Source organism: Meles meles, chromosome 7, assembly GCF_922984935.1.
Source record: "Meles meles chromosome 7, mMelMel3.1 paternal haplotype, whole genome shotgun sequence".
Classification (NCBI taxonomy): Eukaryota; Metazoa; Chordata; class Mammalia; order Carnivora; family Mustelidae; genus Meles; species Meles meles.
In genome coordinates, this window is record NC_060072.1 from 17,694,958 (window position 1) to 17,816,401 (window position 121,444).

At 42.4% G+C, this 121,444-nt stretch overlaps 4 protein-coding genes across 12 annotated transcripts; 2 read left to right on the forward strand and 2 right to left on the reverse strand.

Annotated features, from left to right (window-relative positions):
* Positions 1-13,032: 13,032 nt before the first annotated feature.
* On the forward strand, positions 13,033-51,306 carry GLT8D2 (glycosyltransferase 8 domain containing 2). Of its 2 annotated transcripts, XM_046013399.1 has the most exons (10): positions 13,039-13,164; positions 25,670-25,717; positions 28,156-28,248; positions 36,229-36,400; positions 41,350-41,467; positions 42,600-42,684; positions 43,290-43,402; positions 45,413-45,579; positions 46,398-46,510; positions 50,064-51,306. In XM_046013399.1, the coding sequence occupies exons 2-10, from the start codon at positions 25,699-25,701 to the stop codon at positions 50,234-50,236; spliced, it is 1,053 nt and encodes a 350-aa protein (XP_045869355.1). In that variant the 5' UTR covers positions 13,039-13,164; positions 25,670-25,698; the 3' UTR covers positions 50,237-51,306. The 2 variants fall into 2 exon arrangements, with proteins under 2 accessions (XP_045869354.1, XP_045869355.1); XM_046013398.1 differs by lacking the exon at positions 25,670-25,717 and having other exon boundaries at positions 13,033-13,164.
* A 150-nt stretch (positions 51,307-51,456) lies between these two features.
* Positions 51,457-75,707, reverse strand: TDG (thymine DNA glycosylase). The gene is made up of 10 exons (XM_046013397.1): positions 75,532-75,707; positions 62,659-62,801; positions 60,590-60,831; positions 59,092-59,161; positions 57,570-57,705; positions 57,292-57,374; positions 57,118-57,212; positions 53,709-53,880; positions 53,166-53,291; positions 51,457-52,745 (listed from the first exon to the last, which is right to left on the reverse strand). Exons 1-10 carry the CDS (start codon positions 75,552-75,554, stop codon positions 52,615-52,617), a joined length of 1,221 nt encoding a protein of 406 aa, XP_045869353.1. The 5' UTR covers positions 75,555-75,707; the 3' UTR covers positions 51,457-52,614.
* A 208-nt stretch (positions 75,708-75,915) lies between these two features.
* C7H12orf73 (chromosome 7 C12orf73 homolog) lies at positions 75,916-88,250 on the forward strand. 8 transcript variants are annotated; one of them, XM_046012001.1, is made up of 4 exons: positions 75,916-75,983; positions 78,892-79,128; positions 79,821-79,939; positions 87,771-88,250. In XM_046012001.1, exons 3-4 carry the CDS (start codon positions 79,832-79,834, stop codon positions 87,864-87,866), a joined length of 204 nt encoding a protein of 67 aa, XP_045867957.1. In that variant the 5' UTR covers positions 75,916-75,983; positions 78,892-79,128; positions 79,821-79,831; the 3' UTR covers positions 87,867-88,250. The 8 variants fall into 8 exon arrangements, with proteins under 8 accessions (XP_045867957.1, XP_045867958.1, XP_045867955.1 ...); XM_046012002.1 differs by having other exon boundaries at positions 75,959-75,983; positions 78,895-79,128; XM_046011999.1 differs by lacking the exon at positions 75,916-75,983 and adding an exon at positions 78,527-78,624.
* Positions 88,251-92,670: 4,420 nt separating this feature from the next.
* Positions 92,671-112,430, reverse strand: HSP90B1 (heat shock protein 90 beta family member 1). The gene is made up of 18 exons (XM_046011993.1): positions 112,256-112,430; positions 111,160-111,262; positions 109,968-110,109; positions 109,385-109,501; positions 107,992-108,323; positions 103,261-103,372; positions 102,725-102,844; positions 101,881-101,997; positions 99,734-99,871; positions 99,576-99,653; positions 99,383-99,448; positions 98,637-98,906; positions 98,140-98,385; positions 96,336-96,472; positions 94,160-94,238; positions 93,913-94,068; positions 93,530-93,649; positions 92,671-92,966 (listed from the first exon to the last, which is right to left on the reverse strand). The coding sequence occupies exons 1-18, from the start codon at positions 112,302-112,304 to the stop codon at positions 92,937-92,939; spliced, it is 2,412 nt and encodes an 803-aa protein (XP_045867949.1). The 5' UTR covers positions 112,305-112,430; the 3' UTR covers positions 92,671-92,936.
* Positions 112,431-121,444: the final 9,014 nt, after the last annotated feature.

Consider the following 121,444-nt stretch of genomic DNA (forward strand, 5'->3'; position numbering starts at 1 on the left):
CTAGCCGACCTGTGAAGCTCTTCCATTGACAAACGCGGTCCTCATTGCCTTATGTGTACTAATTCATGATCCTCCCAACAAAGTGGTAAAGTGGGTACTGTTATCTCCCTTCCGTGGATGGGGAAATAAGGCACAAAGAACTAAAGTAATTCTCCCACGGACGCAGCAGAAGTGGATTGGGACCAGGATTCAAACGCGGAGCTTCTGATTCCGTAGTTCCTTTTTCTAACAAACTATACAAAGTGAGCCTTTGCTCACAGTCATATGTAACCCTATTAACGCTGAGCTGCCTTATTATTGGTCCTATAAAGAATTACACTCGAAGAGATACAATTCCAGAAGAAAAAAAATGTTTTGAAAGCAGTTTAAATCCCTACCTCACACTCTCAAGAGGTACCGGCAACACACAGTCAATTTCCTAAAATTCCTTTTTTCTTCATCTTTTACCATTAGCAATTTCTCTCCTAAGCCTGTAACATCCTCTCTCCTCCATCTCCCTCAGTCCTGAGCCTGCCTCTCCCCCTCCTCATCCATCTAAACTTTCCTTTGAGAAGTGATTCCTTATATGTTTAAAAGAAATTCTCACTATTCTTTCAGCTGCTGCTTCTCACATTTTCCCTCTCACCAATCACCCCAATTTTGTAATATGGTTAAAGAGAATTTGGGAAAGGAGGGGGAAGATGGTTGGAAACCAAGAAAGGAGTCTGTGAATATTTATGTATTAACATTTTTCTTTGTCACATACATAAATGTTTCTGTTATGAAGTATGTATCTGAAACAATACTGGAAACATTGAGACAAAGCAATGAGATTTTCATAGAACTTAAAATATTTAATATGAACTGTACTTTCTTCTGAGAGTTTAGGGTTAAGATGTCTTAACTTTTATGAATGATGTTGTAAGTAGATGGTAGCTCTGTGTGTGTGTGTGTGTGTGTGTGTGTGTGTGTGTGTGTATTTAATACCCATATAGCAAAAGATGAAGGGCAAAATTGAAAGTTGTAACCCAATATTGATATTCAAATTTAAAGAATCAAAACTTGTCGGGGCAACTGGGTGGCTCAGTGGGTTAAAGCCTCTGCCTTGGGCTCAGGTCCTGATCTCAGGGTTCTGGGATCTAGCTCCCATCGGGCTTTCTGCTCAGCAGGGAGCCTGCTCCCCCCCCCCCCCCGCCCCGCCTGCCTCTCTGCCTACTTGTGATCTCTCTCTCTGTCAAATAAATAAAATCTTAAAAAAAAACAACAACTTGTCTATGATATGTGAAAGGCTGAAAATCCCTGAAAGATGAAGGCAAAACCTTATGAGAAAGGTGATTACAAGTCATAACTGGTTTCTCAGATAAGGAGGTGCAGGACAATGGAGGAAGTGTGTATTCATTTCCTAGAACTGCTGTTACAAAATACCACAAACCGTAGGGCTTGAAACAACAGAAATTTGTTGTCTCACAGTCTGGAGGTTAGAAACCCAAAAATCAAAGTGTCAGCAGACCAAGATCTTTCTGAAAACTATAGGGGAGAATGATTCTTTGCCTCTTTCTGGCTTCTGGTGATGGCCATTGATCCTGGCATTTCTTGGCTTGTAGCTACATCTCCAGCCTTCATCATCACATGGTAGTGTCCCTGTGTATCTGGGTCTCTTCTCTGCTTATAAGTTCACAGTTATATCCTAATGACCTCATCTTAACTTGATTACACCTGCAAAGACCCTATGTTCAAATAAGGTCACATTCACATGTATTGGGCGTTAGGATTTCAACATATCTTTTTGGGGAACACAGCTCAATCCATGACAAAGTGCTTAATCCAATGGAAATTATATTTACCACAGTAGCTTTGGCTCAACTCTGCTTAATGAGGAGTTTAGAGTAGGTCCCTGATTCTCAAGAAAGCTACCTTCAATCTGCAAAATTCTAGGAATGGAAGTTACCACCTAGGAGGAGAGGGTGGAAACGGAAGGACGAGGCAGAAGAGCACCCTGAAGAAGCCAACGTTTAAGAGGTAAAAACAGAAAGAGGGTTCATGAAGGAAACGGAGAATGAGGAGCCAGAGGTCAAAAGGGAAACAGCCGAGGGTAAGAAGCCACAGGTAAAGGGAGTTTCACAGCTGCGGAAGTGGTAATCAAAGCCAAAAGCCATAGAGAGGTCAGATAAGAAAAAGACAAGTAAGTGTCTGTTGGATTTGCAAATTAGGAGGTTATTAGTGGCCTAGATTAAAATACTGAAGTGGAGTCGGAGGAGGGAAGCCAGAGAAGATCAAAGAATGAGTAACAAGTAAGGAAGCACAGATAAGGTGTGTAATCCACTTATTTTTTTAAATATTTTATTTATTTGACAGAGAGAAATCACAACTGGGCAGAGAGGCAGGCAGAGAGAGAGGAGGAAGCAGGCTCCCGGTGGAGCAGAGAGCCCGATGTGGGGCGTGATCCCAGGACCCTGGGATCATGACCTGAGCAGCAGGCAGAGGCTTTAACCCACTGAGCCACCCAGGTGCCCCTGTGTAATCCACTTCTTACAGAGACTTACCCAGGAAAGGAAAGAAAACAGTGGCTGGAGGGAGAGATGGATACGGGGCAAACTGTGTTATTTCGCATGGCTGAGATGATCATGACTGTGGGCCCAAGAGGAAGGATGCAGTCGAAAAGGAGAGCTTGAAGGAGCAATAAAGATGTAGGGATGTCTTAGTCAGTTTGGGCCGCTGTTAAAATACTATGGACCAGCGCTGGCTCAGTTGGTAGAGCATGTGACTCTTGGTCTCAGGGTTCAAGCCCTGCATGAGATATAGAGATTACTTGAAAAAAAAAAAGATCTTTTGGGGTGCCTGGGTGACTCAGTGGGTTAAAGCCTCTGCCTTTGGCTCCGGCCCTGGGGTCCTGGGATCAAGCCCTGCATCGGGTTTTCTGCTCAGCGGAGGGCCTGCTTCCCTTCCTCTCTCTCTCTCTGCCTCTCTGCCTGCTTGTGATCTCTGTCTGTCAAATAAATAAGTAAAAAATCTTTTAAAAAATCTTTTTAAAAAAATACTACAGGCTGGGTGGCTTATAAATAACCGAAATTTATTTCTCACAGTTCTGAAGGCTGGAAGTCCAAGATCAGAGGGCAGCACCACGGTCAGGATCTGGTGAAGCCCCTCTTGCTGGTTGCAGACTGCTGATTTCTTGCTGTATCCTTATATGGTGGAAGGGGTGACTCTCTGGAGTCTCTTTGATAAGGGCACTAATCCCATTCCTGAGGGCTTCAACCTCATGACCTATACACCAAAATACCAAAGGCCCCACATCCTTGGGGGTAAGGATTTCACCATGTGAATTTGGGGAGGGGGCACAAACATTCATAGCAAGAGAACATGACATTCGGAAATGCCTTTTTTTTTTTTTTTTTTTTTACAAGTGGCAGAAAATCCAACACAGTGGCTAAATGATAAGGCTGTTCATTATCTCCCACAAGAAATCTGGGGTTAGTTCAGTGCTGTCATGGCTCTGGTTAGTGGCTCTGAATTTCTCTTGGCCTTTCCTTTGTGGTCATAAGAATGTTGTTGCAGCTTTGGGCACTGTGTCCTCATGTTACCATGCCCAAAGATAAAAAGCAGGAAGACAGCCAAGATGGGGAAACAGAACTCTCCTTTTACAAGGAGAAAAAGCATCTTGCCTAGAAATCATCCAGCACACTTACCCTTGGGTTTCATAGACCAGAACTAGAGCATTTGGTATATTAAGATTACATTCACTATATTCATGGAAATACCAAAACAGTGGCTTTAAAAGTGTATATTTCTCCCATATACATGAATTTTAGAGGTAGCAGTCCAAAGCTGGCAGGCATGGCAGCTGTGTTTCACCAAGTTATCAAGAATTTGTAGGCTTTGTGGCTTGGAATTCCTCCTTCCAACTCATGATCCAAAATGGCTGCCCCAGCTCTAGCTTTTGCATATACATTCCAGTCAACAGGAAAGAGTAAGGGAAAGGAATGTTTCCTTCTCCAGAACACATTCTGGAATTGTATATATTCTTTCTGCTTACACCCCATAAGCCAACGTTTAGTCACAAGGCCACAGTTAGTCGAAGAATGTCTAGGACATGTAGTTTTCATTTAGAATGGCCATGTTCCCAGCTAATGTTCAAGGTTCTGCTCCAGAGAAAGACGAAGAGAACAGACATTGAGGTTCATCTTGCAGGAAGGTGGCTACAGGAGTCTGAGAAAGTCGTTGTTTTTGTTTGCTTTTGGCAGCCTCAATAATGAGAAGCAGGCAAGGCAAAAAGAAGTTGGAAATGAGTGTTGCTTGAGCTAACCAACTAGGCCTCCCTCAGGGAGAATTGACAATGGAACGAGATCCTGAAGGATCAAGAAAAGATGGCTTCAGAAATACACATGGATTTACATGTGCACTAGGGTTGACTATGTTGTGTTTCTATACTATAGATTATAGATTATGTAAATATTTCTATAAGTGTATATAGAAACAGAAAGCTCTCATGGGTGGTGCTGCTCTAGCCATTCAAGTTTCCATTAGAGGAGGTACCTTCATCTCTCACTACTTTTTCCCCTTTACTCTTGCTCCCCCATACCAAACACCAAACACCCTTGCAACATAGCAAGGGTTAAGGTCTTGGGATTTAGAATTCAGTAGGTGTAGCCATTTGCTAGCTGTTTTGTCTTGGTCAAATTATTTATCCTCTTTGAACCACAGATTCTTTGGTTATAAGATGAGGATAATAATAGCATCCATTTCTTAGAGTTGAAGACCAAATGAGATAATTTATGTAAAGTCCTTGCTTCATACGGTAGTATAGTTCTCTCTCTCTCTCTCTCTCTCTTTTTTTTTTTTTTTTTTTTTGAAGATTTGTTTATTTATTTGAGAGAGGCAGGGAGGGGGAGCTCAGAGCCTGATGTGGAGCTTGATCTTACCACCCATGAGATCACAGGCTGAACCAAAACCAAGAGTCAGACACCCAACTGACTGAGCCACCCAGGTGCCCCAGTAGTGTAGTTCTGTAAAAATGACCACATAAGTTGCAAAGTGACCTTAAATTTCAATGGGAAAAATTACAATGGTGCTGTGATCTCTAAATATTTTTGTCAGAATATTTAAAAATCTTACTATTAGTTTTAAATGCCTAGGGAAGGCGTGCCTGGGTGGCTCAGTCAGTTAAGCATCTGCCTTTGGCTCAGGTCATGATCTCAGGGTCCTGAGATCAAGCCCCACATCAGACTCCTTCCTAGGCTGAGGCACCCTCTGCCTCTGCCCCCTGCTTGTGCTGTCTCTCTCTCTCTCTGTGTGTCAAATAAATAAATAAAAGCTTAAAAATAATAAAATAAATGCCTAGGGAACTGAGAAAATTAGTAGACCTAGTATTTATTTGCTACACTGTAATTTGATCGTTAGAGACATTGAGAATTAAATGTTTGGGGGGTAGATTTTTTTTGTTGTTTGTTTCAAACTTATCAAGAGTGGGGCACCTGGATGGCTCAGTTGGTTAAGTGTCTGCCTCCAGCTCAGGTCATGATCCTGGGGTCCTGGGACCTAGACCGACATTGAGCTCCTTGCTCAGCGGGGACTCTGCTTCTCTCTCTCCTTCTGCTCCCCCACTCCTGCTCTCTCTCTCTCACACTCTCCCTACCTCAAATAAATAGATTTAAAAAATAAAACTTGGGGCGCCTGGGTGGCTCAGTGGGTTAAAGCCTCTGCCTTCGGCTCAGGTCATGATCCCAGGGTCCTGGGATCGAGCCACACATCGGGCTCTCTGCTCCGCGGGGAGCCTGCTTCCTCCTCTCTCTCTCTGCCTGCCTCTCTGCCTAGTTGTGATTTCTCTCTGTCAAATAAATAAAATATTAAAAAAATAAAAAATAAATAAAATAAAAAATAAAACTTATCAGGAGTAGTTTGAGTAGTGCTTGCCTTTCTGTCATATAACTCACTGTACAGAGTAAGCATCTTTTATCTGCCTTGACAAATTGTCATACTCCTTTCTAGGTTTGGATCAGCTTTCTATATTTTATTCTTTCGACTTACAACATCAGGAAATATCTTTGAGGGTTCATTTAAGATGAGTTTTTTATCCACATCCCTTCCCTGGGAACATCATCCTTTTCTGCATGACCACCTTCTGCATTTATGTTCAGAATGTCACCTTTACTAAATTCTTGCGCTGCAATCTAGAGTTGCACAGTGACAGTGCCATCCCACAGCCAGCTCTTTCTTCTCTACCTCCATTTACCTTGGATTTGAACTTCACTCAGATCATTATCGCTTTTTGTTTCTTTGCTACCCTATTATCTTTGTCTGCCAGTTCTCCGTCTTAGCCATTTTTGTAAATATCACCAGAGTTTTGTAAATAACCCCGGGGAATTAAGGAGGCAACAGGACCCCATGCTTTGTCTGTACATAAACTGAACAACAAATGTCCAGTGACCAATCACTGGCGGACTGAGAGACTAGTGACATGGTTGGTCACAGATCCCAGTTTGGATCTGTTATTTGCCTAGTGATTTCATAGACTAAAAAGTTAGCAGCGGAGTTTGTCCTTAGGCAAGTACTCACAGTTGATATACTATGTTAATAGATGTGAGTTGTGCTGTTGAGGGCCTGATGTCATTGAACTAAACCATGAAAACTGAGATCTGTGCTGTTGCCATGCAAAGCAAGGCCTGTGCTGCCTGGCAGGTAGTTAGTCCTTAGGAAGTAATAGACTGTTTTACTTGTATCATCATTGTCATTTTCATTATATGACTCCTGTTTCTCCTCTTCCTTCTGAGCGGCAGGCCACTGAGGAGTCAGCCGGAGAGGGAGGGGCTGGTGCTGGGAGGTGGCAGACAGTGCTGTGTTTCCAACCAGTCACGTAAATTGCCATGTCCAAGGGATACCTTAATCTCAACTAAGGATTCAGGCCAAGAGCTTCTTGGCAGAGGTCTGGGAAGGAGTTTTGGGGAGTGCCAGCAGGTGGTTTGGCCTCAGCAGCAGAGAGGCAGGGCGGGCAGGGCTCCTGAGATGCAGATGGTGTCTGAGAGGTCTGTTCGCAGATCACAGGGCTCTGGCTGTGGGTCTTGGCTAGAGCTGTGGTCAAGGAATGGTGAGGGCAGCTGGCAAGAGCAAGCCAGGACTCTGGGCCAGGTAGAGCCTATACTGGTTACCAGAACAGGGCACCGATACATCAGTCAAGGAAGAAAAATACTCATCTGAGTGAGTGCAGGCATAATTCCTGCAGCTTAGGGGGTAGCGGAGAAGAGCCCAGGGCACCTCCACTGGGGACAAGAAGGTGACCCATCATTGAGCCCCATCAGGAAAAGGAGAGGGAACTGAGACTCCTCTAGTTATACTTCCTGCTACATGAGGGTGACCTCAGAGCCCGGCCCGGGGAGATAAGTGATAAACGAGGTTGTCAGCCTGACCCAATGTAGTGATTCATTGCTGCTCTACAAAGCTTCTTCCTTCCTTCTAGTCCATGTATCAGCCTTAATAGATTTTATCTGAGACCTTATCTACAAAGCGGTATACTCAGCCAAGGCAGGCTCGTTGTGTAAGAAGGAATGATGAACATTTGACCCTCAACTAATAAAAACTAAACACATAATAATAATGACTCAGATATACACTGTGTCAGCTAATGATACTGCAGATATAAGATGCATATAAATCCCACAGGAGGGGCACCTGGGTGTCTCAGTGGGTTAAAGCTCTGCTTTCGGCTCGAGTCGTGATCTCACGGTCCTGGGATCGAGCTCCACATTGGGCTCTGTGCTCACCAAGGAGCCTGCTTCCCCCTCTCTCTCTGCCTGCCTCTCTGCCTGCTTGTGATCTCTCTCTGTGTCAAATAAACAAAATCTTAAAAAAAAAATCCCATCAGACCACAACTGAAACTTGACCAAAGTGACATACCCACACAATGGCTTGTTCTCCTCATGTGGTCAGATGTTTCAGAATACTTAGGGCAGGGCTGCTCTGGTGACTCCCAGGGCCAGCACAGACTTCAGTTCCTCCTATGTTCTTGCTCTGCCCTCTCTAACACATGCAAGACTGCTGAATCAGACAACGCCAAGAGGTCCTACCGCATGGTATAAGGTTCTTTTCTATTTGCTTATACAGATCTACTCTCCACTCTCCTTCCACCTGTTCAGTGTCCTGAGAGGCTGACTTAAAGATAGGACGTCACCTGCCCTGCCCTGCCCTCCGACTTCCAGTGGGGTTTGGCCAGTGGGAGGCATCACCAATGGAAGATGGCAAACTTGGGGCCACTAGCCCCCTAGTCCCTTTTGCGTGGGTCAACACTGTCTGCTCCTGTTGGGTAGCCCTGTCCATTCAGCTTCTTTCCCCGTTCCAGTAACTCCTCCTTGCCGTAGCCTTCAGGGTTATAGGTGGTCATACCTCCCTCCAGTTGCTAACACCGCCTTACTGCACCACTCGTAACCATGTTTCCTTAATACCCACCTTTTCAAATGATACTTTTTTCAGAGTCTCCACCATTAGCCTTTTGGAGGGAGCCGTCCATATCCTGCCAGGACCCTGACCAATTCAACACCATAATCCGGGCATGGCTGGTGTGGCCATAGAGCAGCACAGTGTGGCCCTTCCATCCGCAGAGCTGCGAGATGGATAGTCCCCTCTAGGCATCCAGGCTGGATTTCAGAGAGGAAGAAGTGGCAAAAGACACCACACAGCTTTTTGCCAGGAACACAATAGCCTGTTAGGAAGTCACAGACAGCAGGATGTCTGAGGACACGAGTGTTTGTAACTAGGCCATTGCTGCCCCCAAAGGAAAGTGTGTTTCTAGTTCACAGGAAGAAGCAGAGAGGGGTATTAAGTAGGCTACTGGCAGTGTTTGCAACATCATATCACTCTTTTGGAATTTTTAAGAAAAAGCTACAAATAACCTACTGTTGTAAGTCCTTTTGATAGTTCCTATCTTGAACTTGAAGGGGTATCTTTATCCAATAGTCAAAATACAGTAGTACCCTCCCTTCTCTGCAGTTTTGCTTTCTGAGGTTCTGTTACCCCGAGTCTACATAGTCGGGAAGTGGAGCATCCCCCTTCCGATGATGGATGGTCGGAAGACGATGTGGCCAAACACTACGTCATAACGCCGGCACCACTCGAGGCTTCATTCACTTTGTCTCATCCCATGGTCATTTGGTCATCTCACATCATCACAAGAAGAAGGGTGAGCACAGTACAATGAGGTCTTCTGAGCGAGAGACACCACATTCACATAGCTTTTGTTTCCATATATTTTTATAAGTGTTGTATTTTATCATTATTGTTGCCTCATGTATAAATTACAATTTATTATCGGTATATATGTGTAGCAAGAAAACTTAATACATAGAGGGTTTTGGAACTAGCCATGGTTTCAGGCACCCACTGGGGGTCTGGGAACAGACTCCCTGCAGATAAGGGGGTGTGACTGCGATAACTTTCATGTATTGAGCTTTATGTACTGAATATGTACTGAATGCTTAAATGCCTAATATCTTCTAACCCTCACCGGGAGGCTTCCCACTCTCTAGCTGCAGAAACCACAGGTGAGTGGTTTTGAGTGATGTGCTCAGTATAATGTCTGAGCTAACAGTTGGGTCTGTCTGTCTGTCTCCAGAGCCCATACTGGGAGCCACCGTACTTCTCACAGTGTCCCTTAAAAGCTGTGTCCCTTTCTGTTCTCATTTCTTTCCCAGGGAAGAACATGTGTACATGATGCAGAAATCTAGGTCATAGGTAATAAGCCTCTCACATCCTCAGAACATGACCCACTAGAAATAAAGGAGAAAGAATCCTAAGTTGGAGACAGTAGGGAAATGCGCAGAGAGCTTTGGGAATATGATATGGAAGTCAGTATGAATAGCAAGCAGACTCTATGAAAACGACATAACTATTATTTCAATTGTGAGTCCCCCTCTGGGATACTTTGGCTGTCATACTCTCTGAACCTACTTAGTCACCAGCTCTCACACTGGGTCAGGCATTCCGCTGAGCGGATGAGAGATGCAAAGGGGGAGAAAACCCAGTCTTCAGAGGAAACTGGAGTAGGCAGGAGTCAGCTTGGAGGGCTTCCCACCGCAATGCTTTGGGACACGTCTGACTGACTGTCCCACTGCTCCTGATAGCACATGCTTCTGGAAGGACAGGAAATGTTGCTATCTTTGCTCATGTGAGGGCCATGAGGACAGGAGCTGGAGTGCTCAGCGTGTCGTACTCAGTGCCACCACTGAACCTTCTCACTTCCCGCAGGCGATCTCTGGATCAAACTGACCTGCCACAACCAAAGATAAATACAGGATCACTATGTCTGCTAGCGAACACACTGGGTCAAGTTGTGCTTTCTTTTCTTTCTTTCTTTTTTTTATTTGTTTATTTTCAGCGTAACAGTATTCATTGTTTTTGCACCACACTCAGTGCTCCATGCAATACGTGCCCTTTCTATTATCCTCCACCTGGTTCCCCCAACCTCCCACCCACCCCCCCGCCCCTTCAAAACCTTCAGGTTGTTTTTCAGAGTCCGTAGTCTCTCATGGTTCATCTCCCCTTCCAATTTCTCTCAATTCCCTTCTCCTCTCCATCTTCCCATGTCCTCCATGTTTTTTGTTATGCTCCGCAAATAAGTGAGACCATATGATACTTGACTCGCTCAGCATAATCTCTTCCAGTCCCGTCTATGTTGCTACAAAAGTTGGGTATTCATCCTTTCTGATGGAGGCACAATACTCCATCGTGTATATGGACCACATCTTCCTTATCCATTCATCCGTTGAAGGGCATCTTGGTTCTTTCCACAGTTTGGCGACCATGGCCATTGCTGCTGTAAACATTGAGGTACAGATGGCTCTTCTTTTCACTACAGTCCACATCCTGGGAGTAAAGAGAAAAGAGGAATAGCAGAATGTTCAGCCTGCTCCAAAGAAAAATGGCACACTTGCTGAATTGTCCAAGGGCTTCAGGATAGGAATATGTAAGAGAACACCTCCAGGGCAGAGGATAACTCCATACAAACAGGGCCCAGATGCTGAAGGCTCCCCAGGTGAAGAATGTCAAAGCCCTGGGCATAGTTTCACCTGTAGAGTTGTACGTAGAGATCCTCGTATGTGAAGCATGCCTCAGGTAAGGAACAGGTGTGAGGTGCTGATGGGAATTCCAGTCCTGGCTTCCTCAAGTTGGTGACTCTAGGACTCTTAGGACTCCAACATTCTTCTTCTTTTTTTTTCTTTTAAAGATTTTATTTATTTGTTTCACAGACAGATCACAAGTAGGCAGAGAGGCAGGCAGAGAGAGAGAGAGAGAGGGGTGGAAGCAGGCTCCCTGCTGAGCAGAGAGCCTGATGCGGGGCTTGATCCCAGGACCCTGAGATCATGACCTGAGCCAAAGGCAGAGGCTTTAACCCACTGAGCCACCCAGGCGCCCCTGGGACTCTAACATTCTTAAAAGCCTCAGTTTGCAAACTGGGGTGAACGTCTCTGCTCAACTTACCTAGCGGAAATGTTATGAGAAGAAAATGAAATAGAAGATGTGAAGATGTTTGTCATTGTTCAAAGTTCTACACAAAGGGAATCTATTCCAGATACTCCCACTCTCCAAGTTCAACTCTGAAAAAACAAACAAACCCACTAAACCCTTTAGAACGTCACTGTTCAATACAGTCGCCACTAGGGCACTGATTACTGAGCATTTAAAATGTGGCTGGTACAACCGAGGAACAGGTTTTTACATTTTACGTAGTGTTAATGAATTTAAGTTGAAAAACTGATACTTGATTCAGTTGTTTGCAAACTTTTAAGTATGCTTGGAACAACCTGAGTATGTGAGTCTAATTTTTAAACCATCCATTACATGAAATCTAAAGATGTATCAATTGTTTCTGATGAAATTTGGTGTTTGAATTGAGATGTGCTGCAAGTGTAAGACACACAGCAGACTTCAGACTTATCACACAAAAGAATGTAAAATATCCAGTTAGTAATACTTTACATTAATTACATGTTGAAATTGCATTTTGTATATATTGGGTTAAATAAAATATATCATTAAAATTAATTTTTACCTCTTTGTACTTACCTTTTTTTTTTTTTCTTTTAACGCTCAGCCCAGTGCCTGGCACATGGTTATTCTCCTCTCTCTCTCTCTCTCTTTAAAAGTTTATTTAGTTATTTAAGCAATCTCTACATTCATCATGGGGCTCAAACTCACAACGTAAACACTCTTCAGACTGAGCCAGCCAGGTGCCCCGTCTTTGTACTTATCTTAAGGTGACTGCTAGAATATTTAAAATTTTCTGGTGGCCTGCATTATATTTCTATCAGGAAATGCCACTTTAGAAAGAGCCAGTGAGCAAAGGGATCCTCATTTCCTTTTAGGAGCTAGGGAAAGAGTTTGCAGAAATAAATTCCATGATTACAGGCAAAGTGCTGGCACCATTTCCTGGGTTTCTGAGAATCAATAGCAGAAACAGAACAGTCCAGACCTGGGTGGGGTTGATTCCCTGCCTGATTCTTTTCCATGTTCAGGCTCAAAACATACCATCTTAAAACCTCCATTGCGGTCATTGCGTTGGTAAAATGAGACCATAGCTGTTAGCTGAGCTTTAATTTGGGGACCACAGCATTTTAACGACTAGGGGATTTCAGGAGAAACAAGATTCTGAAAATCAGTATGAACTTCATTTTTCCATTTCTGCTCTTTCAAAGTTTACCTTAGACCCAACGTGTGGTGGAAATCCACCCTCCAAGCATTTGCTTTTCCCCCGGTTTTGAATCTTTTCCTCCAGAGCTGCCTTGTTTTTGAAACGATTTGCACGCAGGCTGCTGGAGGAGGATGCGAGAGGAAGTCTGGCCATGCAAGCCAGCCTGCCAAGCACATCTGGAAGTGGTTTCAGGGGCCGCCTCACCCCGCAGCTAGCGCAACGCCTGATTCCCAGCTCTCCCAGCTGCTCCAGCACCGGAGTGGAAGAAACCCGAGCCTCTCCAAAGTCAACGCAAGCAAAGGGGGGGGGGTGTTGGGGGCCGGGGGAGGAATACGCTCTCGGAAATGTAATATTGGCCTTGGGACTCTCCAACCCTTTGGGCTTTCCAATGGGATCTTAGAAGCAGCGAAGCAGCGGGAAGGGCAGCAGCCCCAGGCCAGCCAGGAGTTGAATGCTCTGCCCTACAGCTCTTCTGGACGGAGGAGCCCAAAGCCCGCCCTCACCGTTCACAGGTAAAGCAGTGTGGCAGCCTTTCCATTCTACCCTGGCCCGCCTGCAGCAGCCCTTTGTTTTGCTGTAGACTCAAGAACGTAAATCAGAGGTGGATTGTCCCACATGAACTTTGCCTTCAGGAACTCCCAGCTAATGTTTGTAGCATGTCGAGGCAACCATTTTTCTTTTCTTTTCTTTTCTTTTTTCTTTCTTTCTTTTTTTTTTTTTTTTGGCTATTGCAGCAAATCCAAGATACTCTCTGCAAGTTTTCACATGCTGGACTGCTTTTCCAGACCTGGGTTTAACTCCCCTGACCAGTGTGATTTACTGTTTTCATCATATTTTAAGCCTGGAAGTCAGTGGTGAGCTAGGACCTGGACAAATGCGAGTATTTAAATGCAGGTACATTTCTGAGCCACAGAAGATTGCACTGAGCTGTGATTCATGTTTTCAGAACCTGGAAAAAAAAGACTTGGTAGTTGTGGAAATCTAAATGAGGCTTATAAATACAGTCGTTGTTGTGTTTGGGTTGAAAATGCTTTCTTAACATTCAAAATTTATCTTATGTTCACTTTAGGAGCAAATGTAGGACCTTGGGTAAGCCTGATAGATAACTTATGATAGGAGTTAAGAAGGAACAGTTAACACAAGAGTAAAAAGAGGGAGGGGCACCTGGGTGGCTCAGTGGGTTAAGCCACTGCCTTCGACTCAGGTCATGATCTCAGGGTCCTGGGATGGAGTACCGCATTGGGCTCTCTGTTCAGCCGGAAACCTGCTTTCTCCTCTCTCTTTGCCTTCCTCTCTATCTACTTGTGATCTCTCTCTGTCAAATAAATAAAATCTTTTTTAAAAAAAGTAAAAAGAGGGAGAGGGGGGAAACATGATGCTATCTAAACATCTGGTCGTCCTGTGGGGTGGAGGGGGGAATCGGTCCTCCTACTGTCTCCCCGTGTTGTCAGTTATCAAAGTGACATTGGTTGGTTTGTTTTGTCTCTTCCTTCAAATGGCTTCATGTCACCTTTCTGTACAGAAACCTGTTTGTGCTTACCACCCTCCGTTGAATTCAGGGACAAGCAGAGCAGGGCAGTGCTGTGGTGAGAACATGGGCTCTGGGACCAGATCCCAGAGTTGAATCTATGCTTTGACACTTATCAGCTTTTTAAGCTTTGACTCTGAATACTTACTTCTCTGGGCCTCTATTTCTTCATCTGTAAAATGGGAATGAAGTGACATCGTAGGTCTAAAGGACATAACATAGAATCTGCGGAGTAGTGAGGCCCTTGGTGGTGCTGGCGATGACCATGGTGATGATGGACGTGGCCACACGTTCTGTGTGGTGGCAGCCCAGCCTTCGGCACATCGTTCCCTCTGATAGTCCCTCAGCTCCTCCCATGTATTTCTCCAGGGCTCTGCTTCCTTCCTTCTTCCCTTCAAACACCTTTCTTTCTTTTTTTCCCCACCCTGGCTCTTTTTATTTCTTCTTCATTCTTTTTACTTGATGAGAAAAAGACATGCTCACCAAGCCACAGTTCACAGAGTTTTCTAGTTCCCGGGGAGCATGATTCTAAATACTTCTTTTATTTCAACATTTCCCAAAGAATGTTCTGAAGACCATAGACCCATGGGGAAAATATATTCTGTGAACCATATGACCCTCTGAGTGATCTCAAGGCATTAATGGCATTTTAAAGGTCCTGAGAAGTCCTGCAGTAGAGAAATCTGCTTAAGGTTGTTTACCACTAAAGTTCCCGATTGACCCCCAGAGCTGCTTTATCACATAACATTGATTAACATTTCTCAGAGCACAATTTGCAGTATCCTGGTTCAGCCACGTTTGTTTTCATTTTGGTTCCTCTTATGGACTTGCTATTTCTCACCTTCCCTAGCCAACACCAAGGGGGAATGTGGTGTTTTTTCTTCCCTAGTTAAGGGCCTGAAATGATCACCTGTGCCACACTGATCTATAGAAAATCTGGCCTAAAGTGGACGGCTGGGATCAGCAGTTTTTCTGCAAAGGGCCAAATTGGTGGCTGCGCAAGCCATGTGGTCTGTTTTGCACCTACTCAGATCTGCCATTTAGTGTGAGATGAGCCAGAGACCAAATGTCAAAGAATAAACCTGGTTATGTTCCCATAAAACTTTACTTACAAAAAAATAGGCAGGATTTAATATAGGGCTCATAGTTTGTTGACACCTGCTCCAAAACCATTTTGTGAAAGAATGCTTCATCTCAACACAGGAGAAAGCAGAACAGGTCCTCCACAAAACGGAGACTCCCTCATCCGGTTTCTCTGTCCTGTGTATTTTGGTGGATCTTGAGTAAACAATTTATGCTAGAGCAAAAAATAAAAAAGGCCAGGAATGTTTTGTGAGAACCCAATTCCCGAGTCCCGATTTTGTCTTTCTATCTCTTTTCTTCAGGTGAACGCATGCTCTTGTCTTGTTGGTGACTTTGTAGCTCGTTTGGCTTAGGCAGTACTCTGTACAATGTTTTATGCACGTGCAAACTGCAGGGTTGCCTGACTTATGGAGGGAAGTTAAATCTCTGAGCTTATGTCAGTTGCTTGACATAATGATTGCAATCAGCAAAGGAAAGTGGTTGGCTACAGTATCTATTAAGATGGTTACAAATGAGTTCACTCAGAGCCAGGCTGCCTGGGTGGGAATCTCTGCCACTCATTAACTGTGTCATTCCCCGTGGTAAATCAGGGAGAGTAACTTTATGGATTGTTGTGAGGATTGAATTAGTGAATGTACGGAAATGTCATTAAAAAAAAAATGCCTGGCATGTAGGGGCGCCTGGGTGGCTCAGTGGGTTAAGCCGCTGCCTTCGGCTCGGGTCATGATCTCAGGAGTCCTGGGATCGAGTCCCACATTGGCTCTCTGCTTGGCAGGGAGCCTGCTTCTCTCTCTCTCGCTGTCAAATAAATAGATAAATAAAATCTTAAAAAAAGAAAAATGCCTGGCATGTAGAAATTGCTGTGCGCTACCTGTTATTATTATTGGCTATTTCATTCAATCTGCAGTGCAGTCACATTTTACTCACTGGGTCTTGTAAATTGTCCAGGCTTGCCTGGCTAAGAAATGGGGCAGAACCAGGATTGAAAGCTCTTTATAAGGACGAAGCCCATGATATTTCCATTCAGGTACAGGCCCTGCCAGATTAAAGTTATTCAATAATATCTTTAAGGAGCCCCCTCTTGGGGCACCTGGGTCACTCAGTCGGTCAAGCTTCTGCCTTTGTTTGGCTCAGATCATGATCCTGGGGTCCTGGGATTGAGCACAGGGTCCTGAGATCGAGCCCCATGTTGGGCTTCCTGGTAAGCAGGAAGTTTGCTTTTCCCTCTCCATCTGCCTCTCCCCACTGGCTTGTGCTCTTTCTCTCTCTCCAAAGGGAAAAAAAAAAAAAAAAAAAAAAGGCACCTCCTCTTTTATCTTTCGTTCTGATTTCCAAATTCTTTCCTATTCCTTTTCCTTACCTAAACCCAGAGCAGATGGGATTAATCAATCAGAGCTCTTTCTTTTTTAACCAACTCTGGTGATAGCTTTAGATTCCTTCTCAATTTAGCAATACTGAAAGCCCCTATGCACAGATTAAAGTTGGCTTGTAGACTGAAACTTAGGGGCTCTGATTTTTTTTTTTTTTAAAGATTTTATTTTATTTATTTGACAGAGAGAGAGATCACAAGTAGGCAGAGAGGCAGGCAGAGAGAGAGGAGGAAGCAGGCTCCCTGCGGAGCAGAGAGCCCGACGCGGGGCTCGATCTCAGGACCCTGAGATCATGACCTGAGCCGAAGGCAGCGGCTTAATCCACTGAGCCACCCAGGCGCCCCAGGGGCTCTGATTTTTGAAATATTTTTCTGGAATCCTTGCCACTTTGGCCTTTTCTTCCAAGGAAGAGCTAAGTCACTTAGCCACTGCCAGGTCTTAAAACATTCTTTCCAGATTTGGCCATAGGCCCGAGTTCTTTGGCATCTGGTAAAATAGCTCCCTGTATAAGGTCTTCAGGGGTCCATTTTTAAACTTAATGGTCACTTCTCAGGTCCAGACCATTCTCTGAACTCTCCTTTCCTTCCTAGTCACAGGTCCCAGGACCTCAGCCTTCTTTCCACGGCTCTTTGAAGGTACCACCTCCCAGTGCCTTGCCTAGGGAATCCCTCTGTCCAACACAGCCCGTGAGGCTCTATCTTTCTTCCTGTCTTGAAGACAAGCCCAGGGGCTCTTTAATGCCAAAGGCTTGGCTATTTACTCCTGTGGAGAAGCCGCCACGCAGGAGTCACGTGGGCTAGGAAAGCTTACAAAAGTGCAGGGAACACAGTTTTGAGCCTTCTTGTTTTGATGGTCAGAAAAAGGCTGAAAAAAGACCAGAGCCCTCTGCTTTTATTCCAGGAAGAGATCCATAGTCCTCTCCTTCTGGCCTTTTCCCCCAAGTAATGGCACGCTGCCCCCTTTCTTCCTGGGATTGAGGAAAAGGACAAGAGCTTCCTTCCCTTTCTTTCTCTTTCCTGTTTCTCATTCATTCATTCCACACACATTTGTTGAGGCGCACAGAGGCGCACAGAGTGGTCAAAGCACAGTGCCTGTCCTCAGTCATCTCATGATTTAGGGGAAAAGACAGGCACACCCATAAAATTTGAGCAGTGTTCTGAGTGCAGGGAGAGGGATAGGAATGGAGATCAGCGCCCAGGCAGGGTAATCAGATAAGACTTCTTGAAGGAGGTCATGCCTGAATTGAGTCTTGAAAGAACAAGTGACTGTTTACTGGGGAAAGAGGAGGGGAAAGGGCATTCCAGGCAGGAGGGACTCCATGAACCAAAGTTCAGAGGCAAGCAAGCATTTCTTTACATGCAGGAACCGTGTTAAGCCACCAGATGCTCTCCCAGGCTCTGCCCCAAACATTCCCGTTTCTCCCCACGCCAGGTCTCTGCCTCTTATTCTATGGGGTCTTAGGATATCCCCCAGCTGGTCCCTGCAGCACGTGTCCCTGACTTCCTCCATCAGTTTTCAACCTCTTTACCCCTCTGATCCCTCTACCAAATCCACACCATTAGCTTGTATCCAGGAGGTGCAAACATTTCTCAAGCTCCTACTTAATCTATTAGAATGCGTTCGTCTATTAGAGTCTGCCTGTACCAGAAACAGCAATTTATAGCAGCTTACACAGAAAGTGCCACCATCAGACAGAAGATGAAACTGAAGAGGAAGAGGATGCCAAATCTTTCTGATTTCCTATTTTTAAAAAATTTAGTAAGACAGACTTTCTTTTGGAAGTCCATGCCTCTCCAGGACTCCACTCCTGCCTTTATTCTGAAAGCTGCTTGGAAAGTTTTCTCCCAGCATCTGCTTCAGGAATTTTCTCTCCTTGACTCGCCGCTGCTGTGCCTTGTGACTAGATGTGCCATTGTCAGTTTCCTGGAGCCTTTTGTTTTGTCTTGAAGGGATTTTCGAGTAGGCAACATGCTGGATGGGGGAAAGATGAGCCTCCTTCTTGGACTAGTCTGCACTCTCTCTCTGCTTCTGGCATGTTCTCAGTAGTTGTAGTCACCAAGCACTCAGGGGCAAGCAGACCAAACTTGACTGACGCTCCATCTGGAGCCCGCCTCCCCTGCTCCTAGGATAGCCAGAATGACCTTCAAGACCTCCAGCTCTTTGTGCTTAAAGAGCATGGGCTTTGAAGTCAGAGAACCCTCATTTCACATTCCTGCTCTGCCATTTAGTAGCTGTGTGATTTTGAGCAAGTTACTGAACCTCTCTGAGCCACAATTTTCTCATTCGGATCCTGGGGATGGTAACATACCTCCTGAAAAGTGTTGTAAGAGTTAAAGTAGACGATGGGCCTGGTCAGCATAGAGCTAGGTGCAAATTAGGTGTGCAATAAATGGTAGCTGTCATTATTACCTAGCCCTGCAAACCTCTCTCCATAGGTGCACACAATTCTGGCCACAGGAAATGTGTTTATAAGGGCTCTTGTTTGCAAGACAATGTCATTTCAGAGGAACTTAAGGAAGAAAAGGGGAACTTATGGGTTTGACGAATGGGGATGCCCAGGGTAGAGCTGGCTCCAGGGACTCAGTCTCAGATCCTTTTGCCCTTGCCCTCATTCTCTCCCAGGGTGCTAGACTTCCTTCCTTCATGGAGTGGGGAAGAGGGGACATGTGTCCAGAGACCACTGTAAGCTTATATCATCTCAAAGAGTCAGCTGAATGCATATCATCTGAAATCATAAATGGTTAAAAAGTACCCAAAATCAATATCCAAAGAGTCCTAAGTAACATGCTACTTTGACTCAGTTGTATTCAGGGTACAAGACGAGAGGAGGAGAAGGGGCCTGTGTACATGTATCCTAAGTCTAGAGCCTGAGGAAATAAAAGGGAAGTTGTAGCTGGTTCTTTACAGTGAATTAAAGAGTTTTCTATTGAAGAGTTTCCCGAGATCACTGCCAACAAGTTCTCACAACACTGAGATTCATGAGGGAGCCCTGGGGCACTATGGCATCTGGCCTTCATACTGCCTCCCAGAGGCTCTCTGTCATGCTGCTGGTTTCTAAAGGTTAGTATTCCCTGTTTGCTGACTGCTGCCTCCAGTCAAGTGTCAAGTTTACAAGTTTCTTTGAAGGACCATAACGGAGAGGGGGCAACTTAATTTTTTTTTAAAATATTTTATTTATTTGACAGAGAGAAATCACAACTAGGCAGAGAGGCAGGCAGAGAGAGAGGAGGAAGCAGGCTCCCTGCAGAGCAGAGAGCCCGATGTGGGGCTCGATCCCAGGACCCTGAGATCATGACCTGAGCGGAAGGCAGAGGCTTTAACCCACTGAGCCACCCAGGCGCCCCGGGAGCAACTTAATTTTAAAATAAACTTTGGGGGGCGCCTGGGTGTCTCAGTGGGTTAAAGCCTCTGCTGTCGGCTCAGGTCATGGTCCCAGGGTCCTGGGATCGAGCCCCGCATCAGGCTCTCTGCTCCGCGGGGAGCCTGCTTCCTGCTCCTCTCTGCCTGCCTCTCTGCCTACTTGTGATCTCTATCTATCAAATAAATGAATAAAATCTTTAAAAAAATAAAATAAAATAAACTTTGGGTTCTCAAGACAAATTGTTATTTACTTTTTTTAATAGCCACACTCTTTCTTCCTTTCTTTCTTTTCTTAAATATCTTATTTATTTATTTGGGAAAGAGAGAGAGCAAGTGAGAGCACAACAGCATGGGGTAGGGAGAAGCAGACTCCCTGTTGAGCAGGGAGCCTGATGTGGGTTCCATCCCAGGATCGCAGGATCATGACATGAGCTGAAGGCAGACATTTAACCAACTGAACCACCCAGACATCACATCCCCTTCCCCCATTTTTTAAAGTTTTTATTTATTTAGATAAGCTCTTTCTTAAGAAGTTAAATACACATTTACCAATTGATCCTGCAATCTGATTTCTTTTTTTAAAAAATATTTTATTCATTTATTTAACAGAGAGAAAGAGAGAGAGAGAGATCATAAGTAGGCAGAGAGGCAGGCAGAGAGGGGGAAGCAGGCACCCTGCTGAGCAGAAAGCCTGATGTGGGGCTTGATCCTAGGACCCTGAGATCATGACCTGAGCTGAAGGCAGAGGTTTAACCCACTGAGCTACCCAGGTGCCCCGCAATCTGATTTCTAAGTATTTACCATAGAAAACTTAAAATCACACCGAATCCTGTAAATAAGTGTTTACAGAAACTTTATTCATAATCATAAAAACACAGGAAATAACTCAGATGTCCTTCAGTAGGTGAATGGGTAAACTGTGGCGCATCCGTGCAATGGAATACTACTTAACAATGATAAAGGGAAAAACTATTGACACACTCAATAGCAAGTATGAATCCCAAATACATCACGCTAAGTGAAAGAAGTCTCAAAAGATTGTGTACTGCATGATCCCAATTATATGGCAGTCTGGAAATGGCAAAACTACAGGAACAGGGAACAGATTGGTGTTTTCAAGGGGCTAGGTGTTGGGCAGGTTCTGCCTGCAAAAAGGTAGCACAAGAGAATTCTTTGGAGGTGTTGGACTTGTTATCTATTCCATTTGTTGTACAAGAATTCATCCAAGATACAATAAATTCTTAGTATAATTAGTACAACATACAATAAATTCTTAGCAGAAGAATTTATGCATGTATTAAAATATATAGAATGGTATAACCAAAAAAGTGAATTCTACTGTGTGTAAATATTTAAATATTTAAAATCCAAGAAGTCAAATTTTGAAGCTGATACTATGTCTTTAATAAATGACTTGTATCACAGAAAGGAAGCCTATTAAAAACAAAACAAAACACCACATATACTAAAATACAATTTGTGTTTCTCTGGGTGAAAGCTTCTTTCTCACTATGGAAGATGATAATATGAAATTTATGGAAATCCAGAAGACCACAAAGAAATCACCTTGTTAACATGTGTCCAAAGTCTTGGCAGAAAAATTGTTCCCGTCGACCAGTTCTTTATTCTCTGAAGAAGCAGTTGGGGCTCTCCTGTTAAAAGATGCTGTTCCTGGAATATATTTAGTTGATAGGCCTCTTAGACCTTGCCCTCAATTTGTATTTTGCAAAGCCAAGGTGTCTGTTTAAAAATTTGGCCTGGTAACATCTCTGTGTGTATGCGCGCGTGCTTAGACTCTCCTGTGCATAACTATCTATTTGAATAGATAATACATCCCATGATTCAACATTCTGCAGGTGCCAAGTCTTCTGTTTATTAGAACCTATCGGCTGGGTCTGTTGCAACCGTTCGTACCTGGGGCCCATTTTAATTGTTCGGGGCCGAGTGCCGTGTTGGTTATGATATAAGTGCAGTGTAAGTCCTGTGGGAATATCAAGTGAAAGTCCCCCTCTGTTTTGTATCCTGGCCCCTCCTTGATCTTCTGCAGTCTTCAATATAGCAGAGGACGTTTCACCATCAGTCTACATGAAGTTGCAAATGTGGGCATTTTCATGACCTTTAGTGGGTACAGCAGTGCAAAAGAGGAAATCTTATCCCAGGTCTGTCTCTGGCAGCCCTCCAGCCTTCCTTGGAGGGCTTTCTTTTCCATTTGCACTCCTCCCTCTGGCAGTCCCCCTGGAAGTCAGCCTGCCCCTCTCTGATGTTTGGCCTAGGACTGGGGTCTCACCCTTTCCGTCACCTGGCGTGTCACATCGTGAACTGGGGCCTATGAAAACCCTCAGGTCAAACCTAGCAAATCATCCCAGAGCAGCAGTTTTTCTAGATGATCAAACAGCGAAAACGTTGTTTTGACCCAGATGGCAGTTGGGTCTATCTATCCCAGGGGGTCTAACCTTTAACTTGGGGCACACAGACCACCAAAGTGTCCATGGATACATTTCACAGGATTTCATGTACTAAGAGAAAAAATATATATTTTTTATTATATTTATATATATGTGTTTTATTTATATATGTGTGTTTGTGTGTGTATATGTACATATACATATTATATATGTATATATATATGCATATATATTATATATATACATATATAATATGTATATGTACATATACACATATGCCTTGCACATGCAGGAGCACTCTCTCTCCCTCCCTCTGCCAAAAAAAAATATATATATGTATACACATATATATATTTATATAAATATATATACACACATATATATAAATATATATATACACAAATATATATGTGTGTATATATTTATATATTTTTAATATGTACATATTTTTCATATATATACATATATGTATATATGTGTGTGTATATATATATAAATATATATATATATATTATTTTTTTTTTGCAGAGGGAAGGAGAGAGAGTGCTCCTGCATGTGCAAGGCAGGGGTGAGGGGTGGGGGTGGCAGCTGAGGCAGAGGTGGAGAGGTGGGGGGGAGAGGCAGAGGGAGAGAGAATCTCAAGCAGACTCCCCACTAAGCGGGAAGCCCACAACCCTGAGATCATGACCTGAGCCGTTTGCTTAACTGACTGAGTCACTTAGGCATACCTAAAAACGTCTTCGCTTTCACTAGCCTCTAAGCAGACCTGAGGTTTTCTTTCAATTGTGAATGTAGATGACAAATCACAGAAGTTACCGTGTATCTGTGCCATCATCCCCTGTAGAAATCAGATACTTTCATATCACATTACAGTTGTTCAGGTAGCTCACACATTTTTAAATCTCACCACTACCTCAACGGACAGTTACTAATTACCTTAGCTAACGGTTGTTACTTAATAAAGAAATATATGTATTATGTCACAACTTTGGGGTTTTTGTCCCCAACGTGCTGATGACTTCCTTTCCTTTAAAATTCTGTAATTAGGGGCGCCTGGGTGGCTCAGTGGGTTAAAGCCTCTGCCTTCAGCTTAGGTCATGATCCCAGGGTCCTGGGATCGAGCCCCGCATCAGGCTCTCTGCTCAGCAGGGAGCCTGCTTCCTCCTCTCTCTCTGCTTGCCTCTCTGCCTACTTGCAATCTCTGTCAAATAAATAAATAAATCTTTAAAAAAAATAAAATTCTGTAATTGATTTTCTTTATGAAACAATATATTCTTTAAGCTTTACAAAACATTCTAGAAAGAGGTCTGTGGTCATCAGCAGACTTTTGAGACTGATATCTGAAAAAAGGTTAAGATTTCTTCCAGCAGCCCTAGATTTGGAGATTCAAGTAAAACGGACTCATATTTCCCCACCCAATAGCCTCTCCAAAATTCCCGCAACTTCCTGATGGCTTACATTGCCTTACATTGAAAGTGCCCACAGAACTTGGTCTCGGTTGCATCTCTCCCCTAGTCTCCATGTCCAACAAGGACCCCCTTTCCTTGATTTCCCCCAAACAGTAGGGTGGGGATTAGACGGTGCAGAACATGGCAGAAGACTGTGGACTGAACATTGGGCCTCCCAGTTATTGAAAATCCTGGTGCCATTATCATAAGGAAAAAACTTCTCCTGAGCAAGGGGCAGCCCCCACAAGGGGATCTTTCTCCTCCGCACATACTGTTCTTGTGCTGCTGCCAACCCCAGGATTCCAGGTCATCATTTATGTGGACCCATTTAACATGTTCTTCTCTCATCCCTGCCCACCCCATCCAAGCATGGAACACTTTGACTTCATGAAAACAGAGTTTTCTCTCTGAGAGGACCTCTGCTAGCAACCAGAGGAGTCATTATTTTTCCTCATTCTTTTTTTTTTTTAAGATTTTATTTATTTATTAGAGAGGTGGAGAAAGACCACAAGTAGGCAGAGCGTCAGGCAGAGGGAAAGGGAGAAGCAGGTTCTCTGCTGATCAGGGAGCCCGATGCAGGGCTTGATCTCAGGACCCTGGGATCATGACCTGAGCTGAAGGCAGCTGCTTAACCGACTGAGCCACCCAGGCACCCCATTTTCCCTCATTCCTATGCAGTGTTCAGGAATCTGAAGGTAACGCAAGAAACTTGTATTTTAGAGCCAATTGTGGACGAGTTTGAGTGTTCACTCTCCTTTACCATCAGAATTTCTGTAGGAATGTTTGAAAACATTTGGTTTGCAGACTTTAGTGCAGATAAACACTGATGGAGGGAGTTGCATGCATTTGAAATAGAATCAAAACTCCTTAACAGACAGAACAGTTTGTCTCCAGTCTCATCTGAGCAGTCTCTTCTTTAGCCCATTCCATTCCAGTCACATTGAACTTCTTGCAGTGCTTAGAATACTCAGAGCTCTTGTTGGCCGCAGGACCTTTGCACCTGCTCTTTCCTTTCCTTTGCACTTTGCTGTTTCCTTCTATATTCTCCTACTGGCTCCTGCTCTTCCTTCTGACCAAATTCCATCTCATCAGTGAGGTTTTTCCCCCTGATTTCTCTTCATGAAATGCTCCCAGCTCTGTTTATCCCCGGACCTCTGTTGGTTCCTTCATATCTCTTACCATAATCTAATTATTTTACCTATTACTTTTTAATATCTGTTTTCCCCACAGGATTGAAAGCACCATGAGGATAGGGACTAGGACTGATTTGTTCATTGTGCATCCCTAGAACATAGCACAGTGCTGGGCTTTTAGTAGGATCTCAGTAAATACTCATGGAATGATGACTGAACTTTGTGTAAGATATAGTTCTGTTTCCACAAGGGGTCCCTGAGGATGTAAAAATTTCCTTGTCAAAGGAATGCAGTTACAATGGCAGAAAATATGCATGGGATTGATATTTTGGATCAAGGAGATGTTCTCGAGTGACATTTCTTCACTTAGCATCATCTGATTTGCTAACCAGAGAGCTGACAGGGCTGTTTTGGAGAAGGTAAAAAACAAACAAACAAAAAAGGACCCTGAAGACAAAAGATTACCCCTTGGAGGCCCTTTGTACTGTTTGCACAGCTGGAGAAATTAATTGGAAGAGGGGAACTATACAACCAAGAAATATTTGTTTCCAAAGTTCTAGATTCAGAATAATGAAGAATGAGTCCACAGTTTGCCACATATCAGACCATCAAATATATGGTTCTTAATCGTTACAAAATGACTTTTGGGTTGATTCTGTTTTAAATAATTTTTTTTTCTTCAATCCACAGGTCACAGTTTTTGTCTACTTTGAACACACATGGCTTTGTTACGAAAAAGTAAGGTTATGGCTTTTGACAATCATGATTATTAAAAATAGATATTTTAAAGGACTGTTTTGATGCTACATCTTGGCTTTTTAAAAAAAAATCCTTTGATTTTTATGGACAGTTTTCGCACAGGCAATTCTGGGAATCATCATTTCAGGATGATGCCTGTGGAAAGTTGTTAAATATTTTATCCAGAGGTGGATTTATCCAAAGAGGGGTCATACATTTCTATAAACTTGTAAATATAATTTATTTTCTCATTTTAAATAAATATGCATGTTCTTATTTAATTTAGCAGTTGAAATTTTATGTTCCTGTTCTTTTTATTATTATTATTATTTTTTTATGATGGGCAGCAAAACAAAGTTTATTGAGCGATAGTGAAAAGTTCCCAAAGAGAAAGGGGACTCGATAGGGCTGCCCTCGTGTTCTTAGTCTTAAAGAATCACCTTAAATTATATAATCTTCAAGCCCCATCAGAACCTGGATTTGGCCTTGATTTTGGATCTAGCAGTTTGTAAACCTGGGAGGGAAACATAGTAATCTAACTGTGTTGCTGTTAGCCTCAGGGTAGAGTTGCCTGATGCAGCAGATGAAAAGACAAGATATCCAGTTAGATATGAATTTCAGATTGACTATGGATGATATTTTCGTGTAAGTATATCCCAAATATTGCAGGACATACTTATACCAAAAAAAAAAAAAAATAGAGGTGGTGATAGACATTGAGTTGCTTCCCTAAACTGGCTGTGGCAGGTAGATGTTAATCAGACATATAAAAAAAGTATAGGACTTTGTTCCTTACCTTCTATTTCTCTATAGCTCGGTTTTTTTTTTTTTTAAGATTTTTTATTTATTTATTTGACAGACAGAGAGCACAAGCAGGCAGAGAGGCAGGCAGCGAGAGGAAGGGAAGGAGGCTCCCCGCTGAGCAGAAAGCCCAACGCGGGGCTCGATCCCAGGAGTCCAGGATCACGACCCAAGCCAAAGGCAGAGACCCCAACCCACCGAGCCACCCAGGAGCCCCCTCTATGGTTCGGTTTTAAACTGAGTCTATTATCCTGTTGTCTCTGGCTGAATCTGAGAATCCAGAAAGGCAGAGGGGAGCCGGATGTTAGCACAATAGAATCATTGAGCTTTGGAATATAGCTCTGGAAGACATCCGTGAAGACTGACTGCTTCCTTTTACCAATGTGAGGACAAAGATCTAGGAGCCAGAAAATAGATCAGTATGAGGCCAATAAATGTCAACACCTGATGCACAGTAGCAGGAAATGATAACACATAGCAATTGTAAGAGTTTGCAGGCCCACGTTGCGTCTGTTAACTCTCCACCCAGGTGAGACAATGATTAACACTACAATCACAGTCTTCATGGAGCAGATGAGCAAACTGAGGCTCAGAGAGGTTAAGTAACCTGCCCAGAGCCCACAGCTAAGAGGTGATAGAATCACTATTTGACTCTCACTTGAAATCCTAGCCCTTTCCTCTCCTACCAACACTTTCCAGACTTCAAGTACTTATGCTCCATGTAGACCAGTGAACGCCTTCTCAACTTTTCATCATCTGTGTTTCTTCTGCCTTATGCATGACTTAACAGTTTTAAGTAGACTCGCTTAAAGAATTATGTGTACTTTATCATAGAAGGTGTATACCCTTAGTATAAATAGAATAAGCTATTTCCTATCAAAAAAACAAGGTGATTAAACAAATACATATGATTAGAGCAATGCTATTCAATTCTGGGTAGCTTTTGTTGCCTGCCTGCAGCTAAAACGAAACTGATTTCTCACACTGTGATTTAACGTTACTCAATGCCACAATCATGGACCTCCTATAGCATCTCATGTACAATCAGTGGCCTGTGCTTCATAGTACGAAAACACTGTCCTGTATCACTCTGCTTCTCAGTAGATCCCAAGGGCAAGCATCACTATTATGGAACAGATGGTTAGAATGCTTACAACTGGAAGAGATATTTGGGTCTTCCGGCTTCTCACTCAGGGCAAGAATTTTCTGTACGTCATCCTTGACCAGTGGCTGAATTAACTGAGAAGCAGCTGAGTTATAATAGCTGAGAACATGTTTTCTTAGAAGTACTGGCTCATCATAAGCATTATATAAATGTGAGCTATCAATCGAAATGAAGTGTTCATGCCCAGAAAGTAGTTCCAGAGGCGGCATCATACAGGCATTAAGGCTGTAGCCTCTACCATAGGACTGCCAAGGGTATCCCTGGATCTTTCTTAAACTACATCTCCATATCCTTGAGCATCACCAACATGCCAGGATAACCTCTACTGCACATGCCATCTGCTTAAAGAAGGGTCCCAGACCACCCCTGCTATGCACGTCGGGGAAGGCATCTGCTCCTATGACTATTCTAAACTTCCCACAGATTTCAGCTTGATAGGTTACACTTGAATGTGTTTCTGTTTTTATTTCAGTTAATCAGGTGTTGCTGTTCCTTCTGATTGTGACCCTCTGTGGGATCCTGTATAAGAAAGTTCATAAGGGGACGGTGCTCAGGAATGAAACAGGTATGCTAAAGGAAATAAGCCAGTCACGAAAAGACAAATACTATGTGATTCTTCTTATATGAGGTACTTAGACAGTCAAAATTCTCCAGACAGAAAGTACAATGGTGGTTGCCAAGGACTGGGCTGGGGGCGGGTGCAGATAGGGAGTTCTTGCTTAATGGGTATAAGTGGTAGTTTTTTTTTTTTTTTTAAGATTTTATTTATTTACTTGACAGATAGAGATCACAAGTAGGCAGAGAGGCAGGCAGAGAGAGAGGAGGAAGCAGGCTCCCCACAGAGCAGAGAGCCCAATGCGGGGCTTGATCCCAGGACCTTGGGATCATGACCTGAGCTGAAGGCAGAGGCTTTAACCCACTGAGCCACCCAGGTGCCCCAAAGTAGTAGTTTTATAAGATGAGTTTATAAAACTCTTGTGTTAGAAGAGTTACGGGGATGGACGGTGGTGAGATTTGTACAACTGTGTGAATGTATTTTAATGCACTGAACTGTGTGTTTAAAAATGGTGAAGATGATAAATTGTATGTGTTTTTTACCACAATAAAAATAATTTTTAAAAAAGGAACAAAGCAGATAAACAAGCCTGTAACCCGTCAAGATGCGACACATAGGACTGAGGTTTAAATGTGTTCCTTTGATTCCTTTCAGTAGCTGGGTTCAGAGACAAGCCACAATCTGGTCAGATCTCAAGGACCTGCTTGTAGAATAGCCACCCAAGGCCAAGTATTCAGTGATGTTCTAGAACGATCAGTGCTACTCAAACTTTAGCACATATAAGAATCACAATTAGGGTTTGTTAAAACACAGTACTTGGACCCACCTTGAGGAATTTTGAATTAGTAGGTTTGGAGTAAGGCCTGAGAATTTGCATTTCTAATAAACTCCCAGTGACACTTTGTTCTTGGACTACGCTTTGGGTAGCTTGCTTTACATCTGTCTCTTGAGTCTTTAATAATTTTGATTATGAAAATTGCCTTCTCTCTCTTCTCCCCCCTGGCTCATTCCCATCAGCACACTAATAGACTCAGAATTTTCCACTTAAAAAAGATCCTGTATTGGGGCGCCTGGGTGGCTCAGTGGGTTAAAATCTCTGCCTTCGGCTCAGGTCATGATCCCAGGGTCCTGGGATAGAGCCCCGCATCGGGTTCTCTGCTCAGCAGGGAGCCTGCTTCCTCTCCTCTCTCTGCCTGCCTCTCTGCCTACTTGAAATATCTGTCTGTCAAATAAATAAATAAAATCTTTTAAAAAAAAAAAGATCCTGTATTGACCCTATATCCACTTCCTGCTGTGCCAAGAAGCCTGGTTTCCCTCCTAAGGGGTAAATTGCTTGAAATGGCACTTTCACAACCTCTGAACCCACAAAATCAACCCCCACAAAAATTCAGAAGCACTGATAGCATGTATGTTATGTTATATTATATTATTTATAAAGATTTTATTTTTAAATAATCCTTACACCCACTGTGGAACTCAAACTCACAACCCTGAGATCAAGAGTCTCACACTCCTGCGAATGAGCCAGGCAGATGCCCTTATTTTTAGATAATTTAATTTTTACATTAATCAAACAAATACATTTATGAAAAATGTAGAAGACAAAAATATTGTCTGTTTCTGTATCAACCAAAAGCAAATACAATTAATATTTTACATGATGAATTATATTCATCTCACACTTTTTTCTTAAGCCAGCTTAGGCACTGAACATACAATGAAAAACACAATGTCTGAGTTCTCATAAAATTGACTTATCTTAATATAAACAATGCATTAAAAAAAGTTAATGGGTACCTGGGTGGCTTAGTCAGTTAAGCATCTGACTTCAGCTCAGAGCATGATCTCAGGGTCCTGGGATGGAGCCCCACATAGGACTCCCTGCTCAGCGGGGAATCTGCTTCTTCCTCTCCCTCTGTCCCTTTCCCTTGCTCATGATCTCTCTCACACTCTCTCTTTCTCACAAACAAACAAACAAACACTAAACAGTTAAAAACATGTGTAATCTGGGTGGCTCAGTTGGTTAGGCAGCTGCCTTTGGCTCAGGTCATGATTCCATAGTCCTGAAATCGAGTCCCCCATCGGGCACCCAGCTCTGCGGGGAGTCTGCTTCTCTCTTTGACTTTCTCCTCTCTCATGTTCTCTCTTACTTGCTCTCTCTCTCTCAAATAAATAAATAAAATCTTTAAAAATACGTAATCTGATCTAAATGAACACGAGGAACATCTGGAAAGAGACTGATTCCACATAAAGACATGTATACAAGTGTTTCTAGGGAGTTATCCTTTGTAGCCGCAGACTGGAAACAATCCAGGTGTGACTCAACTAGCGATTAGATAAAATGTAGTATATTGACACAATGAAGTCCTTTTCAACAATAAAAAGGAACACGGTAATATGTGCTCCCCTGTGGATAAATCTCGCAGAGATGATGCTACATGAAGGAAGTCAGACCTGAAAGCCCATATATTATACAATTCCATGTATAGAAGTTTCTAGAAAAGGTACATATACAGAGAAAGGAGAGCCATGGTTGCCTGGGGCTGGAAGTGGAAGTGGATTGACTGTAACCCAGTTTAAGGGAACTTTGCAGGGAGGTGGAAATGTTCTAATCGGGACTGTAGTGATCGATGGTTGTGCAACACTATCAATTTACTAAAAGTCATGGAACTGTATGCCTACGGTAGGAAATTTGAAGAAAATTCCAAAATGTCCACATTTTAAGAAATCTGTGTTAGTCAGCCTGGGCTGCCTTAACAAAATACCACAGACTAGGTGGCCTAAACAAAAGCAATTTATTTTCTCACAGTTCTTGAGGCTGGAATTCCAAGACCCAGGGGCTGGCGGTGTTGGCTTCTCCTGAGGCTTCTCTTCTAGGCTCACAGTTCTCCCCGTGTCCTCAGATGACCTTTTCTGAGTGTTTACGTCTCTGGTGTTCCTGCCTCTTCTTATAAGGACACCCGTCACACTGGATTAAGGCCCCGCCCCAATGGCCTCATTTTTCACTTAACTGCGCTTTAAAAGATCTGGCTTCAAATGTAGTCACATTCTGAGTTACTAGGGGTTCGGGCTTCAATATATGAATCTATGCAATTCAGCCCATAATGATAAATTATGCCTCAGTCGAGAAAGGAAGCCATACAAGGCCAAAAGTTGTCTGAACCTCAAGTTCTGTTCCTCCTCACCCTTCACTCCCTGCCCATAAACCAACACATTGGGCCCGTTGCATCCCACTGCAAGCTCCTTTCTCCACAGAGAGGAATGAATAGCTTTTGTAACAGCTGTTAAAACAACAAAGTGTTTGGAGCACATGAATGGGTCCGGTGTTACATTTTTATCCCATGCTGGGTTAAACAAAAAAGAACCAGTGTTATGGACTACCATTCAAAAGAATATAGTGTTGACACGCAAAGACGTCTGTACTACGTTAAGTAGAAAAAGCCAAGTTGCAGAAAACTGTGAAAAGGATGATTTCATTTTGGTTTTAAAATAATACATGCAAGTGGTCTATTTCCTTGTGGAATAACATGAAGGATTTGAGAGGCACACACTATACTCATAGCAGAGATCAACCTTTGGAATGGGAGAAGAGAGGTCTGAAGAAAATCATCATGGTTTATTGGAATTGGGGGCTGGAATTTTTTTTTTAAGATTTTTTATTTACTTATGTGAGAGAGAGAGACAGAGAGGGAGAGAGAGAGAGAGAACATGAGTGGGGGGAGGGGCAAGGGGAGAAGCAGACTCCCTGCTGAGCTGGGAGCCCCATGCAGGGCTCAATCCTGGGACTCCAGGATCATGACCTGAGATGAAGGCAGATTCTTTTTTTTTTTTTTTTTTAAGATTTATTGATTTATTTGACAGACAAGAGATCACAAGTAGGCAGAGAGGCACGCAGAAAGAGGAAGGGAAGGAGGCTCCCCGCCGAGCAGAAAGCCCAGTGCTGGACGCTGGGATCATGACCTGAGCAGAGGGCAGACGCTTTAACCCACTGAGCCACCCAGGCGCCCCCTGAAGGCAGATTCTTTTTTTTTTTTTCTTTTTAAATATTTGTTCGAGGGAGAGAAATCACAACTAGGCAGAGAGGCAGGCAGAGAGAGAAAAGGCAGATTCTTAACTGACTGAGCCACCCAGGTGCCCCTGGAATTTTTTTCAGGAAGTGCATATTAGTTTTTAATAGGCTTTATATATTGTCAGTTAAGCATCAGCCTTCGGCTCAGGTCATGATCCCAGAGTCCCAGGATGGAGTCCCGCAGTGGACTCCCTACTCAGTGGGGAGTCTGTTTCTCCTTCTCCCTCTGCTGCTCCCCCTGTTGTGCTCTCTCTTTCTCAAATAAAGAAAATCTTTTTAAAAATAGACTTTATTTTTTTAAAAAAGAGCAGTTTTATGTTCATAGGAAAATTGAGTGGAAGGTGCAGGGATTTCCCATATAAATCCTGCCCCTACATACACAGACACACAGACACACACACACTCAGAGCTTCCCCCATTATTAATATCCCCTGCCAGTTGGTACATTAGTGACGACTGACGAACCTTCACGGGCAAGTAATTAACACCAACTGTCCACAGTTTATACCATTAAGGTTCACTCCTGGTGTTGTATATGGGCTATGAGAAATGTGTAATGACTTTCATCCACCATTCTAGAATACAGACTCAGTAAAACTCCTCTGTGCTCCACCTACTCCTTATTAACTTTTCTATTTTCAAAGACAATAATTCAAAGAACTAGTGTTACGAGGTAATGTCTAGAAGCCCTGTCAGGTCACATGCGGAAGAAAAGCAGGGTGCCATTTTGTGTCTTCTCCTGATAATGACATTTGATGTAATCTTCTAATAAGTTAGCTGGTGATTCACACCTGGGCCATCTGGCCCATGCTTGGCTAAAAAAAACCCTAATTTGAAATGGGATTCAGAGACTTGTCGTTGGGAGAGCAGACATTTCACTTTTTCTAGGAATGGGCGTGGTCTGATAAGAGAGGCTGTGAGAGCAGACGAGTCCAACGTAATACATCTCTAGTCCACATCGCCACTGGTAGGGTGTTTTCTAGAAATTTTATGGACACATGTGCACAGGTCCTGGTAGTTAGTTCACTATATATTTGTTGGATTAAACACCAGTTAGACTACCCTGCTTCTGAGTGGTATTTTGCAAAACGTATCTGAACAGAGAGCGAACTTTAAGTAAAACCCAGAAGGGCACCTGATAATGGATACTCTACATAAGGATAATGATTATCCTTCATCCTAGAAAATTGCATGGTGGTGCCAAAATGTGATGTTACAGCAGCTAAATCTTTTGGTGGACTGGTTTAGGCACCCCCTGGCACAACAGATTCAAATACAGTGGATGGTTCCCAAGAAGCTGTATTGATGACACATGAGTGAAGAATTTACCGTTGATAAATCTTTCCCCCCCTTTCTCCAGTGAGCCTTCATCCATATTCTGTCCAGGGAGGACTTCTTCGCAGAGAGCAGTGTTTTTGGCTTAGGTTAGCTTCCAGCTCCTCTGATTGGCAGAGGCTCCTGAGAAGTGTGGCAGTGTGATGTGTCCGCAGCAGGGCTGTAAACTTGGTGTTTGACCTCTTGGGGTGGCCCTTTTTCCTGGGGACACCTTCCTCCTCCCTAATTCTGCCTGTTACCTAATTCAGCCTGGCTCTGCCCCAGCTTTCCAGCCCTTCTCTTTTCTCTTTGCACCTAGAAGTAGTCCAGGAATAATTCCTCCAAAGCCTTGCTCTGTAAGAGCTGCACATCAATGCAGTGAAACCCAGCGAACTTTTATTAAGTGCTTCCTAGGTGCCAGACTCCGCGGGGGTAATATAATGAGCTCACAGTCTAGCAGGGGAGACAGACACATGAATAGATGTTTTGTGTGCAGTGGGGTGAGTGCTCAAAGAGAGGATTTAATAAATTCAGCCATCCATTCATGATCCCTCCAGAACGGATTGAGAATCTACCGTGTTCCAGGCACTGTGCTAGCTGCAAGTGAACAGACAGAGATGAACAAGATACCGTCCCAGCCCTCACGGAGCTCCCGGTGTAATGGGAAAGGAAAGACATGCAACCAAAAACATTGCAATGCAGCTGCTAAGTCCAGCCACAAACAAAGCCAAAGTGAGCACAGACAGGGGGTAAGCTAATTTGTTTAGGGAGCTGTTAAGGCTTCTCAGAGAGTCTGATCTGGACTGACGGTGTCAGAGCTAGCCATGCAGGAAAGGATGGAATGAGAGTTCCAGGCATCAGGAACAGTGCGTGCAAAGGCACTGAGGAAAGGGACAACCTGCCTGGTGCAGTATTCCAGGGACCACAAGGAGTTTGGTTTTGCTGGAATAGTCCAACCTAGGGAAGTGAGCAGGGGCTGGATCACGAGGCACCCCGTGCGCCAGGCAAAGGAAAGGTGGCTTTACCTTATGGGAACCACTGGAGGCTGGGAAGCAGGGAGGAAACATAGTTGGATTTGCATGTGGGGCAGTTCACTTCACTGCCAGCAGGTGGACTTGCCACATGATTGGGAAACCTCCCCAAGGTGACAGTTGAGTCCAAAAGGAATAATCCCTTAAGAAATATTTTTGTTGTTGTTTATGAAAGTAATCATGGTTACTTTAGAGAATTTGGAAAACATAAGAGATGCAAATAAGGAAATTGAAATCACTCATCATTCCATAAACGGATGTAGATCCATTTGAAAATAAATATGTCTGTGTATATCACGTTGGGATCATACACTAGAGGAGATTCCTGTGGCAATTTTGTGCACCGAATACTAGAGAGAGTTTTGTATTCTTTTCCCCCTTAACATTGTATTATGAGCATTCTCTCACGTCAGTAAAGATACTGTGAAAACAGACTTATTCTCGTGGAGGACGTGTCTGATGTGGTAGTCAGCCTGTGGAAGAGACATAAGAAGAAAACAGGCAGACTCTACAATGTTCCTTAAGTTATACAAAGTACAGGTCCCGGTAGTTAGTTCACTATATATTTGTTGGATTAAACACCAGCTAGACTACCCTGCTTCTGAGTGGTATTTTGCAAAAAGTATCTGTGAACAGAGAGTGAACTTTAAGTAAAACCCAGAAGGGCACCTGATAATGGATACTCTACATAAGGATAATGATTATCCTTCATCCTAGAAAATTGCATTGTGGTACCAAAATGTGATGTTACAACACCAGTGCTTTATATCACAGCCACAGCTCAAAAGAACAATTATTCATCTCGTCCATTAGTCATGCTCTTTCATTTACCGCCTTTCTCTTGCTATCAACTTTTGAGACACTTGACTAGAGGGTGGATAAGGGAAGGAAGATCACAAGCAGTAGATTTTATAGCAGCATAGGCAGGGTAAATGTTCCAATTTAGGAAAGAGGCGAGGAGCTGAGGAACTGTTGAGTCAAAGGAGGCTTTCATTTCTTCATGTATTTTTCAGTTGTGTGTCTGGGTTAGGCTATCTGATTGGCTTCTGTCAGACAGCTCCAAATAATAGTGCCTGAAGCAAGACAGAAATTTATTTTCTCTCAGGTGAAAGTGTGATGTGTCTGTTCCACAGTCACCCAGATCAAGATTCCTTCTCTCTTAGGGTTTTGGTGTCCTCCATATGTAGCTTCCATCTGGTGGGTCAAGATGGCTGCCCTAAGTCCTGTCATCATATCCCCATTCCAGGCAATGGGAAGGGGAAAAGGAAGAGGGGAGGCCAGCACATTGCTTTCAAAGGCAAACCCAGTAGTCACCCACATAACTGCACTAACCTCCCATTGATCTGAATTTGATCACACAGACTTGTAAGAGAGTCTGAGAAACAGATCCTTTGTGGTTGGCATGTGCCAGGTAAAATTCTGACGTTCTAAGAGAAGAGGAGACTGGGTATTGGAGAAGAGTCGGCAGTCTCTTCCACACTGTGCGGTCTTCCCCCAGGAGTGTGGAACACAATTTAAACTGGCCCTACTTTGAAATTCCTTCATGTTCTAAGACACTGATTTTGATGTGTCCAGATGATGACTCTGAGCCTCCTGAGGAAATGGAGGAGGAGATTCCTGTGGTGATTTGTGCCGCAGCAGGGAGAATGGGTGCCACCATGGCTGCCATCAACAGCATCTACAGCAACACTGACGCCAACATTCTCTTCTATGTCGTTGGACTCCGGAACACTCTATCTCGAATCCGGTAATTTGTGCCCTATAGACTTTGGAGTTTTCTCCTTTTTCATCTTTCTTATCTTTCCTTAAATGGATTTCCCTGTGTTTTCGGTTTGATAAATGCCATTTGAATTAATTTGAGATTTACTTGGTGACCTGATGAATGTGTTGCCTTGCTAGGGAAGTTACAGCAAAGCCTCATTAATCTGATAAAGCAATGCATCATTCTGCAGAAGTGCATTGTCTAATGAACTGAAGAACTGCAATCCTTAAGCAGGTTATGTGGAAGTTTTTCTTTCTCAAATGGTTTCTCTTTTCTCTGCTTTCTTAGCCTGGGAGGATATTAATATACTATCGTTTCGCTATGACCAGATCATCACTAATTATAATTTTTGAACTGCTAAGCAATCTGTTTCCTATCATACAACACACGAAAAAAACAAGCTGGAAATGGATTTAGAAGAAATAAACAGACAATCAAATTTTAAAGTATTCTTTAAAAAAATGCAGGCTTTGCTATGGAAAATGACTCTGTGAGCCCAAAAATCATAAGAAAAAATTGGACAAATTTTACTGCTTAATATTTTAAAACATTATTAATTTATTGATTTACTTTTTAAAAAAAGAACCCAAGTGTTGGAATTAGCGACAAGAACTTTACTTATGTATTTATTTGCCCATTTTAAAGATTTTACTTATTTATTTGAGAGAGAGAGCAGGAGCCAGGGGAGTGGCAGAGAGAGGGGGAGAAACAGACTCCCCACTGAGCAGGGGAGCCCAACCTGGGCCTCAATCCCAGGACCCTGGGATCATGATCTGAGCTGAGGGCAGACACGTAACTGACTGAGCCACCCAGATACCCCTAAAACCTTTTAAAAGATGAAAAACGCTGTAAGTGGAATTAATCATACAATAAACTAGGCCAAATATTTTCAGCATGTATTATAGATGAAGGATTAGTCTCCAAAGTATAAAAGGAATTCTTACAAAAAAATTTTTTTTAAACATACAAGCAGAAAAATGAGCCTAGAATTCCAACAAACAATTCACAGAAGAGAAAACACAAGTGGTCAACAAACACGAAAAGGTATTCTGTGTTACTCACAGGGAAATGCAAATTAAAATGATGATGACATATAATTTTTCACACATCGAGCTGGTAAAGATTAAATAGGACCAAGTCCAGTGTAAGAAAATACACATGCTTATTCCCTAGTTAAACAATGTACGCTTTGTAAATTGGTAATGTATTTTGAGAGGGCAATATGGCAATGTCTAATAAAATTTTGTATGCATTGAGCTGCTGTAGCCACTGTGGAAGACAGTATGGAGTTTCCTCAAAGTTAAAAGTAGAACTACCCTGGCATCCAGTAACTGCACTCCTGGGTATCACCTGTGAAATACAAAAACGCTAACTCAAAGTGACACATGCCCTCCTCCTTTTATAGTAGCCAAATCAAGGCAGCCGCCCAAGCATCCATGGACTGATAAATGGATAAAGAAGAGGTGATGTGTGTAGTTGGTGGAGTATTATACAGCCAGAAAAAAGAATTAAATCTTAGAAAAAAGAATTAAATCTTGCCGTTTGCAATGACATGGATGGAGCTAGATTGTATCATGCTAAGTGAAATAAGTCAGAGAAAGACAAATAACATACGGCTTCACTCATATGTGGAATGTAAGGAAAAAACGAGCGAAGGAAAAAAGAGAGAGAGAAAGAGAGAGAGACAAACCAAGAAACAGACTCTTAGCTATAGAGAACAAACTGCTGGTTCCCAGAGGGGAGGTGGGTCGGGGGAATGGGCAAAACAGGAGATGGGGATTCAGGAGTGTACCTGTGATAAGCACCAGATGTTGTATGGAAGTGTTGAATCACTAGAGTGTATACCAGAAACCAATATTACCCTTTAGGGCAACTAACTGGACTTTAAATAAAAAAAAAATGTTATATGCATGTATAGTTTGACTCACCATACCATTTCCACTGTTCGGAATCTGGTACAGAAATTCTAATACATATTATCAAAATATAGGCACAACACTGTTTATTTCACCATTATATGAAATAGCAAAAAAAAAATTGCTAAGTGCTTAAATGTCCATCGATAGAAGAATATTGAAACAAACTATGGAGTATGACCGAGCTCTTAGAAGAGAAAGAAGGCAATGTGGGTATACTGACAAAGATCTATTGGCCAGTGGGAGACACACACTGCAGTATATCTCATATGCTATGACCCATTCTATGAATGTCTTATCCATTCAGGCTGCTGGGACAGAATGCCCCAGACTGGGTGGCTTGCAAAAATAGAAGTGTATTTCTCACAGTTCTGGAGGCTGTGAAGCCCAAGACGAACCCCGATGCGGGGCTCGATCCCAGGACCCTGGGTTCATGATCTGAGCCGAAGGCAGAGGCTTTAACCCACTGAGCCACCCAGGCACCCCTAGCATGTGGCTCTTAATATCAGGGTTGTGAGTTTGAGCCTCACACTGGGTGTAGAGATTACTTAAAAATAAAGTCTTAAAAAAGGGGGTTGGCGCCTGGGTGGCTCGGTCAGTTAAGCATCTGCCCTGGGCTCAAGTCATGATCCCAGGGTTCTGGGATCAGATGCCCCATGCTGGGCTCTCTGCTCAGTGTGGAGTTCTTCTCCTTCTCCCTCTGCCTATCACTCTCCTGCTTGTGCTTTCTTTCTCTCTGCCAAATACATAAATAAAATCTTTTAAAAAATTCTTAAAAAGAAACCCAACCCAAACTATAAATGTGTACATGTACATATATGTGTTTCTGTAAAAAATAAATAAAAAAGAGCCCCAAAGATCTCCATCTGTTAACAATGGCTATCTCTGGGGAGGATGGAGGGACTGGGGAGATCAGTGATGAGGGAAGTTCAAGGTATTTCAAGTGTTATTTCTATTATTTGGAAAGAGAATAAGGGCACTGGGTGACTCAGCTGGTTAAGATCTGTTTTCAGCTCAGGTCATGATCCCAGGGCCCTGGGATCGCCCCACTGTGGGCTCCTTGCTGCCTCTCCCTCTCCCTCAGTCTGTCCCCCCATTCCTGCTCTTTCACTTATTCTGTCCCTCAAATAAATAAAATCTTAAAAAAAAAAGGAAAAAAGAAAGCATTTATTTTTCTTAAGCTTATTTATTTATCTTAGTAACATCTACACTGTATGTGGGGGCTTGAATTCATGACCCCAAGGTCAAGATCTTCCAACTGAGTTAGCCAGGCTCCCTGAAAATGTATTTATGTATGAATTTTACAATTAGATTTTCAAGTCCTAGCACGAATAGGAAGTACTGAGATATGGAAAACACTCACTCCTAATCTAAATGGTCCTCGGCTCCTGTGGGTTTTGAGGGTTTATGTATACGTTCTAGATTTTCTGTCTCATATCGCACTTTTCTTATCATCTATTGTTGCATATTGTTCCCTTAGCCTGCTGTTAACAGGCTTATGTTATTATGTGATTCTCAGTGGGTATGAAAGCCAGATAACCAAACCCCAAAGGGTAGTGTGTGTCATATGTTCGGAGCAAGGGTTTGTACTCGAACAAAAGGCATGAGCTCCAGGACTCTGAGCAGGCACTGTCTCCCAGCTCTTGTTATGTAGCCCACGACCCCTGTTTTAAAGAATTAAAAGCAAAAACCCCTCTTTTCATTGAAGTACAACACAAAAACAGAATATTGCACAAATCCTGTATGCAGCTTAGTGAGTCATCACAAAATAAACACACCCCCCCCAGAACAACCACCATTCCAATGTGGTATGGTCAGTCTTTTTAACTTTGCCATTCTGACGGGTGTCCGGGCTATCTCATTGTGGTTTACCTTGAGATCCCTTTATATCTAGTGAGTCTGAGCACTGTTTTTCCCACATTTCTTGGCCACTTAGAATTTGATTGAGTATTTGCCAGTTTTTCAGTTGGATTGCCTATCTTGTTGACATGACTTCTCCTCACCTCCAGATTTATTGAGATATAATTGACATATGGGGCGCCTGGGTGGCTCAGTGGGTTAAAGCCTCTGCCTTCGGCTCAGGTCATGATCCCAGGGTCCTGGGATCGAGCCCTACATCGGGCTCTCTGCTCAGCAGGGAGCCTGCTTCCCTTCCTCTCTCTCTGCCTGCCTCTCTGCGTACTTGTGATCTCAGTCTGTCAAATAAATAAAATCTTTAAAAAAAAAAGATATAATTGACATAAAACATTGTGTTTTAAACAAAACACAAAAATAAATATATAAATAAATAAAACAAAAATAAATGACTGGTTTTATGGTTCAAATTCTGCAGATCTAAATGCTATTCAGAAGATCATCTCTTTTGTTGATTTTTGAGCAAAAACAAACGCTACCATGTGTGACTTGAGTCATTGACAATTGTATTTTGAGACAATTTCTACCAAGAATTGTATTATGAATTGGATAAAAGATAGTCACATATTGTGTGAGACTGAGTGAACATGAGGGGAGAGAGTGGGGACAGGGAGGGGAAGGTGGGAGGCGAGGACAGGTGGGGAACAGTGAGAGGCAAAGACAGAGACAAGGATAACTTCAGGTCATCCTTGGAGTCCAAACAGCAGAGTGAGAATGACTTCCATCTAGTAGAAGATTCTGAATGTCCTGCTTCATGACTTGATAAATCTGTTGGCCCATGGCAGGAACATTTTTGTTCTTCCAGTTTCCTGTGGAGATTATGCGGATCTGGGAAGATATTTGATTATTACTATTTTGCTTCATTTCCTTTGCAGAGTTATGCGAATTAAAGTAAAAAAGAGGAAAGATCTGAAGCCAGGCCAGACTGAGGGAAAAAAAAAAAAAAAAACATCAAAAGAATTTATAGACTAAACTCTACTAAAGTTATACACATTTTATTCTTAACTTTCTAAGGAGGCAACAGATTGACTCTGAAGCAATAGGCAAATTGAGGAAAGATTGGAGGTGTATACTAGAGCCTTTTTTTTTTTATCATTTCTTTAGAAAATGGATCGAACATTCTAAACTAAGAGAAATAAACTTTAAAATTGTGGAATTCAACCCTATAGTCCTCAAAGGGAAGATTAGACCAGACTCATCGAGGCCCGAATTGCTCCAGCCTGTGAGTAGGAAACACGCATGTGCTGGGGACAGTCTTTGGTGAGACTCTTGCGCAGTGTGGAGCACCAGCCACTGGGATGTGGATGGAATATTTCTGAAGCAGTGTTAGATCTCCACCAAGCTCTGGTTACTTAAAATTTATAAGCTATCTGCTCCAGAAGAATTTAAGATGGTTTACGTAAATATAATAAAACTATTAAAGAAGAAATGACGTGTAAGAAAATGTAGGATGCATTTGTGTGTGTGAATATGCTTGTAGGGGTGGGGGTGGGGGTTGGGGCCAAATAGTGAGGCCAGGAAAAAATATTCCCAACCCACAGGCTATTGTGTGTACTGCAATTGGACATTAAATTCAGCCTAGGGTATCCCAGCGGCTAAGGAAAAACAGCAGCATGATAGATTATATACCTCGTAGGTTCAACTAGGATATTTTCAGAAGACACCCACTGTTTTCCCTGGCATTGGGAATCTTAAGGTATTTTGCTGCAAGAGTTCTTCCCAAAGGGAGTCTTTCTTGCGTAAAGAGTAGTGTTGATGGCAGATTCACAGAAAATGCAGCCACCTTCTACATGTAACTGTTACTGAAAACCATCCTCAAAAAGTACTGAATTCTAAGCCCTTTGATGACTTGCTCTTTTCCCAATCCCTAATATTTATTATCGGAGTGGGAGCTGAGATGGGATTTTGGATGAAATGGTGCATCTAATAAAACTACACGACTCCCACCCAAGCTCATGCTTGTCCGACTTTTTTTCTGGTCCACGGAGCTAAGAGGTTGAACTTGTGGCTGGGATGTCTCTGTGACCGTGCATGCGTGTGTGCATGTGCGTGAGGCTGATTTAGTTGACAGCAGTCCAATTACGACTGTAGAGGAGAGCAGGCAATTTGTGCCCTGATAGACCAGGAAGGAAGCCTCTGACTACTGCTGTAGCCATTCACAGAGGGGAAGTGTCCTGTCACCGTCTCCACAGCTGAGGGCTGGGATCTAGGAGGGCGCTGATCTGCCAGTGCAGGTTGTAGCCCCGGGACCCCATCCCTGGCTGCTGAGGAGGCGTCTCTGTAGCCTGTTGGATTTTGCTCCACACCTGGAGTTGAGCTGAGGCCCATCATTGCTTCTTTTGTTGTTTTAACAGCTGAACTTTGTTCGATTTTATCTCCCCCTGCTTATCCATCAACATGAGAAAGTCATCTATTTGGACGACGACGTCATTGTACAAGGTATACTGCCGACTGCCAAGAACAAACGGGAGCAGCTGATAAGTAGAATGAGTGACTTACCCCCTTCATTTTCCAAATAGCGAGGTGCTCAGTGATTCTGACTTGTGTACTCAAGTGGGGAGAATAGAGGATTATAAGTTTGGGAATAGTTTGAAGACAGGTGTGGATATTCACTTCCCTGGAGTATCCAGCCGACCTGGGAGCTCCTCCGTCAAAGTCAGCTATGAATAACCTAGCCTTCCCTTTCTCTGCATCCCTGAAATGCAGGGCAATTAATTAGTCTCCCTGATGACACTCTCGGAAGTGAGCTCGGTTTGGGTGTTTCAGTGTTGCTGTCTCCCATGTGCAAATAAGATGAGCACAGGTGTGGAAGCCACATGGCAACAGAAGTGAAGAAATCGGCTCAGTGCCGATCCGAGCTTACCATCGAGCGGCTTTCTGAACTGAGACAAGCTAGGTTATTAAGTCGATCTTCAGGCCACGTGAAATTGGGATCACATACTTTTCCTCTGCAACAAAATAGGGGCCTGCCTGATGTTCTAAGGCTCTATCTAGCTCTAAAACAAATGCTATAATATTTTAACTCTTGGTGTTTCTAAATTCAGGTGATATCCAAGAACTCTATGACACCACCTTGGCCCTGGGCCACGCGGCAGCTTTCTCTGGTGACTGCGATCTGCCCTCCGCTCAGGACATGAACAGATTTGTGGGGCTGCAGGTAGGCTCGCTGCTCGGAAGTCCTGTCTTCACACTGCTGCTCTGCTCCCTTCCCTTCCCACAGCTCATCCTAATCTAACCTGGGAGAACCCTGCCCAGGAGGGACCTGGGCTGCCCGGTCCACCCCAGCTCCCCGCATACTGAGGCTGGGGCAGGACGACCCTGCAAGTCCCGCTCTCCTGGTCTGAAACACAGCAAGAACAGTACCCGTCTTGTTCTGTTTTTATGAGCCGCAATGGGATACCATGACGCCCAAGTTCTAGCCTGTAGTAATGCTCCAGAAGGGACCCTGGGTCTGTATGTGGCTGAAACCACATTCTGTCGGGGGTTTCCTTTAAGAGGCTCCCCGCACTTTGGGTTCTAAATTCAGAGTAGTGATCACTGATTTTCCCCTCACTTGCAATAGAGGAAAAATACTGATTTTCCTCAAGGGTAAAGAGCTCCTTACCCTGGAAGAAATGAGGAAAGATAAATCTATATGGAATACTAAAGCCAAAAGGATGGCTTTTAGTGCTGTTAAGAATCAAATGCTATTCTCCAAAAAAATGTTCCAGGAAGTCATTTTTATGCGTGACAATAGAGATGTGACACACTTTGAGGCCTCGGCTTTCAGGCCACCCCTGATGTAGTAAACAACTAGGCTCCATCACTTAGTCAGCTTGAAACCCTGGGCCAGTTTCTGACTAATTGTGTTCTCCCTCAGTTGTCCAACAGGGGTAGGAAGAGTACTTCCGTCACAGAGTGATTGTGAGAATTAAATTAGTTAATACATGGAAAGGGATTGGATGCAATTAATGAGGTAATGTGTGCAAAGTTCCCAGAACCTGCAGGACACCCCGGAAGTGCTTTAGTATCTCCGTTATTTCCGTTACCTTGAGCATCACATGGAGGAGGGTTAGGACAGCCCGTGCGCATGAAACAATGTGTCCTGCCTTGTGTCACATCCATTCGGCAACTACATGCCTGACAGTTTTAGGTACCGGTGATACAGCAAACAAATGAAAATTTTTGCCTTTGTGTACTTACATTTTAGTGGGAAGAGACAGTCAGTAAACAAAGTATTTAACAGAGGATCAGGGTGCAGGTCGGGCTGTATTTTAAATTGGGTGATCACGGAAGGCTTCCCTGAGGTGGTGTCCCTGAGCCTGCACCTGGAAGTACTGAGGGAACCACCTCAGCAGATACTTAGAGGAAAAGCCTTCCAAGAAGAGGTAACAGCATGTTCGAAGGTCCTGAGGCAGAAGTGTATCTTTCTTGCATTGAAGGAACAAGATCAGTGTGGCAGAGGAAAGCAGGGCAAGAAGAGTCGTTAGAAAGGTAATGGCAGTGGGGACAGATGGCACGGGGCGTGGCAGCCCATTTTAGGAACTCCGGCTTTTACTCTGAGATGGGAAGCCACCGGAGAGGCTTTGAGCAGACGAGGAACATAGAGACAGAGTGGAGTTGAAACTTGCCGAAACCCTGAGTGGTAATGACAGCCCGGACCGGGGCAGGTAGCTGTGTTGGCACTGTAGTTTGGAAGACGAGACCAGCAGGACTTGCTGACAGATTTGGATGAAAAGTGAATGAGCAGGAGCCACGGAGGACCTAACGACCCTGGGTTTTTTGCCTAAGTATCTGGAAGAACAGAGCTGCCAGGAACCGAGGTGGGGCAGGTTATGAGGAAGCAGGTTTGGGACAGGACTGGGAGCCGTGTTTGGGTGTACGGGGAGCTGCCGTGTTAAGCCCCCCAGGGGACAGCATTGGCAGATGTGGCAGGAGCTGGGAGTCCGGAGACATCAGGGTTGGCTCTGCAGGCAGTATTTGGAGCCATGAGGCTGTCCCGGGAGTCAGTGCTAGAGATGGGAACAGATGCTGGCAGTGAGGCTGGGGAAATGAGAAAACCAGCAGGGACACTAGGAAGTGGCCGGTGACCTAGCAGGAAGCCCAGATACCGCACGGTGGTCTCAAGAAAATGATTACTTTCCAGAAATGAAAGATTTGGTCAAAAGCATATGCTGTCCCTTTATAGAATACATACATGGGCTACCTGGACTACAGGAAGAAGACGATAAAAGACCTTGGCATAAGCCCCAGCACTTGCTCGTTCAATCCGGGTGTGATTGTGGCCAACATGACGGAATGGAAGCACCAGCGCATCACCAAACAACTGGAGAAGTGGATGCAAAAAAATGTGGAGTACGTGTAGACCCGTGTGCCACCTTCCATGCTTGGCAACACAATGGTTCAGTTAGTTTTCTATGCGTAACTCGGGTTGGAAATAGTTCACGGACATCTTAGATTTTCTTACAGTCTTCTGATGAGAAGAATGAGGGCAAGAGATGAGAATCTAATCGCAGATGTTATGTCAGCTGAAGCAGGACCCTGCAGAATCTTATTATGCAAACATTTTTCTAATGAAGTAATAATGTAAAGTCTTATTCCAGAAGCCTAGTGAACCTTCTCCACTGAAAATCATTTATTTCAGTTGAGGATCTCCTTCTTATGTAGACTTGTTTTTAAGACTTATTTTATAAACAACTCAATTTTGTTTTTGAAGGTTGAATTTTTAAAAAATGTAGCATTTTTTATTAGCGACGTTTTAGAAGAGAAAAAAAAATCCCGCTAGCAAAACCACTATTAAACATGTCATTGTATTTCCTGTCCATCTTTTTTATCTGGATATTTAAAAATACCATCATAACCTTGAATTTGTAAGTAGGTCTTCTACATAACGTAGGATTGGAATTTGATCTATATTTGCCATTAAAAAAGGCTGAAAATTAAAATGGCAAAACGCTATGCTGTGAGTGTAGACGAATTAGATGGGAATTGGTATTCTCACAATTTTGTGTAAGTCTGACAATTTTCAAAATAAAAAGCTGGGGGACAATGAAAAACTATAGTCTTACTATATAGCGGGAGATGGTCTTACATCTTTCAAAATTAGAAGATGCTAGTTTACCTGAGCCTGTGCGCCTCGAGGCCAAATGTTGCTTTTCTATTCCATTTCTTAGGGAAAATCTCTACAGCAGCTCCCTGGGAGGCGGGGTGGCCACCTCCCCAATGCTGATTGTGTTTCATGGGAAATACTCTGCAATCAACCCCCTGTGGCACATAAGGCACCTGGGTGAGTATTTTAGGGAGACAACACAAATAGCATATTATAGACTCATGAGCCCCAAGGGCAGGAGAGTGCGCTCTAACACCAGCTTCCTCAGTTCAGATCCTCCAGGTGATCTTGGAGGTGATCCATTATTTAACCTTCTGTTGCTCAGATTCTACAAATGCAGCTGATAGAAATGGCCTGATAGGGGCGCCTGGGTGGCTCAGTGGTTTAAGCCTCTGCCTTTGGCTCAGGTCATGATCTCAGGGTCCTGGGATCGAGCCCCACATCGGGCTCGCTGCTTGGCGGGGAGCCTGCTTCCTCTTCTCTCTCTGCCTGCCTCTCTGCCTACTTGTGATCTCTCTCTGTCAAATAAATAAATAAAAAATCTTAAAAAAAAAAAAAGAAATGGCCTGATAGCTATGCTTCTAGGAATTCATGGGAAGCAATTAGATTCATGCTTAGGATAGAGTATGTGCTCAGTAAACATCACCTATTGTTAAAATAGAACTTTCGCTGTCAGAACTTTTTCACTTGCCTTTATTGCCCTCTTGCAGTAGCCTGCAGTGTGCAAAATCAAACAAACTAGCATAATGGTTTATGATGTATTTAGACGGCTCACAACTTCTCTTTTAAGAAGTTGTTTCCTGATTGTGTACCATTTATTCATTCCTCACTGTAGGCGTGCAAGCTCTGTGATATGGACTGGAATCCCAATTTTGCTATTACCTATGTTGGGCAAATTATTCAACCTTTCTATACCTTAGTTGTCCATTTGTAAACGGATTCTAATAGAACCTTATAAAGTTTTTATAAGGAATAAATCCCTTAATACTTGTAAATTGCTTAGCACAGAGCCTGATGCAGAAGACAGTCACATTCATTCAAGCACATGGCCACAATCCCTTAGCCAAAAGCACTGCGCCAGAACTGTTTAGAAATGGGAAAGGTTTTGAATTTTAAAAAAGGTAATGTGAGGGGTGCCTGGGTGGCTCAGCTGTTGTTAAGAGTCTGCCTTCAGCTCAGGTCATGATCCTAGGATCCTGGGATCAAGCTCCACATTGGGCTCTCTGCTCAGTGGGAAGCCTGTTTCTCTCTCTCCCACTCCCCCGGCTTGTGTTCCCTTTCTGTCCATTTAAAAAAAAAAAAAAAGTACTGTGATACATACATTTATGTTATGCAATACCCTGAGTGGGATCTAGGCTTTGCTACCAAAAAAGTTATTAAAATCTTCATTTTCAGACATTTGGGCATTATTTTAGAATTGGAGACGACAATGGCTTATGAATGTATATTTACTAAGTACCTTCTACATTGTCAAGGACTGAGCTAGGTTCTGGTGACAAAGGCAAATATTATTTCTAATGCTCAGAACCTGCAAGGTGGTATGTCCTTTACTCTCCCTTTTAAAAGAAGGGACCTATAATTGCCTGGGTGGCTCAGCTGTTTAAGCGGCTACCTTCAGTTCAGGTCATGATCTCAGGGTCCTGGGATGGAGGCTCACTTCAGGCTCCCTGCTCGGCGGGGAATCTGCTTTTCCCTTTGCCCTTCTCTCTGCTTGCGCTCTCTCTCAAATGAAATCTTTAAAAAAGAGAAAAAAAAAAGGGACACATAAAACTATAGTAGCCGCGTTCCTGTTTCTTAATGATTCTGTATAGATTTGCTTCTGCCTCATTACGAGAATCTTCCTTGACTTTCTTGAGCATCTGTATGCATACAGAGCAACACAGGGAAGTTCAGGACATTAATGTTCCATCTGGTTTGATTGATAATAATGTTGGGTTCACTGTTAGGTCAAAAGTCAATGTTTCCCCGTAATGAATGTACAGAAAATCCCATCAAAGTTGTAGGTCTATAAAAAAGGTTGTGTAGGAATAGTTATGTGAAACTTAGATGATAAGGTTAGAGCGTTCTAGGACCTTGCAGAGTCTCAATCACATTTTATGAAATATCTAATTGGTAAGTAGGAAGGGGCAGAATCTTCCTAAGGGGAAAGGAATAATTTTTCTTTGTAGAACAGAGACTACATCTGTGCTGAAGGTTTTGGAATCAGGGAAGTCTGCAAAGTAAATCTACCCAGAAATCATTTGAAAAATGATTCTGATAAAATGGAAAAAAAAAAAAAAGAAAGAAAAATGATTCTGGTTTAGGGTGTTTTGGAAGCAGAAAGCAATGTAACACTAATGGGTATTCAGTTTGGGTCTAAGCAGGTAGGCTTAAGATTTTAAAAACGTAGGACCTATATTTAGTTAAAGGCAAACCGCAAGCCCACAGGGAGTCCTCGGATCACGGAGCGGACAGATGATATCCCGCTGAGTGGAGACTCTAGGGTGCTTCTTCCCAGAGGAGCATTTCCTTTGTACAGTCTTCGAAAGTTGATAATGATTCCAGTTATGTTCCCACAACTTGAAACACCTTCCTCCTCTTCTGTGACTGCCTTCACAGTTGGGTTTAGGAATAGTAGGAAGTGGGTTTTTATTTTTTCTTTCTTGCATCATGTGTTAAGAGGGACTAACACACAACTCCAGCTACTCACCCTCTCTTAAGGGATTTTCAGTTTTAAAAAAATATCGAATTCTATTTCATAGGAAGGAAATTTAACACCACCGAGAATACTAAAAAAAAAGAAAAAAGATTACATTCATAACATACTTCTGCAAGAGATACTCTAAAAACACGCTGAGCAATGGCAGTATTAGGGTAAACACACCATCTCTAAGTGATTCCTTATGAGAAGAATAATACAATAACAACTTTATAATATTCAGTGGGGAGAGCTTTGTGTTAGAAAGGGCATCGTACTCTTCGCATTCCATCTGGTAAAAGCAAGATCATTACAGGAAGATGTTGCTGTTCTGAGGGAAAATGTGGAGAAAGGAGAACGTCTGTAAACTCCTGGCAGGAGGGAAACTGACACAAGTTCTTCTGGGGACAGTCTGGCAATCTCTTATCAAATATGTAAGGCACACACCCTTCCGTCTAGCGATTCCTCTTATAAGATTTTACCCAACGGATCTGTAGACATGGGCCAAATGTGCACACGAGCCTGTCCGGTGTTCACTCATGTCAGTGAAGGGACAGAGACAACCTGGAGAGTCTTAATAAGGAACTCAGTAAGTAAACTATTATAAACTAATAATTCTCTATCCATTCTACATGTGTTATACTACACACACACACATAGATAGGTTAGAATGTTACTGGAAGGATTTCAGAAGAAACACTTCACAGTGGTTATTTTGGAGAGTTAGGGTGGTAAATTCTTACATACTTTTTGATTTGCTTAGTTTTTTTAATATTTTTTATTTATTTGACAGAGAGAAATCACAACTAGGCAGAGAGGCAGGCAGAGAGAGAGGAGGAAGCAGGCTCCCCGCTGAGCAGAGAGAGCCCGATGCAGGGCTCGATCCCAGGACCCTGGGATCATGACCTGAGCCGAAGGCAGAGGCTTTAACCCACTGAGCCACCCAGGCGCCCCGATTTGCTTAGTTTTTTAAATAATGGACTTGTATTCAATTTTCAATATAAAAATTTTACTTTCTAACAAGTCTCTTATTTTCTTCTAAACACCATGAAGGCTGGAATCCAGATACCAGATATTCCGAGCACTTTCTGCAGGAAGCAAAATTACTCCACTGGAATGGAAGACACAAACCTTGGGACTTCCCTAGTGTTCACAACGACTTATGGGAGAGCTGGTTTGTTCCTGACCCTGCAGGGATATTTAAACTCAATCACCGCAACAGCTGATATAACATGACATTTTAAGTATTTCCTACATAAAAATGTCGAGTTGTGCATTTGTAGCCCTATTTCATTGTTCATGAACAGCACCTTCGACACACACAATCCACGACGTAAACCACAAAGACTACTGCGTGCAAACAGTACTCTGGTCGTGCAGGCACGGACTCCTCAAGGACAGGGGCAGTTACGGAAATCGGGATGACGTGTGTGAGCTGGCCTGCTGGAAGGAAATGAACCCGTCTCGGTTTCAGCAATTTGCTTACACCCTGAACGACAATTTGTATTCACAATTTTAAAAAATTTCCAAGTCTGTTTTTTCACATGTAGGTGTTTTTTTTAAAACAGGTTGCCAGTCTTGTTTTTTGTAAAACATTATATTACATTTAAAACACGAATGTCTGAGAAAATAAAATATTTGCAGATTTTCTAATGATTTTCAGCATATATGTTATTCTCTAAGTTAAACATAACACAGGATAGACCAACCTCACGTGTACAGGGGGAAAGAATACCAGTCACTCCTACTGCAGAAAAACCTGCAACTTAGGATAATCATCCTTAATAATTTTATTGTAAAAACCATCAGACTTCCACATGAATTTAAAAACTTTTTCAATATTATTTAATGAAAAAGTTTCATATAGTCATGTATAGGATATATCGACATTTACTAGTCATCTTCCATAGGTAATGGAAAACACCATTATTGTATGCTTAGAAATTCCTCGATCCCATTCTCTAATGAGCGTCCATCATAATTTAAAGGGTACTTTCTCCACTCAAATTCAAACAAAACAAAACAAAACTATTGTAAGGCTACAATCATTATATACCAAAGCAATTCCTACTTACATGCTTTACATAGTCCCATGAAAAAATAATTCAATTGTTCCTAATCCCTGATGCAAGGCACTTCGAGCGCCCGCATAAAACATCCATGTAAACGGCAGTGCAGTACATGAGTGAGAGAACATGGGCTGAGTAACTTTGACACAGTTTGACCTAGACTAAGGGAAATAGAAAATCCATCACAGCCACAGCTAAAAGGCATGTTAAGATTCACAAGACTTTGTTTCTCTTATTATACAGAGAACAGGCCATATAATCTCTCAGAAAACAAAACAAAACAAAAAAACCTCATAAATATTTTCGTATTGAAAAACAGCATGCTCCCTGGGTATGTGTGACATCAGACATTCAGAAGTGACCAGGAGTAATGCAAATGGCATTTCTGAACACCCAGCTTTACTATCCACAGGCCTACTAGTCTGGACTCTTCATAGCACCATGGAAAAGGCATAAGAAAATCACAAAGGTACGTTACTTCAAACTAACCCTGCCATGAGGCCCACTTAGTTCACAGCAACAGACAATGATGTGGAGATTTTCTTAAATTATTGACGAGATATACCCAGCATGAGAAATTCTGTTATCTTAATACATCTCACATACATAAAGCACCAATTTAAATAAGATTATCATCACCTCCAGCAGGCTGTGGCTCAGCCTAAGAGCTCATTTCTCACCACTTTCCACCTCCACCCTTAAAGCCAAGGAGGATCGAAGCAGAATGGCGACAGATATCGCAAGAGAAATTCAGTTCCTTCCCTATCAAATGTATGTCACTCAAGTAAAACACAGAGGAAGGAACAAACTTAAAAAAGGTCTACTGCATTCTCTGGAATTCAGCATCCCAGCACAACAGTTTCTACCTACACTAGAGGATTAAGACCCAGCGTGAGGAGGCCACAGCCAGGCCGCAGGGCCCTGTCAGAGGCCAGGCCAGCCTTGCTGCCGGAAGGCCACACTTTACATTTCCACTGCTGGGCCTCTCTCACAGACGCTCCCCACTGGTGAGGCAAAGAGGTGTGAACGTGATTACGATTCAAGGAGCCCATCAAACACTGCTAAAAACTACCAAATGAGACTCCACTGTGGGTTGACTTCATATACAAAAAAGAAAACATCTGCCTCTTTACCAGTGGTAATTATTACTAGCACGCCCTTCTTAGGCATAAAAGGAATAATGGGTATCTCAGTTTATGCACAGTTAATAATCAAGTATAAATATTCAGACTGTTTCATTTTAAAATTACAGATTAAAAGTGACTCCCCACGGAGAATCAGTTTCTTCATAAACGAAGTATAGTTTATAAAAAGCTGGAATGATGGTTAATTCAAATACAAAAACTCATACACAAAAAACCCTACCTTTTCCTTCCCAACTTACTTAGTAGGTTCATACAGTTGATTCTATCACGCAACTGTACCATCCTCCCATCAGAGAGCAAAGTACTAATAAAATGCCTCAGTGAGCCAAGGGAGGGCCACTTCTTGACGACAGAACCGCAGCACTGAGGCAGAGCTAAGAAGCACCACTCTTAAGCGTGGCTTCCTTCTTCCTGTTCTTGCGTCCCACAATGATTATTAAAGGAAGGAATCTGGTCTGTAAATGACTGGGTCATCCACTGCCCATTTGGAATGTCTCCGAAAGTTGATTCTGCACTGTCAGCTGCCAGGGGAGAAAAGAATGTTAGTGTTCGTTTATTTTACCCCAAAACGGTACAGGATTCAATCAGGAGGTCTGAGCAATCCAGCGAAGGGGAACTGCTATTAAAATAGTTACACAGGCTTCTTGACTACAATGATCAGTCTCTGTTCTCTCGGCAGACGCAGGACTGAGGAAGCCTCGCAGTTATTCACGGAGGGAATGCGATTAGGATGACTCGGTGACTCAGAGACAATGTGCTGTACAGCGCAAGGCAGAACGTCAGCTCACCAGCACATTTCCACTACCAGCCACTGAAAAGATTTTCATAGTCCTATTCCTAAGCTTCAATAATTCATTCTCTTAAAGAAACACTCCCCCCCTTTCCCCGGTCCTGACAAAACCAAGCGTTGGGAAGGAACACACACACGGACGGGAACATACCTAGCCCCCCCGAGGAGAAGCTGCAGGGGTCACCAGTGCACGGATTTTCCGTATAAGCACCGCCATACGCTGCTTCATAACCTGGGTCGTATTTTTCTTCCTTAACAGCCATCTTCTTTGCATCCTCTGTGAGGAGAGTAAAAGGGCTTTAAAAGTGATTTTGTACAATGGTTCTGAAACTAGCTTTATTCAGACGTCATCATGAACAAATCTCTTTCTAGGTCACGTATCCTAAGATGTATCTTTCACTATCATCTTTTGAACTCTTTATAATATAAATACTAAATTAACTCATAGCAACTGTAAAAGCCTATTAGATTTTAATTTCAGGTGGCGACGATGTTTCCTGTATCCTCAGCATCTGCAGGAGTCCCCACAACAGACTTTAGTAAACGGAGATTTTTAATAGTGACCAATGTCTACTGTCAGAGCACTCTGGCTGCAAATTTAACTTTTCTTTTCTTCTGCTTTTAAATCCACAACATGCTTCCTGTAATGTACAGATCCACGAGACGAATAAGTGGGGTGCGGAAAGGAACACACCTTGGGCCAGCTGCAGATCAAATGTATATTGCACCTCTTGAACGTCTGTGTTTCGTTCAATGCCTTTCAACTGATCTCTCAAGTCTTTGAGCTTAATGTAGTAATGAACTTTGTCCTGGGCTCGAGGAAACTGAGCACATCTCGCACTGGATGACGGCATAACGTAGCAGAGCTAGAATTATAAAATCATATAGTTCCATAAATCTTACAAGTCTACTGAATCTACTCACATAGAGATGAAAAAATTTATCTTTTTCTGGGTTAATAACGATGTTTACCATACATGCAAACTCAATAAACGTAGTGGTGGTTGAGTTCAAATTTGTAAAATTTACTTATCATTAAGTCAATAAATCAAAAATGATGAGGCGTCTGTCCCATGTTCATTTATCAATTAACAGTCTTGTCTTTTTAATAGTAAACATATGGTTCACAGTTCTAAAGGTTCAAAAGGGCACAAAAGACAGCAATGGAAGTTTTCCCACCCAATGCTGTCTCTATCCACCTAGTTCTCTTCTCAGGGCAATCAAAGTTGCTGGTTTCAGAGGTGTATCCTATGAATACACAATCAAATGTGTCTAATATATGTACTCTCCCGCATCCTTCTTAAAACACAGATGAATGGTAACATGCTCTCTATTCCCTTTCTTTTTGACTCAATGGTGTATTCAGAGATAATTCTGTACCAGATATCTGTATTATAGTAAAAAGACGTTCTTTTTTATAGCTATATAGTACTTGCATATTTATTTAACCAATCCCCAGCTGTGGGCACTTAGGTTGTTTCCAGTTTTTTTTTTTTTTTTTAGGATTTTATTTATTTATTTGAGAGAGAGAGAGCATGAGAGGGGAGAAGGTCACAGGGAGAAGCAGACTCCCCATGGAGCTGGGAGCCTGATGTAGGACTCGATCCTGGGACTCCAGGATCATGACCTGAGCTGAAGGCAGTTGCTTAACCAAGTGAGCCACCCAGGCATGCCGTTTCCAGTCTTTTTTTATTACAAGCTATAGTGAAAAACCTTGTATATACTTAATTTTGAGTATGTGTGAGCTTATCTGCTGGATACATTCATAGAAGTAGAATGACATAGGAGAAAGGCATTTGCATTTATCACTTGGGATGGCAACAAACTGTCCTTCACAGATTACAAAATATATAATAATATACATCACATATATTTCAAAGACAGAGGCTGCTGGGCTATGGAATTTCCAGTTGCAATTTCTTGCAATTTTTATACTGGCCTCCGTAACATTATAAAAAACAAATTATTTCTTTTGTTTTGTTCAGAAAGCATTTAGAAACTCCTGACTCATAAAGATATGTAGGTGCAAATGCTACCAGGTTTTATAATAGCACATTTTCCCATCCCAAGATATTCTTCAATTAAAATGTTCCAGGGGGTGGGCGCCTGGGTGGCTCAGTTGGTTAAGCATCTGTCTTGGGCTCAGGTCATGATCTCAGGGTCCTGGGATCGAGTCCCATACTGGGCTTCCTGCTCAGGAGGGAGTTTGCTTCTTCCTCTGCCCCTCCACCTCCTCATGCTTGTGTGCTCTCTCATTCTCTCTCCCCCGTATGAAATAAATAAAATAAAATAAAATAAAATAAAATAAAATGATCCAGAGGGGCACCTGGGCAGCTCAGTCAGTTAAGCGCCTTTAGCTCAGGTCATGATCCTGGAGTCCTGGGACCGAGCCCCAAGTTGGGCTCCCTGCTCAGCAGAAAGTCTGCTTCTGGCCTCCACCTGCTCTACCTTGCTTGCGCTTGTGCCCTCAAGTAAATAAAATCTTAAAAAAAAAAGATCTAGAAATTTGAAAAAGTAGTTTTTTGTTTCAAAGCTGAATCACTAACATCATCAATAACTGGATTTCATACCAAAGAACAAATTATAGAAGATACAAGTACTCCCAGCTCATCGTAAGACCTAAAACTACCAGTCGTGATAAGATGCAAGTTCACTATATATATATAGTATTGCACTATTACGGTCACAAATATCCAAGAGATGTGCCTGAGTCTTATCTGGCTCTTAAGGGACAATAATGCAGTAATTTATGGAAAGCAATGGACTCCTTTACAATTTTACCGAAGCAGACAAGTGCAAGCCTTGGTTTAAAGAAAGACCAGGGCTACCACCTACTTTATCAATCACATATTTATAACAGGTTAAAAACAGAAGAAATCAGGGCGCCTGGGTGGCTCAGTGGGTTAAAGCCTCTGCCTTCGGCTCAGGTCATGATCCCAGGGTCCTGGGATCGAGCCCCACATCGGGCTCTCGGCTCCGCGGAGAGCCTGCTTCCTCCTCTCTCTCTGCCTGCCTCTCTGCCTAGTTGTGATTTCTCTCTGTCAAATAAATAAAAATAAAATAAATTTAAAAAAAAATAAAAAAATAAAAACAGAAGAAATTTAAAGGAGACGTTCAAACGTACGGAAGTGGCAGAAACTTTACTGAGGTCTCCACAAAAACCTGTCGGCGCACTGGCTTCTCCGTCATTTAAAATACTGTCTAGGGGCGCCTGGGTGGCTTAGTGGGTTAAAGCCTCTGCCTTCAGCTCAGGTCATGATCCCAGGGTCCTGGGATTGAGCCCCGCATCAGGCTCTCTGCTCAGAGTGGAGCCTGCTTCCTCCTCTCTCTCTGCCTGCCTCTCTGCCTACTTGTGCTCTCTCTCTGTCAAATAAATAAATAAAATCTTAAAAAAAAATTAAAAAAATAAATAAAATAAAATACTGTCTAGAACACGTGGGTCCGTGCATGTATGTTGTTTTTTTCAAAGTTATAAACAAAACTTAAAACTAAATTTAAGAAGCAACCTTTGAACCAAATGTCTGCAGAAGCCCTATATAGAAAAATGACAAGAGTTTGAAAACCACTGTTACTTCATGACGCCTTCAGGGACAAGGCCATAGTCAACAGCACCATGTGCCAGTCAGACTGGCAGGATGTCTGTCTGCAACTAGACTGTATACTATTTACATGGCTCTAAAATGAAACTGGGCTAAGATATACAAGCAAGGGGTGATGAGCAGTTTCACTAATCGGGAGCATGTCTTTATTTACATGTTTGTTTCATACCGAATAAGGGCTGACCTACTTGAATTTGGTTAAGAATATGCCACTAAATTGACTTTGAATGTACATTAGCTAGCTCCTTCTAATATTTTAACCAAATAACATCAGTAAGACATTTTATATGACAAACATTTCTTTTTTTTTTTAATAACGGTACCTGAATTAATTTGCAACTATTAGTCTGAGTTGATATAAAACTATTACTCAACTAAATCCAGTGCTTTTTTTTTTCTTTCCCCATGGCATCAATTACAATGGATAGGACAAATAAAAATGGGAAGTTAACTAGGAAAAAATTCTTACTTAGCTGATTTACAAATGTAATTTTAAGGACTTACAGTTTCTGTGTCTGGGATCTTATGGGGTTGAAGTCCAAATTCTAAGTTTTTAACCTTAACTCCAAAAACTTCTTTACTAAAAATTTCATAAATACCTAAAATGAAATACAAACATATTTACATTGCCCATAATGTTAGCAAAGAAAAAAGATAAAATTTAAAAGTAAATCTTACATTTTCCATTAAACACTGCTATTCGTGGCTGATATTTCTGTAATTTCTGCACTAGAATACGTCCTCCTTCACGAAATTCTTTACTAAAATTGAATTAAAAAGTAGTCAAGATACAAGTATGGCAATATTTATAATATGCTAAATTCAGAGAGCTGTGAATAAAAGACTCACTTATGTTAAATGTTAAGCTCAGCTTCAACTAGGTACATATAGTATTCCTAGAGTACATGAGGCAACTGCACAGTCAGGTTCCAACCTATAAAAATAAATGCAATTACCTGGAAAGATCTTTGCTGCCTGGTGTTGTCCTTTCCACCATATTGGTAAATCCAATACCATATTTCCCTGGTAAAGTGTGATCATCCATATGGTTCAGCTGGACCTCACTCAGGCCGGACATAAATAGACATTTCCCTGTGAAAATAAGACTTGAGTTTATTTCCATATAGATCAGAGGTTTTTGCCCCATGAATCGATATGGTAGCCTACATTTTATCCTCAAATTACCAAAAAAAAAAAAAAAAATAAAAAAAAAATAAAATAAAAGGTTTAGGATATTTTTAAAAATTATGGGTCAAATACCATATCAAACAATTACTATGTGCAAGCCCTCTGCATGAATTATCTCATTTAATGATCATAACTGTCTTATGAGATCAATTACTATTTTTATCTCCTTTTCACAGGGAAGTTAAGGTAAATGGCTGTCGGAAATACAGAGCTAGTCAGTGTAGGAAACTTTGAAATGGTTTGTTTTCTTTTCTAGTAACTGCCCCCTGCCCCCGGAATAACTTAAACAAATAAACATACACCAAGAGACCCGGAACATTCAAACACCCCGACAGTGGAAGAAATGAAAGTTCAAACTTTTCTAGAAATGTTTTTTAAATAATGGAGATAGTATGTCCTTAGCTCCAAAAACATGTTACTGTACTTTTTTGCCTTAACTGTTTTTAATGTTACTCTAAGATAACGGACTAATATTTCCTGAGGAACTACTGCATGCCTTTTTCTATTAGGCGGTGTTAGGTAAGTGGACTTACATAGAAGGTAACAGTAGTTATACTTGGTTTTAAAGCTCACTCTACAAGTACGAGGCTCTTTAATATTATACGCGGCTAGATATAAAGTATCTGTAAAGAATGTCTCCAATCACAAAGTTTCTTAACTATTACAACTTGATTGCCAGTGATCAACGCATTTCATCTCTCCTGGAAATAGGATAAGCAGAAATCTGGAAAGGTCAGTATCTGTCTGCATGGGCACAATGGGGTACTATTGTTACTATCACTGCAGATATCAAGTAAAAAAGAAAATTCATTTAAAAATGCAGTAAAACACCTATAAAACTATTAGCAAAACAAAAGAGGAAGTACTGCTTTCCTTGCTCCTCCACTCTCTTACACCGAAGTGTGAACAAAAAAACACCAAAAAGTTTCAAAACACTTATTTTTGTGTACACATGCACAGAAAACATGTATGTATTTTTATGAACAATCTCTCTTAAAAACACAATTTGGGGGGTGCCTGGGTGGCTCAGTGGGTTAAAGTCTCTGCCTTTGGCTCAGGTCATGATCCCAGGACTCTGGGATCGAGCCCCACATCGGGCTCTCTGCTCAACAGGGAGCCTGTTTCCCTCTCTCTCTCTGCCTACTTGTGATCTCTGCCTGTCAAATAAATAAAATCTTTAAAACAAACAAACAAAAAACCCACACAATTTAGTTTAACCCTCACCCCCCAAACTATTAACAGAGATACCCAGTTTAAAAGTAAAATAATTTAAAAGAACTAATTACTTACAAAAATGGTTTCCAGGTCCAGGGTAATGATGCCCTTTGTAAGCTGCCATTAGTCCTGGGTTTATGCCAATCTATAAGAAATGTTGATACAGTAAGTCTTAAAAAGTAGGATTTAAGCCTCAGGGCTTCTGTGGAGGAGTGGTGGACAAAACTAAATTTATTAAAATAAAAACTTAATCCAGTATTATAATCAATATTGTTTATTAAGTACCTAGTCTTGATCTGAACAAAGTACTATTTCTTTTTTTTTTTTTTAAAGTAAGCTCCACACCTACTGAGCCACCCAGGCACTCCCAAAGTATTCCTCTTTTAAGAAAAACATTCCCTTTTACAAGTGCTGCTGTTGTGTTTAAAAACCAGTCGTGCGGGGCGCCTGGGAGGCTCAGCTGGTTAAGCATCCATGACTTTGGCTGAGGTCATGATCTCAGGGTCTTTGAGATGGACCCTGGGTCAAGTTCCACCCTGGGTGTGGAGCCTGCTTGGAATTCTCTCTTTCCCTCTCCCTCTGCCGCTTCCCCCACCAAAGGCTGCTTGCTCTTGCCTGTGCTGTCTCTCTCTTTCTCTCTCTCTCTCAAAAAATGACCAAACAAAATAAAAACCAGCTGGGGGAAAAAAAAAAGTAGAAACAGAGCTATAAATACAGAGAGAAAACTGGTGGTGGCCAGAGGCAGAGGGATGGGCAAGATGGGTGAAGGGGAGCGGGAGGTACAGCAGAGGGAGGCAGCTGACGGGCTGTAATAGTGTCCGGTGACCGACGGCAGCTACACTTGCTGTGTGCACGGTGTAATGTACAAACCGGCCAAATCACATGTTGTATGCCTGAAACCATGTAATGCCGTGTCAACTCTACTTCGATACAAAGGTAAAATAAATTTAAAAAATAAAGACCAGTTTAAAATAAATTTAAAAAATAAAGACCAGTTTGACTCCTCATATCCCCAGGCCCCCACAGCTGCCCAACTGGGCTGGAAAGAGAGAGGTGCTGGAGCAGCCCATCAGCTGAGTCCGGCTCCAGCCACAGACTGCTTCTCCCTTCCCGGCAAGCAGCTTACGCCATCCACATCGGCAACGGCCGTTTGCACGCTGTTTCTGACAGTTACTGACCAAAATGAAAGCTCCAAATCAGTATTCTTGTTTATAGAGAACTCACAGGTGTCATGCAATCGAAGCGAGCCACACGGATTATTTGATCTAACTGCAGCCCTGGGAGGGAGGTCTATCATCACCCCTGCTTCACCAGTAAGGAAACTGGTGACCAGGAAGGTTAGGGTTTGTCCAAGGTCATACTGATATGGCAGGATCGGAAAGTGGACGGCTCCACTCTGGAGCCCATCCTCTTAAACACACCCATATAATAAAACCTCATGAAGGAGACACCGTTTACTACCAAAAGGATTCTCTGAAGTGGTTCTTCTCAACAAAAGGCTATATTGGCAAGAACAGAAGTTAGGCAACCACCAACACTATTTATAAAACCATATGAGGATAAAAATCCTTACAATCACAATGTCCAGGTTGAAGGTCAAAATATCCGGGAGGGTCTTGGTTAGAAGTTCAGCTTCTGAAACACCATTAAAACGGTCTACTTTTCTTTTCACTTTAAATGTGTCTGTAATTTTTTCTTGCTTTTCTTTTGATTTTGTGGACTTGCCAGATTTTTTGGCCTCAGCAGGCTTTTTGGGTTCTACTGGTTTTTTTGGTTCTGTTGCTCTGGGTTTTCTTTTCCTTCCTTTTGGAGTCTCTGAAACACAGTAATATCCAGAATGTAGATGTAGACGCAGAAAAATGTAACTTATGAATGTTAGGCAGCTTTCCCAGAAAAGTCACCCTATCAACTCTCTACTTTTCTATTTCCCAACCTCAGGCTCTTCTGCACTATCCTCCCCTTCCTTCCCCCTGGGACTGGGTTCAAGCAGCTCACGCCCCACCCTCTTTCTTCTGTTAGCTGTTCTTGGGGTAAAACGTCCATAATAACTATAGATTGATTTTCCACATTCTCTTACCTGTCATCTTGGCCTCCCCAGGGATACAAAGCAATTATAGTATCTTATAGGAATTCTAAATGTAAATACATAAATAGTTCAATAAACAAATGAAAAAAATAAGGGGAAAAAGAGGGAGGAAGAGAAGCATGTTAACTCAACTTCCCCATAATTTCCAGCAATACAAAGCCTCAAATAGCTTGTGGACTTGCCTTAGAGATTACGAGTGTATATTCTGTTCCACACACAGCCAAAGAGGTGGATTTAGAGGTGCTGAGGACGAAAACGCTGGGGTGAAAGTGTTTTTCAAAAAGCAAGAGCAGAATCTATCTCAGGACGTAAAGCAGAGTCTCAATCTCAACACTACTAACATCTGAGGTTGAGGGGTTTGGGGTTCTGGGGGGCTGTCCGTATTTACAGAATGTTTGACAGCACCTTGGCCCCTATACATTAGATGCCAGGAGCAGCCTGCCAGTCATGACAATCCAAGCTGTCTCCGTGCAATGCCCCATGTCCCCTGCAGGGTGGGGGTGGGGGGATGCTTGGTCAAGAATCACTGACCTAAAGTTACCCACAGAAAGGCTTGGTTTTCCCTTAATTCTTTAACATCTCTCTTAATTTCTTGGGCCCCCTCCCCCATTCTATTACTGGTTGGCGGTTCCCTAATGCAGCCACAAGTCCATCCTCCCTCTACCTCACTCTGATTTAGCCACTCCCTACGCCAAGGGATCTACTCTGTGGCAAGTGGAGAGTCAAGGCCAGAGGTATCTCCAAGGCAATGGAGTCAGGTGTGTTTCTGGAATTATAAACTGAAACTCTGAGCCCATTTCTCATACAATACCGCTACCCTGGAGAAAACCATTACCTTCTCTCCATCCCCTCAGGTCCTCCTCATTTCATCCCCAGATTATTTGGTTTTGAATGCACTTTTTGCCTCCAAATTCTGCCAAACTCCCTACTATCCACTCTATCCTCTACAATACTTCTGGGCTTTTAGAATGTCAGTCCACGTAAGTCACCCTCTGCTTACATTTTCTCAAGGCTCCCTACTGCCTTAGGGCAGAATATACATTCTTCAGGTTATAAGCCTCATCACTCACTATTTTTTGCCTAAATACCGGATGCCAATGACACAGAATCACTACTTTCCAACAGTCATGCTTCTTCACATTCATGCTTTTGCAGACACCATTCCCTAAGTCTGGAATTTCCCCATCCCATTCTTCCTGGGGAGAAAGTCTCCTCACCCCCGGCTTCCAGAGCTCAGGGAAGCTACATCTGAGCCTCAGTCAGAGTTAGGAGTCAACCCTGTGAGCTCTCACAGCATCTTGTGCCCCTCTGCACCCTTGTGTCCTGAAGTATAACACGTGTTTACTTATTATTTTCTCCTAACAGATTATGAGGTATTTGAGGATAGGATCCAAGTTCTTTTCTTCCCTCAAACCTATCACAGTGCCTGGCACATACTTAAAAAGTGGTTAAAATTTTTAATACTAAAATAAAACTAAAATTCATCATTAAATCCTTTTTTACATAAATTAGCTCATCCAACAGCTAATTTTCTATACTTTCCTGATAAAAACTACCTTGTACAGGTTCCTGAGCAGGAGCGGTTTCTGGAACTTCTGCTGGCATGTGCTGTTCGCTCACCACGGCCCCATCAGGAGCTTCAGCCATCATGTGTTGAAATGGGAATGTATAAAAAGCTTGAGCTTGCTGAAGGGAATAGCTGAAAGGACATTAATATAAAATATGACAATCAAGTTACCCAACTAGAAGTTTAACCAATCAGCAGTAAAAAACCTTCAGGATCCAAACACTTTGTAAACCAGACTATGATATTTGGAGTTGACAAGAGGGGCAAAGAGAGAAGGAATGTCTGTTCCCATATGCACACATTCACCCAATTTCTACTTTGTGCCTGCTCTCCAAGCATTAATTAAAGCTCCCACTGTTTAAAGACAAGGTGTGTCATCAATAAAACGTACCAGTCCTGTCAAGTCAGCCTCTGCTTTCTCTGAAATGAGATCATGGGAATTTTATAGCAGAGAAACTTAAAAGGCAGAGCATTTCATACAGGATTAAAGTGTCCATAAAAATAATTTACGTCTCTATCTTCAGATTTAATCCTTTTGTCACAAAGATCCCCTCCAATCTAACCCTCACCCAGCTTTACTGATACATCATTGACATAAAACTTTGTATGAAGTAAAGTCATATCGTGTGTTGATTTGATACATGTATTACAAATGATTACTAACACAGTCTTAGCTAATATCTGCATCATGTCAAATAATTACCATTTCTTTTTTGCAAAGAGAACACTGAAGACCTGCTCTCTTAGCAACTTTCAAGGATACAGTATAGTATTATTAGCTGTAATTACCATGATGTACATTAGATTCCCAGATCTTGGTAATCTTTTCACTCTTCGACCAACATCTCCTCATTCCTGCCTTCCCTCCAGTCTAACTTAAGGTTCTCTATTGGTTTATCTGCCTGCTTAATGATTTATTCATTGGACCTGTTTTTAAATTGTTGCTGGGTTTTGCCAATAGATTAGGACTAGAAATGGATATTCTGTACATATCTGCGAATTTATGGAAAAAAACACTTTAAGTCTCTTTTCCGAACATTTTTCAGACTTTGTTCCAAATATTCAGTTCAATACAAGGAACACAGGCCTTCACAGAAAACAACTGCCAAAAAAGTACTTTTAATGACTATAAACCATTATCTCAAACTGTTGCCCCTCAGCACAAAGCCAGAGAAGTAAACATACATTTTGTGAAACTCAAGCTACAGCTGATGCCATTAAATACACAATGGGAAGGAGAACACAGGAATTAAAATGGGTAAGTATCGTTTACCATTTGGAGAGAAAAGTCATGTTTTCTGTGGTGAACTACTCACTTATTAGTCACAGAGGAAGAAAAGTGGAAGCTCAGAAAGCAGAGGCTGAAAAGGCAAACTAGTACAATCTAAATGGGTGAACTTTATAGTATATAATTTGTTTCTTAATAAAATGGCCGTAATAAGCTTAAATGGCTGAGGCAGGCACAGGGTAAGAGACTACTGGGGCAGCTGGACTAGGGTGCTGCGTGCTCAGAGACATGCACCGGCCAAACCCCGCGGACAAACCACTGGAGAGGAATTTTAGCTTCAAGCTATCTTTAAGGGGAAGCTGCTAAAGAAAAGGTTAAGCATTAGAAAGATATTTCACTACATCTTAAATTTTATTTTTTTAGATATATTGTTTTCAATTACGTAAAAAAAAATAGAGACAGCAATGCAGTAAACTTTAGTACATTAACAGGAGAAAACACTATGCAGGAAAATTATATATGCTGATATTTGTAAAAGCACAGAAAATGTTTAACATAGACTTTAAAGTAGAAAAAACATAAAACTGTACTGTAACTTAAGGCTGCACAACAGGAAACTATGTAGACAAGTAAGTCCCTGAAGCTCAAATATGAAAAGGGAAGAGAAGCGCTTAAGTCATGCTTGGCACAGAGTAAAATGTCCCCACTGCCTCCTCCACTTTTCTTTAATAATAGCCACAGCTCTTTTAGATATGCTCAATGTTGTTCAGTGTCGACGACCTAAATACTGTAATGAAGGTGTGGACACTGCTAGGTTACATCACGAGATCTTGTTTGTGGCCCTTCGGAAATGCCAGTGAAATGAACTGTAAATTCTGATTGTGGCCAGCACCAGTTTCCCAGGATGTGAGCAGCCCCGCTCGGCTGGAATGTATAAAAGTAAAGACATATGGTGACAATACGTGAGCGGCCCGAAGAATGCACGAGGTCTGCTCTTAGTCTCTCACACCGGAGGGCAACCTTCCACCCTCTCCCTTGTTTCTTGCTACCACTCTCAAGAGTCTCACAGATGTGTCCCGTTTCGAGCACCTCACAAAGTCCAAGCTCGAAATACTTAATTTAGGAAAACACTACATTACAAAAGAATCCTGAACTTTAAAAAATAAATTTCCAAAACCTGGTTCCTTTTGCATATTTAGGGGTCATTAAATTCTGAAGCTCAGAATCTGAAAATTAAAATTTTAGAAATCAGTTGGCTGAAAAAAAAGTGAAAAGGAAGAAAAAAATCTGAAGTTTGATTTTACAGATATAGACCAATTTTGAAAGAAACTAAGAAACTTATCATTAATATCAATATGTCCCTTAAACTTTCTAAAAATGATCCCTGGTAACTTCACAGTAAGTTAAATTAGAAACAGAAAATAAATAAATCAGAAATAAAAAATAAAGCTATGAAAAATATGATGTATAATTTCTAAGGTAATACACTATCTTTGAGTGTTTGAGTATCTTTGAGTCTCAACAGTTTCCTAACAGAACAAAAGGAAAGACTGCATCACAACATTCTTATTATTTGGCAGAAGCAAGCAATACATCTGTACAAAAACCTTCAAGAACTTCAAAGCTAGAAAACTAGAGTTCTGGATAATTTAAATGTCTATTATCCAGTAATAGTTGTATCTGTAAGCAGTATAAACCTGTTTAACCGTAATCTGAAAATACTTAATAAATGTGTTGTATTTATATATGATTGCCACTTGATTAACTCAGAACTGTGCAAAAGTTAGGAAGCATCATTTTCTCTGTGTGAGGCACAGCAACAGAAGAGCACCTGGTCAAGTCACTCATCCTCTCAGGACCATGAAAATGATTCCTACATATAGAGACAACGTACAGAAAACAGGACTAAATCTGTCCAGACTACGAACTGACCCCAAAGAGTTTTTATTTTCTGTACCTCCTTCATATCAAATTTCTAAGCATGAGGGATGATCTTATTTCCTTTGCTCACTTTTCTTCCCTGTCATTTGTCCCCACACCTTCTGTGTCACCCCTCCTTTGCCTATACCTAATGCCCCCTCCTCTCCTAGCCTCCATTCACACCCCCTTCTCTAGACCATCAGTGCTCAAAACACTCGTTTTTATAGCCATCTGAAGTTGATATACTTGTATTTTCCTGACGAACTGTGTAGTTCCTGACAGTCTTTCTCAAAACACACACACACAGAGGACCGAGGAGGAGTCCAGTTAATTCAGCTTATGCTGTACTTGAAAAACTCTCAAATTTTCTCTAAAACAAACTCCAACTTCTTTAATCCTTTGTTATTTTCCACTATTTTTTTTAAAAAGATTATTTATTTATTTATTTGACAGAGAGAGAGAGAGAGATCACAAGTATTTTGAGAGGCAGGCAGAGAGAGAGAGGAGGAAGCAGGCTCCCTGCGGAGCAGAGAGCCTGATGCGGGACTCGATCCCAGGACCCTGAGATCATGACCTGAGATGAAGGCAGAGGCTAAACCCACTGAGCCACCCAGGCACCCCTCCACTATTTTTTTTTTTAAAGACTTTATTTATCTGGCACACACACACAGAGAAAGAGCACACAAGCACAAGGAGGGGGAGCAGCAGGCAGAGGGAGAAGCAGACTCCCTGCTGAGCAAGGAGCCCAACATGGGGCTGGATCCCAGGGATCAAGACCTGAGCTGAAGGCAGACACTTAACCAACTGAGCTACCCAGGTGCCCCATTTTCCACTATTTTAAATATTTCCTGTTGCTCTTTTCTAAATACATTTGTCTTAGTCCCTTGGGCTGATATAATAAAATACCATAAACTGGGTGCTTATGAAAAGATAATTTTTAGGGACACCTGGGTGGCTCATTCGGTTAAGTGCCCTTCTCTTGGTTTCAGCTCAGGTCATGATCTTAGGGTCATGAGATCCAGCCCTGTGTTGGGCTCTGCAATGGGCATGATTGCATGTTTGGGATTCTCTCTCTCTCCCTCTGTCCTTCCCCTACTTTCTATCTCTCTAAAACAAAAACAAAAACAAAAAGCATATTTTACTTACTACACTTCGGGAGGCTGGAAAGTCCAAGCTCAAAGCACCGGCAGATTTACTGTCTGTTGAGAGTCTGCTTCCTGTTCATATGGGTTCCCTTCTCACTACATCCTTACAGAATGGAAGAGGTAAGAGGGGGTCTCTCCGGGACCTCTTTTAGAAGGGCCCTAATCCCATTCAGGAGGGCTAGTTTTCAACATACGAAGTTTGAAAGGACAATCTATAGCAATATTTTATTATTTTCATTTAAATCATCATACACAACACTGAATAATTACAAAATAACAATCAATGTTAAATAATCCAAATGCTCAACTAAAGGGAACTAGTTATATAAACCATGATCAAATACCATCCTAACTATTTAAAGCCTACATTTAACACTCCAAAGCAGAGGGCAGCCCTCTTGGGTCCCCTCCCTCTTTGGGGGAGCTCTGTACTATCACTTTGCCATCGCTCAATAAACCTTGCTTTGCTGCCCACCACTCTGCCTGGTCTACCTCTTCATTCTTCAAAGCGGCGTGACCGAGAACTGTGGGCACAGACGGAGAAAAATATTCTGTGACATTTATGGGGGCTCATCTGGGATGTCCACCACCGTTAAGGACAACTAACTGTGAGTAGTGGGCAGCAAGCCTCTCTTTCTCCCAATTTTGTTTGTTGAAACAATGTGCACCTGTCAGCCATGTAAGAGCCATTAGCATGGTTCCCATTCTCAAGTCTTGGGTGACAGGCTCTCTGGGCTCCTTTCCAACGGATCCCCCAACAGAAGCTGGGAATGTTGGTTTGGTAAGGACTCAGAACTCCTTTCGGTGCAGATCACTGGATGTGAGGGACCTAGGAAAAACCCAGCAGCAGCTGAAGGGCCTGACCAAGGCTACCCTTAGTGGCCCTCAGAGGGACCTGGTTCCTTACTTGCCCATCCCAGTATCTAGAGCGAAACTCCCCTACTATGCTTTTCTTGGCTGATTCCTCCCCTAAGAGAACAAGTGGGAAATCCGAGGATGGTCCCCCAGACATTCTCTGGTGAGTGATTCAGATGGCCTCCAAGGGACCTCACTCACAATTCCCTGTTATGACGAGGAACAGTCTCCTGTTTCTGACCCCTCCTATCCTGGGCATTACTAGGACACCCCTCGAACTGGCTATACCACCTCTGTGAAGGAATGGCCAAGCAGGGCAAAAAACTAAGATCTAAGGGATCTCCCAAATTTTCCACTCCACAGGGGTTATCTGAGGTGGATTTCCTCTCCCTGGATGCCCCATATCTTGTCCCTCCATATGGCTATGCCGCACAAAACAATTCTACTTAAAGAAGACTAGTGTATCCGTTGACTTCTAAGGGAGTCTTAAGGGTAGGGAAACCAGGGTCCCTCTCAGGAGGTAGGACCAAGCCTGGGTAAGCATGAGTACCCTCGCAGAGAGGACGGGGCTCTGGCTGTCCGTTGCAGGAGCACCTGGGGCCACACATCAGGAAAAGATGAGAAGGAACTGAGGTGGGAGACGCCTTTTCCTCTCTTCCCAAGTCTTCCTGATCAACTGTAAGAAACTGAAATAAGGGATGTCTTTTCCTCTTTTCTCGTAGATGGGTAATTCCCTGACCAGACCTTTATTCCTTTAGAGTCCCTTCCTGGCATTATAGGCTATAGGAAGAGTATCAGACCCGTAAATCACTCAATATCATTTACTTGGATACCTTTCTGGTTTACACTGGACAAAGACAACTTCATTCTTTTGTTCTGGGGCATGGCCACAATACAAGTGAAAGGATGAGATATGGCCCCCTGAGGGACCACGTCTTCCTGGTTTTAAATGGTAAAGTCAACTCATTTTCTTTTGATCTCAGCAAAGTAAGATTAATCCCAGCCTCCTGGCTACTTTCTACCAGACCTCTTCTACCACTCCAGTTAGGCGGTTGGGGGGTGGGAACGGAACAAAGGAATACCACAACCACATCAAAAGTAGATAGGCCAATGGAGTCTGCAGGGGGATCTCACCCCTGGCTCCATCCTTCATAAGGTAAGATCAGGTCCCCCTACTTGTCCTGCCCTGTCCTGGAACCCCTTTTGGTGCTTGAGGGCTTTACCCTCTGCAAGAACAGTAGTGCTTAAAGGGGGACCAAGGGAAGGTGCTGCTACAGACCTGAGATGAAGAGGGACCTCAAAGTTTTCCGAACTTGGATGTATGCTTCTGTTCAATCAGACCCTCTCTGAAGCAAAAAAAACCACGAGGTTCTGAAAGATATGGGGATCAAGGGATGGGAGAGCCCATGGGTGGTTTCAGTTTCCAACTGGAGCCCAGGCTCTACCTCAAGACCCCAACTGGGATCCTCTCAAGAGGGTAATTAGGACCTTAACAATCCCCTTGGAAACTGGCATTGCTGTCACTTCCAAGCCTGCATCCTAGAGAGACTGAGCAGTACATGGGGGCTTCTCCCTCATTCATTTCCTGGGTTAATGGCTATAATTGGAGCCAACTGTGGTCAGTCTACCTCAGGACAGAGACTTTAAGGAATATTCCCAAGCAGTTGCCAAAACTCCCCTTTGTTTCAGGGAAATCCCTGACTTCTCCGGCCTGACAGGGACTGCCTATTTCCACTTTAGTGGGAAAAACATGGTGTCTGCTCATATGTCCAAGCTGAGGAGGCGTAGACCTGGAATGATTCTCCCTAGGTTTGCTGAAGGTGAAATAAACTCGCATTAAAATGGTGGTTCTCAAAGTTTATAGTAATTATTAAGAAACTTTTGCTTGGATAACAAATGGGATTACATCTACGTCTTTTCCAAATAGGATAAAGTGCTAAAGCATTGATTACCAGACATAGGTTTGTGCTTTTAAAGGATATTTAAGGGCCTGTTGGTAAAAAAAAAAAAAAAAAAATGGTGATTAATCTTCTCTGTCTCAAAGTTTTCATGGGCAATTGTTAAGGTAGCTTTCAAAGTCTCTAGGAAAGGATATCTGGGTCTATTGGTAAATTAACTGTCAACCCAAACTCACAAAGAAAACCCTACAGTTTTCTCAGATTGAGAGAGGCTCTCATTAAATACACAGCTGTCTCCCCCAGTTCTCCTGAGGCCAAGATAAATTTTTTTTTTTTAAAAACAGACTTTATTTATTTATTTGACAGAGAATCACAAGTAAGCAGAGAAGCAGGAAGAGAGAGAGAGAGAGGAGGAAGCAGGCTCCCTGCCGAGCAGAGAGCCCAATGCGGGACTCGATCCCACGACCCTGAGATCATGACCTCAGCCAAAGGCAGAGGCTTAACCCACTGAGCCACCCAGGCGCCCCCAGATCATTCTTTTTTTTTTTTTTTAATATTTTATTTATTTGACAGAGAGAAATTACAACTAGGCAGAGAGAGAGAAGGAAGGAGGCTCCCTGCGGAGCAGAGAGCCCAATGTGGGGTTCGATCCCAGGACCCTGGGATCATGACCTGAGCCGAAGGCAGAGGCCCTAACCCACTGAGCCACCCAGGCACCCCCCCCCCCCCCCAGATCATTCTTAAAGCCCAGATATTCTGGGGAAAAAAATGCAAAAGTTGGCTGCTGGCCCCGAGGGGACCCTAGAAGAGCTCTCACAAGTTGTCAGCGGGTCTTTTACAGTGGGACCAAGAGGAGAGTGAGGAACAGAAACTAAAGAGAAGTCTGAGGCTTTGGTCGCGGCCTTGCAGGCCGTTGCCAGCTTTGCTGTCCAAGGCTCTGGCACCAAATGCCATCTCTGTGGCCGCCTGGGACACTGGGAGTGAGAATGCCCCCGTGGCAAAAACCACTGCCCTGTAACCACTTGTGTAGGGGGACACTGGAAATCTGAAGGCCCTCGGGACTTCAGTCTGCAAAGGCTCAGGTGGCCAGCGCCCTGACTGGGACTGATGGGGCGTGGGGCTCCACGTGGTGGCTCCTCCAAAACAGTGCACCAGAGGGAACCCAGAGCCTCAGGTAATTCTGGAAATGGAAAACCAGTTGGTTTCCTTCTTGATACTGGAGCTACCTTTTCTGTTCTACTCGCCAACCCGGGTCAATTGTTCAACCGCAGTGTCGTCATTAAGAGCATCACTGGGCGACCCATATGCCAAATTTTTTTCTCACCCTCTGAGACGTACCAGGGAGGTCTAATATCCTCTCACTCTTAATGCCTGAGAGCCCTGCACTTCCCTTAGGTAGATATATTAGTTCCCATTTTGATAGCCCCTGGGCAGACTAGCAATTGCCTCCCCTTAATAGAGGCTGATTTTAATCCCCAGATCTGGGCAACTCAGGCTGAAGTGGATCAGGCCATAACAGCAGGGCCTGTTCCCACACACCTTTAAGGACCCCACAACTCTCCCTTGTCAGAAAGGTTTTTTAGGCCTAACAGGACACTGTCGCTCTTGGATACCAGGAATAAAAGGAAAAAACTAGGAAAAAAATCATGTCCCCCTCTAAATTTGAAGACTGGATTCACCATTCCAAAGTCAAACCCTGGTCCCCAATGGGGCCTAACAACAAGGAACTGAAATCCCTCCGTGAACCCAAAGAGAACCTCAAAGTAGTCTTTAAGTGACAGGAAACAGGTAAGTCTTCTTAAATGCTACTTTCCCCATACCCCAACAAAATCATAATCCTTATTGCATTCTTTCGCCTGCCCTCTCCCCACAGTATGTGGGGTTCACTAAACTCCAAATTGGAGATGGAACCTCACACAGAAGTCAAACCAGATATCTACAGGGGCCCCTTGATAGATCAGGACAAGAAGAACCCTGACTGCTGCCCCATCCAACACCCCTGACAAGCAGGAAGTAGCTACGACTGGTTGTCACCCGTCTTCCCCAACAGCAATTAGGGTTACCGCTCCAGAGGGGGGAATGATGAAGGACAGTTGGAAGGCAGGCAGGCAGGGACAACCCTCCCCCCCACCCCGGAACCCACCAGGAGGAAACCACCCTTAAAGGGATTTTACACCAGCCCAGAAGGAGCCCTTCACCCTTTCTTTCCCACGTGATAAGTAGATGAAAAACCTGATTGGGTGACAGGTGCAGGAAGGGTTAATCTGATTAAAACAGTGTGCCAAAAGCCATAAAAACTGCAAGACTTAGAAATTCGGGTGACAACTCTCCCAGGTCCCCCCCCCCCCCCCCGGGAGATTTGTACCATCACTTTGCTATCTCTCAGTAACCCTTGCTTGGCTGCCCACCACCACCACCACCACAAAAATACTGCACCAGAAGTGTGTGTATTCACCATGCATTACTGCGTACATGCTGTACACAGTCTATCAGAAACTATAAACACGAAGATTTAGAACAAGCCAGATCCTCAATTCATCCAACTATTCTTCATATAGTATGATTCCAAACTTCTTCACCATTTTCTCATTTCCTGGTGCTTGGAATCAAACAAAATAAAAATGCCCCAGATAGAACCTCATCATAACCTGAAACTGAGCAGGGCTATCGACTTCCTCATTCTGGAGTCCTACTGCAGACTCCACATTAGCTTTACGGGCACCCACGTTATACTGCTTATTCATACGGAGTTTATCATCAATGAAAACTGCCCTTTTCTCACCTCTCCCTTGTATCGCTGACTTTTCGGCACCTAAGCACAGGATTGTGGCTCTTTTGGTAGAAGAGGATTCACCACTGCAGCCATTAGGATTGATCTGGATTGACTCAAACTATCAATTCCATAAGCCTCTCCCAGAGCTGGGTCATTCACAGATTTTATCAGCACCTTAAGGCTGTTAAATTGTTGAAAAGAACAAGTTAGGGTAGAACTACGTGTTACATCAGTATAGACCTCTCTTCAGCCTCCCCTTGATAATTTCAGCAGTAAACTGGTTTTGAGTTCACCTAACTGGACCGCCATCAGTCCATCTTCATCTTGCCCACAGAGAAGTGGTAATATGGCACAGCTGTTAGGGAGGCAGACTTTGAGCCACATTGCCTGGGATCAAATTTCAGCTCTGCCATTTACTACCTCAAGTTCCTTAACCTCTTTGTCCCAGTTTCCACATCTGTAAAATGGCAATAGTTGTACCTAATTCACTGGTTACAAGGATTAAATTAGTTAACACATGTAAGACACTTAAAACTGCATGGTATATAGTAATTTTGCTCTAATAATAAAGACAGTGGGAGATGATTACATACTTTAGGTACCCCCTGTCATCACCCTCCTAATGCTATCTAGTCCAGTATCATTATCCAAAAGGGAGTGAACCTCGCTTGGTATGTCCTACTTTTTTCCTGAAATTATACCATAGCCTAGTGGTCACTGGTTCCTTTTAAATATGCTCAATAACCACTGAGAAGTAAAAATTTTATTTAGGATCAAAGTCAATAAATTAGAGGGCTCTATCTTTGGAAGAAATAGGAACCCACGTGTTTATTTTCAGGCTTCGGGTCCCTCTCCTGTTGTCTACAACTCTTAAAGATTGGCTGTCATCTAGCCTTTCATTTGAAATATAACTTACCTGGCCAGGAAATATGAGTTCTCTTAGAGCAGTGACCGTTCTCTTAAATGCCCTCATTGATCTTGTCTCTTAAAGACATTCATTCTGCCATTCCCAGTCTATAATCATTTTCCTTTATGAGATTGAGATTTTAAAAAACCCAAAATTAGAACCAAGTATTTGTTTTCTGTTACCTGCTAATATCCAGTGGACTAGACAGAAAACCAAAACCTTTCTCACCCTTGTTGTCAATACCTAACTAAAAATGTTATTGGTTCCTTTAACATGTCTAGAAAGAATGATCTCATTTGAAGGTTACTCTTGCCAGTGTGTATTTTCAGTGGTTGGCATCACATTTTTCCAGTCGTTTTTGATTTGACATCTTACTTTCCATTTTTAGTAAATCTTCTTTTCATGCTGGAGCTCATTAGAAACATAGTATTCTCTTCCTCCTTTTTTCCTCTCTGGTTAGCCTTTAAATATTTGTTATGATACTACAATTATCTTTTTTTTAAGAGTCCATATTAATAGAATTTTCTTTGAATTTTTGAAATTAGTCTTCCAAAGAAAGAAAGAAGTAAATGCATTATACCCAGCATTCCATTCTACTCCCTGATTAGCATAAAGTCAAGACTGACAAAAACCCAATTTCTCAGGATTATCTGGAGCCCCAGTCATTTCAGAATACCCAATAATAAAGCCTTTACACTACTAACACAAAATTCTCTTTATTTCCTGAGGTTGAAAACTTTGTGACTCAAAATTTAAAATGGTCTGGGGGCGCCTGGGTGGCTCAGTGGGTTAAGCCTCTGCCTTCGCAGATCATGATCTCAGGGTCCTGGGATCGAGCCCCGCACCCAGCTCTCTGCTCAGCAGGGAGCCTGCATCCCTCCTCTCTCTCTGCCTGCCTCTCTGCCTACTTGTGATCTCTGTCTGTCAAAAAATAAATAAAATCTAAAAAAAAAAATTTAAAATGGTCTGTAACCCTGTGGATGAAGTTACAACAGAATATAAGTCAATTTTTAGAGACCCATGACTTTGCTGTGAGACACCGAGCAAGGTCTTCTAATGTGTAATTCATCTGATGGTAGACCTCACCCAGGTTTCAATTTTGACCTGAATTAAGATCACAGAGGCAGGAGAGAGTTCCAGAAGTTCTGGTAAATTCTTTAAATGTAAAGTTCTTCTGGAAGGAAGTGCAGTACTTTAGGTCTGGATTTGACGAGCAAAGGCAGGATAAGGCCCACACTTTATCTACATATACCATTCCTAAACTCTAAAGATTATTTTGGTGATCTAATCCCTTCTACATAGCACAGATTCACAGCATGTGAGAACCGGATACCAGAGATGCCCTATTTTACAGACACGAACAGACACAGAGAAGCGAAGTGTCTTGCCTAAGTTCAGGACCCACTATCCACGGAGAGTCAGGAAAACTCATTAGGTCAAAAAGAATTGTTTTCCAATGTAAGTCACCACTTTTTTCTTTTTTTTTTTTTTTTAGTTCTGTGCCGGAGTTCGAATCGCGAAACCTCTGCTCTTGTCAAATGTGCTCACCACGCATCTAACTCTCTCCAAAGGTCACAGTGAAAGTAGATTCTGAGGTTAGTTCCCATGATCACCAGAAAGCACCGATGACTTCTTGGGAGTGTTAGTCACAGTCCAGAACTCAAGAGCCCCAGTCCGGTAGTGTTATCTACCCTGTGGCCCCTCATGCGGCTTATAAAAAACCCATGGGGGGGGGGGAGCCACAATAAACCTACTAACTCTAAAATAAAAACTCCAGCAGTGATACATGTGATACTCCGTCTTTACAGCTCTCCGCATAAGTGAGGGTGGAGGGAGACGCGGACAACGATGACAACTGAAAGGAAGTGTGAACTGAAACGGCTAGCTGCTCACTACCGCGTTTGAAAGCCGGCTGGATGCCGGGAAGGCCGGAAGAAGCGCTCAGGTGCTAGAGGGCCGCTTCCGAGCGGCGGGGGGGAAAGACTGTCCCGAGTGGGCCAGCGGTGCGCACGCGCAGCCCCGGCCTTTGTACTCGGGCCGCGGCTTTTAAAGACCCCTGCGTGCGTGCGCGCGCCCGCCGGCCAGCTCGGCCGCGAGGGGCGCGGGGGGAGGGGCGGCGCTCCGCCCCGGCCTTACCTGCCCTCGTTCTCCGCTTCCATTCCCCGCTGCCGCTCTTGCTGGCGGATGCTCCTGCCGGGCAAGCGAACTACTGGCCTCCGTAGGAGCGCGGCGTACCGATGGCTGTACGACGGTAACCAGAGGCTGGACACGATTGCCGGCAGAACTCGGACAGCGGCAGGCGCTCAAGCTCCTCCCCCGAGCTTCTAGTCACCGCCCCCTCCACCTCCCAGCTCCTGACCCCCCCCACCTTCGCGCGGTGCTTCCGTCCACTCGAAGCCGAATCCTACGGCCCGTGGTTGTCACGTGACACAGACCGACCAATCATATTCGCGTCCCTCTCGTTGGTTCTCCTGCTCGCCGCTTGGCCTTTCGGGAAGGGTGGAGGACGAAAAGGGTGGGGTGAGGGGGCGCTCTGCTAACGTAAGCTTTTGTCCGCCGGGACTCTTCGGTGGTGGGAGGATCGGGAGGTGAGAGGGTGTTATATTTTGGGGTGCTTTTATGCATATCGGCCTTATCCAGACCAGTCTACGTCAGTTTTTTCCCGATGAAAAAGTATTTTGCGTTAATTATCAGGTTTCGATTATCAAGCGTGATTTTGGGCGAATAAGAGACGTCGTAGTCAGAAAACTTGGGAGTTGAGTTCACTGTGCTTTCTTGGGCCTCAGTATCCTCTGTAAAATGAGGGTGACTGTAAAACTGCTTTGTAAAATATAAAGCGTTACATGAACCACTGCTTTAATTTCTGCATGTAAAAATAATAAGTTTTCAGGTGTATGATAGATGCCATTTAAGTACCACTTCTCCCTTATTATCTTACAGACTAGCCGCTCTGTTTTATTTCTCAATGGCTCTTAAAGCTAGTTTTTGTTTCATTAGTGTTCAAGTTGTCACTGCTGTTTCACAAGGACTTCATTAGATCACCCTTCTGGAGGGGCACCTGGGTGGCTCAGTCAGTTAAAGTGTCTGCCTGATGTTGAGGTCAAGATCACAGGGTCCTGGGATGGAGTCCTGGGCAGAGGGCAGTCTGCTTCTCCCCCTGCTCCCGCCCCTGCTCATGCTCGCGCTCTCTCCGTCTTTCCAATAAGAAAGAAAGTAAATGAATAAACTCTTAATGGAGATGGGCTTTTCTGTTTTTCTGTTTTGCATGATGAAAAACATGGCTGCTGTATTAATTTTTCCCAGTTAGGCTGCAATAACAAATGACTACAAAATCTTGTTACTGGGACGCTAGGTGCAAGAGCACCTGGCTCCGGGAGTCCCAAAGGGACCAGATTTGGTCACATACCACTGACAAAATCCAAAGGCAGAGATAGAAATGGTGGTGAAACAATTTATTTCAGCGAAGTCAACACTGGGAAGACAGACCAAATCCCAACGACTGTATCCAAACCGCGACAGACCAAGTCCCAACGACTGTATCCAAACCGTTGAAAATACTTACAGGTTTATATAGGGAGAATGTGGAACAAAGGTATGTGGGTAGGTATAGGTGGGTCATAAAGGTCAGGTTGATGATTGTCCCTAGGTCAGTCATGCTAGGTGTTGCTGGCATCAGGGTAGTCCCTATTGCTTGAGGGGTACTTTCGGTTCCCAACATGGGATGCATTACCTGCTGAGTCTTTAGCTGAGTTGAGAAAAACTGGAAAGAAAATTTTAGTCATTTAGAAAATAGACTGTGGTCAAATGGAGGTAGTTGAAGGGCTCTTTCAATCTCAGTGGTTTACAGCAACCAAGGTTTATTTCTCACTAATGTAGCATGGAATGGGAAGGACTATCACTCCGTGCTTCATGTGTCTTCATTCTGGGATCCAGGAAAGGGCTTCTGTGAGTAAATACAGAATGACTAATTTGTCTTATATCCATTGCTGAAATGAAACTTCCAATATTTTTCAACTTTTCAGAACTTTTATGGATGCTCTGTCCATTAGTAGGTACTGCTCAGAACCTGACTCATGGTGGGCATCCAGTGAATATTTGTTGAATGAATGAATGAATGAACACAGCCCATTCTCTTGCTCTCTGTCTCTCTCTGGTTTTTCCAACTACTCAGGACCACAGTCCAGAAAAGTTTCTTGTAATATTTTATTGATTTGAGAGAGAGAGAGCATGTGCATGAGTGGGGGGAGGGGCAGGAGGAAGGGGCAGAGAGAGGGGGAGAGAGAATCTCAAGCAGACTCCCCTTAGTGTGGAGCCTGATGTGGGGCAGGCAGGCAGCGCCAGTTTCATGGGGGTGTGACTTGGTGCACACCAAAAGCATCTATAAAAGAGGAAATAAAAAATTGGACTTTGTTAAAATTAGAAGCTTCTCTTCAAAAGATTATTAAAAGTTAAAGACAGGCTATACACTGGGAGAAAATATTTGCAGATAATAATCTATCTGATATATATATATGATTAAATCTAGATTAGATTTATAATATATAGATGATTAAAATAATAAAAAACAAACAATAAAAAATGGATGAAAGATTGAACAGATACTTCACCAAAGAAAATACGAGAATATAACAGTATTCTTAACATCATTAGTCATGAGACACCATTACCAACCTACCAGAGTGCCTAATATGAAAAAGACTAACCAGACGAGGTATTGGAAGAGGATGGAGAGGAACTGGAAGTCTCAAAACTGCTGCTGGGAATGTGAATGGTATACCTACATTGGGAAATAGCTTGGCAGTTTCTTAAATTATACACCTATCTACTACATGCTGCAGCCATTCTACTCCTAGGAAAGTAGTCAGTAGAAATGGAAGCATACGTTTACAGGCTTGTATGGGAGTCTTTTTGGTACACTTCACTGTAACAGCTTTATTCCTGTAAGTCCCAACCTGGAAACAACCCAAATGTCTGCCAAAGGTGAATGGATACATCGATTGTGTTATAATTGTACTCAGCAGTAAAAAGCGAACGACTGATACCTGCAAGGATGTTAATGAATCTCAAAATAATTGTGTTGCATGACATAAGCCAGGCCAAGATGCTACATAGTGTATGGTATAATTCCATTTACAGAACGTTCTAGAAGATGCAAATTTATCTATTGTGACAGCAGATCCAGAGGAGACAACATGGGAGGAATTAGAAAGCGGCATAGAGAAACTTTGGGTATGACGGATATGTTAATTATTTTGCTTGTAGTAAGGGTTACACAGGTGGACACATGTCAAACCTCATCAATATATTTTAAATATGTCGTTAATGTCAACTACACCAACATAAAAGTGTTTACAAGGTATCATGATTCATGTTACACATACAACACTAATCCTTCAGAATTTAGTCCTGAGTTAGCTTTAAAAAAATCCATAGTCACAGCACCATCCATATACGCATAGATTAAACAAGGTCGACTTCCGTTTTCTTTTATTCCAGTAGCACCAGCAGGCACAGCCCTGTGAGTGTGGCTGTTTCCTGGCCCCCAAAACGCGGCGGCACAGGAACGGACGGCGCTCGAACTCGCTCCCGGGAGGGTGGCCGCACCGAAGCACTAGTCGGAGTGCCAGTCTCCTCCCGCTCATAAAAGGTGGCAAACGCCAGCAATTTCCTTGGGCGTGTGAAAAGACGCATGGGGCAAGAATCCTGCCAGCTGCGAGACTCGACATCTGCCAGGGAAGTCCTACACTAAGAGTAAATGGCGCGCCGAGCGTCTGAGGCTGGGAAAGCACTGGGAACTGGGGGAGGTGGGGAAGTAGGTGGGGGGCGGGGACGAGAAGAAAAAAAAAAAAAAAAGAGCCGGCCGCATTTCCCTAGAAGGCCGGGATCACGTGCCCGAGCGGGCGCCGGCACAGCACAGGCTTTCCGGCCCGGCGCTGCCCCGAGGCCCTGTACTTTCGGTTCCGCCGGCAGGCTGTCTGCTGCGACCCGGGGGCGTACTTCCGCTCGCCCTCTGACCCGCTGCCCTACGCCAGTGCATTCTGCGGTACGGTCTCTCAGGGCGCACCTGTAGGGCCGATGGGGAGTGCGGTGTGCATTTGTTCTAGAGTCTGAAAAGGCGCGGGGAAGCCACAGCGGATGGGCCTTCCGCTTGCGGCGCAGGAGCTGCCCTTAAGTTGCGCGGGCCCAGCCCCCACACTGAGAGCCGGGTGAAGGCTGAAGGCTGCCCGCGGGCGTGGAAAGGGCGGGCGCTCGGGCGCTCGGCCTCTCGGCGCCCTCGCGTCCTAAGTGAGCCCACGGGGCGCGGGGTGGGAGACAACCTGGGGGTCCTGACCCCGTCCCGCCCCTGCCGTGTGCCCTGTTTCCCGGCACGGTTTCGTCCTGACCTGGGAGCCTTGTAACACTGCCCGCCTTTCCTCCCCGCGCAGCACCCCTAAGCATGCCCGCGGGAGTGTCCTGGGCCACCTACCTGAAAATGTTCGCGGCCAGCCTCCTGACCATGTGCGCCGGGGCCGAAGTGGTGCACAGGTACTACCGGCCGGACCTGGTGAGTGCGGGACGGTCCTCGTTCCCGGTCCCTGGACCGCTCCGTTCTCCTCCCAGCGGCGGAAACGATCTTAAAACGGAATTAGAAGGACCATCTTCCCTGAGCGTAGAGCCTGATGGTGGCATTGCATTGCCTTTAGAGCAGCGCCCGGCCTGTGCTTTCACGGGTTTTACACAGCCAGTCACTTGCCTGCCACTGGCCTTGATCTACCATTTACCCCTTGTTCCTACTGTTGCAGCCACCCGGTTTCCTTGCTGTTTCCCACACTCTTCAGGCCTGTCCCCATCTCGTTGCCATAACTTCTCTCATCTTGAAATGTTTTTCTCCCAAATCTTGGGTTGGGTTCCTACTTTAAAACGTCAGTCTGCTCAAATATCTGCTCCAGCAGTGAGAGTGCTTGGACAGCTCCCAAAGGATTCCTCCTTGTGTTACTCTGTCTCCGCCTTTGTTTGCCTAGAGGACTTGTCACAGTTTGCAAGTGTTTTATTCCTTTTGTCTGTTTACATGTTCTTTGTTTCCTCCACCAGAATGTAATCTCCGTGAAGGGACTGGGCCTTCCTGGTTCACCCTTGATCTCAGTAACCTAGAAAAGAGCTTAGAATATAGTAAATGCTTGATAAATATTTGATGAATGAAGGACGAGGAAATATAGGCCGTCCAAGGAGGGAGAAATTTAAATTAACTTTCAGCATTTTAAACATTCATTGAATTAGAACTGGGAATTAGAGGTGCTTTTGAGGAGTTATAGTGTTGTGGAGATGAAGGCAAGGAAGTGCGGTGGCAGTCATTACGCGCACATTGCTAGGTGTTATGCTAACAGGTGTGAAGAGAGTGGTTGGAGCACAGTGTAGGGAACAGTCATCTCTGCCTGGACTCTGGAGGGGTGACACGGAGCACCATCCATTTGTCTTTCTAATTTCAGCTGTCAGCTACAGTTTTGGGGGTGTTTATTCTTGGGAAACTGAGATTCAGAAGACAGGGTGATTTCCCAGGGTCACATAGCTTCCTGGGGATTTGAAGCCCAAGCCTTCTGTTCAGTGTTTCTTTTTCGATCCTGTTAATGAGGTAGTACCGCACCCTTGTAAAACATTCAGATTGAATTCAGGCATGTAGAGTGGAATGTGAAAATCTAGGGCTTCCCCCACCCAACTTTCTCTAGTCTGCTACCCTCAAGTAGCTACCATTTTTTGGTTGGTGTATACTTGCAGACTTTTACTATTGTTGAGATACACATGCATGTGTGTGCACACATACACACACATTAGACAGTGTGTTTTCCCCCATGGAAATAGGAATTCATATACACATTTCTCTGTCACCTGCTTCTTTTGGTTAATATCTATATGAACAGACACATGTTTCTATCAACAGCCTTTTTTCTTTCTGATCATTGAATAGCATTGTATAATATGGATGTTCCATATATTATTTAATCTCATATGGACATTTTGGTGGTATCTAGTTTTTGTACAAACAATGCTGAAGTAGCTCTTACCAGCAGGGACTGCTTCTCTTTTGAGTTATAGGGATGTGTCAGGGTTACTTAGTGGAGACAAAAATGGGTAAGAACCTTCCACAGAAATGCAGTTGAGTCACTAGCTCCTGAGGAATAGACATTAAGCGGTCATTACGAAGGAAGGAATACCTGTGATTTGCCCCTGGGAAATTGACCTTTGATTCACCCATCTCATTATAAGTAGGAACACACAAGGTTGTTACCAGCAGCTTCTTTGACCTTGGGAAGAGGCTTGGTCTTGATTGGGCAGTGATATCAGCAGTGGGGTACCTCTGTAGGGCCCTGGAGGCCAGGGCTGGCTGGCTACATGTAGGATGCTGGATGCTTTACTAACATTTAAGGAATTTATGTTCTTTTGCTCTGTTGGTCTTGTTCTAGCAATGACTGTCACTGTTGTAACAACTGCTGGCCTTTGTTGGAGTCTTTCAGTCTTTACAGCTAGAAGGTCTGGGTGGAGTCCAGAGTCGACCATGACAGCTGCCTAGAGTGAATGCTCAGTGCTGTCTTAAGGGAGCAGCATTTAGGATGCCTTTTCTAGTTGACCAGCTAAGCTGCTCAGGATTAGAATGGAGGCAAGGACTCAAGGCAGATGTTCTGTCCTGGAATACAAAGTGTGCTTTTGCTTGCGCTTCCGTTTGCATCTCCATTTACTTTTTTTTTTCTTTTTTTAAAGATTTTATTTATTTATTTAACACAGAGAGAGATCACAAGTAGGCAGAGAGGCAGGCAGAGAGAGAGAGAGGGGGAAGCAGGCTTCTCCCTGAGCAGAAAACCCGATGTAGTGCTCCATTCCAGGACCCTGAGATCATGGACCTGAGCTGAAGGCAGAGACTTAATCCACTGAGCCACCCAGGCACCCCACATCTCCATTTACTTTTGTATTACTTTTACTGGTCCTCATTTCCTTAATTTATAATTTACTTAATATTGAAGGCATAGTCAAAAAATGCAGTCTCAGTGATGTAGGAAAGATGATAGGGTTTGAAGCCAATGGCCAAGAAAGAATTCTTGAGATGTCTGGTGCAAAAAGGCAGTTTTATTAAAGCATGAAGACAGGATCCATGGGCAGGAAGAGCTGCACTGGGTCATGAGGAGTGGTCTGTTATGTACTTTCAAGGTGGGAGGGGGTTAGGGATACCGTAAGCCTCCCAGGTATTTTGGAAACCAAGTTTCCAGGATCCTGAGGGGGCTAGGTATTGTCAGGGAAAGGTCATTTATTACTTAGTAAAAACTTGGTCACGAGGCTCTTCGTTTATATATCAGTGGGTCATATGCTTGGGGGATGATTGCTAACATGTATCTTGGATAAAGGAAGTTTGAATTTTTATATGTTAAAATAGACTGACAGGATCTTGGGGGGTTTGCTAAGGTTGCCTTTTGCCCTTAGCAAAGTAGTAACATCAACGCAGATGAATCCCTAGAGGAATGTCACACTGCCTATTTCAAGGACTTGTCAGTGGGCCATAGGTAATAAGAAAATTTAATTTTTCTTTGGCCTTTGTTTACCACATCCTTAGGATTCGTTTTATTTTATTTTTAAGATTTTATTTATTTATTTGTTAGAGAGAGAGAGACAGCACAAGGGGGAGTGGCAGGCAGAGGGAGAAGCAGGCTCCTCACTGAGCAGGGAGCCCGACACAGCACTCAGGACTCCATCCCAGAACCTGGGATCATGACCTGAGCCGAAAGCAGACACTTACTGAGCCGCCCAGGTGTCCCAGGACTCATTTTAAAGTGTTCATTTTTGGTTGTCTCCAGACATACACACAAATTGCTATTTAGAACCTCTGCTGATATTGTTAACCTTTGAGTCAGTAAACTTATTAGTCTTTTAAGAATTGATTGTATATTTAATGTATTTAGTAAATAAAAGTGCTGTTTTTCTGAAGCAGGAGAGCTAGGTTCTTGTCTCATGGAGTCGAAGAATGAATCTCACAGACAAAGAGTGAGTAAAGTGGTAAAGTTTTTATTAAGCAAGAATACAGAAAAACTCTCAGGAGTGAGAGAGGGGTCCTGATAGGGTTGGTACTGAGGGCTTTTAGGGTTGCTTCCTTCCTTTCTTTCTTTTTTTTTTTTTTTAAGATTTTTATTTATTTATTTGACAGAGAGAGACACAGTGAGAGAGGGAACACAAACAGGGGGAGTGGGAGAAGGAGAAGCAGGGAGCCAGACACAGGGCTCGATCCAGGACTCTGGGATCATGACCTGGGCTGAAGGCAGATGCTTAATGACTGAGCCAGGGTTGCTTTTTTTCTTGAAGGCTAAGCAGGGAGCTTAAATCTTTTTGCCTTCTCTACAGGCAGCACTACTGATTAAGGACTAGTGATAGCATCTTTAATGGCTTACCTTAGGGTCTGGTTGTTTTCTGTTGACCACAGGAGACTGTCATAAAACGACTCCCCACCTTGGACACCTAGAGCAGGGTGGTCTGGAGTGTCCCTTATCTCTGGTTTCCTTACATCTCCATATTTTTGGGATTTTTGTGAGCCCGATCACATAGCTCTCTATCGATCTCTCCCTATCTAGCCCTCCCTGTCCCTTACTCATTTCTTTTAATAAAAGTTGACTTGCCGGGGTACCTGTGTGGCTCAGTTGGTTGAGCTGCTTTCTTTGGCTCAGGTCACGATCCTAGGGTCCTGGGATCAAGCCCTGAATTGGGCTCCCTGCTCAGCGGGGAGTCCGATTGTCCCTTTCTCTTCCTCTGTGTGCTCGTGCTCTCTCTCTCTCTCTGTCTCACTCTTCTCTCTCAAATAGATAAATCTTAAAAAATTAAAAGTTGAATTGTCATTTTAGCTTTGTACTGAATTGGCAATTCAGATTACTCCAAGGGTGTGCCTCTGTGTAAGTGGGCGGTTGTATATACGTTATAGAAATTTGAAACATGCTGTTGTATTTTATGTTTTTATTATTTTTTGAAGTTTTTATTTTAATTCCAGTTAGTAAACATACAGGGTTATATTCGTTTGAGGTGTATACTGTATTTTCTAGGGCTTTGTGACTTCATATAATTTCCTTTTGTGACCCTGGGGAGAAAAGCATCCCTTCTACATTAATTAGTTTACACAGTGTAATGAAGGTGAAGCAAGCTACATTTGTTCTTATACTAAAGGGATGGGAATGTCAAATCCTAGGACTAGTTTTTAAGATAGGAAATTGTCAGACACGGTACTCTGGCTTTTGCTCTATTTCTCATCACCGATTTTTTTAAAAAGATTTTATTTGTTTGTCAGAGAGAGACAGGCGGAGGAAGAAACAGGCTCCCTGCTGAGCAAGGAGCCTGATAGGGTACTCGATCCCAGGACCCTGGGATCATGACCTGAGCTAAAGGCAGCTGCTTAACCAACTGAGCCCCCCAGAAGTCCCCCCATCACTGATTTTTTAGAAAGTCATTTCCACTTCAAAATGAGAATTGTGCTGTGAAGCAGCACAATTAGCTCCCTACCTCTCCTGTGACCCCGACCTCAAACCCCACTTTCTTTCCTAAACTATTTTATTTCTTTAGGATTAATTAGTTGTTAGGTAAAAGAGTAAAATGAACCAGATCAAGGTGTTTGAACTTCAGGGATTGAAGTGCTATAGAAGCTTGCTTTCTTTCTTTCTTTTAGAGATTTTATTTATTTATTTGACAGACAGATCACAAGTAGGCAGAGAGGCAGGCAGAGAGAGAGGAGGAAGCAGGCTTCCCGCTGAGCAGGGAGCCTGATACAGGACTCAAGCCCAGGACCTGGGGATCGTGACCTGAGCCAAAGGCAGATGCTTAACCAGCTGAGCCACTCAGGTGCCCCTAATCTTGCAGTTTTATGTAAAATAATCTGAGCAAAGATTTTATTTCTCTAATTTTATGAGCTTATAAGGGTCCTGAGCACCGTCTGTTGATTTATTCATTTAGCACAATCTTTTTGCCTGCCTTTTATAATGAGGGGCATCCTATAGGGTTGTAAGAAATAAGGAGGAAATTACGATACGGTCCCTTTCCTCTGGACCTCACCGTGTAAGTTGATAGCTGGTAGAAATAGATATGCCTCTAGGGGTGCCTGGGTGGCTCAGTCATTAAGCATCTGCCTTTGGCTCAGATCAGGATCCCAGGATCCTGGGATCGAGCCCCATCGGGCTCCCTGCTCAGTGGGGAACCTGCTTCTTCCCTGCCTGCCACTCCTCTTGTTTGTGCTCTCTCTCTGACAAATACATAAATGAAATCTTAAAAAAAAAAAAAAGTAGATATGTTTCTGAATCATGACAAACAGTTCCACTTGGGTGTGCAGTGAGCATGTTGAAAACTGAGCTGCTGGTCTTTTCTCCAACAGACCTGCTCATCTTGAAGCCTCGCCTATCCCTGTGGATGGTGACTCCATCATTTTTGTTGTTCAGGCCAAAGCCCAGGAGTCCTCTTTAACTCCTCTCTCCTCCTGCACATAATAGCAAATCCCACTGGCTCGATCTGAAAACTACATCTGCAATCTCACTGCTTTTCACCACGTTCGCTGCTACTACCCAGTTCAAGCCACAGTCAACCACCTCTCACCTCAGTTTCTGTGATGGCTCCCTGATCTGTTTCTACCTTCCTGCCTTGCTCCCCTGCAGTCTTTTCTTGACAAAGCCAGTGTCTTCTTTTTATGCTTGAGTCAGATCATGTCATTCTGCTCAGAACTCTCCAGGGACTGTGCATCTCTGCACCCGTTTTTCCTCTGGCCGCATCCCTTCCTGACCTCTCATTGAATACTTTATACCAGCTGTGCTGACCACACATATTGCTTGCTTTTCCTTGCACATAAGGGCACATTTCTGCCTGAAGTCCTCAGCATTTGTGGTTCCTTCTGCCTGAAACACTCCTAGATAGCTGCATGGCTGGTTTTCTCATCCTCCTTGATGTAGATCTTTGTTAGAAGTCACCTTTTCAGACAATATGCACATGAGAAAATGCTCAGCATCATTACCCATCAGAGATATGCAAATCAAAACCACAATAAGATGCCATTTCATCACCACTACAATGGCTATAATTAAGAAAACCCAAACAGCTCATGACAGGTGTCAGTGAGGATGCAGAGAAATTGGAACCATCATACAGTGCTGCTAGGAATGGAAAATGGTACAGCTGCTTTGGGAAACAGTCTGGCCGTTCCTCAAACAGTTCAACATAGAGCCATAGGACTCAGTGATTCTACATCTTGGTTTATACCCAAAAGAAATGAAAACATAGGTCCACACCTCCTTCTTGTACACAGGTTCATTTAAATGGAATCATATAACATGTGGTCTTCTGTGACTCGTTTCTTTCACTTTGCATTCGTTCAAGGTTTGCCCCATATTGTCAAATATATCTGTACTTCATTTCCTTTTAGGACAGAATAATCTTCCATCGTAAGAATAATAGCAGGGGGGGCGCCTGGGTGGCTCAGTGGGTTGAGCCGCTGCCTTCGGCTCAGGTCATGGTCTCAGGGTCCTGGGATCGAGCCCCGCGTTGGGCTCTCTGCTCCGCAGGGAGTCTGCTTCCTCCTCTTTCTCTCTGCCTGCCTCTCTGCCTACTTGTGATCTCTCTCTCTGTCAAGTAAATAAAATAATAAAATCTTTAAAAAAAAAAAAAAAAAAAAAAAGAATAATAGCAGGGCTCCATTCCAGGTCCTCAGGATCATGACCTGAGCCGAGGGCAGATGTTTAACCCACAGAGCCATCCAGGCGCCCTAGACGCTTACTGTTTTTGAACAGTAACAAATTGATTTGAAATCGGTTCAAAACGAATTGATTCCTAATACTTGTTTTCTGTGCCGGGCACATGGTAGAGACTCAGTAAACAGTGCAAGAATGAATTTCAGATTGTGAAAAGCTTTATTAAGATTTGTGATCTGGGCACCTGGGTGGCTCAGTGGGTTAAAGCCTCTGCCTTCGGCTCAGGTCGTGATCTCAGGGTCCTGGGATCGAGCCTCACATCGGGCTCTCTGCTCAGCGGGGAGCCTGCTTCTTCCTCTCTCTCTCTGCCTGCCTCTCTGCCTACTTGTGTTCTCTGTCAAATAAATAAATAAAATCTTTAGAAAAAAAAAAAAGAGATTTGTGATCTGTCAGTTAATATTGATCGAAACGCTCCCTTTGTGAGTCCCGCAATACTGGAGACACAGCCTGGACAGTAGAGTCCTGTAAGTATTGGGTTAGAAACAGACTGACATGGGCCGCAGGCTCTCCTAATAAGGAGTCATCATTGAGTACACTGGGACTTTTGTGCCCTTTTTTTTTTTCCTTTCTACTTTCTTTCAGGTCACACTGAATTATGGTCTAAGGCAGCACTGGCATCTATCCTTTTTGTTTTGTTTTTTTTGATAGACAATACCTGAAATTCCACCAAAGCCTGGAGAACTCAAAACGGAGCTTTTGGGACTCAAAAAGAGACAACACGAACCTCAAATTTCTCAGCAATAGAAGCCTCAAAATACTTAACTCTGCCAAGAACTCCATGAATAATATTATAAGTATTAAATACGTATTTTTAAAGTTTATTGAGTTAGACGGGTTGTCTTTCAGCACCTAAAGCAATCCTCACAGCACGAGGAGGTGCCCAGGTGTTAACTGATGCACTGAGATTTAATTATGGATTGACCAGTGTTTCTTGGAAACTGCCAAAGTGTATATCATCAGCTTTTTCAATGTGGTTGAATAGATACTTAGTCTTGAATATCACGTGAGAAAGAATATTTACAGTGGTCCTGCTCTTATAATTCTGGTTTATTTCTCTGAGGAAGCTTGACTGTCTTGAAAAATGGGAATTATAAATTAACTATAATAAAAGTGTCATTGACAATTAAAGCTTATGGTGTGAAGTTAATATTTCTCTAAAATTGGACACTGCTATTTGTACCAAACTGAATTAAGTTGAAATATTTAAAGTTTGAAGTTCTTCTGGAATTGTGTACTTAACAAAATTATAGCAGATGTCATTTGGACTGTCATAAGTTCTTTATCCCCAAATTTAAGAAACCATGTTACCATGTAGTTATTCTTATAAAGTAGATTTTAAAATAGGTGAAAAGCTTAAATGAGCTTCGTTATGGGGTGAATTGTATCCTCTCCTCAAAGATGTTGAATTCCTAACCCCCCCAGTACCGGTTAATGTGAGGTTATTTGGAAATAGAGTCCTGCACATATAATGAAGTTAAGATGGGGTCATTGGGCTGGGTCTCTAATCTAATCTAATGTCTTTATAAGAGGAAAATGCCATGTACAGACAGACACAGAGGGAGAGCACCGTGTGACAACAGATCAAAGACTGGAGTCATGGAAGCCAGGAATGCCAGGGAGGGAGAGCCATCACCAGAAGCCAGAAAGGGGAAAGGAGGGGGTTCTAGCCAGAGTCTCAGAGGATGGTCCTGCTGACACCTGGATTTTAGATTTCTGCCCTCCAGAACTCTTGAGAGAATACATATCTGTCATTTGAAGCCATCTAGTTAGTGATACTTTGTTATGGCAGCCCTCGGGAACTAAAATATTTCAAGTCTTTCTGAGTCTATGAATAAAGGACAGAAGTAATTTATAGAGCAATTGCCTTTCCATTTAGGGCTATTTTTCCAAAAGAAGTTTTTCAGAATTTTGTGTTCTTAAAGGTTAGATCTAGGCTTGCTTCCTAGCCAGTTAGCCAATTGCTACGTCACATAAATCTTTGGGGTCATTGTTGAAATCTTAAAACTGGAAATGCAAACAAATGTTTGTGTTTTATTTGCCATAGTTAAATACCCTTTTTGGTCTAACAGTGTAAAGCAACTAAATGAAATGGTTTATTTCTAGTCTACATACAAGCTCTTTCTTTTCTGCAGCTGTGGTATTTGGTACCTTCCCAAATTCTTCAACACATCAGGAGGATCTGTCTTTCTGTCGATGATGGATGAGGAGTAGCTCACTCCAGGGAGAGGGCTGGAAAACAAAGTTTTGAGTTGAGACTGGTTGCTGATATTTACTATGACCTTGTGATAAGACTTTTTCTGGAGCAAATTTCATATCTGCTATTAATTGAATACTTTTCTTTTTCTATTTTTTTTAATTTAAAGATTTATTTGTTTATTTTAGGGAGAGAGAGGGAGTGTGTGCAAGCGCAGGTTGGAGGGGCAGAGGAAGAGGGAGAGAGAGTGTTCCAAGAAGACTCCATGTTAGGCATGTAGCCTGGCACAGGGCTCGATCCCAGGACCTTGAGATCATAAGCTGAGTTGAAACCAAGAGTCAGTCACTTGACTGACTGAGCCACTCAGGCAGCCCTGAATACTTATTTTCTTAGAATTTTATACTTTACCCCTGAAACAAATAATACATTATATGTTAATTAAAAAATGAAAATGAACATATTTTTAAAATTCTATACTTTACAAATGGTGAATCTTGCCACAGCCAATTGCAAGAGTTTTATATCAGGTTGGACAAAGTTTGACTTTGTTTTTTTGGTTGAAGGAATTAAAAAATGGTTTCCAAAACTCAGTAATTCTAACTTTGGTGCCTAACTCCCTCACATAATATGAATTTCCAAAGGTGTTAGGAAGGATACCTGATTTTAGTATAAATCAATAATAAAATCATTTTTTAACTCTCAACTAGTCTCATCAGTTGAATTTACTAGGTACAGTTTTTTTTTTCCCTCTGCCAATGAGCATTTTCAAATTCTACGTCTCCCATTAATTTTAGTATATGAACATGAAACTGGTGAACTTTGATAATGCATTTTGCAGCTATCAGTGAGGAGAGACCCCTCATCACCTTCCAGAATAAAGAGCTAGTGATGTTGCTCACCCTTTGGAAGAAGAAAGCATCGGCCCCTTGGGGCCAGTTTGTGCACAGTGGAAGTCCCCCCACCCATGCCCTGGGTGGACGATATGGTCCAATGCAGTGAACCGTACTTTAAATTAGTCACTCATTCCCCCTCCCCGTCCCATACCTTTCATTGACAGGTACAGCGTGATTGGTCTGGCTATTGAGAGAGAAAGTCATGATTTGAATCCACTTCTACAGGACAATGGCTTTATGAAGGGCAAAACTGATTTTCTAGCTATTAAAATAAAAGTATACTGAAAGTAGAAGTGCCATCATTTTCAATACATGCTGACTCTGAGGATTCTAAGTGACTTTCACCAAGGTATCCTTTCCTGAAGTGGACCCCTATGGTGAAAAATATGCATTGTGGTGGCCCTGGAAATGCATTAATAGATTCTCTGAGGAAAGGCACTGGATGCTTCTCACTGAGCAGCCTTCAGTTCTTGGCTTCTGCAGGGACTTTAACAGCTAAAGGGTGGCCTTGCTCAGAGCCACGCCTCCTGCCATTCAGGACAACTCTTGAGGGGCCTGTTAGCGCCAATCCCTCTGAGCTGACTGGGGCTCTTTGGCCCTGCATTGCTTCTCACCCCGCTCTGCTCCATCCCATTTCCTTTCCTTCCACAGGTGCTGATTCAAGGGCATTCCTTAATAAATATTCAGTATACTAAAATCCATTTCAGTGCTGCTTGGAGAACCAAATCTGTGACTTGTACAAACCAAAAATCAAATGTAGTACTAGGTTGTTCCTTAATAGAGCTGTGGGGAAAAAAACCACCCAAGATAGACCAGTTGCAAGGTGTTTGGTCATTAAATTAGGTCAAACAGTGGTTTTGCAAGATGTGTATGACATAGCTGCTTGTTTTTACCCAAAACTATGGGAATAGGATGCTTTCCAAGCTTCCTGCTGGAAATAGTATACACTCAGAATTTGTAATTGGGAGAATAATGAGGAGCAAGTTCCAGATGCTATTAACTTAATGCAATCCGATGGCTTTTCTAGATGTCTTTATTAAAAATTAAAATTATGGTGACCAAAATATTGGAAACAAATATTATGATTAATAGCTAATATAGTGTTGTATCATGAAAGGAAGCTGTACCTTTACAGCATGTTTCCCTATGACTGAGCTCCCATTTTATTTCTTATAAAGGAAACAGATTTTTAAAAATCAAGTAAATTAGCTTTCAAAGTGATTATTGCAAACTAAACCTAGAAAAATAGCTTGGGTGGGAGGGAAGTAGGACACATAAGACCAATACAAGAAGCCCAGAAAAGGGTCCTAAATTATCAGGAAAATCTAGTCCCTTACAAAACTTTATAGTATATAAAGTTGATTTCCATGATCTCTGAGTATACACACATGATCTCTGAATATACAACTCAGGTTTTCTCTCCCTAGCCAGTTAAAAAATAGACTACCATTTCAGATGGCTATCGATTAGTGAAATTAGAGAAAACTATTTCTCCCATAAATACATTTCAGAAGGAATTAAACGATTGCTTGATGAGTATCATCACTCAGTATCTACAATTTACCTGTTGTAGAATAATGGGTGTTTTGAAAAACACCCTTATTTTGGAATAGCTCTAGATTTATAGGAAAACTTCAAAGATAGTACAGAGCCCCATGTCCCCTTCCTGTTTCCATGAATGCTGGTCCATAGGTCAAAGCCAAAGAACCATGAACTCCAGACTAAATTTTACCAATTTAATCCAGGCAAAGTGTGCTTAGTTGCCAGGCCTTCAGTCTACTTCTGTCCTTGGTTTTGACCTTGAAACTTTTTTTTTAAGATTTTATTTATTTATTTGACAGATCACAAGTAGTCAGAGGCAGGCAGAGAGAGAGAGAAAGGAGAAAGGCTCTCCGCAGAGCAGAGCCCGACACAGGACTCGATCCCAGGACTCTGAAATCATGACCTGAGTTGAAGGCAGAGGCTTAACCCACTGAGACACCCAGGCGCCCAACCTTGAAACTTTTAAAGAATACTGTAGACATACTGTGTGTCTGATGGTAAAGACGGCAGAACCTTTCTCACCACATCCTGTCAAGGATACACAACATCACTGGGGATATGAACCCAGGTTAAGGTAGTGTCTGCCAGGTTTCTCTACTACAAAGTTACTCTTTTCCCCTTTCCATACTCTAGAGGACGGCCACTAAGTCTAGTTCCCTTTCAAAAAGGAAAGGAGAATTAAGCCCCACCCCCTGGAAGGGGGAGTGTATCTGCATATATTATTTGGAATTCTTCTGTAAGGAACACTGTCTTTTGTCTACATAGGTGACTTTTTAAAAATACTGATCTAAAAAAGACTTTTCTATAATCTAAACGAATTACTTTGTAAGGGAGAAAAAACCCCCAAAACACAGGATTAAAAAGAAAAAAACAAGAGCTAAGTATATACAATCATTATGAAGACAAGCAAGACACGGAATATTTGGGATCTTTTTTATTTTTATACACATGACAAGATTTTACACCAAGAATAGTCAGTTAAATAGTACAAATTTACATTCATGAGGAATGTTAAAAAAAATTCAACTAAAAAAACCCACTTCTGTCTGTGACCCACAATCCCAACATTTTACAGTGCAGGGGAGAAGGGGCTGGGGGGAGCATCCAAAACAAGTCTCTCCCAAAAGAAATGACTTAAATTTCACATTCCCTCTCCACACAGGATCCAAATGGTGAGAGTATAATTTATAATTCATCTTTTTCAGCTGTAGATTTCTGTGAAAAGAGAAAAATCAGAAGACATGAAAAACCAGCAGAAAAAATGTTAGTTCACAGGAGGTTCATGTGTGGAAAAAAACAACTCTGATGGGCTCCGCATTAGTTCCATTATTTCAGAGGTAGGCTAGAACCTCACCTATAGATCTGCAAAATAATTTAGAACTCAACAATAGGATCTATGGCCTCTGTACACAAATAATCAAGAATTTAAAATGGGCTACTGCTGTGATACAAGTAAGGCAGAAAGAAGCGGGTGGCAGACTACAGAAGGCTTATGGGCTTAAAAAAATAAAAAATAAAATCTATTTAACAAGATCTCAAGAATGGATGGCTAAAACAAAAACAAAAGGAATGGGACGATGAAAGCATATACTTCATTTAGAGGGGAAAAAAAAAAAGGACTGGCTCCAGCTTTTGAATTTGGTATTACATGCCTAGTTTTTTTGGAGGATTTCCTAAAGTCTGACTTCTGGAAGATACATAGGCCTAACACCAGAACTAAAAAGTTTGCCTCATTTTCCAAGAACTAAAATGTGAGCCCCATTCCTGACTTGCTATACCTTTACTGTTTCTTCTTCTTCGTCTGTTCCTGCATCCATTTCTTCTTCCTCGTCTTGCTCTGTGTCTTCTGTGGTGTCCTCTGTTGTTTCTTCAGGTTCTTCTTCAGGTTCTTCTTCCACCTAAGGGCAACATGTATGAGCTCATTAATGGATCCAGTATGTTGGGTCTATCTTCACTTTATTCACTTAAATGTATAATATTATAATTAACTTCACTCCTGTTCTATCCACAACTGTAGAATGAATATGCTAATTAGTTAACAGTCACGCTAACAAAGGGAGACAGATTTAAAAAAAAAAAAGTCTATGAAAGGGGAATTTCTTATTAATTCTAGCAGTGTGGGACACTGGAGGATTCGCACGTTCCATAAATTATTTCGAACCTTTGCATCAGGGTCAATGTTTAAACTCAGGCGAAGCATTCTTTCTATTCGATCTCCATAGGCTTTAGTGTCTGGTAATAGATACCCCGACCGCAGTGTTGCCGTTTCAAACAAAACCACAGCAAGATCTGAAACAGTTTTGTCATCTTCATCTTCCTAAGATGGAAGAAGGGACATCTGGTTAATATTAAAAGGTATAAAGTAGTCCAATTAAAAGATAAGGGAGTATGGCTGCAATATAACTCACCTTAACCCGCCGAAGCATGTCTTTGATCAGGGGATGTCTGGGATTAATTTCGAATGTTTTCTTCTGGCTGGCATAGTAACTGGTTAAGGGATACAAATGACCGTTAAGAAACATCAAATTTCATATGAGGAATTTAAGAGGCAGGACAGGGGATTGTGGGGGGTAGGGAAGGAAATAAAACAAGATGGGATCAAGCGGGAGACAAACCATAAGAGACTCTTAATCTCACAAAACAAACAGGGTTGCTGGGGGCTGAGGGCATAGGGATAGGATGGCTGGGCTATGGACATTGGGGAGGGTATGTGCTATGGTGAATGCTGTGAAATGTGTAAGCCTGATGATTCATAGACCTGTACCCTGAAGCAAATAATAATTATATGTTAATAACAATAATAAAAAAAAGAAACATCAAATTTCAGAATCCATACATTTTCCATGTTCTATACATTTTTATAATCACAGAGAACTCCTGGGAAAAAAAATCATCACTATTTATATCACCACACCATGCTTTGACTTTTAAATAGGGATAGGCAAAGTGTGATAGAATAGTGCTATAAAGAGAATTATTTACTAATGTATCTCAAGTGCCTACAGCTTTGCTGAATGGATGAATGGATTTAGTGTCATCTTCATCGACTCTTAATTTATTCTCACTTAACTGCAGCTCGGTGTCCCACAGAGTTTGGAAACAACCAGGCAGCTTCTGCCTGCTGGTCTGTTACCTTCACCAATATGGTTCCAGGACAAACTTTCTTCTACTGGAGCTTAGCTCTCAATGCATTCTAGTCTACCTTCCATCACGTCTGTCAGTTGTGACTGTCCTCCCTCCTACAGCTGAGGAGAGGGAGGAAGTACATCTATCCCTATCTTGGTATACCTGGTACAGATGCAGAGTTTCGAAGACTATGACTTGATCCATTATCCTACTGCCATTTATATAATAGCTACTATACTGCTACAATGGGATATAAGTAGAAACCTGTTTCCCACCTGAATTTTATTATTTTATTTATTTTTTAAGATTTATTTATTTGACAGAGATCACAAGTAGGCAGAGAGGCAGGCAGAGGGTGGTGGTTCGGGGGGGGGGGGGGTAGGGTCCCTGCTGAGCACAGTGCCCAATGTGGGGCTCGATCCTAGGACCCTGGGATGACCTGAGTCGAAGGCAGAGGCTTAACCTACTGAGCCATCCAGGCGCCCCCTGAATTTTATAATCTATAAAATCTTGAGGGGGGCAAGACATGTAAGCAAGATGCCATTTTAGCATTTTACAGTGGAAACCTTATACTTGTGGAGTCTCACTAAATATGGAATGCAGCTTATATAAAAAAATACAGATAAAGTTTTGGAATTGTGACAATGAAGACTACACTTGTGAGAAGAATCCTAAGCTAGGCCTTGGGGAAACGTAGGATGATCAGAGAGCAAATAAAAAAAACACTGCAGGTGGGAGAAGGGAAAATGAAAGCAGGAAAGAAGTCATTTTCAAGACTATTGCTGTGACTTTAAAATATAAATTTGGCATATATAGTCCTTGAAAATAAGGGATAGTGAAGACCCAGTGTAACTCCAGTACTTAGCCCTTTAGTTCATAAACTTGTTCTCAGGAGCCTTTACCCTTTATTTTGTGGGGGCATTTTTTTTTTTTTTTAAAAGATTTTTATTTATTTATTTGACAGACAGAGATCACAAGTAGATAGAGAGGCAGGCAGAGAGAGAGAGAGAAGCAGGCTCCCTGCTGAGCAGAGAGCCTGACTGTGGGGGCATTTTTGGGGGAAGGGGAGATGGCAGTTACAAAAAAGGACTGAATTCATTAATCAAACGTCATTGTCATTAACCTCCTCTGTAACTATAAGTATCTAAAAATGTCCAAGAAGCCCAGATACCAGGCCGAAGATATAATAGAGTGCAAAAATAAAAACTATGTATGTCGCAGATGAAGAAAATTTCCTTTTGTATATAAAAATACCATAAAATAAATCATGAGCCCAACACCTCTATCAGTCTAATGTCAGAGGCATCCGTAAACTCGTAAACTCGTGTCATCTAATACAAAGCAGCAGTGGTGGACGCTTAATGCCATCAGCTCTTTGTACAGAAGCTGACATCATCTGCTAAAGGCAGGCAGGACAAGAACTAACACCTTGCCAGGGACCTTCCCAAGGAGGCTTACTTGGTAGAGATGTCTTTGCCCGTCTGGTATGCCTGAGCTTTCATGATTCTCTCCATGTTGCCAGACCACCCGTACTGGCTGGCGACGAGAGCACATGGAGACTCTGTCAGACGCTGAGATACCACAGCCTTTTCAATCTTAGAATCAGAAACCGAAAGTGAGATACACGTAAATACAAACAGTTAAGGTCATTCAGTAACTAAGGATTCAGCACCTAAGATCATAAACAGATTAAAAATCTAAAAATACCTCTTATTCAGATTTTCAAAAGATTCTTATCTTTAATAATCTGAAATTTTCTGTTAAAAAATAAACCTCTGAAGCACATAAAATTTAAAGAGCAAAAATTTAAGTCGTTTAAAAAAAACAATATTAAACTATAGAAAACTTTCAGTAACAAAGAAAAAAACTGAAAGTACCCACATACAGAAAAACCAGTTTTCCTTTTAATTCTTTGTAGTTTATAACACTTTTTAAATCTAATTATTAATTAACTTATTTTTAAGAAGATTTTATTTGACAGCGAGAGAGCAGGAGGAGTAGCAGAGGGAGAAGCAGACTCTCCACTGAGCAGGGAACCCAATGTGGGGCTTGATCCCAGGCCCGTGGGATCATGACCTGAGCCAAAGGCAGAGGCTTAACTAACTGAACCACCCAAGCGCCCCCATTTTTTTTTTTTTTCCTTTTAAAATAGGAGTGTCTGGGTGTCTCAGTTAAGAGTCTGACTTTTGATTTTGGCTCAGGTCATGATCTCAGGGTTCTAAGATTGAGTTCCCTCTGTTCCTCTACCTACCTTTTTTTTTTTTTTTTTTTTAAATGAAGATTTAGGGGCGCCTGGGTGGCTCAGTGGGTTAAACCTCTGCCTTCAGCTCAGGTCATGATCTCAGGGTCCTGGGATCGAGCCCCGCATCGGGCTCTCTGCTCAGTGGGGAGCCTGCTTCCTCCCCTTCTCTCTGCCTGCCTCTCTGCCTACTTGTGATCTCTGTCTGTCATAAATAAATAAAATCTTAAAAATAAAATAAAGATTTATTTACTTGACAGAGAGAGATCTCACATGTGGGCAGAGCAGCAGGCAGAGAAAGGGAAGCAAGCCCCTGCTGAGGAGAGAGCCCGATGTAGGGCTCAATCCCAGGACCCCAAGATCATGACCTGAGCTGAAGGCAGAGGCTTAACCCACTGAGCTACCCAGGTGCCCCCCTCTACCTGCCTGTATACTCTTAAAACAAACAAATCAAAATACCAAAAAACAAAACAAAACAAAACAACCCCCTCCCACACAAAAAAACACAAAACCAAAAACAAACCCCAAAAAACAAAAAACAGGCTCCACACCCAACAAGGGGCTCAAACTCATGACCCTGAGATCAAGAGTCACATACTATACCAACTGAGTCAGCCAGGCACCCCTGTAGTTTATACATTTTAAGCTCGGAGCATCTGGATGGCTCAGTTGTTAAGCATCTGTCTGCCTTCAGCTCAGGTCATGATCCCCGGGTCCTGGGATCGAGCCCTACATTGGACTCCCTGCTTGGTGAGGAGCCTGCTTCTCCCTCTCCCACTCCCCCTGTTTATGTTCCCTCTCTTGCTGTCTCTCCCTCTGTCAATTAAATGAATAAATAAAATCTTTAAAAAAAATTTTTTTAAAGCTCAGCCTCACCAAAATCACAGTATTAAACACTGTTCTGTACAACTTTTAATGGTTACAAGGTAACCAGATGTAAAGTTTAATTTGTTGACCAAACAACTTTTAAAAAAGAAAATGTAGACGCTAAAATTTCACAAGTTCTAATTCCCTGAAGAATACCTTGTCCTTGAGAGCTTTATCTTTCATCCAATTGAGCAGAGGCTCAAATTCTTTCTCAACTGCTTCACGACTCTCCTTCGTTTTCTCACTTTCATCAAATTTCACACCTTCTTTGGCAACATTCTGGAACCTTTTGCCATCAAACTCAGGAAGAGCCTGAATGCAGTATTCATCCACAGGTTCCGTGAGATAAATCACTTCATAGCCCTTTTTCAGAAGTCGCTCCACAAATGGAGAAGATTCAGCCTATAAAATGAAGAGAAATGATGAAGTTTCCAAGATTTAGCCTTGGCATACTTGTTCACCTTAGTATCTACATTTATATATACGAACAATCCCATTTTACAAGTGGAGAAACAAGAAGTGCAGAGAATATAATGACTTTTCTGTAAGTGATTGACCAGGCCTCATGATGACTCTAGTTTACCATGACACTTTTTTTTTTCTTTCTCAAGAGTTGGCTATGTATCAGGACGCCTGACAGGAGTTCATCTCACCTCTTTTCTGCTGGACCCAGCCATGAAGTAGATTTTGTCTTGTTTTTCCTTCATTCTTTCCACATACTGGTCTAGACTGGTAATGTCACTTGGATGATGAGATGACTGGAATCTAAGAAGTTTAGCAAGACGTGTTCGATTTGAGTGGTCTTCAATCACACCAAGCTTGATGTTGGTACCAAATTCTTTCCAAAAAGTATCATTGTACTTCTCATCAGCAATCTTCTTGATCATGTCCAGAGTTTTACGGACAAGCTTCTTTCTAATCACCTAAATGAAATTAGAGAATAACTTGTTAAAGAACGTCATCCCAAACTTTGGAGACCCTACCATATTTAAGACAGCAGAGAATATTGGTGAAAGACATAAAGACCAGGTACTGTCACTGCCATTATCAAGAGGCAGGGAATGGTGAGCAAGCCTATGGCACACTGAGCAGAAACTAAGTTGTCAGTGGAAACAGTCACAAGATCACTTTGACATTTATGTTCTATCTTTAGACCAGATAATGGGCTTATATAGGTGTTTACTATGTAATTCTTTCAACTTTTCTATCGGTTTGAAACTCTCATTGAATAGTAGGGAGAAAACAATCAGATTCTTAGGATTTAATAATTCCAGAGTAAAATTAAGTTCTTCAGCTGGAGAGCCAAGGACTAGTCTCCATATCTGGTGACTCCACTAACAGAGCCTGCCCTCTGAAGCCCAAAGAGAAAGGCAGCCAGTCTATTCCCAGACACACTCACCTTAAGCAGTTTATGCTGCTGAAGAGTTTCCCGGGAAACATTCAAGGGAAGGTCATCCGAGTCCACCTTTAGACGGCAAAAGAAAAGTTCAGTGAGCAACAGAAACTGGGAAAAAACCAAACCAACAAACCAAAAAAATACTTCCATCCCTCGTTTTTAATGACCCCCTCCTCATTATCTTTAGAATACTTACAACACCCTTGACAAAATTAAGGTACTTGGGCATCATATCGTGGAAGTCATCTGTGATGAATACTCGGCGCACATACAGCTAAGCAGGAAAAATAAAAGTCACTTTCTGGAAATTAAACTTTCAAATTCTAAACTCAGTTTTTACATTTAAAAACTCACCTTAATGTAATCACTCTTCTTAGATCCATATTCATCAAACAGACCACGTGGAGCAGATGTAGGTACGAATAAAATGGATTTGAAGGTAACTTCCCCTTCAGCAGTGAAGTGGATATAAGCCATGGGGTCATCACTTTCCTATGGAAAGATGGCATTTAATCAGGCATTTAGTCATTCCAAAGGCACCAGAAAAAGGCAGTGCAAAGGTTAAGTGATTCATTATGTGGTACACCCTCAGTTAAGCCTTTATTTAGCAAAAAAAAGTTCCCTCACCAACAAAAGGCGGGGGGGATTGGAGGAAAGAACAGTTAAGACTGCTATTCTAACTGGCTAGACATGGTGGTTTTGCTGATGATCACTGATCATCATTGATAAACAGCATCACTGGGTCTCCTAAACTCGGGGAAGAATGGATGAATCTAGGTTCCACATTTGTCAAAGAACAGGGTAGAAAAATCATCTCGTCTCATCGACAGTATACAATGGTGCATGACTGTACTGTTCAACCATGGAAAGTTCTCAGGAACAGTTTTCTTTCATTGGGATATGGAATATAGCAGTGGCTACAATGAGGTATTTAAATAAATAAAAAAAACAAATTCCCTAGATTTGCATTATCCATCACCGTACCCATTTGTGGGTACTAAACACTTGAAATGTGGCTAATCCAAACTGGGATACATATGGGTAAGTGTAAATACAGATAACCAGACTTTGAAGATATGGTACAAAAAACAAAAACCAAAACCCCAAAACACCAAACGTGTCATTAATTGTTTGAATAATGATTACATGTTAAAATAAAAATATTTTGGGTATGTTGGATTAAATAAAATATAAAATTTATACAAAATATAAAACATTAAAATTAACCACACCCATTTCAACTTTTAAAGATTGTATTTATTTAAGAGAGAATGCGTGTGTGTGCAAGCGAGCACGAGTCGGGGGTAAAGGGAGGAGGGAAGCAGACTCCCTGCTGAGCAGGGAGCCCAACATGGGGCTAGGTCTAGAGATCATGACCTGAGCTGAAGGCAGACACTTAACTGACGCACCCAGGCGCCCTGTTTAAACTTTTAAAAATGTGCCTATGTATCTCACATTACATTTCTAATACAGCTATCCCAGAAGAAAGTATGTTAAATTTGTATACACTTAAGACTCTTCATGGGAATAAAAGTGGAGGCAGAACCAAGAGGACAGTTTTAAGAAATAAAACTTAAGGGATGGTTGGATGTTAATGTAAGGAAAACAAAGAAGGTTAAGAAACGAATCAATAAAGATTAAAGAACAAATACAACCACCGCAAATCAAGTTTTATCTAGCCACGCTAGATGTTTTGTACAAAATGCTGTATGAGGAAATATTAACTTGAAACAATCTTAATCAATGCTAGTTTTGGATTCTACAGTTAAAAAGGATCAGTAAAAGGAAATAGGTAAGGAAACAAAGATCTAGTAATTATTCCTAAGCATACAGTCTCACAATAAATATTGGAGGTTTTACATAGGCTTTTTAAAGGTTAGGTTAAAAGCCAGATGAATCAACATAAAGCAGAATCAGACCTATAGGTACAGGGAACTGATGGTTGCCAGAGAGGAGGGTAGGGGATGGACAAAACAGGTGAAAGGTTGTAGAAGATACAAGCTTCCAGTTATGGAATCAGTAAGTCATGGGAATACACAGTACAGCACAGGGAATAGTCAATGATACTGTAACAGTGTTATATGGTGACAGATGGTAGCACATTTGTGGGGAGCACAGCAGAGTACACAGATACTGAATCACTGTTGTACACCTGAAACTAACGTAACATTGTATGTCGGCTATCAAAAAAATTTAAAAAATAAAAGGTACTCATCCTTGGGTGGAAAAAAGCCAATAATGTTAAAAGCCATTCAATATAAGATACGTTTTATGGAAATCATCCACCTACCTATGTAGGTAGTTAAATCTTTTTTGTAACATAGACCCCTTGGCCATCTGGTGAAGCCTATGACTCCTCAGAGTAAATTCTTAAAATGCATACGTAATATAAAACACACACGATTAAAAAGGAAACCAACTGTGTTGAAAGAGTTGTAAAACAATCAAAAAACACTTTTGATTTAGTAATGTTCATCATGTTATTCTAAAATAATACTTACCTTTGAAAATGACTTGTAGAAAGCTTTGTATTCATCATCTTCTACTTCTTTTGATGGTCTCTGCCATATTGGTTTGATGTCATTCATAAGTTCCCAATCCCAGACGGTTTTTTCTACCTGAAGTCATAGTACATGGTCAGCCAGGCACAGTAATACTGGCAGGAACCATAACCTTAGGACAGTTCAGATGAATGTGGGAAGCACCGAAAGACATTGCTAATCTACTATGGCTCCTGCCAATGGGATAAAAGATCTAAAAATAATTCTCTCAACATTTAAGACTGATCTATAATGCCAAGAAGGCAACCCGTTATCATTATTAACTGACAGAAAGCCAATTAAAGGTTTCTTCCGTTATTAAAGTAGCTACAATGTTACTTCTTGAAAATATCTGTTTTGAGGTTAGAAGGATATATACACATTAATTATTCCTACTTCAGGACTTACAGCAATCTAACATCTTACAATAAATATTCCTCAAACCTACCATTACTTCCACCTGCTCTGCCACCTGAAGAGGTCAGAGAGCAAATACTATGGTTAATATCTATATGACAAAAGATGCGGAAAGATTTTTAAGATCTTAAAACTTGGAATATGATAAGCTAGTCCTGGGCAATATATAGAACTCAGAAAACTGCCTAAAAATGATCTGTGTTTGCTACTTAAAACTTCCCACAGGCAGAAAACATACACACTAGTAAATAAACTTAGTTCTTGTTTTTAAGTTGCCTCTGGACTTAACATCTGGAGAAAAAAAGACCTTAAAGAATTAAAACTTAACTCCGATCAGTCTCAACCATGTCCTGAACAACACTTTAGTGTGGAGATAAACCAGACTTACTTTTTTGGTTTTTGGTTTTTTTTCCTCTTCTTCTTCTTCCACTGCAGCTTCATCATCAGAATCTTCTTTTTCTTCTTTTGCTGCTTCTTCCTCCTCCATGGGCTCCTCAACAGTTTCAGTCTGTTGAAGTAGAATTACAGTTAAATTCTTCTATTTCATAATTCTGTCTAGCGAGTAAGAAATGCAATCACAGGGCGCCTGGGTAGCTTAGTGGGTTAGGCCGCTGCCTTCGGCTCAGGTCATGATCCCAGGGTCCTGGGATCGAGTCCCACATCAGGCTCTCTGCTCATCAGCGAGCCTGCTTCCCTCTCTCTCTCTGCCTGCCTCTCTGTCTACTTGTGATCTCTCTCTGTCAAATAAGTAAATAAAATCTTTAAAAAAAAAAAAAAGAAATGCAATCACAGCTCAAAAAAACAGGTCTTCAATATGAAAATCCTGAGTATCCTGCACTGAAAGAAACACACTGAGCCTTTGTTTTTTTAAGTGTTAAACATATGCCCACATAATACACATAAATTTTATCAATGCAGATTTACCTTGCTGCTCCACACATAAATCGGGAAGTTTATAAACTGTGAGTACTTCTTGACGAGATTTTTAATTGTGTCCAATTCAAGGTAATCAGATGCTTCTTCTTTCAAAACTAGTCTGAAAGGAAAATTAGACATTTATAGAAAGACATCCTTGGTTTAAAAGATTTGATCATAAATTCATTCAAAATACCTTCCTGACAAAGCTAATGGCCAGTAGTTTGGTGTAATCCAGGATGGCCCTTTTTCATGTTAAAAACTCTTATCACCAATGACAGTTTGTGAGCTAAACATACCAAACATGAGTACAGTAGCGGGAAGAATCTTCCTTGCATCCCTCAAGTGGAAAATATCCTTAGTTCCAATCTTCTGAATATGCTGGTTTTTTTGTTTAGGTTTTTTTTGTGTGTGTGTGTGTGTTCAGTTTTTTCATCTGAAGAACTGAAATGTTAAGTTAGCTCAAGATAAGAAGGCACTGGGGCGCCTGGGTGGCTCAGAGGGCCTCTGCCTTCGGCTCAGGTCATGATCCCAGGATCCTGGGATGGAGCCCTGCATTGGGCTCTCTGCTCAGCAGGGAGGCTGTTTCCTCCTCTCTCTGCCTGCTTACGATCTCTAATAAATAAATTAAAAAAAAAAAAAGGTAAGAAGGCACTGAAACATTCTGGATAAAAATGGAAAGATATGCACTCTGATAGCTACTTTAGAAATCTAATGATTATCACAGATGGCGAACCAGGCGCACCTGGCTGGCTCAGTTGGAAGATTGTGAGATTCTTGATCTCGAGGTTGTGAGTTTGAGTCCCATGTTGGGTGTACAGATTACTTAAAAATAAAACCTTAAAAAAAATTCTCTCCTATAGAGAGTGAACACTTAATAAAAACATGTTCCTTTAAAAAGCTAGGAAATTAATCTTATTATTTCTATTTCCACTGTCCAAAACAGTACTCAGATTTTATTTTTTTTTAATAAAATTTAAAGTTAGTTCTTTAGTTGCACTGCCACATTCTAGGTATTCAGTAGACAAATGTGGCTAGTAGCTGCCATACCGGATGGTACAGAGGTAGAATACTTCTAGAGCTCTACGGGACAGCACTGGCTTAGAGAATTCTAATACTGAAAATTGCAGCATTGTTTCTTCTTCCTTACTGTCCCTTCCGCAAATCCCTCCTCCACTCAGCACAAATAACAAATCATTAACATACCCTCAAACACAATGGGGAGCACACGTTTTGGTGTTTGTGCTCTCAATAAATAAATATGGCCAATGTTGTATCATGGGTCTCTTCTGGCTTCAAAAAGCCTTCAGTTTTGGGGCGCCTGGGTGGCTCAGCAGGTTAAAGCCTCTGCCTTTGGCTCAGGTCATGATCCCAGGGTTCTGGGATCGAGCCCCACATCGGGCTCTCTGCTTAGCAGGGAGTCTGCTTCCCTCTCTCTCTCTGCCTACTTGTGATCTCTGTCTGTCAAATAAATAAATAGAATCTTAAAAAAAAAAAAAAAAAAAAGCTTTCAGTTTAGTGCCATTACCAAGAGGTAGATAGTTCATGATGACGCAGCCTAATGAAGTGGCCAAGCCTCTGGTTTCAGAACATGTTTCTTAGTGGTGTGGGGTTGGAGGAAAGTTCAGTTGTGCATTCAAGTTCAAGATGATGGTTACATCTTAGAGGTATTCAAAAGGCCACACTGGATATATGAATGCAGAACCCAGTAGGGAGATCTAGACCTAGATCTCCAATCTAGGATTAGCAAACTATGGCTGGCACCCGTAAGAAATTTTATTGGGACACAACCTCATCATGTATTGTGTATGGTCACTTTCGAGCAAGAACAGAGTTGTGACATATGACAGATGTGACTGTCCAAATGCTTAAAATATTTACTAGCTGGCCCTTAGGAAAAAAGTCAGCTGACTCCTGATCCAGACTAAGAATAGAGATTTGAGAACCCTGATCAAGAACTGGAAGCCAGGGGCACCTGGGTGGCTCAGTGGGTTAAAGCCTCTGCCTTCGGCTCAGGTCATGATCCCAGGGTTCTGGGATCGAGTCCCGCATCGGGCTCTCTGCTCTGTGGACAGCCTGCTTCCTCCTCTCTCTGCCTGCTTGTGATCTCTGTCTGTCAAATAAATAGAAAAAATCTTAAAAAAAAAAAAAGAACTGGAAGCCAAATCCATCGCGGTAAGACTGCACAAGGAACACAAAAACAACGAGGAAGGGCTGACAGTTCCCTTTGAAAGAGAGATATTGTCAACATTTAAGCAACAGGCAAAGGAAACAAAAAGACTGTAGGGTCGTGGAAACTAGGTACTAAGTGGATGGTGTTAAATAGATAGCAAATTATGTAGGAAACAGAAGAGGAAAACTCAGGAAAAAAGAAAACCTATTTCTGGGAGCAAAGTCAATTTAAATTTCACTAAAATATGACTAAAAATCGACTGGATTGAGCAACAAGATTACTGGTGACTTGTATCAACGGAAAGGTGGTAGATAACGTCAATGCCTGACTGTAGAAGGGGGCGCGGCATGACCTCTCTCCTTTCCCCACTGACACTTGAACATGTTTACATTTTGATGGGAAAGAGGGAGTGTGTGGGAAAGAGTAACTTCAAAAGATGGGGTTGGAATTAATTTATGCTTAGCCTCTGAGGAGGTAGGAGGCAGGCAACAGATCAGTAGTAGTGACCAGCTTTAGGGAAAAATGTGGAATACCTCCCTCACAGTAGGACGGACAGAGGCAAACGTACTAGTTAGCATTTACTGGATGCTAATTTCATGACCTCCTTGAATCCTCACAAACTTGCTCATAAACGTACAGCAGGGGCTAATTTAAGGGTGAGAACAGAAGTAGGTAGGCACTCAATTGTTTGATGGCTTCTATTTTATTAGTCAAATAGAAGATGAAATCATGTATTCAAGGTGGGACCTTGACCTCATCACTTTCTTGCCTTCTCTCTCCTTCTTCCTTTGGCCATTCTAGACTGTCAGTTCCTTAAATGGGCCTCTTGTCTTTGGAACTTCCAACATACTGTGCTTGCTGCCTAGAATATTGGAACCTAACTTACCATGATTTCAGAAAGTCCTTCTGATAAGGGAAGTGTTCTCTAGCTTCCTTTCTGGCATTTGGCACTGTGAAATTATCTCACGTTTCTCTTCTTTACTAGAACTAGCCACATGGAAGCAGTGACTGCACTGGTCTTACACCCCACTGGAGTCCTAAACCCTAGCAGGTGATAGGCACTCAAATGATTATCTGCTGAATAAATGCTGGGCTAGAAGGACTTGAAGGAAAATGGCAACTCTGCTCAGGGTTTGTAAGGTTTCACTCACTCATCAGCCATCCATGCTACCTGCACAAAGCTGTCCTGATTACCCATATTCACTCCTAGAAACATCTGCGGTCAAGTGTTAGGCTCTGGGAATGGAATAGTCAAGCAATGTTTGCTTCCATGGAGCTTCCATCTAGGTACTCTCACCTGTCTCTCACCTAAGACATCAACCCTCTTGGGATGTCATTTTCTAGCTTACTGTGGTTGAGATGAAATTTACTTATGTTCCTTTAACACCTAACAGAGAGGGCACGGGGGTGTAACTATTAGTGATGTTTCCAAATGACAGCAGGAGAGAGGACTGTGAATAACGGAGGCAGAGAAAGGTAAATTGGGAAAAGTTAGTAAAAGTACTAAAATGACTCATTTAATTAGTCTCTGTTAAAATACCATTTATGAAAATGAATACAGGAACTATTCACCTTCTAGGTGAAGAACACTGGTCAAAATGATAGTTATATACTTTCTTATACTCTATTTAAAAATTCTTATGTTGAGAAAATTTAAAACTGGATTAAGAAAAAAAGTTGAGGCTGTAGGCACATTTTTACCTGGCAATAAGCCCGCCAAATGACCTCTGAAATGAGATTTCTCTGATGTGGCCTAAAGCTGGTAGCTCCATATAGCTCAGTATTTACTTGTCATTCCCTACGTATTAGGGAAATTTAAGTATCTTGTTATATTTGTGGGGATGGGGCAAAAAACTGCTCTGTTTACTTCGTAGTGCTACAAACACCAAGAGACGCTGGTCATGAGATCTGCCTCATCTATACAAGTAATGGTTACTGGCTTAAACCGAATTCTAGTTTGAATTCAACAATTTGCAACCATCCTCAAAGGAGACATCTTCCTCTGAAGAACTTTCATTAACTTTCTTCAACCTCTTTATTTGTACCCTTTCTCTCCAACCTGTTCCCACCCAGCGCCAATCACTACCATAGTTCAGTACTTTCAATAGTCACTCCCCGAGTATCCTCTCATCCAGTCCTGCCACTCTCACGCCCATCTTCAGAAAACCTTAAAAAAGCTAATCAAAAGGTCTATCATGGTCACCAACTGAGAGGAATTTCTTTAATCCTGTGAACATGCTGTGCCTCCTTGCCTTTAGAGCCACAATCCTCCACAGATCTGACACTTCTTTCCCAAATCTTGCTTCTTGGAAACTCTTGAATCAACCCACTTCTGTGAGGCCTTCAATTTGCCTTCTCCCCTACAAGAGCTAACCCTTCGACTTTTTGCTATGTATAGCAGCCATTATAGAACTCTTTGGCCTTAAGCGGTCCTTAAAATACTTCCTCAGGTGATGAGAACAGGTCAATTTTATAGAAAAGGAATGAAAGCCCAGAATAAGTGGTTTGCTCAGAGTCAAGATCCTCACTAGGATGGTTAGTTCTTATTAGGAATCAGTAATACTCACGTAATTGTTGTTCCCCGTCCTAGAGTGTTTCCTCTTGGGTCAGCAATTACAGAAAATTCATTGGAGTCAGACTCCCAGATGTGCTGGGTATCGTTGTTGTGTTTTGACGTGACAATAACCTTATCTGCTACAAGGAAGGCAGAATAGAAACCGACACCAAACTGGCCTATCAATTCAGAAGTCGACTGGCCATCTTCTTGTGCCTCAGTCATTTTGTTTAAAAACTCGCTTGTTCCAGATTTGGCTATGGTACCAAGGTTTTTAACCAACTCCTCCCGGGTCATTCCCACACCAGTGTCTGTGACATGTAGCAGATTCTTCTCCTTGTCACACTGAAAGCAAGACAAGAACAGGACAGTTTTATTTGCTTAATACTCACAGTATGACAAGTAAATACTGGACTATATATTCAGAAACTACCGGCTTTGGGCCACCTCAATTCCAATACAGAAAACTAAATTGGGTAATTTTTCTCCATATAGTATTTTATGGCCTTTTCAGAAAATGTGCACCTTACACTCAAGCCATCTTTCTTTACAGAGAATAACCTTAAATTCAGCTTATTTGAGAAAGTATCAATATAAAGAAGATAGAGCCTGGTCTAAATTTCAAAAGGCAGAAACAAAACTAAAGAAAACAAGATATTTTTGAAGAAAAAAATTTAAGAAAAATAGAATTTTATATTATGACTATATCTTTCACAGAAAATAAAAAGGTTCAAAACTTGAATGACTTCCGTATTTAGAATCTACAGTGATCAATGTTCTTCACTAAATACACCCAGCTCTGTCTTCTGGAAACATAGAAGGAATATGCTTCCTTTATTTCTGGTTATTAAGGCCATGTGACCAGTTCTAGCCAATGAGCTGCAAGTGGGAGTCAAGAACACAACTTTCAGACTAGAGCCTTTATGGTACGGGAGACCTCCAAGCTCTCTGTACCATGGCAACAAGCTACACTCCAGATGGTGGCTACTCAATCAGCCTGTGCCTAGGAGTGAAGATGATACAAAACAAAGGCCACAGTGGCCTGTGGTTGATGAGTTAATCCAGGGGTTAGCAAACCTTTTCTGAAAAAGGGCCAGAGAGTAAATATTTTAGGCACCTGGGCCATATGGTCTCTGTCACAACTATTCAAACCCACTGTGTAGCACAAAGGCAGCCATACCTAGCTCATAAGCAGGCATGGCTGTGTTTCAATAAAACTTTACAAAAACAAGTAGGCTGGATTTGGACCATAGGCTGTATTTTGGGAAACCCCAATTTAAGCCCCTGGGCTTGGGGGGTTATCTGTTACTGCAGCATAACCTGGCCTATCTTGACTGATTCAGATTCCCCATCCCTATGGACTCTTTTTTTGCTTTAGAAGAAAAAGTTTTAAGTTTTAAGCTTACCTTAATTTTGACAGTTAGTTCCTCATTTCCAGCAAGAGCATTTTCATCGGTCAGCGATATTAACCTTATCTTATCTAAAGCGTCAGAAGCATTTGAAATCAGTTCTCTCAAGAAAATCTAAATGGAAGTCAGATTTAACACATACTTTGATTACCCTCAAGATATACAAAACAGCAAATTTAAAGTCAAACTCATGTACAGAAGTGGCTCTACTCTCTTGGTAAAAGGAGGTATAGCTCTTTACACATAAGACTGTAACAACTGTAAGGGTTACCCAAACTGGTAAGATTAGTAACACTCTAGTCTCATACTAGTGATCTTTATGTATGTTAACAAACAGGCCTTGGTTTGTGTGCCTCCCCTCAACCCTGTTTAGCAGACTATGAACATATTTGGAGGAGAAAGGACAAAAGGAAAATGTCCAACCACCCCCCCCACAATTATCTATTAAATACTGGGTATTTAAACTGTGCTAATAACTACTAACTTGGAGTTACTACCTAAGTATATTTATTATAAAAGTAAACAAGTATGCTATTGCACAGAGAGAAAATAGTATTATCCCAACTACACTGTTGCTTACCTCTTTATTTTTATACAATGAGTTGATGATAAGTTTCATCATTCTATTAACTTCAGCTTGGAAGGCAAATTTTTCTGACTTCTCTCTAAGTTCTCTTATTTGGGATGCATTTAATCCATCCAACTGAATAGCTTCTTCCTCTCTAAGGAAAAAATGTTGATAAACAACTATTGCATTGCTTACTTAGTTCCCCCTCAAAACACCGATCTGTGATGAAAGCACAGTGGTCCCAGAGGATTGTTTTAAGGGTTAAAAGGGTAAAATGAAAGCCTATTATAAAAATATTACCAATCCACTGTTTCTATTATTTTACCACAGTAAAATTTTATCACCTTAGCGTTGAGTTGTAATACTCAGTTCTTAAAACAGTCAGAAAAATGAACATGACTTTCCTCTACTAAAAATAAAAAGGAAGGTCATACTTCTATGTTCCCTCGCATGTGGGACTGCCTCTTTGCCTGGGAAGCTTTGGCCTCTAACACTCTACAAAACTGTAAATTAGGGGCGCCTGGGTGGCTTGGTGGGTTAAGGCCTCTGCCTTTGGCTCAGGTCATGATCCCGAGGTCCTGGGATCGAGCCCCACGTCTGGCTCTCTGCTCCTCGGAGAGCCTGCTTCCTCCTCTCTCTGTCTGCCTCCCTGCCTACCTATGATCTCTCTCTGTCAAATAAATAAATAAAATCTTTAAAAAAAACAACAACAACAAAAAAACCTGTCAATTAAATCCCAGAGGGCCAACTTTGAAAACACTACTCAACTGAGAGAAATTTTTTAAAATTAGGAAGTTTAGGGGCACTTGGATGGTTAAGTCAGTAGAACATGCAACTCTTGATCTGGGGGTCAGGAGTTCATGCCCCACAGTGGGGGCAGAGGTTAAAACAAAAACTACTAAGTTTACACACTTACTGCATATAAAACCAATGGGTCTTCTGAAAGTCACAGAGCTTATATTTTGCAATCTAGCTATCCGAATAGTTTTCAAAAGAAATTCATCCCATTCTGACCAGTCATTCTAGCGGCAAGTTAGGAGATACTTAGGGATGACCATGCCTCATAGCCCTAACATTTTCTTTGACCGTTTCCTAGGTATTCAAATTTGGGGTGTTACATGCAATCTAGACATCTGAAGAAAAGATAACAAGCTATTATATTCCAGTGTTCATAAGGGCTAATCTGTTTCAAAAGAACACAAACCTCTGTACTACTTCATCATCTGTCCTTGAACCTTCTCTACTTTTACCCAGATCCTCTTCCACTGTACCATCCACATCGACTTCATCGTCAGCTCGGACCGACCCTGAAAGATTTCACACCAAAAAACTCTTAAATCATGGTTGCTTCGCTTCCTGTACTTCTCAGAAGAAATAAAATCAAACAGGGCAAGAGTAGCTGCTTCAAAATTCAGGGGTAAATATGGGACGTGGGGTGGGAGAAATGGATCCACTAGTTTAAAGACCCACTGTAAACCCAACTTGGTATATTTCGTATTTAAGTTCAGATCCTGATTCCTCCAGCAGATTCTGATATAGCGAGGCTGCCATCACGTCCGAAGAGCGGCCCTCGGCCCTCGGATGCTGTATAAATAAAGTTTGGCAGACTGGATACCAGGTCCCTTCCACATTCCCACGTGTTGCACGCAGGCCGCGCGGCAAGGCCTCCCGATTGACCATGCCAAAACTTAGACCTGCAGTACCGCAGGTCAATCTACAAATAGAATTTGTGCAACCACTCCGAGAGGAACCGAAATCGGGCCCAACTGAGCGAGGGAAGAGATGAGATTTTGAGATGTTAGGAAGCTCGAGCAAAAGTGAAGCAAACACGCTGACACCGCCTTTCTTCTGACTCAGAGCCCCACAGTCCCCAGTCCAGCACCTAAGAAAGGAAACCCGCGTTCTGACTCGCAGACTGGGTGCGGGGGTCCCCAAGTTCAGAGGGCCAAAGGCTCCTGCGTCGGACAAAAACCCTCCGGAACGGGCACCCGCAAGGCTCCCAGGGGACCAAGAGCCCGAGAGGCGCCCCACCCCACCCCAACTTGCTCGAGACCTCTACGCACGAATACTAGAAGATGAACACCAGAGTTCAACGTTCTCGGTCCTCGCTTTTCCTTTCCACAGAGGAGAGTGCGCGAACTCCCCTGAGCCTCTTTCGAGGAAAGGCGATGAATTCCCCTCCGCCCAACGGAGGCCCCGTAATCCCCCTCCTAGGCTCAACGCCCCCAGAACCTTCGAGAAGAAGCCGCGCTTGAGGAGGGGGGGCGTCCGGGGGTGCTCGCTCCTCTAGGATCACTCACCGAAGGTCAGCAGGACGCAGCAGAGGCCCAGCACCCACAGGGCCCTCATGGCGCGCGGCCGGTGAGTCTCAAATCCCTTTAGATCGCAGGAGCCGCCTCCACCCCCCACCACGGGGCTCAGATCCTCACACCACTAGCCGCGCGGTCCGCCCACTACCCCCAAACAGGTCGGGCCGCTTTTCACCCCAGCTTCTCGCGGGCGGGGGACGGGAAACACGAACCCACCAATGGTGCCGCACCACGCACCCCCTCTACCCAATGGGGACTCGTGGGGGGGACAGCAGTGTACCAATCAGAGCTGTCCAGGTGCGGTGCCCGATGCCCGAAGCGTGGCTCCCTCCGATTGGTCGGTCATAGTCTCTCTTCTCCAATCAAATGACTCCGCGGGCCCTCTCACACGGGACCGCCCCTTTGCCTGGGTAGTTTTGGCCTCTCAAGGAAACGGCCCAATTAACGTCAGCACAGAACACAGCCCTCGTTTTGGAGAGGTCGCGGAGGAACCACTTCCGGAACCTTGAGCACCTTTATTCCGTGACCAGGGGAAACGGTAGTCATGGCAACGGCTCTTCACTTTCTCCATCTACGCGTGGGGTCACGTTGGGAATGATACCCGCGCGCCTTTTCGCAGCCAGCTTTCTCTTTGGCTGTGCATCCCGGAGAAGAGAAACACGTGAGAGGTTGAAAATCCCAGGTGTACTTTTTAGAAGAAGGCGGTGAGGAACTACAGTTCCCGGCATGCAACGTACCGGGGTAGGTGGGGTACGCTGCATTGCATTTTGGGAATCGTAGTCTTTGGCCTGTGGACCAGCTGCGTAGTTTATCTCTGCGGCATCTCCCACCGAGTCTTTGCTGTGATTATGTGCTGCGTGTTTTAGAACTTACGTCTTGTTCTGACTGTAGTAGAGGTTTGTATTTATTCCAGGACTCTCCGGGGCACACTGCCTGTAGAAGCAGGTCTGGAAAGCTCCGACACGGAAAGCCGCGGCTGCCCTGAGTTCGGGGGTCTGCCTCTCCGAGTCTGGACTCCGCCTCCGGCTGGTAAACAGGAATCTGGCTTCTCTTGCGTCACTTGGGGGCAGCTGGAGCCCTCCCTGCTTCTCTGATTAAAGTGGCCGGAACCTGCGAACTCTCTGGTCTGGTTTGCAGGAGAGGATAGTGGGGCTTCTTCTTCTTCTTCTTTTTTTTTTTCCCTTGAGGAAAACTGAGAGCAACTTTGATGCTCTCAACTCCCTAAAGTTCAGAAGCGGTGACTGGCGGCCTTAGAACCTATTGTCAGGTGGAGAGCGTGTTCGTAAAGTTCTGTCTAGCCCAAAAAAGGGGGAAAAAAACCTCGTTTACCCGGTGCAGGAGGATACACCTGCAGATATTTGAAAGCAAAACCTGTGGGGCTGCAAATGAGAGAGTGTGCAGCTTTGTAACTTAATAGAAATACCTACTCAGCGTTTAGAAAGACACAAAGGACCAGGTGTCTTTCCGTCAAGGGAAGTCCCTCACCCTAAGCTTGTGGCTTTGGAAATATTTTTGGATCTATTTAACCTAGTCTTTACATACCTCTCCCCCCACCCCAACTCCGACCTTGTTTCCAACAAAAAACCCTCCCTTCCTTGTTGCTTCCCCTGGGAAAATGGAACTTTGAATTTGTTTGTAGATATTCGTTCGAATTCCTGAAAACAAGCTTTTCGGTGACAGGCTATCATAATCTTTTCGCAACTTCCCCTATTTAGGTTTGCCAATCTTAATCTTGTGGTTGGTGTTTACACATTGTGGTGGTGACTTATTTACATCTGCTCAAATTACTAACATTTGTTACTAGTAAGCAAAGGTGACTTACAAAGCTTTTTTAAAAATGCTTTTGTGTTTTATCTATTTTTCTTTTTTTAAAGAGTGTACCAGGGTGAGAATTACATTCAGAAATCTCAAATAATTGGATTTTTTAGTGTTTTAGCTCCCCCCCTTTTTTTTGCTCTCAGAAAAGATGAGTTCTTTCACTTTTCTGCATTTTATAACAACTTTTTCAGCTCTTTTTCTAGCTCTGAACAAGTAAGCAACCAGTTTCTGAAATTGCAAATTCTGTCTTAACGGGTCAGTGGTGCTAGTTGGTGTTGCACCTGGAGGAACTGAGAATGAGACATGTCCTCCAAAATAGAGCCAATGCTTGTGAGTAGACGTTTCACCGGATGATGGTGGGAATTCATGAGGCAGGCAGGATGTAAGACATAGACTGACAGAAGATGGCCAGCTGTCGTCTAGCTTGGCTCTGCCCCTTTAAGACAGGATCCCTGTCTTTGCACCCTATGCAAGGAAAGGACAGCTTATTTATTCAGATCCCAGCCTTGCTTCTTGTCACCTGGAGTGTCCACCTTTTCTGACTTTTTACCCATTATTGATTCTCATTTCCCATCTTTGTCTGGTTCCTTTGGAACTTATACTCCAGGCTGTTACTAAACTCCCTACCTTTGGATCTGATTCCCTTGCTTCCTAATTTTAGTTTTTCCCTTTGACACTGTATATCCATGGACATTATGGGAAACAACTACCTTTGGTGTTGTTGGTAAGTCTCTTCTTGGAAGAGAAAATCGTATAGACAAAGGGGTGCCATTATGGGCAGAGGTGTTGTTAACCTGGTAGACAGATGTAGTCCAGCAGTGAAGAGGCAGAGTGCAGACCAGGGAGATTAAGGCAGGAAAGCAATTGGAATTAGGGAGCTTAAGGAATGGGAGTGAGCACCAAGGTGAATTTGTTGGCTGATTGGTTCATTCATTCATTCATTCACTCAATTCAGCAAGCGTTGATCTGGTACATGCCAGGGGTTATGCAAGGTGCTGGCTATATAAGGCTGAGCGATATAGATGCAGTCTCTGTGCAGAGCTTGAACAGAGAGTAACAGCGTAGTTGCATAACCGCATGTATCTTATTTAAAGTGAAGCAAAGCTGTGAGGAATGACTGCGGAAGAGTATGAAGGGACTTTTTGGAGTGATGGAAGTGCTTTTGAACATGGCAGTAAAAGCTCTACGCTTAAAGAAGAGTAGATTTTGTTACATGTAAATTGTACCTTGATCAAAGTAACTGATAGCAACTGTCATTCTAAACAGCAAAACACCAAAACCTGCTGCGTCAGTAGGAATCAGGAACCAGACAGACATGCCTGATTTTGTCCGTATTGTCCCACACTGTTTTGGAGGGTCTAAGACAAGAAAATGAAGTAATTGTCATTAATTTTAGGAAAGTCAAAGTCTTTTATTTTGGAATTCCTTCTCACTGGTGAAGTAACTGTGTACCCTGGAAACCCAAGAGACCCTAGTTAGGGAGAAAACATTATAATGAGTATGAAAATCTGGTAAATTATTGACTGTACAATAAATATATAAACACCAATAGACTTGTTCTAATCTTGCAAAAAGCACACAGAAGTGGAAATTTCAAAGACTTCATGTAGGGGTGCGTAGGTGGCTCAGTTGGTTAACTGACCAACTCTTGATTTCAGCTCAGGTCTTGATCTCAGGGTCGTGAGTTTAAGCCCCACATTGAGCTCTACGCTGGCCATGGAGCTTACTTTAAAAAAAAAAATTAATAAAATCCAGCTTAGAAGAGAAGGAGAGCACCTGTGAGCACACACTAGGGATGCAGGAAACCTTTGCAGATTGAGCATCCAGAAAGTGCAACAAAAAGCCTAGGGTGTTAACCAGGCCTCCTCTCGGCCGGGCCCTGAATTCCAATTTTCGTCTTTCTAGCACTAACTCTATGAGACTGGTGCTTTTCAGCATTGTGCTTTCTTCCAAGAATATAGGTTCTGCATGGCATAAGAATCAGCAAGTATTTTGAGGGGAAAAGCAACAGAGAATGTAGAGCTCACTTAGCAACACTTCCTTTCTTTCTGGAATCTTGTCTCCTCATATCCTGATGCCTTTAAACAAATTGTCAAGTATCTTATCTGGCTTTTCTTCTTGTTCTGGCCTAAGGGTGTCTGCCTCACATTGTCCATCATAGTAAATTATACAAGTAGATGTGGCTCTCCATGGGAGATCCTGAATTCCGTGGTCCTATTTGAAGGCTTCAAAAAAAAAAAAATTTTAGAGAAGACACCAAACACCATAATTATTTTCTTTGATTAACTTTTGGGTGGTTTTTCATCAAGCAATTTATGTAATGTTTAATGTTTCCAGACTGTGGAACTTGTATTATTTTGACTGTAGAACAATAAATGTGTTTCTAAATATTTAATGGAACTGTAGTTTTATCTTATTTTTGACTAGTTTTCTCTGTGAAATATTTGTAATCTTTTCCCTATACCCTGCCCCAGCTTACCCTAAATTAGCTTGCTTGAGAATTGACCTTGGATTTATAAAATGGTCACCTGCATTGGCTAATAAAATCTCTGGGTACTGTAACTTTCTTAAGCAATTAGAAAATTAAAGCCTTTAAAAAAAAGATTTTATTTATTTATTATTATTTTTTAAAGATTTTATTTACTTATTTGACAGAGATCGCAAGTAGGCAGAGAGGCAGGCAGAGGGAGAAGAAGGGAAGCAGGCTCCCCACCGAGCAGAGAGCCTGATGTGGGTCTTGATCCCAGGACCCCAGGATCATGACCTGAGCCGAAGGCAGAGGCTTTAACCCACTGAGCCACCCAGGCGCCCCTATTTATTTATTTATTTGATAGAGCGCATGTGAGAGCGCACAAGCAAGGCGAGCAGCAGAGGAAAAGGGAGATGCAGGCTCTAAACTGAGCAGGGAGCCCTTCTGGGGGATTGATCCCAGGACCTTGGGATCATGACCTGGGCAGAAGGCAGTCACTTAACCCACTGAGCCACATAAGTGCTCCTATACCTGTTTTAAATTAAATTCACCTGTAGGCTTATAGTTTGTATTTTATTTTCTACTAATTAAAAACAAATATCTCCCTAGAGTCTGCCTTAGAAAAATAAGTCGATTAAAAAAGTCTATCCAGGGGAGCCTGGGTGGCTCAGTGGGCTAAAGCCTCTGCCTTCGGCTCAGGTCATGATCCCAGGGTCCTGGGATGGAGCCCTGCCTTGGGCTCTCTGCTCAGCAGGGAGCCTGCTTCCTCCTCTCTCTCTGCCTACTTGTAATTTCTGTCTTTCAACTAAATGAATAAAATCTTAAAAAAAAAAAAGTCTATCCAAGGGGCACCTGGGTGGCTCAGTGGGTTAAAGCCTTTGCCTTTGGCTCAGGTCATGATCCCAGGATCCTGGGATGGAGCCCCACGTTGGACTCTCTGCTCAGCGGGGAGCCTGCTTCCTCCTCTCTCTCTCTCTCTCTCTCTCTCTCTCTCTGCCTGCCTCTCTGCCTACTTGTGATCTGTGTCTGTCAAATAAATAAATAAAATCTTTAAAAATACATTTTAAGATGTATGTACAGGTGCATATTTTGCATGATCCAATTAGCCACGCTGATGATAATTTTTTTTTTAATACGCTGATGATAATTTACATTAGGGACGAAATAGAATTTTGGAACTGGAAGGAATCTTGGAAATCATGTTCTACAACTTTCCCTTTCAGTTTAAAATGACAAACCAAATATATTTTCATGGTTTTTAAAAAAGTGCCCAGCTGGTACAGAGAAGTATAGGTCAAAGATAAAAGTTCTAGGTTCTTCCCACCTCATTGTTCCTATTCTCCAGAGGTCAGAACTGACAAGAGTTTCCTTCCAGAGATTTGTTTGTATGTGTGCAATGTATGTGTGTGTGGTAAAATTAAAGATGAAAATGTTTATTTTCTCTAAAGATAAATGGAACAATACACATTAGCTTATTCCATTTAATACATGTTTGATGTCTCATTCTTTTTAATCTCTCCTATTTGATAGGCATTTTTATTGTTTCCGGTTGCTATTACAGTCAGTGCTGTGGAGAATGCTTTAATATGCACAGGTTTTTTATTTTTCTCTGGAACATAAATATTTTGTTTTGGAATAGTTAGATCAAAGGGTATGTGTGTTCAAAATTCTATGGGTATTTACCAATTCCTCCGAAAAAAGCTATACCAATTTATCTCCCATATGAAGCCTTCCCCCCCCACCCCTCTTTTTAAAAAGCAGCTTAGAAAATTTGAGGTCCTGAGAAATTAAATGATGTAACTGAATTAGGTATTGGTGGGTCAAGGTAGAACTCCTATTTTAAAAATTTCTTACATTAGTCTAGCCACTGCCTACCTCTTGACTACTTTTTAAAGATTTTTAATTGCTTTTTTTAAGAAAAAGAAATTTTATTTTTCTCTGATTTTAAAAGTCATGAATGTGTATTATTAAAAAAATGGAAAATTAAATAAAAGGACAAGGCAGATGGGGCGCCTGGGTGGCTCAGATCAAGACCTGCCTTCAGCTCAGGTCTTGATCCTGGAGTCCTGGGATTGAGTGCCACTTCGGGCTCCCTGCTTGGCAGGGAGTCTGCTTCTCCCTCTGACCTTTCCCCTCTCAGCTCTCTCTCTCTCTCTCAAATAAATAAAATAAAATAAATCCTTAAAAAAAAGGTCAAGGAAGAAAATTAAAGTAAGAAATGCTTTAATGAGATAAATCACTATAGACTTCTTATTGTCTGCATTAAAATTTAACATGTACTTTTTAAAATTAAAATTAGAATCACATAATAATACTGTTTGAAACTTTTTCACTTGTCAATATATGGTAAACTTTTGCCCATATAAGCATTTTTTGAAAGATTTTATTTATTTGATCAAAAGATACACAGTGGAGGGGGGACACATGCAGGGGGAGTGGGAGAGGGAGAAGCAGGCTTCCTGCTGAGTAGGGAGCCTGACATGGGGCTTGTACTGGGATCATGACCTGAGCCCTGAACCAAAGGCAGATGCTTAACCACTGAGCCACCATGCGAGGTGCCCCTGTGTAAACCTTTTTATAAGATATCTTTTAATGGATATACACTGTTTCATGTTATGACTACTCTGTGATTGTCCAATTTATTATTGTTAGGTCTTTAGTTTATAACCAATTTTTAAACCATCATAAATATTGCTACGATGAAAATCCTTACAGATAAATCCTTACATACAAAATGATTTTTTAAAATTGGAATGCTTGGTAAAAAATACGACTTGTTTTGGAAGGATTTTGACAGTAAAAATTGCCCTCTGGAATAGTTGTACCGATTTACATTCCCATCATTGACATTTTAAGCACTAGAAGCTTAGAAAAATCTGGGGCTGTCAAGGGTAAACTTACCAAAGTTAGAACCTGCGGTCATTGTGGGTGGGGAGCAGGGAGTGTGGCATTTGAATATAGAAATTTCTAAGCCTTAAAATATTGAGAGAAATTTCTGTAAAAGGTCAGAGGAACTTCTGACCCATTAATAGGTATTTCCATAACTCTTAGTTATAAAGTACAGTGATGTATGGAGTAATGCTGTTGAGTCTGTTTTATCACAAAATACGAAGGCAAACATTTGCAGTAAAGGTCATATTACAGTTAACAATAGGAATAGCAAACATTGAGGGCTTAGTATGGACCTTGTAGATTATAAATAAACAGTGATAACTTGCTTAAAAAATCTGTTGGGCAGGATATTTCTTTTTTCTTCTTCTTTTTCTTCTTAAAGATTTTATTTATTTATTTGACAGAGAGAGAGATCACAAGTAGGCAGAGAGGCAGGCAGAGAGAGAGAGGAGGAAGCAGGCTCGCTGCTGAGCAGAGAGCCTGATGCGGGGCTCTATCCCAGGTCCCTGAGATCATGACCTGAGCCGAAGGCAGAGGCTTAACCCACTGAGCCACCCAGGTGCCCTTTCGGGCAGGATATTTCTTAATGAGAAGTCCATTTTAACAGTGTTAAAACAAATTTTAGCACAGTTAGGTGCTTATTATGCTAAGTCTCATTTAATCCCGTCATGGATGTGGTCATCATTTCCAGATCTACAGGTGTCACAGTCAGTTTGAGGCAGGGTTTATGGGACTCCAACACCCAAGTTCAATCTCCGAGAGTGTACCCACTCCGATGCCCCTTAGTGCTATCAGATGGGCCAGGGACAGATATTAAATAACTTTGATTCCCTGGTGTACATGTTGGGGCTTTCAATTCTGTTCCAGTCTTTTTGATTAGGCCAAGAGAAAGTTAGTTTGGTAAGTTTGTCTTAAATGTCTCTCTGGTAAGTACATGTTAATCTATTCAGTAAAAAGAGAGGTATATCTAACTAGAATTTTTTTCACACTGTTTGCTTTTTAAGGCATTTGTTTTTATGGCTACCATCTATTTGTGGCATATGATAAGGATTTTGCACTTACGGTAATAATGAAGCTTCTGGTTAAAATTCTTTTTTGTACTAAATTGTTTTAACAATTAAAAGTCACGTCTTTTTTATATTTTCCTTCCACTCAAAAATAACTCCTTCCATTTAGGTTCCTTCTGCTCCCCCTCCCCTGTCTTAATCCCCCTTTTCAGCAAAAACTGGGAAGGCTCATTATTAGCAATTGTGGAGCAAGCTGTGGAGATTGTTATTTTTTATTTTATTTTATCTTTTTTTTAAGATTTAAAAAATTTTTTATTTATTTGTTTGAGAGAGAGAGCACGCTTGTGAGCACGAGGTGGGGGAGGAGGGTCAGAAGGAGATGGACGAGCAGACTTCCCACTGAGCAGGGAGCTTGATGCGGGGTTCAATCCCAGGACCCTGAGATCAAGACAGATTTTTTTTCTTTTTAAGATTTTACTTATTTATTTGACAGAGATCACAAGCAGGCAGAGAGGCAGGCAGAGAGAGAAGGAAGGGAAACAGGCTCCTTGCTGAGCAGAGAGATTGATGTGGGGCTTGATCCCAGGACCCTGGGATCATGACCCAAGCCAAAGGCAGAGGCCTTAAACCACTGAGCCACCCAGGTGCCCCTCTGCTAGTTTTTGCTTTATGTATTTTGGAGCTGTGTTGTTAGGTGCATATATTCTTAGGATTGTTATGTCTTCTTGGTGGACTGACTGCTTTATCATTATGTAATGTCATTCCTAGTCTAGTTACACCCTTTGTTCCAAAGTCTTCTTTTCCTGATTAACTTCTCTAGTTCGCAGGATTCATACTCCCAGATCACCTGAGGTCTGTTTAATATATTTTGTCCAGTTTTCTAATTTTCTGAAGAGGATAGGTAAGTCTAGTCCCTATTATTCTATCATGGCTACAGGCAGAAGTCCATTACTGTCTTTTTAAAAAACTTTCCATAATTGTCTTTTTAACAGA

Excerpts from the sequence above, each read along its gene's own strand:
- GLT8D2 (XM_046013398.1), top strand. The coding sequence starts at position 13,104 with ATGCTCTGCCCTACAGCTCTTCTGGACGGAGGAGCCCAAAGCCCGCCC. Across the intron at positions 13,165-28,155 it reads CCCGCCCTCACCGTTCACAG|TTAATCAGGTGTTGCTGTTC; the intron begins GTAAAGCAGTGT and ends TTTTTATTTCAG. Across the intron at positions 42,685-43,289 it reads CGACGACGTCATTGTACAAG|GTGATATCCAAGAACTCTAT; the intron begins GTATACTGCCGA and ends TTCTAAATTCAG.
- TDG (XM_046013397.1), bottom strand. The coding sequence starts at position 75,554 with ATGGAAGCGGAGAACGAGGGCAG. Across the intron at positions 62,802-75,531 it reads GAAGCGGAGAACGAGGGCAG|CTATTCCCTTCAGCAAGCTC; the intron begins GTAAGGCCGGGG and ends ATGTCCTTTCAG. Across the intron at positions 52,746-53,165 it reads CTTCTCCTCGGGGGGGCTAG|CTGACAGTGCAGAATCAACT; the intron begins GTATGTTCCCGT and ends CTCCCCTGGCAG.
- C7H12orf73 (XM_046012001.1), top strand. The coding sequence starts at position 79,832 with ATGCCCGCGGGAGTGTCCTGGGCCACCTACCTGAAAATGTTCGCGGCC. Across the intron at positions 79,940-87,770 it reads GGTACTACCGGCCGGACCTG|ACAATACCTGAAATTCCACC; the intron begins GTGAGTGCGGGA and ends TTTTTTTGATAG.
- HSP90B1 (XM_046011993.1), bottom strand. The coding sequence starts at position 112,304 with ATGAGGGCCCTGTGGGTGCTGGGCCTCTGCTGCGTCCTGCTGACCTTC. Across the intron at positions 99,872-101,880 it reads TCTACAAGTCATTTTCAAAG|GAAAGTGATGACCCCATGGC; the intron begins GTAAGTATTATT and ends ATCTTTCCATAG. Across the intron at positions 94,069-94,159 it reads ACATGCTTCGGCGGGTTAAG|GAAGATGAAGATGACAAAAC; the intron begins GTGAGTTATATT and ends CTTCCATCTTAG.